The following is a 144,179-nucleotide window of genomic DNA, read 5'->3' on the forward strand; positions in this document are numbered from 1 at the left end:
ACCCACTGTCACAAATATACCAATAGAACAAAAAAAAAAAAAAAAGAAAGAAAGAAGAAAAGAAAAAAGTAATATCAGAGCTAAAGCAAGCATTTGAACAAATGGACTTAGTAAATGTCTACAGTGTGTCTCAAACCACACAAAAGAATGCACATTCCTCTCACCTGAACACAGGACATCCTCCAAAATAAACCACACACTACCTCATAGAACATGGTTCAGTAAATGAAAAGGAGTTGAAATTATCTCATGCATATCATCAGATCACTGTGCAATGAAACTGGAAAAAGAAATTGCAAAAACTTTGTAAACATGGAAATTAAATGATACCATTCTAAACAATGGATCATAGCTGACATTAAAGATGCAATTAAACAGTTCCTACAATTAAACAGGTTCAATAGAACATAATGAAACTTATGACACAATGAATGCATTGCTACAAGGTAAAATTGTAATAGAGAATTCCCACATCAGAAAAACAAAGTGAGCTCAAATAAAAACCACATTGCTGAGCCTCAAGTTTCTAGAAAAGGAAACACAATTCAAGCCCAAACCTTGTATGATGGAGGAAATTATAATTATCAGCAGAGAAACTAATGCAACTGAGGCTAAAAAAAACAATATAGTCAATGAATTGAAAAGTTGGTTCTTTGAAACATTAAATAAAATTGACAAGCCCTTAACCGATCTTATCCCAAAAAAGAAGGAAACAAAAGACACAAATCCATTTGATTAGACATGAAAAACTTAAAATCATAACAGATCCTGCAGAAATTCAGATCGTCTGTACTTACTTTGAGAACCTGTGTTCTAATAAGATGGAAACACAGAAAAAATGGACAAATTCATAAATACTTACGCATTACCAAAGCTGAATCAAGAAGACATAGAGTTTGTAGATAACTCAATGTCAGTCAGTGAAGTTGGCAATATAATTAAAATGTTATCAACAAGTAAAAGCCCAGGTCTTGATGGATTCACTGCTGAATTATACAAGAAATTTAGAGAAAACCTAATCCTGCTATTCCTCAAACTCTTTAATGAGATTGAAAGACAATCAATACTTCCAAATTCATTCCTGGCAGCAATTATTATCCTGATGCCAAAACCAGAGAAAGATTCAATCAAAAAAAGCGAAGTACAGCCTAATCTCCCCAATGAACATAGATGCAAAAATCCTCAGTAAGATACTGCCAACAGAATGCTGCAAATCATCAAGAAGGTCATATACCTTGACCAAGTAGAATTCATCCCAGAGATTCAGGATGGTTCTACACACACAAATTAAATAAAATGCACCATATTAGCAGACGAAAACCATATGATCGTCTTAATAGATGCAGAAAAAGCACTTGACAAAGCCAAACACCCACTCATGGAATGCAGAATATTGAAATAGAAAGATTTCATCTCAGTCTGGTAAAACTCTCTAGGACAAAGCGACAGCTGACATCACATTAAAGGGTTAAAAACTGCACGTTTTCACTCTAAAACCAAGAACAAGACAAGGATGTCCACTATCACCACTCCTAGTCAATAAAGTTCTGGAAACATTAGCCAGAACAATTCAACAAGAGAATGAAATAAAAGGAATAAGAATAAGAAAGTAAGAAGTTAAATTATCATTATATGGATGATATGATAGTCTGTGTAGAAGACCCTAAAAACTCCACCAAGACTCCTAGATTTAATAACCAAATTCAGCAGCACATCAGGATAGAAAGTCAACACTCAAAAATCAATACCATTTCTTTATACAACTATAAAATTCACTGAGATAGAAATTAGGAAAATAGCACCTTTCACAGTATCATCAGAAAAATAACATATTTAGGGATCAATCTAATGAAGACTTTTTACATTGAAAATTACACTACTTTGAAAAACAAGATCAAAGAGAACATCAGAAAATTGATATATATCCCTTGATCTTGGGTAAGGAGAACCAATATAGTGAAAATGGCTGTACTTACAAAACTATTATACAGATGTAATCCAATACTAGTATCAAGATATCAATAGGAAATCTCATAGAACTAGAAAAAATAATCCTAAAATTTCTTTGGAAGAGAAGAGACCTAGAATAGCAAAAGCAGTTCTGGGCAACAAAGGCAAGGCAAGGGACATCACAATCCCTGACTTGAAATTAAATACAAAAGTATTGTGACAAAAACAGCATTGCACTGACCCAAAAAACAAAGCAAAACAAAACAAGAAAAAAAGATCTGAGATCAATGAAATAGATTAAAAGATGCAGAAACAATTCCAAGCATATTTCAGCCACTTTATCTTTGACAAAGGAACAAAAATGCTATAAATATAGATAGACTTGAAGTATTTTGGGAGATAATTATTTAGTGAAATAAATTGGGCACACATGTTTAAATATCACACTGTTTCTCTTGTGGAGAAATTCAAAGGTATATAAAGAACATAATGGATTCTAGTTATTTGGAAGTAGAAAGAAAATATTCAAATATGAAAGGGAGAAAGGAGGGAGAAAAAAAGGAAGGAATAGGAATAAATAATTTTGAAAGAATGGGAAGGAAACAATAGAAAGAAGGTTTTGTAAAAGAAAAAGGTAAGTAAGATTGAAGGAAAAGGAGAGGAATGGGGAAAAATTAAGATTATATTATGTACAAGTCAAATTCCCCATGATGAATGTGATCATTGTGTATGTCAAAAGTGTATAATACCAAAACATTGGAGACATTGTAGGTCTTCAAAAGAAGCTAAAAGTCAACAAGAATGGGCGTCATAATGAATCTCATTATCTTCACAGCTGATGCCTAAACTTTCGAACCTGATACTATCCAGCAAAACAGAATAGGGGAACATCAGTTAAAAACCAGATGGTGAGAGTAATACAGGGCTTTAAATCAAGGTAATGAAAATGGGTTACTATAATATATCCTGCTATTTTTTTCCTTTAATTAAAAGGATAAAGATAAAAAAGTAAATAATGGAGTGGAGATTGAGATAAAAGAGGGCATAACAATGAAACAGCGCAGATCAAAACATAACCATTTAAGCAGAACAGTGTTTCACCACCAGATAATCCTAACCTAAAAGTAGTTACCATATTGTTTCTTTCTTTGAAATCCTTGAGTACAACTTCGTATACTGTAGCATTAAGTATATCAAAACAATGTAAAACCATTCAAGAGAATGACAGCATTACAGAGTATTTAGAATCGACTAACAGAAAATGAACAATGGTTTCTGTATAATCTCCTTGTCTTTAAAAGGTTTTTGCTTATACTATCGTACATAATAAAATCCAATAAGATACAGCCTATTTAGACCATTGGAGACAGAAGGACAAAAGCTAGATGAGACTTCAAAACAAGATGATACTAAATCAGTATTACCTATTAAGATGTCATTTTCTCCAAAATAGCTGTTCCTATCATCCAATCTTCTCTGCCTCATTTCTGTTAAGCTCTTTTTCTGTCAGTAGCTGTCAGTTTGTCTTCTTCATTTTGTTCTCTGCTCCATTTGTTGTGGCCTCCCCGCCACTATTTCTGGGTTCTTTGTATTTTTCTTTTTTTAGACCTACAATGTCTCCAATGTTTTGGTTTTGTCGGTTTTATTCTTTACTGTTTTGTTCAATTGTATTATAACTAATGATATAGGCAATTCTATTAGAGATAGCGGGAGACATTATGGTAACCATTGTTGATCACCTGTATTATGTTTTTACATTATCTATTATGTCCACCTTTTGACTTGACCGATTCTGTTCTGTTATGTCACATTTGGTTTTACTCTCTTCCAAAAAAGTAATAAGAACCATGGGAGCAATGAAACCCAAAATGTGTAATAGTCATGGTACAAAAGAGAGGAAAAGAAAGTGCTCTAAACTATATAACTGCATGTATATTTAAGTGTATAAGATAGAAAATGATATCACAGAGTTTTATTGGATCAATGAACAGAACTGTTTGCAGTATCATTGATGGAATGTCCACTTTACAAGCTTTAATTTTGTGACTTGAACAATTATTTTTAAGATGACAATATGTAATCCATTAACTAGTGATTTCCTACTGTTCATTTTTTTTCTGTAAATCTGTATAACTTGTACCCTTTCCCTGCTTTTTTTTTCCTTTCTCCTTAAATAAAATTAAAAAAAAAAAAAGAAAAAAAAAAAGTGTATAATAAAGTTAATAAAATAAATAAAAATTTAAAAAAGAAACATCCACAGGAAATATTTTTCAGACACAAGTCTTCTTTAAGTAGAAATGCAAAGTTCATTGGTAGATTCATACATTATAAAATGATACAAAAAACCTTAATAATTTGTCTCACCACTGATGGAGAGGTTCAAAGGATTGGTCTGTCAAAGTGTCTTCCTGGAACCTGATCTAACACTTACATGAAGTTTCCTCAGGAAGCCACAGCTGGGAAAGGGTCCCACCACCTCCTAGGCTGAGGGAGATGACTTGAACTGAGAGACCTAGAACTGGTTGAGGGTTGCTGAGAGTCAAGTTGGATACACTGAAATCCCATGCCCTGTTATAATAACTAAAGTAGCATTACACTGCAGTTACTTATTAAGACGGCTGCCTTACCGTGCTATCCTGAGCACTTTGCAGTCACTGCCTCAGACGGAATGTGGGATGAATAGAAACCATCACTGCTCATCAACATTTGACCTCCTCCTCTCTGGGACCCCAAAGACACACAATCCCACTGTGTGTCCAGGTCACAGAACCAGCTAATTAATCAATGCCGAAAGTAAGGTTTTTGAAAAGGGCAGGGGATGAAGAGATGGAGGAAGGGGAGAGGCAGGGCATGAAAAAGTATTATGATACAGGTCCCAGTTTCCCAGGATGAGTGTAATCCTTATGCAATGCAAACATGTACTAATAAAAAAAAAACTTTAAATATAAACCATTTATTCCTCTGTTTGTTAAACTACTTCATCTCATTTTAGAATATTCTACGTACCTAAGAATGCCCTGAAAGTTCTCTGGTAACTTTCTAACATGGTAGGGTTCAAGGTCTAATCCAGCAGAACACTGCAGGGTAGCCTGCTCCAAAACAGTAACAAATATAGCAAGCACCTTTGTCCTGCTGTCTCACTGACTTCCAAGGAAGCTGTTTTACCCTTTGCTCTGCCAGCTCCAGGCTGAACTCATTACAGATCTAGCCTGGGGTGGGGTGAGCCAAACACAAGCACAACCTGTTCAAGGGATCCTTTGAAGCTCCCCTATCTTGGGTGAAGGGGAAACACTCTCCTCTCCGTTTAGCAAAACTTAGGGAGAAGAAGAGAAATATCACCTCCCATGAAAAATCTCACCATCTCTTGCTCTTTTCATGGCCCTCTGCCATTCCCAGAGCATGCTTTGTAGATGACATCTGAAAGCCTTTGGTACCTTGTGTTTTATTCTTGGACGAGGGGCTCAACTGAGACCACAGAGAATATTTTGAAGTCCTGTCATTCATACTCATCTTTGTCTTCCATAATTCACACCTGCTAAAATATTCTGTGTTATGCAAGAACCAGACTTTCTTGTGTGGTTGGGTTCTTGAGTAGTACACAGTATACCCTTCTCTCTCATTCACATGTCTATCTGGGTACAAATCCCACTTCCTGGGGGAGTGTCAGGCCTCATGAATTTTCAGTCTTGAGACAATGAAACATTCCCAGAATTTTAATAGTCATTCCATCCTCCACTACCACAATGTCTGAAATATTATTGCCATGAAAGTAGAAACAATATTGTAATCATTGTAAAGCCCTTTGGAAATGACTGAAGAATCTAGGATTACCATTAAACCTGCTTTTTAAAAAGTCCTCCATTCTTATCCAACCATTTTTTCAAAATTTTAAATATGACTATTCAAGGCTCTTACTTTCCTGTCTTCAAAGATAATGTGAAGTCTATATAATCAGGGAGAAACTTTCACTGTGAATATGCATAGAAAGAATATTTCCAATGAAATGCATTTTCCCATCTATTATCAACAATAAATACATATTATTCATCTCATAGTGGGTCCTTAAAGGATCACAGGATAAAAAATACTGATCTCATTGTAGCTTGAATTCTCAGTTTTCAATCCCAACAAAATTAGGTAATGTTTATTTCAAAAAAGCTTTATCGAAGGCAGCACAAGGTAGCAACAGGTGAGCCAGGAGAAAAACAAATCAGCGTCTCCTGAGATCCAGCCATGCTGGAACCTGGGGGCTGAACAAGAAAACAAGGAGCCTTCCTTCCTGGTAAGCAGAGGCAGGGCCAGCAAGCAGTGGGCATGCCAGGTAGAGAATAGGTCAGTGTCTCCCCGAAGCCTGCCAGCACGGGCTGAGAATCAAACGTACCACCAATTAACAACTGGATGGTACCCAGGACAGTCAGAGTTGATGGCAACTAAGGCACACAAAGCAACTAAATGCTGTGATGCTGCGCTGATTACACTGACCTGGGGCCAGAGGTCTGAGCATCTCTTGGGAGGATGACAGTATGCAATATTGCAAATATGGGTGATCTCCTTCTCTCTTGTTCTTGAAGGCCAATATTGTTTTCACTCTTTTGCTTTGTTCTGATTAGTTGTTTTGCTCTATTCAATATTCTGTTTTGATAGTTTTATAATGTTCTGTTTTTGGTTTGATTTTGCTTTACCTGATTGACTAGACAACTATTGTGAAGATAACAAGGTATACTCTAGTACCTGTAACTGTGACCTGGTATCCTGCTGTGAAGTTGTACACCAATTTCACTGCATTATCTCAATTGGCTTTGTTCTGTCTTGTATTTTACTACCTTCAAAATAAAAAAGTAAAATAAAATAAAAATAACACTCAGGTTTAATCCAGCTTTGCAGGACAGGTACTTCTTTCTCACTGCGGCAGTTCTGATGGCAACGTTCTTTAGAATCCCCGCTCCATTCCAGTGACGTTCTCCTCTCAAAAGATTAGTCGGTGCTTTACAAGATCTTGTCCACCTGTTATTTGCTCACCTTTTTATTGCCTGCCTCCCTCACTGATATCTAAACTCCAAGATAACAGGGACTTTAACCTTAAGCGCACCTGCATATCTGCGCCCTAAAGTGAGGTCTAAACACAGGGTACTCTAGAATCGAATTCCAGTCGCTAGTCAGAGAAATCTCAAACAAGTTTCTCTCTTTCGAACTTGAGTCGTCAGCCACACAATCAGGAAGCTTGTAGGTAATTGTTAAGGTTCCATTTGACTGTAAAAGAACGTCATCCTTCAACATATTAATGTCTTTATGTTTATATCAAATTCTAATATTTGTATATATTGCCTTTGCCTTTTTCATAAATTTGTTTTTAATATATTTAATGTGCTTATATATTAAATAGTAATTTTACAAATCATATAAACAATAATATACTAAATATACTTAAGGTTTTAATTTATGTTAATAAATTCAGATTATTAGTGAAAGTAGGCTTGAGGCAAATAGGCATTTGTCTTCATTTTTAACTTTCCTTTTATTTTCTAGACAGGATGTCACTATATATCTCAAACTGGCCTGAACTCACTGTGTAGCCCAGGCTGGCCGTGAATTTATGGCAGTCCTCCTGCCTCAGTCTCCCGAGTGCTGAGGATACAGGTGTGTCCCCCCACACCCAACCTTGATTTTCCATTTTAAATATATTCTCAGCCTAATCTCTCTGGCACCTGAATAATTTTAATATCAGGTAATCCTTTACCACTTGTGGGTTCTAATTTCTGGTGATAAATATTTTATCACAAATTGCTGAAATCCTTTTCGCAGAGTTCCATTAGAGGCCTTTATAGTTCACTTCTCTGTGCAGAGGACTAGAATTAAATTCCGTGTTCAGGAACCAGTGAAGAAACCAGAGACACTATAGGACAAAGCTCAGCAACAGAAAAGAGACAGTGTACCTAGCCTGAACTACACACAGCTGCTGGAGGGATGGGAGGACAAGGAGAGGCATAAATAAGAACAGATCCACAGAACCAAGAAGCAAGAGAACAGACCCTCCTACAAATGCCTGGAGACTTAGAGAAACATCACTGCCATTATTAAAAGTGAGGACCAGCTTTCACTGTCATGACACTGGCAAGGGGATCTGGATCATGCACCTGATAAAGGACTTCTGCTAGATGTCAGATACACTGAGTTCTTGTCCGCAGAAATCAGAGAATGAATTCCAAAGGAGCTCCAATGGAACTTAAAGAGTACAAGAGGTTTCCTGGGGAGCAGGAACAGCTCCTGAGAGACACAAGGGGTCCCAGAAGTGGGTTGCCACTGAGGCCACTTCTCTAAGAGTGTCTTATGGAGCAAAATCTCAAGGTAGGTACAAAATTATGAGATGAGTACAACCTGTGTCAAAATATAATCAACCAGTAAAATTACATGTGTAGCCACTTAGCTAATAGTGATCCAACACACAAGCAGGTCATGGAGCAAGGACACATGGAAAAGAACAAAGGCGTTTTGGGAAAGGGATGGTCTCGATGCTCTGTTCACTTCCGGGTTACTGATGTCTAGCTGGACTTTACTGTACCAGGTGATACTACTTATAGTATAATTGCAGGTTATTGCTTATGCCTTGCTAGAGGCAGGTGGGCCTGGTAATTGTGTCTGTCTCTTGAGGTCAGGTCTTCTTCAGATGAGCCTCCAGCCACAATTGTGACATCTTAAAGTTTTCTGCTGACTGCCTTGATACCCAGGCCCTCTTGGATTCTACATTAATTTCTATCTAACTTAGCTGCTTTTAATACTTCCAGGATCTATGAGAAGAACCACGAAGAGAAAACCAGGCTGGGAAGTCATCATTTCAGCCCTCCAATGACACACATTCCTGAAATGTCCTGTAGAAAACTAACCCAGCGTGAAGCACCATGGTCCTGCTTAATACTCAGGGATGATCGGTTGTCAGTCAGTGTGTGCCAGCCCTTGCTTCCAACAGGCAGGAGACAGCAGGAAAGAAGCTGAGCAGTGTGACATGAGGTTTTGGGTTCAGAGCCTTGTACTCACTAACGATAATCAGCTTTCTACTCTCCAGAGGAGGCCGGTGCCTATGGTTAATCTGTGCTAACCAGGATTAATGAGGTTCAGCCTCTTAAAAATATGGGCCGCTTTCCCTATTAGTGGGCAGGTAAAACTCTTGGAAAACACAGATATTCATTGCTTTCCTCGCCAGGAACATTTTTCTAGGTAGAATGTAAATACAACCAAACTGCTGGACTCCGATTCTTTGTCTCACGGATGGTTGGTAGGCAAAGAAATGAGAAGTACAGAGAAAAACTGTATTTATTTACATGAGAAAATCCTAGAGAGCTGTGAAAAGGAAAAGCCCCAGAAGATGCCACAGGCTGGGTCTGCAGGGCCCCAAGACTGAAATAAGGATCTTAACTCTCTTCAAAATAAGTATGCAGGTTCACTGAGCCCCTCAGCGGGAAAAGAATTTTCAGGATGTGTCAGTGCAGAAAGGCATGAGAAAGATTTGTTAGAGAAAGATACAGGGCACGTTCAAGAGCAGCGTGTGAGTGTTCAAAGAAATGAAGCACAGTACGGTTGGGAACTGGGGATCTTTTTTAAAATTAACTTTATCACTACATTTTAGATGTACATAATGATAATATACATCATAAGGAATGTGTAGCTGTATGTGATATATCTTTAGTTCTTCTTTTTCTCATTTCCCCTGCCCTTCCTTTAACTCCTTAATCTTATTTTTAAAAGCTTTATTTTTCCCTTCTATTCTCTTTTTTCTTGTCACATTCATTCTTTGCCCCTACCCCATCCCTGTTCCTTTTCTTATTTGAGCATTTTCTTCCCATTTCTCAGTGTCTTCTGTACATTGTAGTCCTTATCTACTATTTCCGTTGCTTCCACCAGAGTAACAGTGAAATATTTACACGTGTCTCAGATTTATTTCACTTAAAAATATGGTTCCAAGGTGCATCCATTTACCTAGAAATATCTCAAGCTTATTCTTTTCATAGCAGAGTAGTACTCCAGGGTATGAAATAACCACATCTTTTTTATCCCTTCATTGGTTGATGAACATTTGGGTTGTTTCTAAGACTTAGCTATTACAAACTGTGCTACAGTAAACATAGATGTGCATATATCACTGTAATATGATGCTTTTGTTTCTTTTGGGAAGAAACTAAGATGAGGGAATAACTGGGTCAAATGTGGCCCCTAGTCCTAGTTTTTTTGAGGTGCCTCCATATTGATTTCCACAGTGGTGGCTCCTGTCTACATTTACACCTAGAGTGAAGGTTTTTCTTCACAGATCCAGCAGCATTATTGGATGATTTCTTAATAATAGTCATTCTTTCTAGAGTGAGAACCTAAGTATTTTTTTTAAATTTGCATCTCTTGAAAGATCAGTGATGTTGAACATTTTTCATATATTTATTTGCTATTTGTAATTCTTTAGCTGAGATGTGCCTGTTCATTTCAGATGCCCATTTTGGATTGAGTCATTAAATTTGGGAGGACTCAAGTTTTTAGGTTTTTTAAATATGTTCTAAGCATTAGTTCTTTGGTGAACAGCTGGCAAAATTTTTCTCACACTGTGAGTTGTCTTTTCAAGTTGTTGGTGGTTTATTTTGCAGTGCAAAAGCTTTTTAATAAGATGATAGCTTAGTTGTTGATTCTTTGTGGTATTTCCTGTGCAATCAGAGTTTTGTTCATAAAGTCTTTGCCTTTATCAGCAAAGAATTCTACTTATTGTATCTTCCAGCACATTAGTGTTTCTGTTTTAACATTTAGGTCTTTGATCCATTTTGATTTTAGTTTAGTACATGATGAGAGACATGAGTCTAGATTCAATTCAGCATGTGGAAAGCCATTTATTCAAGCATCATTTATTAAAAAGGATATCTTTCTTCAAGATAAGGTGTTTAGCTTTTTTGTCAAAGAAAAAGTGACTGAGTATGCTTGGAATTGTTTTTGCAGTTTTGGATCTGTTTGTTGATCATCTGATCTGTGTTTTTTTTTTTCCAGTACCATGATGCTTTTATCATAGTAGCTTTGCAGTATAATTTCAAGTCAGGGATTATGATGTCCCCTACATTGCCTTTGTAATCCAGAATGGCTTTTGCCCTTCTAGGTCTCTTCTGGTTTCAAATGAGTTTTAAGTCTGTTTTCTAATTTTTTAGGTATGCTGCTGGTGACTTGATTGGGATTGCACTAAATCTATGTGATAATTTATGGAGTATGGCCGTTCTCACTGTATTGATTTTTCCTTCACAAAAACAAATAATATTTTTCAATTTCTAATATCCTCTTTGAGCTCCTTTTTCTGAAGAGTACAGTTTTCAGTATAAAGACCTTTTACTTCCTTCATTGACTGATCCCTAAGTATTTCATTTTTGTTTTTTGGAAGTTATTATAAAAGGGGTTATTTCTCTAATTTCACTCACAGTGAGTTTGTTATTTGTGTACAGAAATGGTATTGATTTTTAAGAGTTGACTTTCTATCCTGTTAGACTACTGCATTTGTTCATTAAATCTAGGAGTCTCTTGGTGGAGTTTTGGGGTCTTCCATGTAGGCTATCATATCATCAACAAAAAATGATAATTTAACTTCTTTCTTTGCTATCCTTATTCCTTTTATGTCTTTCTCTTGTCTAATGTTTCTCTTGTCCTAGCTAATGTTTCTAGAACTGTATTGATTAGGAGTGGTGATAGTGGACATCCTTGTCTTTTCTTGATTTTACAGTGAAAACTTGCAGTTTTTGACCTTTTAATGTGATGTTAGCTGTTGCATTGTCATAGAGGGTTTTATCAGATTAAGATAAAACCTCTCTATTCTAATATTCTGCATTCCATGAGTGGGTGTTGGACTTTGTCAAGTGCTTTTTCTGCATCTATTGAAATGATTGTATGGCTTTTGTCCCTGGCTCTGTTAATACAATGTACTACATTTACCTATTTGCACATTTTTTTTATTTAAAGAAAGAATAAACAAAACAGAAAAAGGCTAGAAATTATTATAATTTCAAATAAAAATAAACAGTAGGAAATCACTAGTTGATAATTACATATTGTCCTCTTACAAATAGTTGTTCAAGATACAAAAGTGAAGCATACAAAGTGGACATTCAAACAGTGAGACTGCAAACAGTTCTGTTCAACTATCCAACAAAAACTTAGTAATATAGTTAACAATCCTATACACTTAAACATACATTCAGTTATCCATACCTTCATGCATGTTAAGATTAAACAAACAAAAGCAGGCTAAAATCACTCTAAACAAAGAATAATAGTATTGCTGGATTTCATATCATGACACTACAGGATCAGCACTGGGTACTATAGAGTCTCTTTTTCTTCAAAGTATTTGTTCATTTCATCATGCATTTTAAGATCAGTTTTCATAAACTGTCTATAAGTTCTATGCATGCATGTGTCTCTACATGTATTTCTATCATTTCTATATTAGAAGGAGAAAAAAACAAATCAAGACAAAATAAAATATATTCCTATAAACACATGAAACAAAAAAGTCATATAAAACTACAGTACAAGGTGTTCTACAATGGTTACTGTGTTATCTCTTGTTATCTTCAATACAATTGTCTATATCATCAGGCATAGTATAATTGAATATAGCAGTACATAACAATATTAATAAAAACAAACCATTGTAGATAGTGTAAAACTTCAAAAGCAGGTAATAAACCAGAATGGGTATTGTAGTGAATCTTGTCATCTTCAGTGTAGTTGCCTATACCCTCAGACTTGATACTATCAATCATAACAGTTTTGAATAAAATCCATTGATATCAAACAGCAATCTAACAAACCAGATTCAACTAAACCAGTCATGTTAAAACAGTATAAGTTATACAGGGCTTCAGATTAAGTTAATAGGGAATTAAGAATGATTACCATACTATATCCTGCTATTTTTGGGATAGCCGTCTGTGGCCTCAGATCAAGTGCAAATAGACAAACTGGGACAGAATATAATCTATCTAAACAGAGTGGTGTGAGTAATGTGGGTTTTAAATCCTGATATACTATTAACAATATCCTCTGCCTTCTTTTTTTAGATTATTCCACCCCTTTCACTCCTATAGGTGCACTGTGCATTTTTGGGACCCACCCTCAGTTTTTAGATTGAGGGGGCAACCTGCTATTTACCTAAGTGGTTCAAGTCCTCCTGGATTTGATCTCTAGTTGTATTCCTTTACCTACAAAATCTATCTTTCCAACCTATTTGCTGGTACTGGTTGAGTTGCCCCTATTACTCTCTGATTCCTGTCAGATAGGGCATTGTTTTCTCCTATTTGAGTTTTGGTCTGTAAATCTTTTTTCAGGTTAATTATATTTCCTATATAGAGCATCTTGGTGGACCCTGCCTCCTGATCTACTTTGCCTGAGTTTCCTTTTTTCTTTTCTTTCTCTTTTAGTGTATCAAGGCCATCTATATTAGAGATTATAGCCTACCTTCTCTGCCTCATTTCTGTTGTGCTATTTATCTGCCATTAGTTGTCTGCTTTTCTTCTTCATTCCACTTTCTGCTCCATTCATTGAGGCCTCTCTGCCACTGTTCCTGGAATCCTGGTAATTTTTTCTCTCTCTAGAATGTCCTTCAGTATTCTCTGTAGGGTTGGATTGGTGGTCACAAATTCCCCCAGTTCCTCTTTGCTTTGGAAGCATCTTGTGTCTCCATTAATTTTGAGAGTTTTTTAGGGTACATCAATCTGGGCTGAAGGTTATTTTCTTTCAGGGCTCAGAATACTTCACTCCAAGTTCTTCTTGATTTGATGGTCTGTGTCGAGAAGTCTGCTGTGATTTTGATGGGTTTTCCTTTATAGGTGTTCTGTTTTTTCTCTGATGGCTTTTAATATTCTGTTCTTATATTGAATTTCTGGAATCTTGATTATTATATGTCTAGGTGTGGCTCTGTTTTGGTTGTAGGTCGCTGGAGTTCTGTATGCTTCATACATCTGAATATCATTTCCTTTCCCTATGCTTGGGAAGTTTTCCTTAATTATTTCTGTGAATAGCCTTTGTATTTCCTTTGTCTTTACTCCTGCTTGTTCTTTCACATTCTTTATTCTTAAGATATAGATCCTCTTGTTGTCTTCCAGCCTTTGTATTGTTACTGCCTGTTTCCTTGTTATTTTTAAGAGATTTTTTTCCTTTCGTGATCACACATTGCAAACCTGTCTTTATGCTTTGATAGTCTATCCTTAGTTTCTTTCAAGCAGTTTTGCCAGCTTTCATGGAGTTTTTTATTTTCTGGTAATCTCTTTGAACCTGCTTTATGTATTCTAAGTTTTCTTTATATTCTTCATCGAACATTTCTCTCCTTTTTTTGTGTCTTCCATTGTGTCTTCTTGAGAGGTGCTTAGCATTTCTTTTAGTAATCTTCTTATATCTTACCTTACTTGAATTAATATTTCAGTTTTGAACTCATCTATAAGGTCACAAAGATATCTCTTTATGTCTTCTGATGCCGTGTCTGATATTACATGTTTGCTGCCCTCAATCTCTTTTGTATTTGCCTCTCCTAGATCAATATTCACAGGGTTGGGGGCTGGGGGATTTTTCTTGTTTCTCTCTCTTGTCATGTTTTTGGTTTCTTCCAAACAGATGTATAGAGGAGACCCCAGCCCCTTTCCTTGTTGGTTATAGTTCTTCTGAAGTGTGCTTGCTAGGGTTTTCTGCCCTCTCCAGTTTGCTATTGGTCACTGAGATGCAAGCAGGGGTGGCATATGCTGGCCCCTCCTCTCCAGATCAGTCAACCTGTGGGGGGCTTCAGTGTATTAATGTGTGCCATGTGTAAGTAATTAGTTTGGGGCAAATTATTGGGTCTCATCCAGAGGCATGACCCAGGCTAAACATATCCGACCAATCTGGTCTGGGAAGGAGCAAATGACTGAAGTCATTGCTGTTCCTTGTTCCTGCCCATCCTCCCCAATTCCAACATGTTGTCCAGTTGGTCTCCCCTTTCCCATAGGAGGATCTTATTCCTGTGGGTAATGCAGGTCCCTTGCTGGATCCATTCTCTGTTGGGCTCACTGACCTCCTACTTCAGCATGACCGTGGTTCCAGTGACTTACAGAGGGAGGATTTCAATCAGCTAGGTCAAAGCAGCAGGAATTTGGGTGGCTCGGTGAGTCACAGCCATGCAAGTTCAGGCACAGCAGCGAGGGCACCATGGCTACTAATCTTAGCTGCTCCAATGGTAGCCCTGGGACTGCACGTTTGACCAGTTCTTTTCCCTTTAGTTTCTTTCTGGGTTGAGAGGATCCATCTCCCTCTGTCCAGACCCCACCCCCCCATGATGTTTTATCCAGCATCTGAGTTGCCTGTCTCAGGGAGCCTCTGTATTCTGCTGCTTATCTATCTGCCATCTTTAGCTCCTCCCCCTACTTGCACATATTGAACTATTTCTGCATACCTGGGATGAATTCTACTTGGCCATGGTGTATAATCTTCTTGATGATTTGCAGAATTGTATTTACCAGTATTGTATTGAGAATTTTTGCATCTATATTCATCAAAGAGACTTTCCTGTAGGGCTCTTTTTTTGGTTGAGTCCTTCTCTAGTTTTTGATTCAGGGATATGCTTGCTTCAAGAAATGAATTTGGGAGTATTGCTTCCCTTTCAATTTTGAGGAGAGATGGCATTAGATCTCTAAATTTCTTGTAGAATTCAGCAATGAATACATAGGGGCCTGGGACTTTCTTAGTTGTTAAGTTCTCACTTACTTGTTTAGCTTCACTGACTAATGTTGGTTTATTTACAATTTTTATGTCATTTTTATTCAACATTGGTAATTCATATATATCTAGGAATCTGTGCATTTCTTCTGTGTTTTCCATCTTATTGAAATACAGATTCTCAAAGTAGGTATTTGTCTCCTGGATTTCCACAGGACTTGTTGTGATGAATACTTTCATGTCTAATTGCATAGATATGAGATTTTTTTTCCTTTGATAAGGTTGGCTAAGGGCTTGTCAGTTTTGTTTTATCTTTCAAAGAACCAACTCTTTAATTCATTGATTCCTTGTATTTTCTTAGTCTCACTTTCATTAGTTTCTGTCCTAAACTTTATAATTCCGTCCCTTATAAGAGCTTTGTGTTTGATTATTTCTCCTTTTTCTAGAAGCTTGCAGTTCAAACATAGGTTATTTGAGATCTCTTTATTTTCTGATGTTGGAATTCACCATTGTAAATTTGTCTCATAGTACTACATTCAATGTGTGCCAGTTTTGGTATTTTGTATTGGATTTATTATTTAATTGTAGAAACAGTTTCATTTCATCTTTAATGCCATCTATGACCAATTGATAATTTAGGAAGATAGTATTTAATTTCCACATTTTTATGAAGTGTTTGTGGCTTCTTTTGCCATTTACTTTCAATTTTATTTACTGTGGTCTGATAATATGCATCAGATAATTGCAACACCTTTACATTTACCTAAGTGTGTTCTATGAGGTAGTACATAGTCTATTTTGTAGAAAGTCCCATGTGCAAGTGAGAAGAGTGTGCATTCTGTAGTTTGGGGTGGAACATAATATAGACGTTTACCAAGCCCATTTGTTCAAATGTTCGCTTCAACTTGGGCATTTTGTAGTTGATTTTTTTTGTCTATTGGTCTGTCTTTTTTCGACTGTGTAGTATTAAGGTCCACCACCATTACAACTGTATTCATTTTTATCCAATTTTTCTTATACATTAATATATGTTTTATGTAGTTTGATATGTTGGTATTTAATGCATATATATTTATGATTGTTATCACTTCCTCTTGGATTGCTCCATTAATGAGGATTAATTATCAACTTATTAATTAACAGTCCACTTTCCTTCTTCTGATCAGTCTTGGCTTGAAAACTACTTTGTCAGCAAATAAAATAGCTATCCCAGCTTTTTCTGAGTTCCTGTTGCATGGGTTATTGTTTTGTCATCTTTTACCTTTCAATCTATGAGTTTATTTTTTGAGTTAAATGTGTTTTTTTTTTTTTTTTTTTTTTTGGTACTGGGGTTTGAATACATGACCTTGTGCTTGCCAGGCAGGTGCATATGCCATCGAGTTAAACCCACAACCCTTAAATATATTTCTTATATGCAGCATATTGTTGATTCTTGTTTCTTGATCATTCTGTCAATCTATTTTTTTGATTGGTGAATTGAGACCATTTGCATAGATGGTTATTACTGATATGTATTGACTTATCCTTGTCATATTATTTTTCTTTTTTTTCCTTTGACTTCTGTTTAATTGCCTGCTGAATTTATTCTTTTGGAGTTCGTGGGATTATTGTTTTCAATAACTAAGATATCCTTCAGAATTTTTGGATTGCTAGTTTAGTGGACATGAATTTCTTCAAGTGTCCTTTATCATGGAAGTATCTTATTTCTCCATCAATTTTGAAAGACAATTTTTCAGGGTATATCAAAGTGGGCTGGAGGTCATTTTAGTTCTTGAAATATTTCACTCCAAATTCTCCTTGACTGATGTATTTGTGTTGAGAAGACTGCTGTGCTTCTGATGGATTTTCCTTTATAGGTGATTTGCATCTTTTCTCTAACAGTTTTCAATATTGTTATTTTGTTGAATTTCTGAAATACTGGCTACTAAATTCCTTGGTGTAATTTTTTTTTAATGACTAATTGGTATTTCATGTGCCTCACTTATCTGCATCTTAAATTCAGTTTGTGTGCTTGGGAATTTTTCTGCCATTATTTCTGTGAACAATTGTTTTGTTTTATTTTTTAAGTGTTTTTTGTACTATGTCTTATTTTTTATTGACTTTAATCAACCTTATGTTATTCTTTTCTGCACTGTCTAGAAGCTATTGGAGTTGTGGTCTCCTGTTATTTTAAAGAAATTTTTCTTTTCATGATTTCCATCCTATTTTCTACTTCTTATATTCTGTTTTCACATTGGCTCATTGTGCTGCATATATTTTCAATAGAATTTTTAATGTTTTGGGTGTCTACCAAAATTTGTTTCATGGGTTCCAGTTTTTTTTTCAATGCTGAATATTCATGGTTTCCATCATTTTCCTGTGCTCCTCTATACTTCATATCTATATCTGATATGGAGTCACTAACCATCCTTTTCATTATGGTCGTCGTCTCTGTAGTTATCTGAGAAATTATATGATCTGATTTTTTTCTATAGCCTCATTCATCTGCTTTGTTACTGCTACTCTTACCACGTCACCAAATCCAGGTGGGTGGCTTTTGAGTTGTTCCACATCATTTCTCACTTCTGTGTCTTTTCTTTCTGTCTGTCTGTCTGTCTGTCTTTCTTTCTTTCTTAGTTTGGTTGTTGGACTGATGTCTGTAACTTGAATTTATTGCTAGTATTAAGAACCCTTAGGAAATGACTGCTTCTCAGAGATGTCTTCCACAGGTAGCTGGCTTTTAGGTTTTGGGTCTGTTGCAAGAGCCTACCCCTTAAGTTTACTGTACATGAGAAGTTGTTGTCTATTTAGCCTAGCTACAAGTTCTTTGTCACTGACCTGTAGCAGTAGAATTATGGTAGTGGGATAGATACAGAACACCTGTGCTTTTAGCTCCACTGATGTTGAGGCTGCTTCTGATTTCTGTCTGTAAAGATGGCACCCAAGTTATCCAGTTTGGAACACTCTAGATGCCCCCTTCCAGGTTGAACTCAGCTCCCTATGAGTTTGAACTGGGTTCCCTGGCTTCCTGCTGGCTTAAACTCAGATGCATCTAACCCAGACACTGGGAACTACCAAGATCCAGCTAACCTGTGGATGCTCTGAGTCTAAATTCAATTGGGCCCTTTCAAAATTGTACCAGGTCAACTGTCTTCTCCTGGGGGTTGTCTGGAAATGGGAAAACCCACCACCCGCTGCCATCCACAGTGTGTACTGCTTCATTTCACTGCTCTGTTTCCTCATGGTTGCTTCTGGGGTCACAGTAGTCATCACACATCTGTAGGTTCGAGATGCCCCCCCCCCCATACTGTAAGCTGGGCTTTAGAGAGAAATTGCCACTTGCCACTCCTCTCTTCCACATTGAAGTCCTTCTCTTCATTCTCCTTGTGGGTTCTAATTCTCACTTGAGGTCTTTGCTGGGTCCCAGGGACACACTTCCTTCCCTCTCTTCTTCATGTTACTATATCCCAGTGTCCAGACTCCAAATCTCAGGGTGTCTCTGTTCCTCACCATTTCACCTTCTTTTCAGAAGTCCAGCCCATGGAATCTTTTACATATTTGGGAAGTAGAAATCTGTGGAATTAGAAGGTAGAAGAAGCTGGCCCACCGTTGGTGAGCTATTTCTGTGGAAAATGTCAAAAGGCTAGTCCTTCATGGGTGAGAGAGGACCATTTGCAAGTAAAAAGACAGACTCACTTGCTGCTGAAAGAGAGTTACCCAGGCTTCCCATTTGGTAAGAAAGAAAAATTAAACCAGGTCTGTTTCCTGAAAAATACAATTTTAAAATCTTGATTTCCTGGTTTCCTTTCTACCTACTTTTATTTCTTCTATCCTACCTCAAAGCCATGAGAAGAGAGGAGGAAGCCAGAAAGAATAAAGTAAAAGCAACCAGCAGGTCCTAGAGAATTAGAGCCTGGGGTGGAAATTGAATTGAAAGAAGGCTGCTGGGCAGAGTCAGGTACCAAACAACTGACAGGTGAAGTTTCAAGCTGCTCATTCTATCATTATAGGAAGTGGAGTTAGGGAAAAATATTATAGGCAGTCAGACAGGGGCTAGGCCTGCAAAGGAGCCAGTGCAGAAGACCAGATACCCTATAACCTTGGAGGACATAGACACCTCAACTGTGGGCCAGAGCTCAAAACAAAAGACAAAATAGATGCCACTATACCCTAAGTATAAACATTAGGCATTGATAGTCTAAATAGGTCTCTATCATCTTCAGGAAGCCAGAAGGAGCCCTAACCCAACAGCCTACAGGAAAATGTCCTATTCTATATTCATGTCGGTTTGCTAAATGACTCACTTTCCCCAATGGATCCTGATTTAATCAATTTTACCTGAACAATTACACTCGTAATCCTATTGGTTGAGCATAGTTCTGTCCCACCTCATGCCCACCTGTCTTGCAAGTCCCCATTTTTCCCACCTTGGACCCACCTCATCTCATGATTTTGCTCTATAAAAGTCCCTAAAGAAAACAGAGCCTTCAGCAACCCTCTTAGGACCTCTTCTGACTTCTCTCAGACAGAAGCTTGTTTTCTCTCAATAAATATATTCTGCTCTTAACCTCTGTTGTTCTTAACATTCATTCTTCAATTTTAGAGAACATGAAATCATATCAGACTTGTAGTAGGTTGGGAGTTTCTTTCCCCTGTTCACTATGAAGAGGTAGTGCTAAGCATACCTCCTCTGAAGTAACTCACCTCTCAATGAGCTTCAAAGTAGGTAAAACAGGGCCAGGGGTCTAGCTCAGCAGTGTAAGAGCCTGCTCTGCAAGTGTGAGGTCATGAGTTCAATCCCTGGTATAAAAACAAATAAATAAAAAACAAAACAAAAGTATGTGAAGCAAAAGGAGAAGTATTCCTTTTTCATACATTTTTTTCTTGGCTCAGGCCAGTGTTTAAGCAGCATAAGGAAAGGTCCCATAAAGAAATGATGGCATTTGAGGCACTGCCTTTGAGAATTAAAAAGCACTGGATCCAGGTGTTATGGTGCACACCTATAATCTCAGCACTCCGAAGGCTGAGGCAGGAGGGTTGCCACAAGATCACAGCCAGCCTTGGCTACATAGTGAGTTCAAAGTCATCCTGAAACACACAGGGAGACCCTATTTCAAAAAAACCAAAAGGGGCATGGGGGGGGGGTGACATGGCAGAAGCAAACAATCCTGGAGTAGGATAGAAGAAATAGAAATACGTTACAAAAATATGACAAGGAAAATAATTTTAAAATTTTACTTTTAAGAAAAATTGCAGCTTCAGGACACAGTTAATTATTTAAGACATTTTTTCCAGGAAATGCACTCAAAAAATAATAATTCTAAGTGTTTAAAGTCAGAATGTCACCAGACTGAGTCATGGCATTCCTGAGACTAAAGTAAAAACTTTAACTCATCCTTTTTTTTTTAGAATTCATCTATGTTGTTCACTGATTCTCTTTATGGAAAAAGTTTTCAGGAAGCATTAGTATAAGAGAAGGATTTATTAGAGTTACTGTATAGTATTGCAGACAACTAAATGAGTTATAAACTTTACAGGCAGTTAGTCAGGGTTGAGCTCTCAACACAGAAGAAAATTTTGGCCAGAGGCAAAGGCCAGGCTTCAAGAAAAAAGAAAACTGACTACACCCACACACTCTCCCTAGGAATATGCAGCAGGGATTAAAGAAAATAGGCCTCAACTGCCTTGGGTAGGGCACCGAAAGTTCCCTAACCCTTTCCTTCTGGGGAAAAGCCTTGTTCTGTCCATGGGTGCTTGCTATATGACTTGCTTCCTCATTTGATCCCTATTAAATCAACATTACCTAAGTGACGATACTTGTTGTAGTCCTATCAGTTCACCAAAATTTTGTCCCATCTCACACCCACTTTGTGATTTCCCGTTGAATTAGTATTACCTAAGCCACTATACTTGTAGTCTTATTAGTCAACTAGTTTTGTTTCACTTTGAGGCCACTCACCCGAGGGCTTACTCAATAAAACACTTTTGAGGAGCAGGGTTGGTAGGTTGAAAGAGCTTTTGGCGCAATGAAAGAGAGAATATAAAGTAAAAATAGCCTTTATTCCAAGGACATGGAGAGAAGTCCATGACCACCGGCGACCTGCCTTTCTCTGGCTAGAATGTGGTCGTGGGATATATACATAACCTCTGACCGGGGGAGGTGCTTAGGGCCAGCACTGCTGAGGCGTGAGGAGCTGATTGGAGTTTTCTTTGCACACAAACAGGAAGAGGAGTTGCAATTGAGGCTGAGGAGGAAGCAGGAAGTGGTAGGCATTTCCGCTTTGGCCTTCCACCATGTTAGACCACTGCCATAACCATACAGTAATTTATTCTAGGGCAAGAACCTTTCATAGGCAGCCCACCTTCCAGGCCCCCTTCTGTCTCTCTTCAACAGAAGCTATCTTTCAACAAATTTGTTCTATTCTTCACTGCCTTTGTTGCTAGAATTCATGCCTCAGTTTTAGAGAATACAACTCATTGTTTTAGATATCTAGCAGGTTGGGAGTTATAATATTTCCCTTATATTATTTGGAGGTCCATGTATCATGCCTATGTCATATATCCTATATCAATCAATAGTCATATAGGGGAGAGAAACTCCCAACCTACTAGATATCTGTGTTGTGCACTAACAAAAGCACCGCCATCTTGTTCTGTATGTGTCGCTACCCTGGTAACCCTGTACTTTGTCTCAACCTTTGTCCCCCTTTGTGAAAGACAGTTGTTCCTGGAAATAGCCGACCACAAGCTGCAAATTCCTGTAAAGGAGGAACTTGTTGACCACCAACTGTGAAACTTGCCGTAAAAACTCTGTCCTCAAGCAAAAAGGGAACAAAGGTCTTCCGCAACCTTATTCTCCTCCCACCCTTTACTTTGCGGTTTTTCCCTTTATAAGCCTGACAAAATTTTAACCTGGTTACACAGCTTTGTAAACTCCAACTGCGCTGTGTCGCTAGGTACCAGCTTAAATAAAGCACTTATTTTTCTTTTAAAGGATGTCTTGCCCCATTTTTGGACAACATCTTGGGGTTTCACTTTTGGGGTATAACAGTTCGGTACAAGTTCATATTCTCTAAAATTGAAGAATGATGCTTAGGAACAATGGAGGTTAAAAGTAAAATATATTTACTGAGAGAAAGAAAGGTTCTATCCAAGATACTGACAGAAGGGATCCCAAGTGGATTACTGAGGACCCTATCTTTTCCAGAGATTTTTATACAGCAAAACCATGAGTGAGGTGGGTCCAAGGTGGGAAAAATGGGAATTGCAAGGCAAGTAGGCATGGAGTAGGACAGAATTATGGTCAACCAATAAGGTTATGAATGTAGTTGCTCAGGTAAAGTTGATTAAATGGGAAGCAAATGGGGAAATGAGTCATGTAGCAAGCTGACAAATATAGAATAGGGCTTTTACATGTAGGGATCAGGTTAGTGGCTCCTTCTGGCTTCCTGAGGGTGATAGAGACCTATTTATAATATCAAGCACCTACATTTATCCTTAGGGTGTAGCTGTATTTGTTTTGTTTTGTTTCATTTGGCCCCCAGAAGGAGATGTTTGTTTTCCCCACAGTTACAAGGTATCTGGTCTTCCCATGGCTCCTTTGAGTGCAGGCCTATATGCCTGGCTATAATACTTCTGTCTAACTCAGCTACTTATAACAGTAGGACACACTCAAAAACAGTTTCGGTACTCAGAGAAATGAGGCACACTATACCGCAGTTGGGACCTGGGAACATTTTATGTGTTCTGAGAGTTGGAAATCTGTGGAATTTGATAATTTTTAGTATTTCTCTTATCTAGTGGGTGGGACTGAATGGCCCACCCATTGTGAGATAATGGTCTATTCATATGTAAAATCCAAAAAGGTGGTCTAGTCACAGGACAAAGAAGGCAATTTGCAAGTGAAAAAGAAATGGATAAATATATTAATGGGTGAAAGGGAGTTTACCATGTTTTGCTTTGATTTTTATTGTATTGGGGATGGAACTCTTGACCTAGTGCTTGCCAGTCTGGTGCTTACACCACTGAGCTAAATCCTTGGCTACTATGTTTGGAAGAAGAGAGAAAAACAAAAAATAAACTGGATTTCTGTCCTGAAGCTGTGGTTCTTAAACACACAATTTCTAAAATCTCAATTTCCTTGTCTCCTTTCTATCTAGTTTTTACTTCTTCTATTAGGATAGACCTATTACACCTGTACATCTTGTTTATAACCTGTGGGATGGGCCATTTTCTTTCCACTCTAATGGCCCAGCCCTTTTCTCCTATAAAGTAAGCCTTCCACCTCTGAATGGCCCTAACATGTATGACTGTCTGTTTAATTGTACGTAACTCATTTTTCTCCCCCAGGCTTTTCTGTGTTTTTCAAATTTGCTGCAATGTCACACATATGGCTGTGGTAATATTAAGAAATATGGTTGATCTTTCCTGAGTGATAGGAGTCTCTTTTGTTATGTTACAGGCAGCTGAGCCAGTTAGAAATATTATAGGCAGTCAAACAGGGCGAGGTTCTCAAGGAAGGTCAAAGACCAGATATCTAATGACCTTGGAAGGGACACATACCTTTTGCTGTGGGCCAGATCTCAAAATAGAAGGCAAAACAAATGCAAACTCACCCTTAACTATAATCCTTAGGGATTAAGTCCGGATCATTTTGAAATTAGGAGTCACCATTCCAATTCCTAGAGAAGAGTCACTGCTCTCTAAGAATACCCGCTTTCTACATGGCTTACTTCCCAATTTGTCCCCAATGTAATCAGTTTTACCTAAATTATTGATCTTATTGGCTAACTATAGTTATGTCCCACCCTATGCCCATCTGCTTTGTGAATTCCCAATCTTCCCCCACCTTGCCCCACGACAACCGGACACGCACCGGGCGCGTGCCACGGATCTCAGTGTTTCAAGCTGCCTTTAACACTACACGTTTCCAAAGTCTCACGGCCCTGCCCAAACTTTTTTTTGCAGTTCAGTTCCACTCGAGAGAGGCTATTTTTTTTTCCTTTTTTCTTACAGTTTTTTTACCATTTGTTCACTATTGCTGGCCACCTGATAATTTTACCAACCTGCCTGCCTTATAATCTTAAATGCTGATATTAAGCTCCTACATACCTACTTAATTCTACAGATAACTTTTACTATAGTCCAGATCTCAAACAACAAGGCAAAACTTGACCTTCAAGCTCCACAGAGACCTTGCTATGGTTGTTCATATTTTTAAATAATACCTACAATTCTGAGATAGACAAATCTATACAAGGTTAAGCTACCTGCCCCCCTCCCGCCATGGGCCTCACTCAAATTCATCAGACATTCTTCGAGACCTTATTCCATGGCTGTTGAGTTATCCTGGCCACCAGAGAGTGGCCTGGCCACCCTGGCTTGTCATCCTCAAAGGTCACAGGGGCCAAGGGCCTTGGTAGATGTCTGCCTCAGAATCCAAATCACATTAAAACTCAAGGTAAGACATTCTCTATATTCGTGGACATAAGAGACCACATATACAGAGTTCTTACTGAGTTGTTAAGATAATAAATTCTCAATGTCTCATGGAGTATTAAAGGCCCATTTTTATACAGGTCCCAGTCCTAAATCATAAAATGCTTTTATTCCCTTTTAAACTGCCATTCTGGTTTCACATCACTCAGGCCCTAGATCTAACCATCCTTTTGATGCTCATCTCTGCCTTATGATTCAAAGGTTGTCATGTTTTGTTGTCCAGTTTGATTCTTAATTTCTTACATTCTATTAATGATCATTTCTATAGCAGGAGTCCCTAACATGATTCCCTACAGACTCCAACGTCATATATACCAGAGACAAGCCTTACCTACCTGCCTTTTAACTTTTATGCTTTCATATGGGGGAGTAAACACCTCTCATAACTTCACTCCTCCTAATCCCACGTTTATTTTTCAGAATTCTGCCTTGCCACCTCAATGTCATCCTGATAAAATAACAGGTCTAAATCAAAGACACCTTTCCCTCTACCTCACTTGGGTCCATAAATACGACAGTGCCATGTCTCCTCATAACATCTTGTCTCTTTGTTTTTTCCAGTCTAACATACGTGCATTCACCAGTGAAGTTGTCCTGGCTAAAACACCTAACATCAGCGTCCACCTGGGCATCAACCTTCATCCCGTCAAACTCCCCTAGACCCCAATACAGCACCCTCAGCCAGCAGAAGTAGTTACAGAGAGAAATCTTCGCCCCTTTTCCTAATAACCATATGACGGGATATGAAAGAGTTGCTGGGCCAGACCGGACACTTTAACCAGGAAAAGCTGCAGCCAAGTTAGAAAACTCCTGCCTCCCCCCCCCCCGCCCCCTATAGACTTGACTGTAACCCTATATCCCCATCCTTAAGAACCTGTGCGCCAATGAGATACCGGTACATCTCTAATGGCCTTAGGGCACTGCCCTAAGCTTAGGCTATTTATATTCCCCCACGCCACATGTCTGAGAGAGAGATCGCCAGAGAGAGAGATTGCCGGATTTCAGCAGCCAGTGCGCCAGTCTCCTCTCCCCGGGGCCGGCGGGGGGGGGGGGCCTCTCCCCGCATTCCCGAAATAAAGCCACCGCTGCCTACTACTTTCACAGCCGTCCACTCCACTCCTTCCATGGACCTCGGACCTCGACTTCTTCCTCCCTCCTCCCATCCTCTCCCTTCTCTCAGACCTAACAGAACCCATGGCTTTACTCTATAAAAGTTCTGGGAAAAGACAGAGTTCCGGGCAACCCACTCAGGACTCCCTTCTGTCTCTCTTCAGACAGAAGCTTTCTTTCTCTCAATAAATATATATTTAATATCATCTTGTTTTGAAGCCCCATCTGTACATCTGTTTCACTGATTTTAACATGATTCTTACTATATTTTACTATATGCAATAGTATAAACAAAAATTTTTATAGGCAAAGAGATAATATAGAAACTGTTGTTCGTTTTCTGTTAGTTGGTTCTAAATACCCTGTATTTCTTTCATTCTCTTGAATGGCTTCATACTGTCTTGATATGCTTGATGCTATAGTATACGAAGTTATACTCAAATAATTCAAGGAAAGAGGTATTATGGTGACTACTATTATGTTAGATTATCTGGGGGTGAAACACAATGATGCTTAAATTGTTCGGTTCTGACCTGTGTTGTTCTGTTACAATGTCCTCTTTTATCTCAATCTCCACCCTTTTTCTAAAAAAAATAATCTATTTTTTTTTCAATTAAGGGAAAACTAAATTAAAAATAGCGGGATATATTATAGTAACTTTTTTTTGTTTTCCTATTAACCTGATTTGAACCTCAGTATTGCTTCCCCCATCTTGTTCTGTCTGATTTTACTATATTCTATTTTGTTTGATAGTATCAAGTTTGAGGGTATAGACAACCACTTTGATGCCCATTATGGTTTGACTATTATCTTCTTTTGAAGTCCTGTAAGCTCTCCAGTGTAGGTTTTATTGGTCTTGTTCTGTACTGTTTTGATCAATTCTATTATACCTGATGATATAGGCAACTCTTTTTAAAAATAGCAAGAGGCAAAATGGTAACCATTTTTGATCACCTGATATTCTATTTTTGCATCATGTACTATGCCCATCCTTCTGTTCTAACCGACTCTGTTTTGTTTAGTCACATTAGGTTTTATTCTCTTCAAAAAAAAGTAATAAGAACTGTGGGAGTAAAAAAAAACCCAAAATGTAATTGTTATTGTAAAAAAAAGAGGAGAGGAAGGTGGTCTAAGGGATATAACTGCATGCATGTTTGAGTGTGTAGGATGGAAAACCATATTACTGAGCTTTTGTTGGATCATTGAATAGAACTGTCTGCAATCTCACTGTATGAATGTCCATTTTATATGCTTTAATTTTATAATTTGGACAACTGTTTCTAAGATGACAATATGTAACCTATTAACTAGTGATTTCTTAATGTATATTTTTTTCTTGAAATTCTGTATTATTTGTACCATTTTACTGCTTTGTTTTTTTATTTCCTTTCTTTTTTCTCTTTAAATAAAAAAAATTTTTTAAAATATATTCTACTCTTCACTTGCATTATTCCTAAAATCCATTCTTCAATTTTAGAGAACACAAACTCGTGGACATAGTAGGTTGGGAGTTTCATTCTCCTATATCAGTTATTCATAAGGAGCCTCTTTTTTCTTTTTAATCACATCTGAGTTCATGCTAATGAGATTAAGTGACCCCTAGTGAACTCCAGAGTTGGTCACTTGAAAGTGATTATAGAATAGGTGTTTTGAGCTCTAACCCATTGACCTATATGATATTGGGGTGAGGAAAGAAGAATTAATCTCTGTAAACTCTTGAATGAGGACATTTGATGGGTTTCTCAGCTGCTGGACATCCTGGGAAGGTGGCATGCCCAGAAGGGACTTGAGACAGGAGATCAGAGTTGGCAAAGCTGACTGGAGAAGTAGGTATAAGCTGCTAATTACAAAATCTCAGCCCTGCACATGGACTCCTCTGGAGAATTCAGGCAGGTTCTCCACAGGATGCCTGGGCCTGATGTCAGCAGAGGCCTGGGTGACACCAGGACGGAGCACATTGAGTTCTACCTGTGCTCTCTTGCATGGTGGTCTCTCTTCACCCTGGAGTGTGTGCTTCTTTTCCTACTTTTTTCTTGGCCCAGTTCTCACTCTGCAGAGCCTGTTTCTTTCCCTCTACCTTTAATAAAACTTTGCTGCTGTTTGCACTGATCACGACCAATTTTTTTCTGAAGACAAAAAGAAACCACCTCCAGACTCCAGCATCCCAAAACCCAGTAACAGAATGGAAGCTTGGCGTCCCTAGTCTAATGTGCCCTGTGCTCCTCTGACATCTGATTGTTATTGTGTTGTATCCTTCGTCATAAACCATTAGTCAACATAAATGAAGTTATTCCTGAGTTCTGTGAGTCATGCTGGCAATTTATTATACACAAAGAAAGAGACTCGGGGATCTCAGATTTAGAGCTGATTAGTCAAAGTCCAGAGGCCTGCACTTGTGATTGGCACCTGAAGTGAAAGCAGTCTCCCAGGACTGGGCCCTGAACCTGAGGGGATAATGCTCACTTCAGGTAGTGTCAGAACTGAATTAAGTGATAAGAAACTCAGCTGGTGTTTGGAGAGTTGGAGAATTGGTGGTGTGGAAAAAAAGATCCACATAGCTGGTGTCAGAAGTGTTTATAAGAGTGCAGAAAAACTGTGTTTTTCCAGTGGCTATAGCCCCTGGACATACTTTAACAAAGGAAAGCAAATGATCTAATTATAACCATGATTAAATAGTGGGTCAAGCCACTTAGAGTTGCTTATACAACTCATAGAGGTAAATATTTCTGAAAAGTAAAATCAGTGACTGGTAATTTCGAAATTACCCTTGTCAGAAGCATGAAACTAAATTGAGAAATCTATAATGGTTTCTTTCTGCCCTGTAATAAGGAGAATCTACTGTTTAAGCTCCCTCTTTCCCAATCCTCTTTTCTATTGCAGCTCACTAAATCTATGTCATACAACACATGTTTTGACCACATTTAGAAACCTATAATGTTTCTGTTACCATCTGAATTGTAGCCACATTCCTCTGCCAGGTTTGCAAACCTGCCACAGACTGGCCAGCTTGTTCTCTCTGATTTCAGCAATTACAGCTGACGCCTTCTGCCCGTTCCAGTGCCAGCCTCCGATGTCACAGAGCTGGCATCAGTCTTGCTCATCCCTGCCCTGCTGGCTGAAGCTCCACACCTTCTTCCAATGGCCACATCCTGAGCCTGTTTAATATCTTGCTCAAGTATCTTCTTTGTGCATTAGCCCCTGCCATGCCTGTAAGCTTCAGTCTTTAGGTTTGCTTTTGTTACACACGATCTAGTCTTTTGGTACATTAGTATAGCCTAATGATACAGGTGACTATCCCTTATACAAAATGCTTGGGGGCTGGGAGGTTTTTTTTGTTTTGTTTTTGTTTTTCTCCAAATTTTAGAATACCTGCATATGAATGATGAGGTATCTTAAGGATATTTAACCATGAAATTCACTTGTATCTCATACTTTTTACACATAGCCTGAACATAATTTTATATACTACTTTTAGTGACCTCAGGCATGAAACAAAATTTCATGGTATGGAATATTCTCCTTGTGGCATTGTATCAGTGCTCAAAGTTTTGGCACTGAGGTATTTTGGAGTTTGGAGGGTCATACTGGGTATGTTCACCTGCATTGTTTTGGGGTTGCTGCTGAAGCAGACAAGCTATTGTGGCAGGCCCTCCTGGGAGAGGCCTTTGTCTGGGGATTTCATCTGGTTAATGTGATCAGTTTATGTGGTCCTCTGAGGTCCATCTGCTTCAGATTTCCATTTTAACTCCCTCAGAAAGTCTGTTACTAACATTGTAAAAATACAACTAGAAAATAAAACTTTTAAGTTCTTAAGGAACAATGATTTCACACTGCGGGCTATGAGATAAGTGATGTTAGTAAGTATTTAAATTATGCAATGGAATGCATAGAAAAATGTTTTCTTTGTGATAATTATACACATCCACAAAGAATGCTGGTGTCATATAAATTTTGTAAATACTAGATTAAACAAAAAGATGTATCTGCTCTTTAGTATTGTGTAGTCTCACACAGCTGTATGGGAATCCCCTGGGTGAATTAGTGCATATACTACTTCTCCAACTGTGCTAATCATGGGACCATGTATTGCATAGCAGTTTCTATTTCTGGGAACTATTTCCAGCCAACACTAGTGTGATCTGGGTGTTATCTTTCCGCAACCTCTGCATCAAGGTCCTGCTTTAAGCTTCTGCAAGGAGTGACTGCAAGAAATGGTTGTTTTCTGTTCCTGACTTCACCTGTGTGTTACCTTTTGACTCTGTGGAAGTTTCCTGTTCTCCTCTTGCATGTATCATATTTTTTCACCTTCATAATTGAGCAGCATCACTGGGTAATTCTATGCTTCTTCTGCATTTTCTCAGTCTGAACTCCAGTTCAGGAAGGCAGCCTTATCCTAGACTCCAGAGTACTACATCTCAGCCTTAAATTATAACTGTAAACTTAACAGCTGTGTAAATTGTAAATTTATTAAATTCATGATGCTTTGTCTCTGAAGTAGGACTAATTATAAAACACACGTGTTACACTCAGGGGTTGTGAGAACAATTAGAATCAGGAAACAGAATTTATAATATTTTTTTATGATGGTCACCCAGAGTTAAACAAAAGAAAGTGCAGGAAATCTGCCCACAACACTAAAAACCCAGAGATTCAGTCAAAGGCCAGGGTCCCATAGCAATGTCCTGTATGAGTCCATATGACAATGTCCCTCATGTGAGGTCTAGAGCCCACAAGACAGACTCACACCAGTCTCTTTTATGGATCTGCACTGGGAAAGCCCAAAGGTCAGCGGTGGAAGCTAGAAAGTCTGTTCCAGAAGAGTGACGGAGCTATGCATGTAGATTGAGCATTTTATGCTGGAGCCAAGAAATCATGCTCATAATGAAAACCAAGGCTGCCCTGCAAAGTACCACAGCCATCCTCAGTGACACGGACGTCCTGAGCTCCTCCGATGATAAGAACAGTCGAGTACATGCCAGAAAGGCAGCATGATGAGTTTCTCCTGGAGATTAACAGTATACATCTTCCACTCTGGAGCCAGGAAGCAATGCTTGATGTAAGGACCAGAGCTTCCCCAAAGTGAGTAATAGCCACTCTCACCATCGAAGTCCTAGGCTTCTCTGGTAACAATGGTTGAATTCACACTGGGGAAGTTAGTCATGATGAGCTCCTCCAAGAGAACCACTGGTTCAAAACAGCAACATTTAGGAGAACCCATAACACCTAGCTTCACCTGCTCCACATCTCTATTTATGCTGGCAACTTTCCTCAGGTGGTCTATCTACACTCAGCACCACGCTGATTTAATTCAGCTGGTGTTAAGTTGACCACCAATTGTTAATCCATAACAATACCTCATAAGATTTCATGCAAGTATAACATATGGAAAGTCTATATTAGTAAGATTCTAATAACACCATGTCACAGACTGGGAAATTATCAAAGAAAAAGGTTTTATTTGGCTCATGGTTCTAGAGATGCATGACCTCATCTAATGATGGTTTTCTTGCATTGCAGAGTCCTCAGGTAGCACAGAGCAAGACACTGCAAGAAATGGGAAACAGGCATGTGTGTGTCTCTCTGTCTCTTTGCTTCTGAACACTCCAGGATTCAATCAGGGAGGCCATGCCTTCAGAACCTTATCTAATCCTCGCCAGTTCCCAAAGTTCCTATCTCTGAACGTCATAGTCCCGTCATGTTGACATAGGGGAATGAAACTCTGAACCTATTATATGTCTGTTATGAGTTCATGTTCTCTAAAACTGAAGAATAAATTTTAGGCACAATGGAGGTTAACAGCAGAATATATTTATTGAGAGAAAGAAGGCTTCTGTCTGAGAGAGACAGAGAGAGAGAGAGAGAGAGAGAGAGACAAGGGGTCCCAAGTTAAGCTGCCAAAGACTGTCTTTTTTAGGGACTTGAGTAAAACTATAAGGTGAAATGGGTTCAAGATGGGGAAAACTGAGAACTCACAAGGCAGATGGGCTTGAGGTGGGACAGAACTATGGTTAGCCAATAAGATTAATAGTTCAGGGAAAACTGACCAAATCAGAGACAAACAGGGGAAGAAAGTCAAGTCGCTAGTAGGCATTCTTATGGAATAGTGATCTTCCTGCAGGGGATTGGGATGGTGGCTCCTGGCTTCCTAAGGGTGATAGAGAATTGTTTAGACTATCAATCCTTAGGATGTGGGTGTATTTGCTTTGCCTTTTGTCTTGAGATCTGGCCCACAGTGGGAGGTGATTGTGTCCTCCAAAGTTGCAAGGTATCTGGTCATCTGCACTGGCTCCTTTGAGGGCCTAGCCCTGTCTGGCTGCCTATATTTTTAACTAACTCAGCGGCCTGTAACAGTGTTGCTACCTTCTTAGTATTTCACAATGGGCATCAAATTTTGACTCATGCAGTCTTGAGCACATTCAAACCCCATCTAAACCATAGCAAGTGCTTTTATGGAATCTGCCTCTGCCATGTGCTGTCAGGATGAGCCATAGCACAATCCTCAATTCTATTTCTCCACAGTTAGATTGCAATGATTAGCTTTTTGAAGATTCATGTAAATTCTAAAATACTAAGAAGTCTGACACATAAAAACTCCTTGGTGTAACTACCTTAAAAAAGCTTTCTGTATTTTGTTGGGGGGAAAAAGTGGAGAAATAGAATGAAATAACTGTTTTGGGAAAGAAGACAAAGGATCCTGGGCTGCTTCTTCAAAAATTTATTCTTCATTAATCTGCTGTAGAGACCAGCACACTGTTTCTGTCACAGACCAAGTAGTAAATATTTCAGACTTTGCATGATGTGAGAGTTCTATAAGTACTCAACTTTGCCATCATAAGCAGGCATAAGCAATATGCAAAGAAATGTGCATGACTGTGTTACAATAAAACTTTATTTACAAAGATAAGAAGCCGGCTAGGTTTCTCCTGCAGGCCTTGGGTTGCAGATCTCTGCCCTGCTACTTTCAACCCTGAACTTTTCAGACATGTGATTAGAATAACAGCTATGCTGTGGCCCTCTCTGCTAAATGTAAGAAAGCTGATCCCTTTGGGGGCTAAAAGAGACAAAGAAGTCAGTCCAAGAGGAAAAAAAAAAAGCCAACAAATTTTGCAGAGTCGAGGTAAGAGCAACAGCACAGTCTGAGGGGTCTGTATACTGACCAATTTTGCTGAAGTCTGACCTACTTGGGAATTTCAGGATTATGGAAGCCTATCAGTTCCCATTATTGTTTCAAACAGGTTGCATTTAATTGTAATGCAAATCAAAGACTTGTATGGATATGACATGATTATAGCTGTATTAAATACATCAATATACCCTTTATGGTAGATGCTCTTGGAAGTCAATTTCTATTTTATATTTGGTTAAAACTCTTGCTTTTTCAAAAAATGGAGATTTAACAGTCAAAGCCCATTCCAAAATGAATGCAGAGCCATTTATCTAAAAATTTCTAGGACATTTTATACATTTCTAAAGTGCCTGAGGACATTATTGTTTATTTCTACTTTACTTATAAAACTCTTTTGTGTTTTGGTTATATTGCTTATGGTTCTTCTATTACTTTACATAATAAAAACAAACAAATTCACCCATCAATCTATAACCCTTCAAAGGCCAGACTCTAGATGAGAATTCCAAGAAAAACATCAGAGGCACTTGCACAGCCTTCAAAATTAACATCTTCCCATAAGATTTGGTCAGCCGTATACCTAAGACTCAATGTTCTGAGGTCAACGTGGTATCTTTTGTCTAGACAAGGCAATACTGAGCCCTTGGATGAAGTAGGCAGAGATGTTTTCAGGTCTGCCTAAAGAGCTGACTCTTGAACACTAGGTATGGCAAAGTCCTTGCACATAGCACCATGCCCAAGGACAGGGCTGGTCCCTGTCTTTACACATATTGCAGGAACCCTTTACACAAAGACACACACATACACACACACACACATGCACACATGCACACATACACACATACACACACATATATCCGGAGATATGCCTAGTGTCCACAGCATCTCTCTGGCTTGCTATTCATAACCGGAGAAATCTGTGGTTTAAAAAATGTCCTAGCATTGCATATTAAGTTTTCTCACGCATCACACCTGAGTTCCCACATAGACATTAGCAATGGGATTTGGTTGATGTCATGAATTTGTTTTTTACTGCTGTTACACAAATTACAGAAAGTTCAGTCACCTAGTACAACCTAAACATATTGACTTACAGTTCTATAAAGAAGAAATTCAATACAGGTTTCACTGGGCTAATGTCAAGTTATCAAGTGGCCTACTTTTCTTTTGAAGGCCAGGGAGAATCTGTTTTCTCATCTTTCATAGCTACTGGAAGCTGTTCACAGTCTAATTCATGACTGCCTTCCATCCCCAAACCTAGTGTCTTAGTTACTTTTTACTCGTTGCTGAGACAAAATACCTGAAGCCCAAGTTGGGAAAGGAAAGGTTTATTTCTTACAGTTTTTGGAGGTTTCAGTCTATAAGTTGGCTCCAAGGCAGAGGGGCATGGCTGGGCCGCAGTTGATGGCGGCTGCAAACAGCAAGGCAGAAACCGGCAAAAGAGCAAGACACGCCTTCTTCCTGCCATTACATTACATCCTGGCTCCACCCCTTTGTGGGTGGAGCACTGACACCATCAATTCAAGCACTAGACAATGAACCAATCATAAATGCACAATGCAAACTCATGAGGCCTGGGGGCCACAACATAAACCATGACACTTGGCAACAGGGGATTGAATCACACTGACATGAAATGACTCCATTTTCTGCCTTGCTCTCCTACTTTTCAGGTTCCTTGTGATTACATTGAACCCACTCAGATAATTCACAGGTCTCCTCAAAGTCCTCTGCTTTTCTATCACAACCTTACTTCCCTTTTGCCATATATATTCAGAATCCAACAAGAAAGCAATAGACAACTTCAGGTGTTACTATTCTGCTTTCCACAGCAAAACAAGGGAAAAAATAAACATATAATATATTGAATGACAGATGATGACAAGGGCAATAGAAAAGCAAAGTCAGGGAGAGGACTGGCATTGTCAGCCATGCAATAGTTACACAGGTTGATCCTCCCACCATGATGACTTCTCTGAACTCTGACAGAGAGACTATTCTTTCTCCATGTGTGTTTCAGGTGCCCTGCCTTGTTGACAGTTGCATGGATTTATTTCTGGACTCTTTATGCTTTTCTAATGGTTTTTATCTGTCTCTGTCAGTACCACACTGTTTTGATAACCACAATTTTATATTATATTTTGAAATGAACTGTGATGCCCTCTGCTTTGGTCCTCTTTCCCAAGACCAACCTGGCTGTTCTTGGTGTTTTGTGGTCCTATGTGAATTATAAAATTGTTTTCTGATTTCCATACAAAGTATCATTGAGTTTTTGAAAGATTATATTGAATCTGTACACTGTGGGTAGTATGGACATGTTAACAATTTTAAGTTTTCCAATCCATGAACAGGATATGCCTTTTATCTGTTTATGTTTTCTTTAATTTCCTGATCAGTTTTCAGTACCATTGTATATGACTTTACTCCAGAATTTTCATACATGCCTTAGTTATACACAAGCAGTGTCTACTCCTAGTTTGCTGAGTTTTTATTATGAAAAGGTGCTGAGTTTTTCAGGTGCTTTTTCTGCAACTCCTTAGAGAATTATGCAATTTTTATATCTTTATTTTGTTCATGTAGGGTATTCCATTAATTGAGATTGAATGACTTTTTTCATCCCAGGGATATTTCCCAGTTATTCTTGATACTTGATATGTTTAATATGCTGTTGAAATTGATACACTAATTTTGGAAAGATTTTTTCAGGAATTTTGGCTTGTACTTTCTTGTAACTTTTGTTCTGGCTTTCATATCAGCTTAATTAAACAAATTTGGAAGTGTTCCTTCTTTAGTTTTTTTGAAAAAGTTGGAGAAAGATTGATATTAATTCTTCATTAAATGTTTGCTAGAATTCACCAGTAAAAACATCAGGTTCCACGAAATTCTTTGATAGAATATTTCTGATAACTGATTCAGTCTCGTTAGGTGTTACTGATATATTCTGATTTTCTATTTCTTCATGATCCAATCTGGTATGTTTCTATAAACTTATCCATTTTTTCTAGACAACTCAATTTGTTGGAGTATAATTGTTCTTAGTCATCTCTTATGGTCCTGTGCATTTCTATAAAAATACTGTAAAGAAGAGACACTTTCAATGTGTCTCCTCTTTTATTTCTGATTTTATTAAATGGAATAATCTCATTTATCTAGATGAAAATTCGTTAATTTTATCTTCTCAAAAAAACAAGTTTTCACTTCACTGATTTGTTATTTTTTCCTGTCTGTATTTCCTGTTTTCCTCCTCCTCCTAGCTTTGGGTATAGTTTTGTCTTCTTTTCTAACTCCTTGATGAATAAGACTGGGTTTTTTACTTGAGAGCTTTGTTTCTTCACCATGTAAGCATTTCTTACTATCAGCTTCTTTCTTAGAACTCCTTTGGATGTATCCCACAGTTTTTTGGTGTCTTGTCTTACTATCTTCATGTCTGTTGAGATGTTTTTTAATTTCACTTTTGAAATTTAATTGTTTATTTGGGCACATGTCATTTACATTTCATTTATTTGTGAATTTTCCAGTTCTTCTTGTTATCAATTTCTGGTTTTGTATCATCATGGTTAGAAAATAAGCTTGATATGGTTTCAATCTTAAATTTATTAAAACTTTTTGTGGCTTCATATATTATTTATCCTGGAGAATGCTCTGTGTGTACTTGAGAAGCTTAGGTATTCTGTTACTATTGGATGGAATGTTCTATGTGTCTGTTAGGTCCATTTGGTCTATAGTATAGTTCAAACTTCCTGTTTCCTTACTGATAATTCTGTCTGAATGATCAATTTTCTGTAAAGAATGGGATGTCGAAATTTTCTACTATCATTTAATTTCCTGTCACCTTTAATTTCTTAAATATGTACTTTATATATTTAGTTGGTATGACATTGGGTACATATACATTTAAAATTATATATCTTTTTGGTGAATTGACTTTTTATTTTTCTGTAATGATTTGTTTTCTTGTCATAGGTTTTGAATTGAAGTCTTATCTGATATAAATAAATCAACCCCTGCTCTCTTACAGTACAACTAAGTGGAATTTCCTTTCCTATATTTTATTTTCAATCAGTGTTTTTATCCTGACGTGAATGTCTTTTAGGCTTATATCTAGGTGGTAGGTGTGATGCTGTTTTAGTCATTCAGCCATTCTTTGTTTTTAGATTACAGAATTTCACCCATTTGTATTTAATGTAATTATTGATACGTAATGACTTACTATTTCTACCTTATTAATTTTTGCTGGCTGCTGTGTTCCTTTTTCTTCTTTTACTGTCTTCATTAGTTATTTGACGATTTTTCTATGGCCATATGCTTTGTTCTTTCACTATCTTTTTTGCATTTACTGTAGGTTCTTTGTTTTATAGTTATCATAAATCTTGTGAGAAACATCTTATAGTTCTAACAACCTACCGTAAGTGTAAAACAGTTTAATGCTGATCACGTATAAAAACTTTACTGTTTTACTCTTCCATATATTTGATGTTTTGATGTCATAAACAGCAAAGTTTAAGGTTATTATACACTAAAATTATTGTCACTACAGTTGTTTTTAATATTTCTGTCTCAATCTTTATAGTAGAGCTATAATCAATTTATGCATGATCATTTTAGCATTAAAATATGCTAATTTTACTCTAAATGTGAGTTTGACTCACTTTACCTGTGAGATTTATGCAGCAATATTCTCATATTACTGAATAACTCTCTTTCATTTTAGTTTGAAGATCTCAGTTTATCCTTTCTTTTAAGCTATGTCAAGAAGTGATAAACTCCTTCACTTCCGTTTTTCTCAGAAAGAATTCTCTTTCCCATCTGGTGAAAAGCTTTGATGAGTAAAATAGTCTTGCTTGGCTCTTCTTTTTCACCATGTTCAGTGCTGTGAATACATCTTCCCTCTCTCTCCTGGCTTGGAAGATTTCTGCTGAGAAATATGATAGTTATGATAGCAATTATTATATAAGATGAACCTCTTAAAATTTTGTCTATGATTCTTGACAGTTTGATCATCTGTCCTGGTGAATTCTTCTCTAAATTTAACATATTAGAGAACTGAGAACTTCATGTTCCTGAGTGTCTGTAACTTCCCCAGATTTGAGAAGTTTTCTGCCATAATTTTTAAAATAAGCTTTCTGACTTTTCTCAATCATAAACTTCTGTGATGTAACATTAGCTCTCTTTACTATTTATGACTTTTAATTTTTTTCTTTTTTCAACTATCTTTTATCAATTTTCTTCTTTCTGTTTAATCAAGTCTGCTGTTTATGGTCTTTATGTCTTCAATTTGTCACTTCAAGGGACTTACAAGGAGATGATGGAGTGTTGAACAGCAGAAAAACAGCCAAGATTTGGTGTCCAGACATTGGAATATAGCACCCCAAGGAAGAGAAAGAGGTAAGTGGATCCCCAGTCCCCAAAAAAGATTTGAAGTGAGAATTGGAGCCCATGAGGAAGAGTAAAGAGAGACTAATGCAGAAGAAAGAGGCATGGGGACCTGCAGATATAGTGATTCTGGTAACCCGAGCAGCCTCCACTGAGAAATATCCCATTGGAACCGGGCAGTGGACACAGTGGACTGCAGCCGCTGATGCAGATTTAACCATCCCTAGCAGAGGGCAATTGGTCAGTAGCCATCTTAGAGGGACCAACAGAGCTCAGCATTCAGAGCAACTTCTGGCGCCATCTAGTGGCTCCTGGTGCATAAACAGAGCTCAAGTCAGCAGGAGATCAAGGAGCCAAGTTCAAGCCAGCAGGAGGCACACGGAGTATTGAAGGCTGAGCAAGTCAGGTTCCAGCCTCTCAGCTGGAAACCAGCCTGAACTTCACTGGAACTAAAGGTACAGGCTTACAGAGATTATCCAGTACCCTGCTGTAAAGTTATGACTAGCTTGCTTAGATTCGTTAACACAGATCTGAACTTTGCTTGCTCAGTTTGTCTACCAGTGACAGCAGAGACATGCCTTGAAGTAGATTTTTTTCCTTTTTTGTTTTTGTTTTGTTTCTTGATTGTTTCATGTTGTTTTTATATGAGGGTAAACATTGTTTCTAGTTTTTTGTTGTTGTTCTGTGCTTGTTTATTTTTCCCTTCTCTCTTTTCTTCGTGCTTTATTCACCAGTTTCCCAAAGACAGAATAATCTTTTGCCTTCTAGTCTTGCTTCCAATCTCTGCCTCTTCCATTTCTCTATTGTTCCCTAACCCTTTTTAAATTGTCTCCTCTGAGTGTAAAATCACATAATGAAGGCATATTTACTGTCCATGATTTTCTGGCTTTAGACTTTGTTATGTAATCACAAACATAGTTCATATGGTTAAAGGTAATATATTAACAGTTACTATAGTTTGTCATTTTCTAGGCTGTGTTTCATGCTATTTTGCTGATTATACTACTTTAGCCAATGTGATATAATCATTCTAATCTGTTGTTCTTCCTGTTATGCCAAAACTGAGATTGCCCTGGTGTCATAAACAATACCGTAAGCCAGTGACAAAGAACCAAGTGCTAGGACAAATAGCAACTTCTTATTCCCAAATAAATTAAAAGGGGATGGGATCCTGCAGCAGACTCAAAATCTAAAAACCCCCTTTTACCCAGAAGACAGCTCTGAGCAGTAGTTTTTTCCTATTGGTTCTTAATGCTAGCTATAAAGCTACCTACCATAATAAATTACAGACATCAACCCAGCAATTAAACAAAAAAAAAAAAAATAGAAAATGAGAAGACATGGAAGCAAGACACAACAACAGACTTCCAGTTCAGCAGAGGCAAACCAGGGAGAAATGACCTGGAGCAACTCAAAAGCTACCCCTCTGAAGCGACAGGAGCAGAAGTAACAAAGCAGATGAATGAGGCTCTAGAAAAAATCAAATCATAATAATTTCTCAAATAGCTACAGAGATAGTGATCATAATAAAAGATTTGGTTAGTGGGTGCAGAGCAGATACAGATACAAAATCTGGGGTACATAGGAAAATGATTGAAATCATGAATGCCCAAAATAGGAAAGAACTGGGATCCATGAAATAAATTCAAACAGACATCCAGGAGATTAAAAATTCTGTGGAAGCCAGGTATAATGGTGCATATCTATAATCCCAGCAGTCAGGAGGTCGAGGCAGGAGGATCATTTCGAGTAAACAGTGAAATCGAAACCAGCCTGAGTTTCAAAACAAGACCCTATCTCAAGTAAAAAAACAAAACAAACAAAAAAACAAACTAAGATCCAATGTGAGGCCAGAATATCAGATCCAGAAGACAGGATTCTGGTTAGCCAGCATGAAAAGAAAGATTTCTTAAAAATAACAAGAGACTATGAAATATCAACCCAATAGTTGCTAAGTGATACAAATAAGAATAATGTACGATTGATCAGAGTTGATGAAAAAGCAAGACATAAGGCAAACAACATAAAAAACTTGTTCATGGAATTAATGGAACAAAAATTCCCAAGCATGGGAAATGAATTTGATATGCAGATAAGTGATTCATGAGGAATTTCAATTTGCCATGATTAAAAAAACCTACAGCAAGACATAATAGTCAAAATTCCAGAAATTCAACATGAGTGGAACAGTAAAAGCTGTTAGAGAAAAGACACAAATCTCCTATAAAAGAATATCCATTGGAAACACAGCGGATTTCTCAACACAAACACTAAAGTCAGAGATGTTGGAGTGAAGGAGTTCAACCCCTAAAGAAAACAACTTACAATCCAGCTTGATAAGCAATGAAAAATTATCTTTCAGAGTTGATGGGGAGATAAGATAGTTCCATGATTAAAAAAAAAAAACCCTGAATAAATTCATCAACAAGGCAGCAATTCAAAAATCCTGAAGGAAAAAAGTTCTGAAGAATATTCTAGAAAAAGACAATGATGAAAACAATTCCATGTACCCCAGTAAAATGAATCCAACAGGTAAGGCAAGCAATTAAACAGGAAGCATAGAAAAAGAAACAAAAACAAAAATAATGAGATAAGGATAAGTGAATACATATCAGTGATAATCATCCATGCAAATAGTCTCAACTCACCGATCGAAAGAAACGATAGGCAGAATGGATCACAAAACAAGAGCCAACAATATGCTACACACATGTTTAAATACTGCATTGTTTCTTTAGCATGAGAAACTGAAAATATAAATTAGGACCAAAACTTGTAATAGATATTGGAAAATGGGAAGAAAATGTTCAAATAAGAAGGGGAACAAAATGGTGGGGGAGGAAAGAAAGGAGGAAAAAAAAGAGAACAAAAGGCAAAAAAATTGGAAATCATACTTTTGTAAAGAAAGCAGTGGAGGTGGATTGGAGGGAGGGAAGGGGAATGGGAGAGAAAGAAGCATCATGATATATCATGAACAGTACAGATTTTCTGGGATGAATGTTATCATTATGTATACCTAAAATGTACCTAGAAAAAACCCAACTACTGTGTTTTTCTGACATAAGGCTTTCTATTGGACAAGATTTCCATAATAAATGAGGCTGATGTTGGTTTGGTCAGCTCAGTGTCAGTGTTTGAGTTGTTCCACTTCATCTTATAAACCGAAGCTATAATTTAATCATCCCTAAAGCTCAACAACATTTACAGGGGCCCAACAGTTGATTTCTAGCCATCCACGCTTAGTGAGTCCAGCAGAGAGAGGTTAAGCCTGCTTAAGCTCCGGGCTGTCCCGTCCAGCAGGCCGCTTTGCTGGTTTGATGAGGGTGGGAGGAGGTCAAGGTCAGGCTGCTTGAGCTCCCAGCCCACCGACCAGCAGAGCTCTGCACTGGGAAACGTTACTGCACAGCCGTAGTTGAGCCCCTAGGTTTAGGGAAGTATCTGTGTTGCTCAAAGGGGTGCTAAAGAAGAGACCTTTGCAAAGTTTCCAGCCCTGCTTTACTGTACACATTTGCTCTTTGTTCCTTCACAGCGCAGAGACAAAGAGTTCTCTGTCCTTTGTTTGGGTGACCTTGCCTTCACAGAGCTTTCTGCTCTCCTGTTTCCTGTGACTGGAAAGTGCTAAAAGAAACGAATACATTTCAAGTAGTAAAAATAACTGTTCCAGGAAGGAGGAGTTTTCTGTCGGGCCATAACAAATGAAAAGACCAGGCCTCTTATTTTTCCATCAGATCTGGGACCAATGAGGAAGTACTACCAGGACCTAGCGGCAGCTGTCTCCAGGCGCAGAGTGCTCAGCCACGCTAGGCTGGGCACTGGGTGGGCAAGGACACGTGCTCGGGGCAGCCCCTTGTCCAGTACTTAGACAGCTCCTGCTCTTGTTTGTCCCACTTCATTATTTTTTCCTTTAGCATCTTTCACATTCTTTCTTCCTTTCTTTTACTTTCATTTTTTTCCCCTCTGCACAAAACTCTTGACTAATTTTCTTTCCTTCTATTTAGCCAGCTAATTCCTTTGGGTCCCAGCTCTATAGTGTGTTACACTCTGTATATCATGCCAATAATAGTAATAGTAATAATAATAACAAGGCTACAGGTTACTCAGTGAATTTCCTAAGTATTTTTTGTCTTTTTGAGTGTTTCAGGAACCTGTGGGGTGCTATGCTAATCAGGACAGACTCGTTCCAGGAGTTCCAACATTGTAGTGAGACCATTTATTTTGTGTCTTCCTGCAAAGCCTGAAGCACATGTGCCTGGCTGACTAGCTCTTAGATCCTCTCCTACTAGGGCTCAACCATCCCAGAACCTTTCCCACAGTGGGAGCAGAGTAGGGGGGATCGATCTCATGTAGGTGTTGGGACTGAGCCTCTTGACTGACACCTCACGGCTTCCTCCATATCCCCCACAACCTTTCTAGTTAAAGTTAAGGAGTAAGGATTATTTTAAACGTCACCTTCAGAAGATGATGGAACCAGCTTATGTGCGGTCCTGAGAAATTCATAGCCAGTGTTCCTTACTGGACCCATTTCCTTGCTGCCAGCCCCTGTGCCACTTGCCCCACACCAGGGGGCAGCCTGTGGCTTCCAGCAGAAGGAACCCAATGCTGCCTCCACAAGAGCTGCTCCAAGGAGCAGGGCGTCTGCAGCCGCTCTTCTCCACGCTTCTCTGTGCCTATCCATCTTTCTTCTTGCTTCATCATACTTTCTTTCAGGAAGGATTAAGAATATTAACCTTCAGATATGTTCTTGGCCACATAAACTTGAGAGTGAAGAAAGTCATAGTCACCAAAACAGCCTTTAAAACACAAGTGCAGAGGTATTGCAGGGGCATCACACTCCCTGCTGTCTCCTGCTGCTCTCCCTGGCATGGTGATGATTTTGTTTGTTTGTTTTGGTGGGTAACAGGAATCAAATTCAGGACCTTGCGTTTGCCTGGTAGATGATGTGCCACTGAGCTAAATCCCTGGCCCCTGGTTCATGATGATATCACTGCTCTCCATTGTAAGAAAAGAATTGTATCCTCCAATGAGGCAGCTAAGGTGCAGGGGTTATATAACTTCTCCAGGCCACAAGGCTAGTAAACCGTGGAGATCGAGCATGGCCTGCACCTGTCTCACTGAAAATCCTTGTCTTTCTCCTTGTATCACACATTTTGCATACATATGTATGTGCTACAAGGGCCCAAGGTCCTAAAAGTCTGCTCTTCCATAAATATTTGTACATCTGTGCCAAGCCCCTTGCATTTGGGTCCATGAGTGCTCAGCAGGCTTGTATGTGGTGATGACAGCAACAACTAGTAATTTCCCAGATAGAATGGACTAACCACCACACACTATTGTAAATGCCTTCATGGGGCTGGGGATTTAGCTTAGCAGCTGGCATAAGCACCTGCCTTGTAAGCGTGCAGTCATGAGTTCGATCCCTGGTACCCAAAAAATTTTTTAAAAAATGCCTTTATGTACTGACTTATTTTACAGATGAAACTGAGCACAAGGTCATATTGCTAAGACATAGATGTTTCGTCCTGAGTCAAGAAATTTCTTCAGTTTATTCTCAGAATTTCTTGGAGACTTGTGATATGATTATGTTTATTGGGAGTCTCTCATGGGAAGATAGAGCATCTTAAATTTCTTAAACGTTGTTGATCAAAGGACCCTTTGTGTAGACAAACGCACAGACCATCATTTTGCCAAGCATACCTTGGGAGACGCTGGGGCTGGTTGTCTGATTTTAACATAATTTTTGAGAGATATGCACATAAATTTGAGATGTGATCGATGACTAGGGTGAATGTTTAACAATGTACTTCAGTGGAAATGCACATCGCTCCCCAAATGCTCTCCCTTATGGTGAACATACTTTCCTTTCTTTCCTGCCATTTTCTGAAGAGCTCTCAAAGTCCTGTATGTGAGTGTGAGCCATTGTGCGTGCTTCAATGTACTAAATCGATTGAAAACATTTCCCTTGCATGGTCACTTTTTCTTTGTAGAAGAGTTGGACGTCACTTGGTGTCAGAGCTGGTGAATGAGGTGGATAAATACACACTGTGATGCTTTTATGACCCTGTCTTTGTTCCAGCACCCAGTGTATTTTTTTTTATTGCTCCTCATAAAGACAGTTAAAACAATAGACTTCCAGAACAGCTTCAGAAAGTGTCAAGAAGGATGGATTAGGTATGTTTGAAGGTGGGATAGGGTGGGTTAATGTCAGTGTGTCTTTTGCTGTAAGAACTTTTAAAATGTAAGTATTCACTATATATTGATCATACTTCATGGATTATTATACACTTTTTCCTATTCTAGAGTGATGCTGAAGGTCTAGAAACACGGAGTAGGGGGGGGTACCTAAAGGGGAGGACAGGGGCTCAGTGGGAGGGAAAGTAGGTGCCCTGTGGAGGTGAGGTGCCCTTTCCCATCCTCGGGTTTCTCGTCTATGGAGGTGATGTGGGAAATTTTATAGCAGTGTTGCATGAGAGATGATGAGGGAGTCATAAAGTTCATTCATCAAGATGCACATAGTTTGGTGAGGAGCCGTGGAGTTAATTCCCATGTTTAAAGTATTCATTACAAGGCACCCTGGGTCAGAGACCTTGTCTAACACTGCACAGCAACCACCCCTGCAGAATCAGGACTGCCCTTGCTCCCATGGCCTAAATTTCCCGACTGACCTTTCATCAGGTTCAAATTATAGCTGACCTGATACTAGGCCCAGCCTGGGCAGGCGGAGTTGCTGTCATTCTGTTCAGTACAGAGCTCTCTCGTGACTCCATAGATTGTACTGCGGTGAATGGTCATGTCCTTTTTCTCCTTTTCTGCCAAGAAATAACTATGGATTTGGGAAAACATTAAGAAACAATGAGCTCAGTTTCTGCTTGTGTAAACTCAAGCAAGGGCTGGTACCAGGTGCACTTCCTTGAGGCACAGCCAGTAAACTGGACCCCTGGCAGCTCCTCTGACACCTCACTTCTGCACAGTCTCAGGCAGGGTTACATAAACTAAACATCCACCCAGCTTTTCTTTCTAACGTGTCAACAGAACTTAACTTGTACATGTTATAGAGACAAACTTGTACTCTACGCCTAGTGATATGTTTTATAGTTTTGTCATATGGAGGTGATTTCTATTAATACTGATCATTCTCATTTGTTCCAGGATTAGAAATAAAACCAGGTGAAAAATTCATGTAGGGTTTTACACATTAACCAACACAGGATAAGGGCCAGATGAATGGCAGCAAAAGTAATGTAGCATCGTCATGTAACTTGCAAAAAACATTTGCTCTTCAAGGTGCCAACTTGGGCGATTTCTGAGTTAAAGAAGTTTGGAAGCACTTCTGAAATAAGCTTCCAAGAGTCACATGTAGTAGGCTCCTTTGCCCAGTAGCAGGAGGAGGCTAACTAGCACAGGGCGAGCAGCCACCTTTTTACTTGACATTTAGTAGTGTTTGAAGACTTCCTAGGCTTTGATGCTTAAATATTTAATGTGCACATGGTGCCCTCTAGTGACAAGAACAGTCTCTGGTCACAGTCTGTCTCATTAAACCTAAAGAAATCATCTTGCTTACTTAGCTTATGGAGATCCCCCATTTAGAAAAAGAAGAGGCTGGTGTTGTAATTAAAAAGGCAAATATCGACAGGCATCCTTGGGTTTATAAGACTGAAGTTTCTTTTTTCTTTAAGAGAAGGACACTTACTGCCTGTTTCTGGAAACTTTCCTCATAATCAAGCTGAATTTTTCAAGGCTGCTCCAAATCACACAATTCCTCTCGGCTCCGGGAGCCCATAGAATAAAGCACCAGTGCTCTAACATTCTGCAGTTCACAGTCCAGATCCTTCCACATCAGCAAAGGACCAGAGATTATCAACAGCCAAGTGTCCTTCATGCCTGCCCACTGTCCACAACCTCTCTTTCCCACAGCCTGCAGTGGCACTTCTGCTGGCAGTGCCCACCTAGTCTCAGGAGGAGACCATGCTGTCATTCCCAACTCTTTCCCTCTGGCTGGCATCAGCATCAAGCTATCCCGTATCTTCCCTTCATCTGGGCTGCACATCATTGCCTGAATCCAGATCTTAACCATGGAGATCATTTTTTCCTCTTTCAAATTTTGGTTCTCTTTCTTATCCCCACTCATCTTTTACTGCAACTAGCTCTGTTTCACACAAAAAACCCACATTTTCTTATCTAGTAACCAAAGTGACTCCTTTCTTCAGCTTTTTCCATTTTTCCAGATACGGAACACAGTCTTTCCCTGAACGCACCGCTCTCATTCTCCCACACTGGTACACACTTGGCCCCCTTTGTGACGGCACCCAGCCACACCACAAGATGGCAAGGCGGTTTTCTCTAAGAAGCATCCCTCAGCATCCTGTGACCCCTGCCCCGGGGCCCACACAATGCACTATGATAGTGCAGCTGACAAGAGTCTGGTTGTCACTTGGCTTACCTGTGTCTCCACTTCAGCCTGCTCCAAAGAAACACTCCAGCCTTGTTCTTTTCATATACTGCAGATTTGCCTGGGGCATATGGATTCACACACACATGTACTCTGTCTCTCTCTTTCCCACACACAGAGAGAAATACATACCAATACATATGTGTGTATAAAGATACATGTATATAAAATTGAAGACTAACTTCATTCCATCAACATTTCACCAGTCAAATGTATTTTGGAGGTAGTGTAGAAAGAGCATGAAATTGAATATCTAACAGGACAAGGTTCAAGTCTTTGTGCCACCTCTTACTAACTGTGTGACCTTAGGCAAGTACTTAACCCTCAGACCCTCAGTTGTTCATTTGCAAAAAGGAAGTATATCATAGTGCCTGTCATGTGAAGTAAAGGCTAAATAAGGCACTATAAATATTGCAGGCACTCACTCAATGCATTTTAGCTAGATAGTTATGTGCTGCCTATGTATCATCCATCTATGTACCTATCTATGTCTATGTGATATATAATATACATATGTACATGATAAAGTAGACTTGATCCTCCTGCAGGAACCGTGAGATTTTAAAGAATGCAGTTTTCAAGTGTGTTTAAGGGTGTTAAATAGCTGACCATATTAATGTTTTTGGTTGGATCATTGAACACAACTGTTTGCAGTCTCTCTGTTTGAATGTTCACTTTGTATGCGTTGATACCGTGACTTGAGCAACTATCTCTAAGATGATAATGTGCAATCTATTAACTGGTGATTTCTTACTGTGTTTTTTTTTTGTAGTTCTGTATTACTTGTACCCTTATACCGCTTTGTTTTGTTTTGTTTTTTCTCTTTTTCCTTTTAAATAAAATTTAAATAAAAAGAATTCAGTTTTCTTTTTTAAAAAATATTTACACCATGACTCCCCCCACTTTTCACTTACATCTGGCCTAGACTGATTTTTGTTTTCTTGAACTAATGGAAGATTATTGAAGGGTCAAGCATTCCTTCATTGCAAATATGTGTCTACCATTCCTAACTTTCATACCAAGAAGCAGGGTGGAGGCAGGAGTGTTTCATTATTTTTCTCTTTCTTACCTCCTATCTGTACATTGTGGCCACGTCAGCTGAAAAAATAAATTGTGCAAGCAAACCGCCACCTCATCATCTTGTCTCAGAAGTGCCTGCTGGCAGCACACATCTCCCGTACTCACCTGGGGTGTTCTGAGCGGACGATGGATTCCAGCTCCCTGATTCACGGCACTCCTTCCATAGCATCAGACTCAGGAACTATGACATGGGCACTGGCTGGCTGTTTTGGGAAGAAGCAAGGCAAAGGGGTGCCAGGAAGGAGATATTAGTTACCAAGACCCCGCTGATGAACATGCCTACTTACTCCCTTGTAGAGCATTTACACTGGCCAAAGCACAGAGGAAAAAGATCCACTTTGCCAACAAGCTGTTATGCAAATACAAAGATGCAGTATTAAATCTTGCCTGGTAAATGTTCATTCCATGACTACATCTATTAAGTGGTGCATCAACTTCAAAACTATTTCAGTTTTTAGGTGAAGAACCCAATTAGTTATACTTATTAGAAAAATTTGACCTCTTTCTATTTTTTATTTTCACATTAAAGTATCAATAAGGGGAAAGAGAAAATTTCAGCCTGTCCCATTTGACTAACTTTTCACCAAAGTCAGGATGTGTCATGGGTAAACCAACTCGATAATGGGAAGCAAACTCACCTCTCCACTGGGAGAGAGTACAGAGGAAGCAGCCTGACTCTAGGGAAAAGGAACATTGGGTAAACCAGGCGATGAACAACAAGACTTAATCTCAGTAACCAGAATACACCCTGTGTAGCACCCCATGCAATCCCAGCTCTTGAACTCAGTTGATACAAATACACTCCTAAAGATGACACCACATGTAACCATCATAAAACTGTCATTTGGAAGCACTTTGGGGACTTCCTTTGGAGAAATACAGTCTATAACTTTTTGACTAGGAGACCAAAGCTTGAATGTCAGCCCTTAGTCAGAATTTTAATTTTTTGGTGAAGGTTATAAGAGTGGAACAATTTCATCTAAAAACTCACACATCTTTCTCACACATAGTTCTCTTGGGGAAAAAAATTGTATGATCTGCCCACACCAAAATGACAGTCCCATGTGACAACAATGACTAAAACAGAGACACCTGCCTTCTACCTTTTTCAGAGTGGTCCTTCTGTGTCTGCTTTTGCTGATGGTGGTTTACAAAGTGACTTTTTTTTATATGTATCCTGGTAATTAGTTTCTAAGGATTATAGAAATGACAAAGGGGAAGTCTGGTCTGTCATGAACAGGACCACATTCCTGTAACAAGAAATATAAACAATCTTGTACCATGTATTTATCCCCTTTTTTCTATCACCCTAGAAAAGATAGAGTTAAAAAAATTTAGAAACATATTATTTCAGTTTTCCTATAAAAGACAAAATAAGCCATTGGCTGATTCAGCAGCAAGCCCTGTTCTGATCTGTGAGTGGTCCTTTCTGCCAGAGTGGTCACCATCTCAATTCTCTGCCTCCATCCCAAATTCATCAGGTCACGAATCAAGCTATGAATCCTGGAACACCTCCCGCCACTCCTCAAGTAGTCTTTTTTCCAGCTTCTTTCCTTCACCTTCTGTTTTTTATTTTAAAGAGGGTAAAATTAAACACAACCAAAACAGAACATAAGAAAGCAATATAAGAGACACACATTTCAAAGCAAGATAATCAGAGATCTTCACTATCTATCATATTTTCTCATGTTTTCTTCCAATTAGTTGTCCATATCTTCACATACAGTGAATTCATATAAAACAACATGTTATAAAACTGATCCAAACAGGATGATGAAGGCATTTTAGGTCTTCAAGACCAGACAACAGGAAGTAAAAAATGGCTGTCATAGTGTCTCTCATTCTCTTCAGAATAGTTGTCTATACCTTCATGTATGCAAAACAAAATAGACTAAAATCACTCTAAACAAAGAATGCTAGTATTGCTGGACTTCATATCATGATGTTACGGAGTCAGCACTGGGTACTGTAGTGTCTCTTTTTCTTCAGTGTAGTTGTTCATTTCATCATGCGTTATATAATCAATTGTCATAGACTGTTTATAAGTTCTATGCATGCATGAGTCTCTACATGTATATCTATCCTTTCTGTATTAGAGGGAAAAACAAAACAAAACAAATTCTTAGAAAAACATGAAACAAAAAAGTCATATAAAACTGCAATACAAGGTGATCTACAATGGTTACTGTGATGTCTCCTGTTACCTTCAATAGAATTGTCTACATTACCAAGCATAGTATAACAGAAGATAGCAGTACATAACAATGTTAATAGAAATGAAACATTGGAGACATTATAAGACTTCAAAAGCAGGTAAAAATCAAACCAGAGTGAGTATCCTAGTGAATCTTGTCATTTTCAGTGTAGTTGCCTGTACTCTCAGATTTGATACTATTAATCATAACAGATTCAAATAAAATCAGTTAATACAAAACAGCAATCTACCAAACCAGATTCAAATAAGATAAGTCATAGTAAGATAGTGTAAGTTATATAGGGCTTCAAATTAAGTTAACAGGCAATTAATGATCATTACAGTACTATATCCTGCTATTTTGGGGATAGCTGTCTGTGCCCTCAAATCTAGTACACGTAGACAAACTGGAACAGAATATAATCCATCTAAACAGAGCAGTGAGAGTAATTTGGATTTTAAATACTGATACACTATTAACAATATTCTCTGCCTTCCTTTTTTAGACAATTCCTTCTTTTCACTCCCACAGGGTGCACTGCACATTTTGGGTCCCACCAATTCCCTCAGTTTTTAGATGGTGGGGGGCAACCTGCTATTTACCTAAGTGGTTCTGAACTTCTCACTCTGGACTTGATCTCAAGTTGTATTCCTTTATCTACAAAATTTTCAGTGTTATAGCTGAGTAGTTCTCCATTGCACAAATGTATCATGTCTTTTCAATCTATCTGCAGGTGCTGGTCGAGTTGGCCCTATTTCTAACTGGTTCCCTGTCACTTAGAGCATTGTTTTCTCATACTTGATTTTCAGTCCATAAACCCTTTTTCAGGTTGATTATATTTCCTATATGGAGCATCTCGATGGACCCTACTTCCTGATCTACTCTGCCTGTGTTTCTTTTGTTAGTGTATCAAGGCCATCTAGGTTAGAAATTATAGCCAACCATCTCTGCCTTATTTCTGCCATGCTATTTTTCTGCCATTGGTTGTCTACTTTTCTCCTTCATTCCACTGTCTGCCCCGTTCACTGATGCCTCTCTGTCACTGTTTCTGAAATCCTAGTATTTTTTTCTCTTTCTAGAATGTCCCTCAGTATTTTTTGTAGGGTTGGATTGGTCATCACGAATTCCCCCAGTTCCTCTTTGTCATGGAAGCATCTTATTTCTCCATTAATTTTGAGAGACAGTTTTTCAGGGTACATCAGTCTGGGTTGGAGGTTATTTTCTTTCAGGGCTTGAAGTACTTTGCTTTGCTCCAAGCTCTTCTTAATTTGATGATTTGTGTTGAGAAGTCTGCTGTGATTTTGATGGGTTTTCCTTTATAGGTGATCTGTTTCTTTTCTCTGACAGCTCTTAATAATCTGTTCTTGTGATGAATTTCTGTGATCTTGATTATTATGTGTATGGGTGTAGCTCTGTTTTAGTTGTAGGTGGCTAGAGTTCTGTATGCCTTATACATCTGAATATCATTTCCTTTTCCTTTGCTTGGGAAGTTTTCCTTAATTATTTCTGTGAATAGCCTTTGTATATACCCCTGTTTCTTCACTCATATTTTTTATTCTTAAGTTATAGACCTCTTGTAGTCTTCTAGCCTTTGTATTATTACTGCCTGTTTCCTTGTTATTTTTAAGAGCTTTTTCCTTTCATGATCAGACATTGCAAACCTATCTTCAAGTTCTATCTCTAATTTCTTTCAGGCAATTGTCCCAGCTTTCAATGGAGTTTTTAATTTCCTGGTAATCTCTTTGAATCTATTTCATGTATTCTACATTTTCTTCACATTCTTCATTGAACATTTCTCTCCTTTTTTTGTGTGTTCCTCCATTCTCCCATCTGTGTCTTCTTGAGAGGTGCTTAGCATTTCTTTTATTAATCTTCTTATATCTTGCCTTACTTGAATATTTCAGTTTTGAGCTCATCTATGAGGTCGTAAAGGTATCTCTTTTGTATTTACCTGGATCTCTCTTCTGGATCAATATTCACAGTAATGGGGCTAGATGCTTTTTCTTATTTCCTTCTCTTGTCATATTTTTGGTTTCTTCCATACAGGTGTATAGTGGAGGTCCCAGCCCCTTTCCTTGTTAGTTATGGTTCTTCTGAAGCATGCTGGCTAGGGATTTCTCCCCTCTTGAGTCTGCTGTTGGTCATTTGCCATTGGTCCTGCCAGGGGCATGACCCAAAGATCCCACCAATCTGCTCTGGGCAGGGAGCAACCAACTGAAGTCACTGCCATTCCTAGTTCAGGCCTGACCTGCTGGATTCCATCATGTCATCCAGTTAGTCACCCCTTTCTTGTGGGAGGGTCTTATTCCAAGCACCCACTGCAGGTTATTGCAGGTTTCCACAACAACTCCATTCTACACTGGCCTTAACAACCCGTGACTTCAGTGCAACCATTGGTCTGGTGGTGAGCACGCCATGATTGCAAGTTTGGGTGGCTCCAAGCAAGAGGGCCATGACTGTGAATCTGAGTTGCTTAAATGGTAACCCTGCAACTGTGTGTCTGACCAGCTCTTTTCTGTTTAGTTTCTTCATAGGTTGAGAGGATCCATCTCCCTCTGTCTGCTCCCATCTAGGATGTTTTATTCTAGCATCTATGTTGTTTCTCTCAGGGAAGCTCTGTATTTTGCTGCTTACTGATCTATCATCTTTGGTTTTGCCTTCCTCATTTTCTTTAACCTATAAGAAACCAGTATACCTTTACTGCATTAATTAAATATAAAGTATATGGGTGTTGCAGAAAAACCACTATCAAGCCAGATAGAAGACTCTTTGTACTGAGGAATCTAGAAGGTAATGCTTATTACACTAGTTGGTTGGTGAGAATCCATTGCAAATCACCAGCTCTGAGACAGTTATGGTTTCAGATTAAATACAGTTTAAATTGCAGACTCAGTGATTACAACAAAGTCACAGTGGAGATAAAACCATGAATACAGCAAAAAAATGTACTTCGGATTTAGATGCAGAAAATTCAGCTTAAGACCATAAATATACCAAATTCTTACCTACTATAACTGAAGAACAAAATGTCTGGCTATTAGTGCCTTGAAATTTTACATTGAAGAAAAACACTGCCTAATTCATACTTGCTATATTTCAAAATCATTACAATTATTGACTAAGTGTCTTGGATGAAAAATGCCTTGCATCTGTTCTATTGTGAGTCTTAAAAGTTAATTATCCAGTCACTCCTAGTTCTCCCCTCACACACATTAATGAAATCAACATTATAACATGCTTTGTATCCACAGATTAAATGTACAAAAGTAGTAACTAGTGGCTACAGGATGGTGAGGAAGAAGATGAAGATGTGGCTGAGGCAAACAAGGGCACAGAAAGTTCCAACCTGGTCAAAGTCAAGGATTTTACATGTAATTTCCTATGGCTTAATGTACAAAGCAAATATTCTGAAAGGTATACAAGAATTATCCTAACAATATGAAAACCCATTTTTTAAAAACCCACATTAGTGGCCAGCGATTTAGCTCAGTGGCTTAAGCATCTGCCTGGCAAGTGCAAGATTGTGAGTTCGATATCCAGTACCAAAAACAACAACAACAACAACGAAACATTAACTTTATTTTTATAGTTGATGGGAGATGCCTATTAAGAATGATGTTACTAACTGCTTAAAAATATTGACTAAGATGAATGAGAACAAAAGCTCATTCAAACTCTTGAGAAGGAGAGATATTATCTATGTTTTATCAAGTTTGGATACTGGGACAGTAACTGAACCAAGTTTTCAGATGCAATAGGATCTCCAGCTTATTCTGTCTTTTCAAAACTATGAGTATGAAATATTATTCACAAGTGTTTCACCACATTATTGTAACTTCCAACTGCTCCTGTTCTACAAGGGAACTCTCTGGGGGTAGTGTATGTCTATAATCCTAGTATTATAGGAAGTTAAGTTAGTGTCTTGGTTACTTTTTTTTCATTGTTGAGACAAAATATCTGATGCCCAAAATTAAGGAAGGAAAGGTTTACTTAGCTCACAGTTTGTGGGTGTTTCTATTCATAATCAGCTGGCTCTAAGACAGAGTGGCATGGCAACAGTTCATGATGGCAGAAGACAGAAAAAGCAGCAAAAGCAAAAGGGTAGAAGCACACAGAGAATACTTTTTCTGTGGCTATGCACACTAGGGTGGGTGTAGCACTACACTCACAACCCCAGCTTTGGACCATGAATTAATCACAGACACTGGAAGCCTGCCTCCATGACTACATGAGGCTTTGGGGAGTGGAGGGGGCATTTAGACATAGACATTACAGTTAGTTAGAATTAATATGTGGTCTGGGAGGGACTGAGCCTTCAAGGAAATCAGCAGAAATAATAAAAAAATCAGAATTGCAGTTGGACATGCACCTGAAGAAGGTCAAGACTCAAGATAAAGATATAATTGATAGACCTACCTACCTCCTAAGGGATAAGCAGTAACTTGAAATTATATTGTAATTAACACCATCTGATCTAGAAGGTCCAGACAGGTCTAGAAGGTCCAGTGAGTGACCAGATAATTGGACCCATTCCTTCCCAAAATGTCTTTGTTCTTTCATGTACCATTGCTATGTAAGCCACTTCCGTATTGGACCAATATTAGCTAAGCAGCTATACTTGAATTACTATAGGTTGATGGCATTGTGACCAATATCATGGTTGTGACTTTACCCAGGTTGTGACTTTGCTGTGTGAATTACCCCTGACAAAGTACCTCAGTGGCAATCCACTTCCAGGACCCCTCCTTTCAGGAGGTCTCTCTCAATAAACCTTTCCTACTCTTCCCCCCACCACCATTTTTTATTTTAAAGAGAATGAAACAAAACAAAGCAGAACAGAGCAGAACAATGCAAGCAACACAGCATTTCACAATAAGACAACAGGATATTAACAGTGGCTACCATAATGTCTCTTGTTTTCTTCAAAATAATTGACCATACCTTCATACACAATAATATCAAACATAACAAAGTAATATAAAACCATTCAAAAGAATGAAAGCATTATAGGACTTCAAAACCACATAACAGGAAATGAAAAATGGCTACTAGTATATCTCATTTTCCTCAAAAAAGTTGTCCATACCATCACATATAATAAAATCAAATAAAATACAACAGGCTAGAATAATTAAAACAGATGAATAAAAGCATGGCAGGACATCAAAAAAAGATGATAATAAATCAGAAATGGCTACCATAATATCTCATTTTCTTCAAAACAGCTGTTCATACCATCACACATAATAAAATTTAAAAAACAGAATAAAACCAATCAAACAAATGAATGAAAGCATTATAAGACTTCAAAACAATATAAAAGGAAACCATGAATATTCAAAATAACTGCCTTTACCATATGACAGCATAAAATCTAACAAACCAAGACAGAACAAAACCAAACCTAACAGAATTTATGAAAAAAATTGAGTTCAAGAACAAGAGTTCAAGACAAGAAATTTACGGTAGTTACCACCCTTCCCTCATAGCTATTTCCTCCCCATCATTCTTACATTAACTATTTTGCTTTTGCATCTCATTAACTTCTTCTGTTTCTTATGCGAGGACTCATGCATGAGTTCAAACTGTTTGACCCATGAACATGATCTCCAATTGTGTCCATTTACCTAGAGGAGCTTTGAGATTATTCTACTTAATGGCTGGGTAGCTTTCCACTGCATGAAAATACCATATCTCTCTTATCCATTCTGTGGTTGATGGGCAAGTTACTCTTGCCTATTTTTTTTTCTGGCTTCCTGTCACATGGAACAATTGGGGTTTTTTTTTCCTTCAATTTTCAGTCTATGAATTTCATTTCCAGTTAAAGGTGTTTCTTGTACACAGTGTATCAGTGGATCTTGTTTCTTGACCCACTATCCCTTTGTTTCTTTTATTGCTGAACTGAGGCCATCTACATTAATGGTTACAACCAGCATACATTGGTTTGTCGCTGTCATGCTGTCTTCCAGTGATTGACCCTCCACTTTTCCCCTTCATTCTATTGCCTGTCTTGTTTGGTGATCCTCCTCTGCTGCTGTTCTTGCAATCATGATCATCTTTATCTCTCTTTCGAATATCCTTCAGCACTCTCTGTAAGATTGGTTTGGTAGTCATGAATTCCTTCAGTTGTTCTTTATCATAGAAGGATCTTATTTTTCCATCAATTTTGAAAGATAGTTTTGCAGGGCAGATCGATCTGGGTTGGAAGCTGTATTCTTTCAGGGTTTGAAACATCACTCCAAACTCTTCTTTTTTTATTTTAAAGAGATTAAGACAAAACAGGACATAACAAAGCAGACCAGAACAGAATAATGTAAGCAACACAGAATTTCACTAGAAGACAACCCATAATTAACAGTAACTACCACAATGTCTCTTTCTTTGAAATAGTTGAGTATAACTTCATATACAATAGTATCAAACATAACAAAATAGTATAAAAACATTCAAGAGAATGAGAGTATTACAGGGTATTCAGAACCAAATAACAGAAAACAAACAATGGCTACTATATTATCTCATTTTCCATAGAAAAATTGCTTATACTTTCATATGTAATACAATCAAATAAGGTACAACATGATAGAGCCAATGGAAACAGAAGAGCAAAAGCATGGTAGGACTTCAGATTAAGATGATATCATATCAGTACTGGCTATCATAATGACTTGTTTCCCTCAAATTAGCTGTTCATACCATCACAGTTGATAAAATCAAACAAACAAGGACAAACCCATTACAACTAACTAATGCGATCATTATAAGGTTTCAAAACAATGTAATAGGGAATCATGATTACCATAAACTCTTGTGTACTCTTACTATTTCATACACTAGGGAGACTATATGGTATTTATACTTGTGAGTTTGATTTATTTCACTTATGAGTATGGTTTCAAGTTGCGCCCATTTATTAGTAAATATCTCAATGTGATCATTCTTTATAGCTGAGTAGTACTCCATTGTATAAAAATACCACAACTCTTTTATCCATTCCTGTTGATGGACACTTAGGTTGTTTCCAAGATGTAGCTATTACAAATTGTGCTGCTATAAACATGGGTGCACATATATCACTGTGGTATGATGCTTTCAGTTCTTCTAGGAATATGCACAGAAGTGGAATAGCTGGGTTGAATGGGACTTCCAATCCCAGCTTTTTGAGAAATCTCCAGACTGGCCTCCACAGGTTGCACTAGTCTACACTCCCACCAACAGTGCAGGAGAGTTCCCTTTTCCCCACAGCCTCTCCAGCATTTGTTGTTGGTTTTTTTGATCCTGGCCATTCTTTCTGGAGATGGAATCTAGTGTGGTTTTAATTTGCATTTCTCTAGTGAGTAATGATGCTGAACTTTTTTATTTATTTGCCACTTGTATTTCTTCATCTGAGAACTGTGTATTCATCTCAGATGCCCATTTTTGGATTGGGTCTTTCAATTTTGGGATTGGGTCTTTCAATTTTGGGGGTCTGATATTTTTTAATTCTCTATATGTTTTAGACAGAAGTCCTTTGAGGGACAGTTCACTAAGATTTTTTCCCAGTTTGTGGGTTTTCTTTTCCCTATGCTGGAGATTTCTTTTGACATGCAGCAACTTTTTAATAAGACATGATCCAAGTCATTGATTCTGGGAAGTATTTCACATGCAGTTTAATTCCTGTTCATGAATTCTCTACTTACCCCTATGTCTTCAAGGTTTTTACCCAACTTGTCTTCAATATAGATTTAGTGTTTGTTTTAATATTCAGATCTTTGACCTATTTAGATTTTAATTTAGTACCTCATGATAGGCATGGGTCTAGTCTTAGTTTTCAGCATATGGAGAGCCAGATTTTCCAACACCATTTATTAAAGAGATTATTGTTCTTCCAGTGAATGTGTTCACCCCTACCAAAGATAAGGTGATTGAGTGTGTTTGTAGTTTTGGTTGTATCTCCTAATCTATTCCATTGATCTTCAGCTCTGTTTTGGTTCCTGTACCATGTTGATTTTACTACTTTGTAGTATAACTTCAAGTCAGGGATTTTGATGCCTCCTGACTTGCCTTTGCTGCTTAGAACTGTCTTTGCTATTCTAGGTCTCTTCTCACTCCAGATGAATTTTAGGAATGATTTCTCGAGATCTATGAGGTATGTTGATGGCATTTTTATTGGGATTGCATTGAATCTGTATAATAGTTTTGGGAGAATGGCCATTTTCACAATATTTATTCTTCCTATCCATGTGGTACTGTTTATTTGATTTTTCATTCCTATTAATATTTTCTTTGTATAACTGGGTGTTCTGGAATTTGGTGCATATCTATTTAAGATTGTTATCTCTTCCTCTTGAAGTTTTCCCCTAACCAATATGTGATGACCTTCTTTATCTCTTAGGATCATTCTTGGTTTGAAGTTCACATTATCTGCAAACAGAATAGCTACCCCTGCTTTTGGGGGGGGGGCTCCTGTTGCATGTAGTATTGTTTTCCATCCTTTGACTTTCAGTGTGTGAGTTTTCTTTTGGGTTAGATAGGTTTCTTGTAGACAGCATATGGTTGGATGTGATCCATTTTCTTGATCCATTTCTTGATCCATTCTGCCAGTCTGTTCCTTTTAATTGGTGAACTGAGACCATTTACATTAATGGTTGTAATTGTTACATATTGGTTTATTGTTGACATGTTATCTTTTTGCTGTTGCATCTTTATCTTTCCATTCTGTTTGTCTGCCTGGTTTTTTCCTGTGTATCTAAACTGTCTTTCAGTATTCTTTGCAGGGTTGGCTTGCTGATCATGAAGTTCTTTAGCTGTTCTTTGTCATGGAAGTATCTTATTTCTCAATTCATTTTGAAGGACAGTTTTGCAGGGTACATCAGTCTAGTTTGGAAATCATTTTCCTTTAGGATCTGAAATACTTCACTCCATGATTTTTTTTTTTTTTTGTCTTTTTCGTTTTTCTCAGTACCAGGGATCGAACTCACGACTGCCTGCTTGCAAGGCAGGTGCTTATGCTGCTGAGCTAAATCCCCAGCCCTCCATGCTCTTCTAGACTTCATTCTTTGTCTTGACTTCATTGAGAAGTTTGCTGTGATTCTGATAGGCTTTCCTTTATAGGTGATCTGTCTCTTCTAACAGCGTTTAATAAAATTCTATTTTTATGTTGGATTTCTGGGATGGTGATTATTATATGTCTGGGTGTAGTTTTGTTTTGGTTATCACCATTTGGCATTCTACATGCTTTACTAATCCTAATGTCAGTTTCCATTCTCATGTTTGAGAAATTTTCAGCTATTACTTCCATCAATAGCCTCTTGATATCATTTGTGTTGTCCCCTTCTTTTTCCATTTATCCCTATCAATCTTATGTTGTTTTCTTTGAGTCATCTTGCAGCTTTTGAATTGCTATTTCCTGATTCCTTAGTATTTTTAAGAGATCTTTCCTTTCCTGTTCACTAGCTGCAATCTTGTCTTCGAGATCTGAAATTCTATCTTCACTTTCATTGAGACAGTTTTGACAACTTTCTTTTTTTTTTAATTTTTATTTAAGGAGAAAAGAAAAGAAAGAAAGAAAACAGTAAAGGGGTACAAGTTATACAGATTTACAGAAGAAAAAAATGCGCAGTAGGAAATCACTAGTTAATGGATTACATATTGCCATCTTAGAAATAATTGTTCAAGTCACAAAATTAAAGCTTGTAGAGTGGACATTCCAACAATGATACTGCAAACAGTTCTGTTCAATGATCCAATAAAACTCTGTGATATCATTTTCTATCTTATACATTTAAATATACATGCAGTTATATAGTTTAGAGCACTTTCTTTTCCTCTCTTTTGTACAGTGACTATTACACATTTTGGGTTTCATTGCTCCCACGGTTCTTGTTGCTTTTTTGGAAGAGAGTAAAACCAAATGTGACATAACAGAACAGAATCGGTCAAGTCAAAAGGGTGGATATAATAGATAATATAAAAACATAATACAAGGTGATCAACAATGGTTACCATAATGCCTCCCGCTATTTCTAATAGAATTGCCTATATCATTAGTTGTAATACAATTGAACAAAACAGTAAAGAATAAAACCGACAAAACCAAAATATTGGAGATATTGTAGGTCTTCAAAAGTAGATAAAAGTCAACGAGAATGGGCGTTATAATGAATCTCATTATCTTCTCAGCTGATGCCTAAACTTTCGAACCTGATACTATCCAGCAAAACAGAATAGAGGAACCTCAGTCAAAAACAAGATGGTGAGAGTAATACAGGGCTTCAAATCGAGATAATAGAAAGTCAAAGTGGGTTACTATATTATATCCTGCTATATTTTTCCCTGTAATTAAATGGATAAAAATAAAAAAGTAAATAATGGAGTGGAGATTGAGAAAAAAGAGGGCATAACAGCGAAACAGGGCAGATCAAAACATAACCATTTAAGCAGAATAGTGTTTCACCACCAGATATTTCCGACCCAAAAGTAGTTACCATATTGACTCCCTCCCTGAAGTCCTTGAGTACAACTTCATATACTGTAGCATTAAGTATATCAAAACAATGTAAAACCATTTAAGAGAATGACAGCATTATAGAGTATTTAGAATTGACTAACAGAAAATGAACAATGGTCTCTGTATAATCTCCTTGTCTTTAAAAGGTTTTTGCTTATACTATCGTACATAACAAAATCCAATAAGATACAACCTGTTTAGACCATTGGAGACAGAAGAACAAAAGCTAGATGAGACTTCAAAACAAGATGGTACTAAATCAGCATTACCTATTAAGATGTCATTTTCTCCAAAATAGCTGTTCCTATCATCCAATCTTCTCTGTCTCATTTCTGTTGAGCTCTTTTTCTGTCAGTAGCTGTCAGTTTGTCTTCTTCATTTTGTTCTCTGCTCCATTCGTTGTGGCCTCCCCGCCCCTATTTCTGGGTTCTTTGTATTTTTCTTTTTTTAGAATATCCTGCAATACTTTCTGTAGGGTTGAATTGGTGGTTGCAAATTCCCCCAGTTCCTCTTTATCCTGGAAGCACCTCGTTTTTCCATCAATTTCCAGGGACAGTTGTGCAGGATATCTCAATCTTGGCTGGAGATTATTATCTTTCAATGCTTGAATTATTTCCCCCCATGCTCTTCGTGATTTGATGGTTTGTGAAGAGAAACCTGCTGTAATTCTGATGGGTGTTCCCTTGTAAGTGATCTGTTTCTTGTCTCTTACAGCTTTTAATATTCTGTTCTTGTATTGAATTTCTGGAATTTTTATTATTATATGCCTGGGTGTTTCTCTGTTAGAGTTGTAGGTAGCTGGGGTCCTGTATACCTCATACATCTGAGTATCTTTACCTTTTGCTAAATTAGGAAAATTCTCCTGGATTATTTCTGTGAGTAGCTTTTGTAGTTCACTTGTTTGTGTCCCTACTTCTTCTTTTATGTTCTTAATCCTTAAGTTATGGCTCCTCTTATCATCTTCTTGTCTTTGTATTATTGCTGTTTGTTTCTTTGTTATTTTTAAGAAGTTTTTCATTTCATTCTCCCATATTTCAAGTCTGCCCTCCAGTTCAGATAGTCTGTCCTTAGTTTCTTTCAAGCTGTTATGCCAGTCTTGGATAGACTTCTTAATTTCTTGATAGTCCCTTTGAACCTGCTTCACATACTCAATGCTTTCTCTGTTTTCTCCATCAAGCAATTCTCCCCTCTTTTTCTGTTCTTCCATTCCACCATCTGTTTTTTCCTGGGTGGTGCTTAGCATTTCTCTAACTATTCTGCATACTTCTAGCTTCAGGTCGTTGATAACTTCATTCCTAAATTGGTCTATGAGGCTCTCTATATGGCGCTGAATGTATATTGGTGCGGTGTCCACTATTGCCTGTTTCTCAGGATTGGGGGCCGAGGAGCCTTTTTTGTTGCTTCCCTTCCCCATATTTTCTGTTCCTTATAAAATGCAAGCTTACATAGGAGGCCCGGCTTCCCTGCCTGTCAGCCACAGCCTGATCAAATTGCGCTGGCTAGTTGTTCCCGCCCACCGCTGCACACCAGGGAGTTGCGGAGGAGGCAGCCTACGCGGGAGTCAGTCGCTCCTCCGGGCCACCGTCAGGCTCTGGGATCTGGGTTAGGCCAGCCTAGGGAGTCCGCCAGCAGCGTCACTCAGGCCAGGCACTTTTCACCAATCCCGTCTGAGAGGGGAATGTGTGGCTGGAGTTGCCACCGCGCCCTGCTCTTACAGGACTGCCTGAGCCCAGAAAGTCCTCCGCTGGAGTCAAACTGTGGTAGGGGGTCAGTTTCTCACTCAGCTCGCCACCAGTCAGTTTTCGTGTACGCCTCCTTGTCCGTCCTGTTTTCGACTCCGTTCGCAGACTCCCGTTCCCAGAGCTCTGCACGTCTCTCCTTGCCGAGCCGCTGTGGAGGCAGCCAGCCGCCGGGCGGCGGGAAACCCAAATCGCGGTTTCCTATGGCACGGGGTCGAGCCTCTACACCGAGTCTTTTCTTTTCCTATTTTAACGCCAGGACTGTATTCTAAGTTGGTTTCTCTCAGCCCAGTTCATCCCTGAGTCAGCAGAGCATATCTCTACTGGTTCGTGTCTCCTTAGTCCGCATCATTCCTGGCCTCTGAGCCGAGCCTTTCAGAGAGCCTCCGGTAGTTGCTGTTGTCTGTCCGCCATGTTCTCCTGGAGTCCTTGACAACTTTCAATGGAATTTATTTCCTGTATATCTCTTTGAATCTGCTTTATGTATTCTGTTTGTTTCTTATATTGTTCATCCAGGGACTCTATATTTTTGTTTTGCTCCTCTAATTTAACTGTGTTTTCTTTAGATGCATTCAGCATCTCTTTCATTATTTTTATCCTTTCTTCTTTTACCTGAGATTATTTCCAGTTTGAATTCCTTTACAGCTTCTTGGAGTTGTTTCTTTATTTTAGTTATTATTATTTCAGGTATTTTAGGTGTACAGCATATATTTTCTTCTATGTACATGTTTCTTGGGATGGGCTGGATGTTTGAGATTGCATTTTGGTGTTTCATTTTGTCATTTTCCTATATTTCCATGTTTCAAGTGTTGTTCCAAAGCTTCCCCTGGGTGTGTTGGAAATTGTCTCCTATGTCCTGGGCTCCTGGGACTCCTCTGGTAGCATAGCTCCCTCCTTCAGCCTCAAGGCCCCCAGATTAAAAGAAGTTTACCAGGGGAGGCTCAGGCAGGCCTAAGGCCTCCTCAAGCTGTGCAGCTTCCCCTTCCGGCAGCAAAGCTCTCCAGACCTAAAGAAAGCCACCAGATGCAGTACAGGCAAGTCCAAATCCCACACAAGCCCAATCTAGTGTGGCCACTAGCCAGGTGGGTCCCCAACCACCCAGAGAAAGCATCTCAAACTCTGCTGGGGATTGGGTGTTGTGCAGGTATCCACCTCCTTGGTGGCAAGGCTCCCTGGGCTGAAAGATCACCTGCACGGCCTAGACAGGCCCCAAACCTTCTCCACAATGCAGCTCCCTCCTTCAGACAGCAGCAGTGGTGGCAGCACTCCCTGGACCAAGAGATGGTCCCTGGCAAAGTCCGAGCAGGCCTCCGCAGGCAGTTCCCGCCTATTGACAGTGGCTGCAGCGGCAGCACTCCCTGGACCAAGAGATGGTCACCAGCAAGGCCCGAGCAGGCCTCCACAGGGCAGCTCCCTCCTCCAGGTGGCAGCAGCAGCAGCAGAGCTCCCCCAACTGAGAGGTCGATAGCAAGGTCCAAGCAGGCCCCAAACTCTTCTTGACTTGATGGTTTGTGTTGATAAGTCTGATGTGATTCTGATTGGTTTTCCTTTATAGGTGATCTCTTTTCTTTAACAGCTTTTAATATTTTGTTCTTGTGCTGAATTTCTGGGATCCTGATGATTTATTATATGTCTGGGTGTTGATTTACTTTGGTTATAGCTAGTTGGAATTCTACATGCCTCATTTATCTGCATGCCATATCCATTTTCCATGTTTGGGAAGTTTTCTTCTATTACTTCTGTAAATAGCCTTTTAGGTTCATTTGTGTTGAACCCTGCTTCTTCACCAACACCTATCACTCTTATTTATGCGTCTTTGCATCATCTTGCAGCCGTGGAGTGATTTCCTGATCCCATGTTTTTAAGAGATCTTATCATGATCACTAACTGCAATCCTATCTTCAAGATTTAAAAGTCTATCTTCAGTCTCTTTCAAGTGGTTTTGCCAGCTTTCAATTGAATTTTTAATTTCTGGATGTCTCTTTGAATCTATTTCATGCACTGTAATTCCTTTCTATATTCATTCCATCATTTTCCTGTGCTCTTTTTTGCTTATGTCTTCTATAGACATGCTGAACAATCCTTTCAGTATGTTTGTGATTTCTTCTTTTACCTGAAACATCCTGTTTGATTGCTTTTACAATCTCATGGAGTTGTTTCCTTTAGTTGCTATCCTCTCAGAAATTTCAGCTGTGTGACTTCCATTTTATTCCATGACTGTATCTCCAGTCATCCAGTGTGGCACAGAGGTTTGAGACTGCCTTTTGCTCCTTCATCTTGACATTCTCCTGGGTTCCTCCCAAAAAGCTGGTTGTGGGGCCCCAGGCACTTCCTACATTGGCTTCCTCTATGTAGTGTGGGGAGATGGGCCAGCCATCTGGGTTTTTCTAACCCCAGATTAACAGAGAGGTATCAGGGTGTGGAGCAGGCTTCCCCAGACCTGTGAAGCTATACTGGGATTTCCCTGATGATCAGGGGTACATGGAGGTGGGGCTGCTTCTCTTAGCCTGTGTGTCTACCCTGGGACTCCCATGATGGTGGCAGACACACAGGGGTGTGTTTTTCTGGTTCTGCTAGTGGGTGATGGCTGCCTGCAGGAACCAAAGGCCTCAGTGGTAGCCTACGAATGCACAAGGCTTACCTGGCTGTGTTCCTGCTCCTGCTGGCTGCCTGCAGGAAGGAGCCTTCAGGTGGCAGCTCCCTGCAGGTGGAGAAGGATCTGCTGGTTCTCTCTGGTGGTGCTGGCCACATACAGGATGAGGTCTTTTGGTGGTGGCACCCAGCAGGCAGAGGCAGATCTGTCTGGCTCTTGATGCCTGCACTGGGCACCTGTAGGAAAAGGCCTTCTGATGGCAGCACCCAGCAGGCAGAGGCAGATCTGCTGGCTCTCTCTGCCTGGGCTGGGTGCGTGTAACAACCTTTCCTACTCTTAACTTCTATTGTCCTTTGGAATTCATTCTTTGATTTCAGGGGACACAAACTTGGCACATCCGACATTTACCAGGTTGGCAGTTGTATTTCTCCTATAACAGTAGCATTTGTGGAGGCTGAGGAAAGAGGATGGCAAGTTCAGGGTCAGCCTAAACAACCCAGTGAGACTCTGTCTAAAAATAAAAAGTAAAATGTGGGGGCTAGTGATGTAGCACAGGGTAACAGAAAGAGGGGGCTAGCTAAGGATTAAGCAGGAAAGATTTCTAGCCCTAATATGAAAACTGAGCTAACTGAATTTCTCTCCAAATAAGCAAAAGTAACAAGGCTTGGCTGATAGGAAGGGAAGGACAGAATGATGCCAATGGACATCACTGTAGCACTTCTTGCTTTCTCTGCTTGTCACACACATAAACAGACATGCATTCTGGTATCTCTCCCCTCTTAACACCTCTCTATGACTTCACTTTTTCAGTCATCAAGTGTCCTATTACTATGTTCTTCATCCAACACGATCCCATTTTCTTGCCAACTCACCCAAGTTTGGTTTTGCTCCCTCATCACTCTTCTAAACTGCCACCTCCAGGATGATCAGTAACTTCCACTGGGCTGACCCCAATGGCTGGTCATTGTTTCTTCATCCCTTAATAGGGTCTGACTCAGTTCATCCTCCCTTGCCTGTTGATATGCCTCTCCCTCAGACATCCAGTCATCGCTCCTGCTTTCTGTTCTTTTTCCAACTGTACAACTTCTTGTAGGTGCCGCGAGGTCGAGTCTGTGACCCTGCTCCCTGTCTACACTCACCCCTTCTGTGCCAGCCTTACGGCTTCAAATACCATCCATGTCAAACTCTCCTTCCCAAATGATCATTCTGAGCTTTCACCCAAACTGTACCTTACATATCCCAGTATTTACACTTGGATTTCCCAACACCCTTTCCCCAAATACCTTACCACAGCTCCACTCTTGGGCACTCTTACTACACCTTTATCATGCTTAACTTTTGTTTGCATTAGCATTTATTGCTTCCCAACATACTACATAATTGTTATGGTTTAGATCCAAAATGTTGCCCAGAAGTCTCATGTATTCAGAGGTGGGACTTTAGGTACGTAATAGGATCATGGGGGTGCTAAACTCATCAGCACATGAATCCACAGATGAACTCATAGGTGAATGTGCTGTTAGTAGGTGGTAGGTGGCTGTGGGTGCATCCAGGAAGAGTGTATTCTTGCCCCAGTTCCTCCTTTCATTTCTGCTTCCTGCCTGCCTGCCACACGTTCAGCAGCTTTTCCCTGCCATGGCCTTCCACCGTGCTGTTTCCATCTTGAATTCAATCCATGATGGACTGAATACCCTGAAAACCATAATCTGAAATAAACCTCTTCCTTTAAATTGCAGGTGTTGGGAGGGGAAGGGAAAGAAGAAGGGAATGTAAGCACAATTAAAATGTGTTATGCATACACACCACCACCCAAAGAGTAATTTAATTAGTATGTACTAATAAAAATACTAAAAAAAAGTTGTGACTCGAATGACTAGGGAGTATTTATTATATTCCAGATGATATAAAGTTTTAACCATTGCAAAAAATAAAAATACCTTTATACATTTTTTAAAATTCACCTAAACAAAACTGGCAAGTTGCAAACATTGTCTGTTTAGTCTAGAAACCTTAGTTTCATGCTAACAGTACCTAAAGGCAAAGTCACAAATACTGATGAATCCAGGCAGGCCTGCCACATTGCACTTGCTGCTTGTTCAGCCCATGTTCTTCTCCTGATCTTCAATGAGTCCTGCTTTGTCCTGAAACACTCACTGTCCAATTCTCGGTGACCCTTCAGTATATTTCCATTTTTCTAGAACTAGGCATACTCAGCCCTTGACTTTTACTATTGCTTCCCTTTCCATCAAGCTACCACCCCACTTCTCTTCATGAAGGCAAAGGTGTCTATTATATTTATTAGGAATGTATCATTTTTTCCTTCAAATTTTACTAGTTTTTGTTGAAGTTATTATTTCAAGTGCTCTTATTTCAAAACTATAAAGGTCTTGAATGATCTATTCATAGCTGTCTTTTCCCATAACCTCTGTTACTTGTAGCACACAATTTTACAGAAAGCAGGGGTTTTCAGAAATACACATACCAAATTATAGCAATATCTAAGTCCAAACTACTCCTGGAAATTCCCTAAGAAGGACCCATGGAGACTGTCATGTCTGATGGGAAACCGACAGAAGTGACCTCCAAGCACTGGCAAAGCTTAAGAATGTGGCCAGCGCTTTGGATTCTCTTCATCAGCTACCCCTATACTTCAGTATGGCAGAAGTTCCTAAGAAAGGGACTCAAACCCTGAGAGGACGCAGTACAGCTCCATCTGACTCTCAGCCTTCTGCCTTTGGAACCACCAGCTTTACTTTACAAACAAAACTGAGTCCCAGAGGAATAAAAACTCTTTTGAAATTCCTCTGCTCCCAAGTGGTGAGCACAGTCCCATCCAGAGTTTTGATCCTGCGCTATTCTGGAGCTTTCTTTCCAAAGCAGAACAGCTCTTCTTTACAACTTTTTAAACTTTTTCCTATAAGAAAATAACATTTATTCATTCATCGAGTCTTGCTAAATTGCTCAGGTTGGAATTGAACTCGCAATCCTCCTGGCTCAGCCTCCTGAGTGCTGGATTACAGGTGTGCATAGCACACTAGGAAAATCAGCTTGATATTTAAGTGTTTTTACTGGAAAGAAAACAAAGCATCCATTAATAACCATGTTGTAATATAGAAAAAGTATGAACTAGGGGGCCAAATACACAAGTTCATTTATTCAAAAAATTGTTCAAATGCTTCAAATAATTATTCAAAAAATAATGCATTATTTATGAATATGCTCGTTAGGCAGTCTACTATATATGCAAACCACCAGGCCGCAGCTTAGTGGGCTTACATTCTAGTGGTGCATTTTAGTAAGTATGTGGAACAGAATCATATTGCAAGGACACAAGAATTCAGAATTAGTTGTACAAATAGAAACTATCTGCTATTAGTAGTAATTATTACTGAGGTTTTAAAAATGAGCCAGGTTTTAAAAAGGGGGAGGCAGACATGGGAAAAGAATCCAGCCCAGTTAAAAGAGTTCCACTGTCTGAACATGGGCTTTCTAATGAACAGAGTCAAGACAGCCGCAAATCCATTTGGGAGGGTAAAACTTTTAACCATTATTTCACATGATTCATATACATGCAAAATAATTATAGCAAGACTGTCAGTCTCAAACGAAACATTTCAGAAAACAACCCAAAATGTCAGTTAGGGTAATTTAAATTTAAAACAGTATGTATATTGCACTAACCATAAAGGAAAAGAGTGGTATCTGTATTTTGCAGCTTTTGCTTACTGAAAGATGCTACTAAGGAAATGAAAGATGAGATATTTCCAAGGAAAAAATTAGCAGATTTAGGATGATATCCAAATAAATCAAGTTTTTCAATTTCATTATCTTTAATTTCAGAGAAAATCAAATTAAAACCAAAATTTAAAAAGGTATACAAGTTGACAACAATGTAAAGCATGTAGAAATATGGTATCATAATGGTGGACAGTAAACTTAGTCAGTAAGACATTTTGGCAATAACTAATGAAATCAAACATATGCACACTTTATGATCCAGTAAGTTCAGTCTTACCTGTACTCCCAACAGAGACACCACATGTATGTACCAAAGGAACTGTGTAAGTTGTGCATAGCTGCAGTATGCTTTGTAGACAAAAAAACCTGTAAACAGCACAACTGCTCCGCAACAGACGAACAGGTATGCTCTAACAAGAGTGATTCACATAACTATAATGTTAAAGAAATCAACAAAAGATCTTGTTTGATTCCACTTATGCGAAATTCCATCACTAGGCAGAGTAATCTGTGACATTTGAATTCAGGAAGTGGTTTCCTTCTAAAGATGGTAGAGGCTGGCAATTTCAGGAGGCCTGAGGGGTGATGTGGGGGCTTTTTACTACTGCCTCAGTTACATGAGTGCATCCATATTTATGTACTTTTTTTTGTTTCAATAACAAAATATTCTAAGAATATTTAAAAAGGAACAGAGTTAGCATAGAGTTAGTACTTTGCTTGAAGGCCAGTTCACAGTAAGTTTTCTTTAAACACCATTTTATTCCTCCCTCTAGGACTGAGGATTGAATCTTGGGACTCACATGGTAGACGAGTGTGTCTAGGGCTGAGCTGTTTAGAGCCCCCTACCCCTCGCCCCTCCACTGGCTTTTTGTTTGTTTTTAAGGATTTTGACTCTTGCTACACTGCCAGGCTGGCCTCAAACTTGCAATCCTCCTCCTTCAGTCTTCTTAGTAGCTGAGATTATAGGCATGTACTACTACACCCATCTTCAAATACCTGCTTGATGTCACTAGAGACTCTTTCTGGCTTTTATCATAAAAATGACATTCAAGGTAAACTTTAAATTTATAGTTTCTTAAATTTGGAAGCAGAAGATCTAAATGTCCCAAGCATATTTTCATATCAGCAGCAGAACCCTTTCAAATGAAACTCAGAAATATGGAGAAAAAAAATTTTCCTAAACATAATACTGTAAAATAATAGTAAAGCAAAGTCTTCTTGGCTTCGCTTGAACTGTTTCATTCAACAAACACCTACAGAATTACACACCCATAATTTCCTGAAGGAAATATTGTGGATTTTATAGAATAGCTTACTTAGCAAATCCCACTTTAAATCCTGTGATTCTTCTGTTGTGACATTTTTGTGTAGATAAACCAATTCAGTCATTTGTTCAATGTAAACTGGGAGAAATAAAATCTTGATAACTCAATAACCTAAGTAGGTTTAACTTTCTTGGTTTCGCGCCTAACTATGTACTTCAGAGGTTAGTTCCTTCTTACTTTTTAATTCTTAAAAGGAGTTCATAGCAGCTCCTTTTAAATCTCCTTCATATTCTCTCTCCAATTTCATTTCTACTGCCAAAATTTTTCTTCTCCAGTTAATTCTGAAATGGAATATAAATGTAGTATGGCCTTTCCCGGTCTCTGAAGTGATATTCTTTTAGTCTATTAAATACAATACTGTCCTCTCTCATCAAGCAAACAACCTACCCCAAGTCAGTATTCTGCTGCCTTCTGGCAAGTACCCTCCACTCCACCCTGAGCCCTGCAGCCCCCACCTGGCTAAACCAAAACAAGTGTCTTTTGTCGTGGAATCACAAGCTAATGAACACAGACTAATGAACACAGAAAGAAATAAACTTTTACTCAGTTTGGCATTTTAAACAAAATTAACCCTCTTACCGTAACATCAATTGTATACCAAAGTATTCATCCAAAGGAGCTGAAAATGTGGTCCACACAAAAATCTAGACATCAACCTTACAGCATAAACTGTAAGGTTTATTCATTAAGTGCCAAAACCTAGACACAACCAAGATAACCTTTAGCAGGGGAAGTGAAAAGTAACCTGTGGTACATCTAGACAACAAACTAAAAATACATATCATCCTGTAAAACTACAAGGAACAACCTTTAGTATGTCCTACTAAGCAGAAGTCAGTATGAAACAGCTACTGCCACAGCGTATGATTCCAACTATAAGACACTCTAGAAAGGGAAAAACTAGGAGATAGTAAAATGATTAGTGGTTAAGAGAGGTCTAGGGTGGGGCGGGGGTTGACCAGTTAGAACATGGAAACTTTTAGGGGAATGAAAATACTTCATGCTTTTCTAATGACGGATACATGTCACTGTACATTTACCCAAGCCTACATATAACACCAAAAATGAAACTTAGTGCACACTATGAACACTAAAAAAACGTATTTCTAGTGATCAAAGGCAAATTAAATCCAGCACTAAACAGGTCCTCTCATAAATACAGGTTGTAATCTTAGCTCAATTATCTTTATTGCCAGTGTATTCTTTCTCCTAAATAGGAAGTTGTCTGATCCTGACAATAACAACTCTGGTGTATCTGAATGTTACAGTTCCATTAGAATGATGGTATTTTTCCTATAAGAATTTTTGGCAGCCAGTAACCAATTTAGATAAAAAAAGAAATATGGGTCCTTCTAGTATAGTACTAATAAAAAGGGGCATTTGAAAATCACTATATACCTTTGGGAGGTAAGTCAAAGTATTATTTATTTATGACATATTTACATACTTACAAAGTTGATTTTACTCATACATTATTCTGCATAATATCACAAAATGAACACTGTTTCCTGGGAGTAGAAATCTACATTTTTTAGTAATTTATGTTTAACCCAACAACTTTTAAAACAAAGAATATTACCGATTTGGCTTCACAAATCACAAAATTATGTTTAGAATTTATCTAGCCATGGAACAGAGGAAGTTCAACTGCATGTTAATTTAGGTGACCCTGAGTTAACTGATAATTTGCATATTTCTGAAAAGACATACATACATTATACAACTGCAGTGTACTTTCATACACTTATTCTATCATACTACTTTTTTGTCTATATCATCTCAATTTTCTACTTTATTAATCTGAAGAGAATGAGGAACAAACAATGTGGAGGCAAAAAGGACAAGTAAGTCAGAAGAGGAAGCTACCAGTATCACTTACAAGTTTTGTAACTTCAGTCTCTGAGGTGCAGCTTAAGTCCAGCATGACACTGGACTAAAACCTTAACAGGGGGGTAGTTGTCTCAGTGGCCGAGCACTTGCCTAGTATGCATGAAGCCCTGGGTTTAAGCAGAAAACAAAAAAGAAAGAACAACAACAATTAAAAGAAGCCTGGAATTAAATAAACTGAGCAATAACCTGAGGCTGAATTTTCCTGTTTTTTTCTTCTACACTCATTAAAAAGTTAAGTGCATGAGGTTACAACATTAATTGGTGTGAATCTATAAAACATAAAATTTAGTAATCTGGAACTCTTCAGAAAAAAAAAATCACAAAAACCACAATTACTATATCAATTGTGTTAAAAATGAGTTTTTCTAAAAAGCTTAAGAAACAAACAAAAAATGCAAATAGACATCCACCATCTCCCCCAACAGAGGCCAAAGTGGGATTAGAGGGAAAGGACAGGAAGAGAAAAGGAGACGTGGAGCTCGAGGACCAACCAGGCAGCCTGTGGCCTCCAACTCAAGACTCACCCAGCTAATGCACACTCGGCACCAGCGAGACTGCCAGGCCCAGCTGCCAGTGTGCTGGAGACTGTGAGTTACTCTTTGTGCTCCTGCTGTAACAGGAAAGTCCCAGGAAGACAAAACGGAAGATGGGAAAGCTGAGTGTGTACAGTCAAACATGCTCTGATGTCTAAGAGAATGTGGACCAAGAAAGAATCAGAGGCCAGACCAGGTCACGGATTTCTCTCTTCTATCTGCCTCTGTTTACTCCTCCTCACCCACTCACACTGTTCCAAAGAGCTGAAGGTCTACCTTGAGGTTGCCATGTGCAGGAAAATTTACCTAACTTTAACCAAGCCATGGCATAACTAAGCCACTGGTATGTGGGGGCTGCAGGAAAATCACCCAAGAAAACACCAACTGATTCTATCAGGGCAACCTTCAAAAGCATTAAGGAAGAGACTTCAGAAGTGGTAAAAACCAAACCAAACCAAATAAAATTTCAGATATTTTTAAGACCTGTATTTCCCTGCAATATGGAAGTAGCAGAATTATTTAAATTATGGGCTTCAGCCGGTATTAAAAGACTGAGCTTCTATCATGAGGCCAATGCCCTGATAAATACCATCAGAAAAGGGCAGCTTTATGAATGAGGCAGAATAGTAGAGAAAGACTTCTCTTTCCTACAAAGAGAAGTATTCTGTTCCTATTGCTCCTGGGCAAAAGTTCACAATAGTAAATGATTGTATCTCACTTCTCTCACTGCTCTGAATGATGCTAATGTCTGAATTTCTCTGAAAAATGATTACACAGTGCTTGGAAAGTAAAATAGTTTCAAAACTAAGAATTGTCATTCTCAGGTAGCAAATGAGAGAAATGAAATAATCATTAGAAATATCACTAATACAAAACAAACCTTACATGTAAAAACAGTACCAGATAGAAGCTTTGATACCTATATAACTGGCAGAAATTGTCACTTTTTACGTCTAAATAACTGCATAGGAGAGTAAATACAAATTAAATTACATTTATATATGAAACTATCATTAAAGTTACATGAACTTGCATAGAGTTCCACTGCATAAGAAAAAATTTACTCATTTTTGATTTATATAAATCCAAAAATGGTTAAGATATATTATCTGAGGGAAGAAAATGCTTTCACTAAATACAAACATAATGAATTTAAAAAATTAGACTAAATAAAAATGTTTGTTTGAAAATGTCTATAAAAGAGGCAGAATGGCACAAAGTTAAAAAAGTAGTGTTTAAGGCAAACCAAGTAAGAAGAAACCTTAATTAAAATAAGCATACCATCCCCCTAAAACTTTTACAGTATGGAAAATATAAGCAGAAGCAGAAAGACGGCTGTTGTCAGAGTTTATCCTTGGAAGTGCTGATCAGTATTATACAAAAACAACACAGATACATTTAATCCAAAGCATACTTGGGTCATTTGTTCTTTAGTTGTTATACACCAATGAAAAAATACAATGTATTATCCCAATGTTCATAGTATAAATCTGCAAAATACCAAAAATTATTTTTAGAAAGGGAACAAGTATAACTTTCTGAACTATATGTATACGTGAGGACCAGAAAGAAACGCTCAATTCTCTTCTTGTAGCCCACAAGGTATAAAACATGCATAGAAACGTGCAACACATCCCGACAAGTAGGTGTCTTAGGGTAAACTGCTGAGCACTCTGCTCACATCAGACCAAGGTCAGGTACACAGACACAAAATAAACTCAATAAACAAGTCTTTAAAACAAAATCAGGTACAGATGAGAAAATTCAATGTGTTTGCAAATGAGTTCCCATTGTATAAATCTGGCATGTTAAGTTGTACTTATTATAAATATATTTGTATATTTTCTTTTTTGAGAACTAGGGCAGGCACAATTATATAGTTATAAAAAAGACCTATGCTTTTCTTCTATTGGAATGATACCATGCCCGTCTAGGAAAAATATTGCAGGAAATATTACAAAACCTCTAGATTCACTGAAGTTACTCAGTTTAAGAAGATACAATTTCTTCTTGACAGCAAGTTCCAAGGAAGACGTCGTAGTGCGCCGCGTCTCCTCTCACACGGTCCTGGGGGGCAGGCGCTGTTTGTACATGCCTGCCACAGCCTTGGCTGCACTGTAGATCATCTGTCGCCGCGACATACCGGTAAAGGCCACATGCCAGTCAGTCCTGCTGACATTCAGTAAACTCTTTTCCAGGACTTCGCCCACTGTTACCAAAAGGCCTGACCACCGTAGGTTGTAGTCCTGGGGAGTCAGACTTTGAGCCTATGGAAAAATAAAATCCCTAACACTTAGGATGCATTTAAAAACATCACTGGGACTAGCTGTGGTTTAAGTGACACCTGAAAGTCCTGATGGAGATTACTTTTCACACAGATTATGACAAACCGTAAGGAACACAGCTGTGCTGCCAAGGACAGTAAAGTTACAGGGCCACAAAAGAAGTGAAGTAACACTACACACATCTACACTGTTAAAGACATTCCCCTTGCGCTCATTTCTTCTATTCAAATAATACTCTTCTCTTTTTTCCAGTGCTGAGAATTGAACCAAGGGCCTTGTGCACATGTAAGTTCTAAATCTCATCACCCACTTACTCAGAGCTCAGGGCCAAAGGTTTACTTTGCAGCTCTGCCTTCAGTGCCATCGCAGGTTAACGACACACAGTGCAGGCCAGGCACACTGGTGGCTGCATAATGTCAGCACACAGGGAAGCTCAGGCAAGAAGATTGCCATGTTCAAGTTCCATCTGGGCAACTTAGCAACTTAGTGAGACCCTGCCTCAGTGTTTAAAAACAAAATTAAAAGAAAAAGATTGGAAAAGTAGCTTAGTGCAAAAATCCTGAGTTCAATCCTTGTACTGAATAATAAGAATAATTAGAATAATAGGGTTAGTGTTCAAACTGTCTTTCTATAGTCATAAAATTCTAACCAGAAAGAGTCAATTGCATATTAAGGCATCGTCCCATTCAGGAAAGAACTGTTGAATTAGTTTGTAGAAACTATGCCCAGGAACATGACTAACATATCAGCAAATTAATACATAACAAATAATGTCTAGCCCAAGAGAGCATACCATTTTTGTGTGTTATTCATAACCCATCCTCCATCTGCTTCTATTCAGATTACTTATTCACCCATCCAGGTATAAAACAATAAACTCTTTGTTTCACAGCAGCATAGAGTAGGTTTTTCTGTTTCAGGGAGTCCAGTCCAGAGAAGGACTGCTGTATATAGAATGGATCTTAACTGTACCACGATTCCTAACTGTGTTATGTATTACAATCACTTGAGAGTCTGTTTTTGCAAAACAGGTTCTCAAGCCCCAGCTAAAACACCTGAATTGGAAACTCCACTGCTGTTTCCAGGAGAACACATCTATGCAGCATAAGAATCAATTATCTTGAATACTTTGTGGAACTCACTTTAACACCATTACAATGTAAAGCTTTTTGGTTAGATGGAATTCTTTCACTATAATGACTCACTGAGATACAGTAATTGGGTTAAATCATGAAACTGATAATATATGATTGTTTCTTTCAAACAGTAATTTTGTACAACTCAACCTAATACTTCTGAATCAATAGTAAAATTTATATTTTCCTACAAAATCTATCATTTTATCTAAATTTGCTGGTATAACAGTATGCACTCTGTTCACTTATAATTTTTTAATTAACTTCATATTGGAATGAATTTGACACCTATTAAAAATTTTCTAAAGTTTTGAAAAGAAACTATGGTATAAATAAAAATTCTATGAAAATTTCAAAAATCTAGGTATCAATTCTTAGTTTCCTTTCCAAACTACAAGCTTCTAAATGGGTCACAGATGACTTTCCGCCACTTTATGAATACAATATGCCAAATGTGTATGTAACTATGCATACAATGAATTTATAGTTTTATCAGATTTTCAAATGTTTATAAAGCCCAAATAATTTTAAGACAGAAAAAAGTCAATTAACTATTTTTAATAGTACATGTTCCAATGTAAATACATATATATATATATATTACATTTTATGCATGAAAGAGTTGGAGAAATTTATAGAAAAATAACAATTATTTATGTCTGTATTCTTTTGGAAACTACAGACAATTATACCATTAGGTTCATTTTTCACTCCACACATCTAAAGATATGTGATTACCATTTAAGATTTCTAATACTGACTTGCTACGTAAGATGTACAATTAAAAAGGAAGATTGGGGAGATGGCAAATGTAGCAAAAGGGAAGCAAACATGAAGCATAAAGGAGGAAGTAAAAGAAAGATGGGCATGTAATAAGCAGAAAAATAAAGTTCCTTTGACCTTACATAGAAATATAATCACAAAAACAAGGAAAAAAAGTAACTATGTGATACATTATCTTTTTAAGGAAAATCAAAACAAAAGCAACAAGATACTAAAAAACATATGAAGACCAGGAAATTGAAAAGCAAATAAAGAATATCAGAAAAAAAACAAAACTCAAAATCAAGAGCATACTTCTGAAAAAAATTTAGCACAAATTTTTATTCTCAAAATAGTATTTCACCAGAATATAAAGAAAAACTGGCTTTCACATGCTAAAGACTACAACTAGACACATGTCTTATTACCAGGCACTAAACTAAAATCCAAACAAACCAAAGATCTAAAACATTAAGTATTAAATATTAAATCTGCTGGAAGATACAATACGTAAAACTCTTGAATACATAGTGTAGACAAAGATTTCATGAACAAACTCAGATGGCACAGAAAATACTTTTACAAAGAATCAACAACTGGGATCTCATCTTATCAAAAAACTTTTTTGTACAGAAAAAGAAATCAACAGAATGAAAAGACAACCCACAGAATGGGAAAAAATTCTTAGCCAGTTGTTCTTCAGACAAAGAAGTAATATCTAAAACATACAAAGAATTGAAAAAAACCAGACCCCTCGGCCCAATTTAAAGGCCCAATCCAAAAAATAGGCATCTGAAACAGACACTTCTCAGACAAAGACGTACAAAGGCAAACAAATACATGAAAAAATGTTCAACATCACTGATCATTCAAGAGACACAAATTAGAGCAATGCTGAGATGCCTGCCATCTCACTGCAGAAGGAACAGCTATTATAAAGAAATCAATCAGTAACAGGTGTCACCAGGGCTATGGAGAAAAAGAACCCCTTCTCCTCTGTAGCCGGGAGTGTAGACTGGTGCAGCCACTGTGGAAACCAGTGTAGAGAGGCCTCAAAATACTAGGACTAGAGGTTACATTTGCCCCAGCTATTCCTCTTTTTGGTATTTTCCAAAAAGAATTAAAAGCATATATCATGGGAGTGATATATGCACACCCATGCTTATAACAGCACAGCTAATAAAAGCTAAATCTTAGAAACAACCGGAATGTCCACCAACTGCTAAATGGATGAAAAAGGTGTGGCTATTTTCTACAATGGAATACTATTCAGCTATGAAGAAGAATAAACTTGAGACATTTCTAGGTAAATGGATGGACCTAGAAACCATAGTCTTAAATGAAATAAACTGGACACACATGTGTAAATATCACATTGTCTCCTTGGTGTGAGAAACTGAAAATGTAAGTAAGAATCAAAATGTATAAAAGATATTGTGACATAAAAAAATTGGTCAGAAAAAATGAGTGCGGGGGGCAGGTGGTAAGATGGAAACAAAGCTTTGTAAATAAGGAGGGGAAGTGCGTTTAAAGGGAGGGAAGGAGAATGGGAAAAACAGGAACCACGACGTATCACGTACAGGTGCAAGTTCCCTATGACAAATGTAATCATTATGCACATCTAAAGTGTACCAACAAACTTAACTAAAATAAATACCAAAAGAGAAAACCAACCTGTTGAACAAATTCCAAAGGCACGGGTGTGGCTTGGGTAAAGGTTTCTAGATGAATGCCATGGACGGGGTCTTCCACTACCAAACACCCAATGTCAAACCATCTGTAACAGAGTACACAGTTTTCGTATTATTCGTATGGGAAATAAAAGTTTCAGTGAATGGACAAAAAGAAAAAAAAGTTTACTGTTCAGATAAAACAGAATTTAAAAAAAACACAAATTTTTCTAAATACTCTGCAAGGAGACAACCTTGAAACGATAGATAAAATTACTCTGCTAACAATTCAAAAAGGAGTAAAAGAGATAACAAGAAAGATGAAATAATTAAAGTTGATCATAGAAAGTTTCCTTTCTTAGAAAGTGCTCTGAAGGATATAACTATGTGTAAGTGTGCAATGCAAGATAAATAACCACATTACTAAGTTTTTGTTAACTTAGCAAACAGAATAGTTTGTACTATCATTGATTGTTCACTTTTATGCTTTGATTTTGTAGCCTGAATAACTACTTTTAAGATAACAATATGTAATTTATCAACTAGTGATTTCTTACTGTTATTTTTTGAAATTCTGTATTATTTGTACTCTTTTTTGTTTTGCTTTTTTCTCTAAATAAAAAGAAGAAAAGAAAGTTTCCTTTCTTGCTAAAATAGCGGAGGAATAATAAAAAGGGAGATTACACAAACAGGCAAAAGAAAGGTTACATACACCTGAACATGCAAACAGCTTCTCTCAAGTCACATTACATGTTACTTGCTAAAATATGGACATTTATGTTACCATCTCTATCATTAATAAGCAGTTAGCTAGCAGTTACCAGCAAATTTAATTTTTTTGTCTTTCTGCCCTGAAATTACAAATTTAAACAATATGAGTATTTGGAACAGTATAATGTTCAATGTCTCCATTTTTAAACATATGTCGATGTAACAAGGTACAACAAAATAAAATTGATTAGGAGACTTATTTACATATTCAAAACCAAGTCAAAAATAAATATAAGTGACTCTGCTAAATAATAAAATGGAGGTTTGAATGTCTGTAGCAGTCATATCCTAAAATTTAAGAATAATGACTTATGTTTTATTTGGTATACTAAACAAAATTTTACATTGGTTATGATAATATTTCTCAACTGAGAAAATACATTTGTGGAATCTCCACAAAGCCAAGCTTGGCTGAATTTTATTTTGCACCATTTTACGTAATTTGTATACAATAATGTCTATCACGGATAATGAACTGACTAAAGTGTTACGCATGCATGTCCTGAAAAGCAGTCCCTGGAGATATGAGAAGAGTTTCTTTCAACATGCTAGTGAGCAAACACACGTGAGCTCCAAGATACTTTGTCTTCTATAACACGACCATGCTACTGAATATTTGACCTGGATAGCAGCTTTCCCAAACTCTTCACTTCAGACCATGTGAAACCATACGCCATTCCTACCCACTCCATTTCTGTCCCTAGGACTGCTGGCTAAGAAAATGTTTAGTCCTCTTCTCCCTCCTTCATACACATTTCCCATCCTCCCTGCTGCTGCCACTTTGAGAAGAGAAACAGAGGTAATCTAGACTGATCATATGTAAGGAGGGTCAATGGAGACTCCACCTCTCTCTCTCCAAGTGGCTGGTGAAATACAATGTACTTGAACAAGCCTATTTAAAAATCAGTTTTACTATAAAAGGCCTAAAGAAGAACTATGGCTCTAAAATATTTAGATTTCACATAGCAGAAAAGAACTACACAACAGCATCTGGGGAACTGATCCCGAGATGCCATTTTGTATCCTTTACCAGTGAAAAAGCATCTGCTATCAACAATCAGTATTTTAGGGATATTTTGGCACAATTAACATAACTCAAGATTTAACACCATACACTAGACAAATCTCAGAATAAGGGCACTTTATGCTTATGCTGGCATTTTTCCACAGGTTATACACTTCGTGCTAGATTTTCTCATTGAGCAGAAACAGAGAGTCCAACACAGACAGCAGTTGAAAAACACTGTATCTAAACTAGCATTCCTCTTTAAGGGCCAAACACATCTGTGATTTCTTCTTTTAGCTGGTGGGCTCTTCCTGGATAGTTCTTTTCTCTCGTTTCTAAGCACGCATTTCCTTGCCTTTATCTTCTAGGCATTTATTTCTCACAGGAGCAATGCAGAGGGAAGTAGCTACAAAAACCACCTTATATTTACATTCTCTAGTCCTTCTCTCCCCACTCTGTACTTTACTGTTAAAATTTTTGTTTTCACTCTTCCTTAACTCATATTATGCGCAGACTTCCTAGTACTACTGAATGTTACTGATCATAATATTCTACTGTTTTTCTAAAACTAAGGTATTTGATGGGAAAAACCATATCTAGGTGTGTTGGAGTATTTTATGGCAGGCCAACATTTCCAGTAAAAAGCTAGATGAGTTATGTGAATCATGTATTTAGAGCTATGAGAGAGCAAGGACAAAGTGAAGGGAGAAAAGCCCTTCCAGAGGCAAATTATAATCTCCAAGGTAACCATTAAACAGATAGTAAGAGGTTACTGGATAAAACTAAGTACTAGTAATCACTGGATAGTTCCTCAGTGCATACACAGAAAATTCAACCTGCTCAGCCTAGAATAAAAAGTTCTTCCCCGTCTGTGCTCACACCACTTCATTTCCGATCCAACACGCTTCCAGCCAGGATGATACAATCACTGTCCTGGAATACCTGTTGGTATCTTCAAATTTGCCCTCTACCCAGAATACCCGACCTGTTTTTTCTCACTCACCCAAGTTTTAACTGTTCTTCAAAATTTAGTTCATGTCCCAATCTTTCATAAATTTTATGTGACACATAAATTTCACATGACTCTACAGAGTTACTTGAAATTTCATGTAACTTTTTGGTTAAAAAGTTATTTAACTTTTTTATAATTATTTGAAGCTCTTTAAAATTTTTTTTAAAACTTTAGGCTTGGGTATTCTGCTCACTGGCCTAAGAGCTTGCCTGGCAAGCGCAGGTTGAGTTCGATCCCCAGCACCAAAAAAAAAAAAAAAAAAAAAAAAAAAGGAATTAAAGCTCTTCATTTGTACATGTATTTTCTCTCAACTGGCTCATAATATCCCTTTAGAGGATATTTTTTTGTATATTACAGTCACTCTATGCTATGTACATTATTATTCAACACCGCACAAACACAAAAATAAAGAAAAAATAACAAAATCACAAGGTAACTACAAAAAAAGTTATGTCTGAACAAAAATCGGTGCTGAATTACACTGTCTGAAGATTTTTCTAAAGTACACACACACACACACACACACACACACACACACACACACAGACAGTGCTCTATAGAACCTCAAACTCTGGTGACTGCCACCAGCCTTCTTGCATATACACTTCCCTTACTTTGAATAACTAAGAGAAGAACTGTGTTTGCTACCTGTGGCCAATTATATATAAACCAATGCACCGCTATATCACCTTATATTTAGTATTGTTACATTAAGTTATTACAACACAATCTAAAAAGCGGACATTACTACCTCCACTTTATAATTTACAAAGAAGCAAGAAGGGCACAGCTGAAGAGGTAAGAGCAGGCATCAGAACACACTTTTCTCTCTGGAGCTCACACAGGAGACCCGTCCTTCTAGGTATTCAGGGTGAACTCCCAGACCCAGCTGCGTTTTGCTTCTAAGAGAAGTGTAGTAAGCCTCTTACTTGTCGGGCAGCAGCTCTGCAATGAAGTTTTCTACTGACACAGCAGTCTGCTTCTCGTGGATGACTCCAGTTCGACGCAAGCTATCTATCCGCTCCTGGGCGCCCTAAATGACATTGGCAGAGATTGGAAACCATTTTTCTAAAATACTTAATATACTCATTTTTTATTATTTACTTGATTATATAAGTAATATGTACACAACTTATACACACACATGCTGTAGATGTTTAAATAATACAAAAGAACATGGAGCAAAAAATGAAAAAGACCAATTACATTCCCACTATTGAGTTTGGAGTGCATCTTCTAAACTGCTTCCATTTACAATACGATGTTGGCTGCAACTGTTAAATACATTATTTTAAATTATATTTTCTAACTGATTACTAATGTAGGAAAACAATGTTTTTTTAATGTTGATCTGTCAAAGGGCCATTTTATTGGATTAAAAATCAAGAATTTTTACTTGAGTCTCCCTTTACATTTTAGATAGGTAATCACATTAGTGGTAAATATTTTTCTTTTTTCTAATGTCGTTTAATTTAGTGCACCACACAACAAAATTATCAGTTATTTAAAAGTTGTAAATACATTGTAGTAAAGCTTATTCAACAGTTACCATTAATAAAGTAAAATTGAGGGGTTGAGAATATTAGATAACTCACAATCATGAAATATATATTTCAAAACAAGAATACAAGAAAACTAAGTTGGATTAATGACAAAGTTGCTACTGATTATTTTATCTGAATCATTTCATAAGTAGTGATCATGAATGATGTGTTAAAATGTTCAAAGGATATTGTATTCAAAATGATTTCTGAACAAAACCAGCCATGAGTGATAAACCTACATTTTTAAAAGTGGAACAGTTACACACAGGAGATGAGATGGAGTGTTCAATTTTTATTTAGACAAAAATAAAAAAAGTGCAATCACTTCTGGAGAAAAATGAATTTTTTTTCAGACACTAAAGGAGAGAAAGTGACAACTGCATGAGAATAGGTATAATTTAAAGTCTCTAAAGAAAAAGATGCTATCATAAAACAAGACTATTTTGCTCACTCTTAATCTCTAGTGCCTAGCACAATGCCTAACCTAGAAAGTATTCAAGAACTCAAGATGACACACATACACACAAAAAACTGAACAAAAGGAAAAGTAAAGGGTTCCCAAAATTCTATAGCCAAAGTCAATAACGCAGTATGAAAACCATTTCTTCAAGCATGATAACCCTGAAACAAGGAAGCAGCTGCAGATTTTGAAAGAAATGTAACAGGTAAAATTAATGTCATTCTTTTGTTTTTTTGGTACCCAGGATCAAACTCATGACCATACACTTGCCAGGCAGGCGCTCATGCCGCTGAGCTAAATCCCCAGCCCCAGTGTCATTCTTAATAGTGGATGGTGTAAGTTTGCTGACTGACTTTTCCCAAGGAAGGAGTTATGGCTTCATTTTTAGTAAAAAGAAGATTAAATGTTAATACAGTAAGAACTATTAGTGGTCTAATGGGAAGTTTAGATTCATTCCCAACACCTTCAGGGTAGTATCTGAGCTATGTGCTGTGACAAGAATTCCTAGATTTTACACTTCCACGGAATAGAGTAAGTCTCTTCATTATTTACAGACTACTGCACAGGACTTTTAGGGAATCAAGAATTAGAGGGTAAAAGGTCACCCTGAAACAATCTCAAACTGAATTACAAGACAGAAAGGCCTTGAGAGTTTCCATTATACTCCAAGAGTTTCAACTTGTTTCAGATGCATAATTAAAATTTTTATAAACTATGAACAATGGTCCTAACTATGATTAGTTTTTCAATAAAATGAATGTCTCACAGAAGTTTCTGAAACTTGCTAAACTTTAATTTTAAGCTGATTTATTGTTTTAAATAATTTCATGTTTAAAGAACAAGTTTAGTTCAGAAAAGTCACCTACTTCCAAGTAAAATCTGACAGAAAAAAAAAAAAAAAAGGGTGGATTTTTATTTATTTATTTTAAGATTCTATATTTTTTTTCTTCTCATTTATTTCCTCTACTGTTCTGGGAAAAAAGATGACATATTTATAATTTTAGTTTTGATGGCTGGAGAACATGGCGGACAGACAACAGCAACTACTGAACGCTCTCTAAAGGCTCGGCTCAGAGGCCAGGAATGATGCGGACTAAGGAGATACGAACCAGTAGAGATATGCTCTGCTGACTCAGGAACGAACTGGGCTGAGAGAATCCAACTTGGAATACAGTCCTGGCGCTAAAATAGGAACAGAAAAATCTCGGTGTGGAGGCTCGACTCCGCGCCATTGGAAACCGCGGTTTGGATTTCCCGCCGCGCGGCGGCCGGCTACCTCCACAGCGGCTCAGCAAGGAGAGACGCAACCGCCGAGCTCTGGGAACGGGCGTCTGGGAACGGAGTCGGAAACGCGACGGACAGGAAGGAAGGCTGACTGGTGGCGAGGTGAGCGAGGAACTGACTCCCTACCGCAGTCTGACTCCAGCGGAGGATTTTCTGGGCGCGGGCAGTCCTGTAAGAGCAGGGCGCGGTGGCAACTGCAGCCGCGCATTTCCCTCTCGGACGGGATTGGTGAAAGGTGCCTGGCCGGAGGGACGCTGCTCGCGGACTCCCTAGGCTGGCCTAGCCCAGATCCCAGAGCCTGACGGTGGCCCGGAGGAGCAACCGACTTCCGCGTAGGCTGCCTCCTCCGCAACTCCCTGGGGCGCAGCGGTGAGCTGGAACAACTAGCCAGCGCAATTCGATCAAGCTGTAGCTGACAGGCAGGGAAGCCGGGCCTCCTGTGTAAGATTACATTTTATAAGGAACAGAAAATATGGGGAAGGGAAGCAACAAAAAAGGCTCCTCGACCTCCAATCCTGAGAATCAGGCAATAGTGGACACTGTACCAATATACATTAAGCGCCATTTAGAGAGCCTCATAGACCAATTCAGGAATGAAGTTATCAATGACCTGAAGCTAGAAGTATGCAGAATAGTTAGAGAAATGCTAAGCACCACCCAGGAAAAAGCAGATGGTGGAGTGGAAGAACAGAAAAAGAGGGGAGAATTGCTTGATGGAGAAAACAGAGAAAGCATTGAGTATGTGAAGCAGGTGCAAAGGGACTATCAAGAAATCAAGAAGTCTACCCAAGACTGGCATAACAGCTTGAAAGAAACTAAGGACAGACTATCTGAATTGGAGGGCAGACTTGAAACATGGGAGAATGAAATGAAAAACTTCTTAAAAATAACAAAGAAACAAACAGCAATAATACAAAGACAAGAAGATGATAAGAGGAGCCATAACTTAAGGATTAAGAACATAAAAGAAGAAGTAGGGACACAAACAAGTGAACTACAAAAGCTACTCACAGAAATAATCCAGGAGAATTTTCCTAATTTAGCAAAAGGTAAAGATACTCAAATGTATGAGGCATACAGGACCCCAGCTACCTACAACCCTAACAGAGAAACACCCAGGCATATAATAATAAAAATTCCAGAAATTCAATACAAGAACAGAATATTAAAAGCTGTAAGAGACAAGAAACAGATCACTTACAAGGGAAGACCCATCAAAATTACAGCAGATTTCTCTTCACAAACCATCAAATCACGAAGAGCATGGGGAGAAATAATTCAAGCTTTGAAAGATAATAATCTACAGCCAAGATTGAGATATCCTGCACAACTGTCCCTGGAAATTGATGGAAAAACGAGGTGCTTCCAAGATAAAGAGGAACTGGGGGAATTTGCAACCACCAATTCAACCCTACAGAAAGTATTGCAGGATATTCTAAAAAAAGAAAAATACAAAGAACCCAGAAATAGGGGCGGGGAGGCCACAACGAATAGAGCAGAGAACAAAACAAAGAAGACAAACTGACAGCTACTGACAGAAAAAGAGCTCAACAGAAATGAGACAGAGAAGATTGGATGATAGGAACAGCTTTTTTTGGAGAAAATGACATCTTAATAGGTAATGCTGATTTAGTACCATCTTGTTTTGAAGTCTCATCTAGCTTTTGTTCTTCTGTCTCCAATGGTCTAAACAGGTTGTATCTTATTGGATTTTACTATGTACGATAGTATAAGAAAAAACCTTTTAAAGACAAGGAGATTATACAGAGACCATTGTTCATTTTCTGTTAGTCGATTCTAAATACTCTATAATGCTGTCATTCTCTTAAATGGATTTACATTGTTTTGATATACTTAATGCTACAGTATATGAAGTTGTACTCAAGGACTTCAGGGAGGGAGTCAATATGGTAACTATTTTTGGGTCAGGATTAGCTGGTGGTGAAACACTATTCTGCTTAAATGGTTATGTTTTGATCTGCCCTGTTTCGCTGTTATGCCCTCTTTTTTTCTCAATCTCCACTCCCTTATTTACTTTTTTATTTTTATCCATTTAATTACAGGGAAAAATATAGCAGGATATAATATAGTAACCCACTTTGACTTTCTATTATCTCGATTTGAAGCCCTGTATTACTCTCACCATCTTGTTTTTGACTGAGGTTCCTCTATTCTGTTTTGCTGGATAGTATCAGGTTCGAAAGTTTAGGCATCAGCTGAGAAGATAATGAGATTCATTATAACGCCCATTCTCGTTGACTTTTATCTACTTTTGAAGACCTACAATGTCTCCAATGTTTTGGTTTTGTCGGTTTTATTCTTTACGGTTTTGTTCAATTGTATTACAACTAATGATATAGGCAATTCTATTAGAAATAGCGGGAGGCATTAGGGTAACCATTGTTGATCACCTTGTATTATGTTTTTATATTATCTATTATGTCCACCCTTTTGACTTGACCGATTCTGTTCTGTTATGTCACATTTGGTTTTACTCTCTTCCAAAAAAGCAACAAGAACCGTGGGAGCAATGAAACCCAAAATGTGTAATAGTCACTGTACAAAAGAGAGGAAAAGAAAGTGCTCTAAACTATATAACTGCATGTATATTTAAAAGTATAAGATAGAAAATGATATCACAGAGTTTTATTGGATCATTGAACAGAACTGTTTGCAGTATCATTGTTGGAATGTCCACTCTACAAGCTTTAATTTTGTGACTTGAACAATTATTTCTAAGATGGCAATATGTAATCCATTAACTAGTGATTTCCTACTGCGCATTTTTTTATTCTGTAAATCTGTATAACTTGTACCCCTTCACTGTTTTTTTTTCTTTCTTTTCTTTTCTCCTTAAATAAAGATTAAAAAAAAAAATAATAATTTTAGTTTTATGGTAAAGGCTAGAAAAAGAATGATATATCTCCATATCTTATTTACGTAATGTTTTACAACTTCACAAAGGTCTTGCTTTAATCATTTCAAAACATGGAGTTACCTTTTTTTAAAAAATCTAAGTCTATTACTATTTTAGGATTTTCTCCAGATAATCACTTAAAAGTAATTTGAAAAAGTCTACCTTCCCAGATTCTTAAACTGTTTCCAATTTACAAAAGCTTCTTGAAACCTTGTAAGTATAATCTCAATTTACCTATGTGACCTGTTCTAGTCTTTCAAATAAAAATCACCCACATAAATGCTTACGATTTACTTCCCTTATAACTGGTTGGATGTACAATTACTGCACTACATACTTAGCTACTTGCCATACTTTCTTCATTTTTAAGTGACACTAAATTCAAACCATATAGCCATCAGTTAGCTTTGCTGTATTCTACAAAGATCAAATCTTTCCACCACAGAAAGCCTTCTTGGAATCAAACTCAACACTGGGAATCAAACTCAAAGGAAATCCACCAGAAAAGCAGAAACATTTCAGAGTGTGTTCTCAGCATTACTGATCTACAGATAGACCATTATGAAAAGTGTAAAGGTAGGAGATAGGTAATTTGATGTGTGTTATTCACTACCTTTAATATAGTAGGAGTACTACCTGACAGCTCCAAATTCAGAGTGGTTTTAGTGTTTGTGTGAGGACAGAAAGAGCTCCATATTCTCTTTAAATACAGCATTACACATAAATGAAAAAGCACTTCAAATAAAGGAAGCACTGTCCAGTAAAATTAAAAATAACATAGCACCAGTGTGGGGTAATTCTAAGCAATCGTTAGTGACTACTTATGATCAATACACTAGACTTTTGCATGATAGAGAAATATTCTACACCAATTGCTGACTCTAACACTTTACATGTATTAAATGAGTGACTAAAGTGCCTGGTTCATAGGATATGTTCAATTAATGTACACTATTTGAAGTTCCTTAATATATAATACCAGGATGTCAAAAACCAAAATGTACTTTTCCTCAAATATAAATCTACATTAGTGGATTCTATGTTGGTGAATCTGACTAATCACCAAAATTCATTTGTAAATATTATTTAAATATGAGTTATAGTACTTTTGGCTATGAAAGTTCAATAGAATCAATCAAAAATAAATATGTAAATATGTGTGTGTATATGTATACATATATACAGAGAGAGAGAAAGAGAGATTTATACAGAAACAGATACAGAGCAATTGTATATTGACAGACTGGCAAAAATGCTATGATCAAAATCCCATAGGGACCTAATCCTCTATTTTCCCCAGGGGCAATGGCTCAGTAGTCACTCAGTGTCTGGGGCAACCCCAAAGAATGGAACTACAGTGAAAACCAACAATTGTGTATTTTGCAAACAAGATTTCTTGATGAATGGAATACAATAAGTTCAGGATGACTCTAAGATTTCTCACCTGAGAAAGCAGAAGGTTAGAAACGTCACTAATTGAGATGGAGAGGGCTGGATAAGCAAGTCTAGGGGAAAGAAAAATTTAGTTCCAGACATATTAAATCTGAGATATCCAAGTAAAGTTGTCAAATGATGACTTTTATGTAAATCAAAAGTTGTACAAGAGGTCTCAGTGAAGATACAAACTTGGCATGGTTCACAGAAACGGTGTCTAAAGACAGGATAGGAGATCAACAAGGGGGCAAGTGGAGAAGGAACAAGAGGCTGGGGAGAAGAGAAAGCCACACAGGAAGAGCAGAGGCCACAAACATTCAGTGAAGTTAAAAAACAAACAAACAAACAAACAAAAAAACCCCAGTCCTTAGTGTGTCTCCAGGGAGTCAAGGAACAGCACTGAAGAGTTGTTAACTGTCTAGAAACCCCTGCTACATCAAGTCATATGCAGTGCCCCGGTGACATTGAGCACACTCTCAGCAGTGTTGAGGACAAAGCCTGATTGGAGCAGAGGTAAGAGAATGTAAAAAGAAGAACTAAAGAAAAGCACTGGTGACTCCTGGAGGACTAACACTGCTCAAGAAAGCAAAATAAAGGTGCAGGTTAGGGAAATGAGGTCAAAGGATTTGTTGTGGGTTTTGTTTGGCACTTTTATTTTTTAAGGAGGGAGAAATGTTTGTATGACAATGACTGTTCACTTCATGCATGAGTATATGTATGTAGGTCACAATACAACAGCAAAGAATTTTTAGCAATGTGCAAGAATTCCTGAAACTAACGTTTTCAGTATTATTAACAGATTATTTAAAATTTTCAGGATTTTAAGGATACTGTAATTTCAGTAATTGGCTTGAATATTAACACTGGGTTAGACCCTTTTTACGACCAACAACTCCTTGTGCTCTCTTATGGCTATATCTAGATGTCCCCTCAAAGCCTCAGGCAGTCACAGGGGGCGCTTTGCAGAGGTAGCTGGATCTAGAGTGTGTGGAGCTGCGAATAAGGGTACGAGATTATTAAATCAGTCCACTGACTGCTCTGCCATAGCTCTGGCTAGGATCAAGTGCGTGAGTGCTAGGGTAAGTAGCCTACATAAAATACAAGGGACAGACAGAAGGCTCACATGCTTTTGCTTGCCTCCTTGCTGTGGGTCATTTCTCCTCTGTGATGCCCCTCTTCAATGCCACCCTACCTGGGACTCAGCCAACTATGCACTGAAACCTCCACAAACTGTGAGCCAAAAAACCCTTTGCTCCTTTAACTTTGGTGTTGGGTATTGTGTTTCAGCAATGAGACAAATACTGACTACTGAAAAGTACTGAGTTGAGTTTCTTTCTTTTCCTCCATCAATAATCAAATCCTACCTTGATTTTCTTACTTTATAATATCTTCCTAATACTAGAGTTGTCTGAACATCACTTTAGTAAATAGTTCCATACAGAATTGTTATTGTATTTATCAAATAACATTAATTGGCAGATTCCACATCCTTAAAAGGGTGGTCTATTTTTTTTTCCAACACTGGGGACTGAACTCAGAGCCTTACATGTGCTTGGCAACTAGTCAACATTAAGTTATACTGTCAGCCCTTTCATTTAAACTACTTTGAGACAGGCTCTTGCTAAACTGCTCAGGCTCCAGTAGCTGGAATCATAAGTATGTACCACCACATCCAGCAGTCACTCACTTTTAATCCAGCTGCATAGCCCACTGGTTGTGGGGCAATATTGGACTGTCCAGCTTCCCCTACGACCACAGCTAAGCCAAAGACTTCCTGAAAGGCATCTCGGACAGCAGCCACTTTTACTTCTTTATTTGAGGTCACGACAATATCCAGTTCACCTCCGGACTCTACAAAGAACAAAAGAAAATTTAAATCTATGTTAAAATAATGAGATTCTCAGAATTACTACCATAACATGCATGGCAACATTATTTACAGGATTATTATTAACTTCATGAAATGATGCACAATAGAAATCACTGCTTTTTGAAATAGTTGAAAAAACTAAGGGTAATGAGTCCTGGCCAAGGTAACACAGTTGTTAAGTATGGATGTCAGGACTCAAACTCCGAAATCCTCTTTTTACCACACTGCTTGAATTTCTCACACTCTACTCCAAAAGCATCTTATATTCTTGATCCCAACAACCAACTTTTCTTGAATTTCAACACTGGAAATATAATGCTGTACTTGCACGCCAAAGACAACACCAGCCTTTTAATGATTCTGCATGTCCCACCTGCCAGAACTAGTGCGTATGTTTTCTACCACCCAATGAAACATTCTAGAATGTATTAGTAGTTCTGCCTGAAAGTGGGATTCAGTGGTTAAACAGCTGTGGGAGACATTGCATACCACATTTGCTTCTAGGAAATTTACAATGCACATTAATATCTAAGATTCTTAGAAATCCAACAATTAAAATGAGGTTAGTCCAGCTATTACCATACTTATGCTGTTCATCAGATACTTTTTTAGCATCTAATGGTGGCTCTTAATAGTATTCTATATATATCAGTTTGCAAAATAATGTAACAGATATAAGAAGAGTTTTTACTTCTCCATTAATTTAGCCAAGTCTCACTTTCTAGTTAAACTTTGAGAAAACACATTCATTAATTTTTAAGGCTGTAAATAAAAAGTTTTCCTACTGCTGATCAATAAACACACTCACTGTATGGGAACTTCCAACACCATGTGGATGCCCGTTTCCAGTCCTTCACTTACAGAGCAGTCACAGAAATTAAACAATTGGCTTGGGACATGTATACTACCCTTCTGGGATCTTCTATAGAAATGAAAATGAAGACTCTCACTGGTACCAAATTTTCAAGTTATATATCAAACAAGGACTATCATGCTCTACACTTTTTGTCTAGAAAATATTTTACATCTGGGGGCCACTAACCTTATATGTGCTTATTATTATGATTATTATAATTATTATCTGAGACAAGGTTTTACAATACAGTTCAGGCTGGCCTTCAACCCACTTTGTACACAGGCTGGCCCCAAACTAACCGTGATTTTCCTACCTCAGCCTTCTAACTGCTGGGATTACAGGCATGTGTCATCACTCCTGCCGTGCGCTCATTATTTTTTTTTAGAAAAAGCAGATACTATGAAGGTATTATAAATTTTATATGTACAACTGTTCTAATACAAAAATTTAAGCATATCTGATAATACAAATAATATATATATGTATTTTTTTTTCCTTTTTTTTTGTATCAGGATTGAACTCACGACCGCGTGCTTTCAAAGCAGGTGCTTATACCGCTGAGCTAAATCTCTGGCCCCCCAATGCAAGCAACATAAAACTTTGAAATTCAAAAAGGTTAAAAGTATACGACATTGTTAATCAGTTCAAACACTGTAAAATTTTCAGTTAGTTGGCTTTTTTTTGGTCTTTGAGACAGTTTCCCTAAGCAGTTCAGGCTGGCCTCGATCTCACAGCAATCCTTCTGCCTCAGCCTCCCAAGTCCTGGCATTACAGGTGTGTGCCACCATACTTGGCTCAGTTATTTTAAAAACATGTACACTATTATTTCTAAACAGAACAATTTGGTCAAATATATACCACTGTTTCTCAAAATGTTAATCAACTATTTTGTAATACAGGTTAAGTATGTCTTATCAAAATGCTTAAGACCAGAAATGTTTTGGATTTGAAGGCTTCTCAAATTTTGAAATATCTGTCTGATGCATTCAGTTATCCTGAGGATAGGACACAAGCCAAACATTAAGTTCACTTCTGTTCCATACAGGTCTTAAACACACAACCGAAAGGTAGTATTACATGGTACTGTTAGTGAATCTGTGTTCTGACTACAACCTGTCACATGGGCAGGTATGGAATTTTCAAACACTAGTAGAATCACATCAGTGTTCAAAAAGTTTCAGATTTTGGAGCAGTGTGAATTTCACATTTCAGGATTGCTGGTGCTCAATCTGTACAGTGAATTCAAAGGCTTGCTTCTAAGAATATATTGATAGTTGACATTAAAGATTACCACTGCTAACAAAGTTTTCAGGAAAGCTATTTGTAATACACCTGCCCCAGGAACAAGGCTGTCTGACAGCTAAATATCTTGGGGAAGAGTTGAAGTTATTTTTATTTTATCATAGATCTTTTTCCTGATTAGCACAATATTCCGCAGAACACATCAGCTCTGGGAATTTCAAAATTTACTAGCACAACCAATGAGTCATACAGGAAAGAAGACGAAGAATATACTCTTTTTTTCTTCCATAAAAAACATAGCTCTAGCTAAGTAGTATTCCAATAAGTTGTAGCTAAAGGCTTTTCACTTTGTGATGAGTGCCATACTTTTAATAATGAAGGCAGAAAAACTAATTAAAAGAATGTAGAAAAATTCATTTGAAATGCAGTTAAAATTCATTTCTCATATTTCTTCTGATTTCTTAATATAAAAGGAATAATCATATGAAGTGACTTATAAAACATTTAGGTAAAAATGCCAAAAGCTTTACTGAACTTTGTTGTATCAGAACTAGTGATACTTGTGTTGCCAGGAAACTGCTGGCTTTTATGGTTTCATCACTTTTTAAAGATGAGTGATTAATATGAATTCCTTTCCTGAAGTCTCCACTCTGGGGGTTATATGTCTTTTTCTTGATGTTGTGGTGACTACTGGCTTGAGAAACTGTCTCGGGTTTTAGACCCAGCTTTTACCAGCTTTATAACCTTGACAAAGTAACTGTGCATGACTCTGTAAAAACACCTGTCACCTCATAGGACTTGCTTTAAAGACTAACTTGTTGCTTTTACAATCTAACAGTACTGTTAAAACAACAAAAAACTTCAAGAAAGTTAATTTTTCTTCATTCAAAATATGCGTAAGTGAAGAAAATATATATGATGCATGAATTCTGTCAGACTGAACTATTATAAGTAAATGAAATCATATGTATTATGAGGTCCAATTTCTGAATCCTTTGGACAGTTATAAACACAAGCAACAAATTAGCTGACTTAATTCTCTTTTTTTTTTGTTGGTACCAGGAATCAAACCTAGGACCTCACACTTCCCAGGCAGGTCCTGTACCACTGAGCTATATTCCTAACCCAAGCTGACTTAATTCTTGATTTAAGTTTCTACTTCAAGGGAATCCTAGTGATTGAATGTAAAAAATATTAAACATTGGCTCAATCTAGTTTCATTAAGCTGAGTAACCCAGGATGATAACTTATACCTTTTTGAATCCAAGCTCTTATTCCAAAATTTGAAAAAAATACTTACCTTGTAGAGCACTTGTGAATCAGTGCCTGACAAAACAATCATTCACCACAGGGTACTTAATCCAAAACTATCAAGTCAAGCCCACTCAAAGGTACTCATCACTAAAAATTTCTGTTCAAGTATTTACTGCATAGGTTTGGCCTTCAAATGATCTTCAGCAATACTAATGTGTAGCCACTGACTTACATAAATCACACTTTTTTTTTTAACACATTGAATATACACATAAAAATTAAACAGGATAAATAAATACACATACACATAGTGCTGTCCAGAGGATTCTTGACAACAGAGGTAGTCAAAATAGTTTTCCCAACAAAACTAGTAATCAGCTGTTATTAATAACTAGATTAACTTCTTTTAAAAATCATTCCTGATTTTTAAACTTATAAATAAACATAAGGACATTTACTCAAAACCAAGTATGAACAGAGCATTTTTAACACTGACAATGAATAGTTAATACAGTAATGATACTAATAACTGTATTGTCTTTCCTGCTGTACACTAGCAAAAAGAGCTTCGTTATGTTTGTGTTATACCTAACTACCTGTAACGACGCCATACTGTTCTGTATGCCTGTTCTTTGTTCCCCTCTGGGTGACCTAATTGATATGCTAATCAATGCTCCCCTCTATAAAAAATTGTAAATCCCTGGGAACCTAACCTAATTGATATGTTAACCATTGTTGCCCTATACAAATAACAGATGTGGTGCTAAAATAAGCTGACAAATTATTGTTAATTACTGCTAGACTTCTCTGTCCTCTGCTAAGGGAAACAAAGGTTTTCCTCATTTCCTTAGCAGATTTCCTAATCCATGCCCATAACCCCTTACTTTGTAAACTGTGATATCTACAAAAAGGCTAAAAAGTTTTGAGGGGGACACACAGCTTTTGCAAACTCCAACTGCACTGTGTCGCTGGGCCCAGGATAAAATAAATCAGCGCTGCTTTTTAAAAAAAAAATGTTTTGCCCCATTTTTGGACTAGAGGTTGGGGACTCTGGGGGGCTTGTTTGTGGATTACAAGATTTCCCTCCAAAATTGACTCTGGGGAGTTCCCAAAATTTATAGGATGACAACTAAAAAAATGGAATAATGCTGAAAAGTAAGACTCACTGCAAGAGTATAACAAGTAATTTCCCCATTCCATGATCAATGGAAATCAACTGAGAATTATGAGTTAGTGGCTGACATTGATGCATATTTTAAAAACACATGGCAGATACAGGTCTTAATAGATGTACTCACTGATATAAGGAGCCATGCCAGGGTCCAGCGTTGTAATCATGCTTTCTACTGAATGTTTTGTCTTATCAAGCACAGATTTCACCATAGGATTCCCAGCCACGCCCTGCATAAAATAACATACTCTATAAATAAAGAACATCAAGATCTTCAAAATTATGAAAGAAATTGTTTATTTCTTTTATTTATTTAAAGTTTCTAATGCATACCAAACCAGCAAAAATATAAAAAAGTAAGGTTGGGGCAATGTTAAACTGCTATTTGGTTTCTACATTTTTCAATTTCTTTTCTATCCTTTCACCAACCCTCTGAAGTAGTACACAGACCTGTATATGGTAAACTGTCTGCAAACTGTACTTTATGATAATCTATAGATATATGTGTGCTTATATTTATTTCACTAATAAATATATTTACATACTTCATTTCTACTTATTTATCTAAAGACTGTCTCTCAGGGTCTCAAAGACAAAGGCATCAAAGTCCATATTTTAGTTCCTAATAAAAAAATACTCATAGTCAAAACTTCCCATCCTTACTTCCCTGAACTGTTCTTACTACCTTAACAGAACACTTTACTACATTCTACTAAAGTTTCTTTCCTTCTAATTCCTGTTATTCATTTCCAAACTCCTAACCTCTCCTTTAATAGCCAGACCTCTTTCTCTGAATCCTCAGAACCATGCCATAACATAGAGGAACCATGTCTGAGGGTTCCTTCTGCCCTGAGAGACCTGGCTCCTGACCCAACATCTGACAACAGTCCAGGTTCCTCTTTCAACCTACCAGAAAACCAAAGCAATTCAGCACAAGATGATGAGTTCATAAGACTACTGATCAACTTTATGTTGAAAATTACAATACCAATACAATCCTTAAAGAGTTAACCAGACATTACAACCAAGTCAGCTGACACAGACACTTGTTTGTAACAAGCAAGGGGGAGGGAAGCAGTGTAATGGTCATACAAAGAAAACTTTTAAAAATACAGAAAGATATAAAACTGCAAGCTTAAAAACTGTCTTTGCGATGATATAGCTCAGAGGCGTAAGTACCTTCCTGGCAAGGGCAACGTACTGAGTTCGATTCCCAGTACCCAAAATGAAAAAAAAGTCACATTCCTGAAACAAGAAGCTCAAATAATATAAATAAGTAAACCACTTAACAATTTGAAAATATGCTTAATATATATACAATGAAATTACTAATAATCCCTCAGCAGAATATTGGAAGCATCTTGGCAGTGATTCCAAAATTCACTGAGAAAAGTGAGGAAATACCAACACAGATGTTGAAAAGAAATACTAACACATCTTTACAAATGCAGAATTGTGAACCATGCTTTCTGTCTTATTGGTTGCTGACATTCCCCAGGCTCACCTCAGCACAAAGGCTTTCAACACGAGTGTAAGAAATGAGCAGGAGTTACAGCAATTAAACAGTGTGCTACTACTGCAAAGACAGGCGGGAGACAGGAACAGAACACAGAGCCCACACACCTACTGTTAACATGTAATTTAGTAACTAATATCAAATTACTGGGGTTAGAATATTGAGACAGCCCATTAAGTAGTTGGGAAATAAGTTTAATTTCTATCTCATACATTAGTAAAGTATATTAAAGTATATCAAGCTGTATTAAACTGTTAAATATAAAAAATGAAATACAGAATTAGAAGATACCAAGGAGAAATATCATATACTATAGCAAGAAAAGGTCTTTTTAGCATAAAAACAAAAAAATGAAAAGAGAAAACTTAAGAAGTCTTGTGTTAAAAAACCACAGCATATAATAACATTCAGTAAAAATTCAGAGAAGAAAATCAATCCTATTTTAAACCAAAGGACGTGAACCAAAAATTCAGAAAAAAATACACAAACAGCTAAAAATTTCATGAGAAGTTTAAATTTAATAGCAAAGAAATGCAAATTAAGATGGGATTCTAAAATTGCCTATCATACAAGAAAGTATTGTATTTCAAATTAAGAGTCAAGAAATAACTCTGATGCAACACAGATGCCCACAGAGATTTATATACAGGAGTACCTCTCATTGTTTTATTAATAAGAACGACAATTAGAACAAATCACTGTACAAGCTGGTCACCATAGTTAGTAACAATGTATTAGTCTTGAAAGTTGCTTAGAATACATTTCAAGACTTTCATCTTCCAAAATGACAAGGTAAGATATGTTAATTAACTCAATTTAGCCATTTCCACAATGCCTACACCTTTCAAAACATCATACTATACATGAAAAATCTACACAATTTTTCTCAAATAAAATAAATTTCAAAAGTCACAATTAGAAAATCCCAATAGTAGATTAGTAAAATATGGTAAGAGCACGGATGGCAAAGTAGCCATAAAAAAATATACTGCCTGCCAGGTGTGAAGCCACACACTTGCAGGAAGCCTAGAACTCTGAGAGGCTGAAGCAGGAAGACTATAAGTTCAAGCCCAGCCCGGGAAACTCAGCAACTTAGATCCAGTCTCAAAATAACAGTTAAAAAAACAGTTTGGGATGTATCTCTGGTAATGGTCCTGGGTTCAATCTCAGTACTGAAAATAAAAATGCTTTTCTAAATATACGGCCAGGAAGATGTTTATAGTATCTGGAAGGAAAAGACCAAGAAAAAACACAAATGTCCCCCATGTCATTGTTCCACTTTGCTTTTATTAACAGGATAGGTACAACTACACAGATAAACATAAAAGATGGGAGCAATGAAAGAAAACTAAAAGATGTTTTATTCTTTCCTTATGTCATTTTCTATTTTCAAAATTTTCCCTGAATACCTGTCACTTTGTAACTAAAATATAAAACAATTTTAGAAGCAAATATTCTATCGCTTACCTTAATAAAGCCCCAGATTCCTCCAGCAGATGCCTCATCATGACTTCTGTTAACTCTAGGATCTTCCTGTTCCTCTGGGAAGGTGATGGCTGAGGTAATTCCAGTTCCTGGGGCCAGAGACGTCAGGCAGGCTTGCTGAGTAATCGGAGTTGGCAAAACACCTAGTCAATGGCAAAAAACTGTAATTTATTCCACAAACTTCTTATATAAAAAGATACAGTATCTGAACAGCTCAAAACAACTTTAATAATGTAACTGTACATACTTAAGTATTTCAAAATTCAGTTAGAAACTCAGAATCACCCAAACCTAAAGCAAATGAAACAGAATTCCAAAAAAGAAATTTCTTTGCCCCAATTCAGGCTTACGCCAATTGTTGTGAAACAGGACACACACACATGTATATATGTACATATGTGTGTATACATATGTTCTCGCACACATTGTCCTATTTAGCTCTGGAGCACAGATAGCTGTCGCTAATCTGAAAAATAAATGGACACCTAAGTCCATCATAAAAAGGCATACAACTCATTATATATACTTCACACATTTTATTTTAACTCAGAAATAACGTCCCCATATAAATATAGACAATGATACCACTATACTCCATAATAAATTGTATTTGTAAAGCTAGATAAGCAAACGTCAGTGTTGCTTTCTTCTTCTAAAATGAGAAACACTGTTCACTTCAGTAGCACATATACTGAAGTAAGAAACAACAGGCAGAAGATGAGAAAGATGAGGTTTTAATAACTGATTTCCAACAACCGGAGAAGCACAAAAGACACACCTGACCTAGGAAAGAAATGAACCAGTTGCATCGACTTTTAGCTCAACTGAGCTTTTACATGCTTTTGAATTTTCACCTGGCTGAGTAAAACTATTCCCTGGGCCAGTCAGTCAAAAGATCTTTTAACCCTCAAACTTCACTCTGATCTTTCTCTGGAAACGCAAAAATTTTGGGATTCTGACACCTCATATATTGATCATATACTAAGTTGTTTCTGTATGTTTTGTATTTTTTTACTGCTAAGGGCTGACCCAGGGACTCCTGCATGCTAGCAAGCAATCTACTACTGAGCTACACTCCCTACTATATGAAATTACAGCAGGTTTTTTGCTTTGCTATACTGGGGATTAACGCAGGATTCTGGCACTGACCTACATCCCCAGTCTTTTTTACTTACGAGTTTTTTGAGACAGGGGTCTCACTAAATTGCCCAGGCTAGGTTCAAATTTATAATCCTCCTGCCTCTATCTCCCAGAGTGTTGGACTTATAGGCATGCACAACAACATCTGGATTTTTTTTCTTTTTCTTTCTTTTTTTTTTTTCCCTCTGCTTTTTGAGACAGGGTCTCGCTATGCAGTTCAGGCTGGCCTTAAAACTCACTTTGTAGCCAGGCTGGTCTCGAACTTGCAATGATCCTCCTGCTTCAGCCTCCCTAGTGCTAGGATTACTTACAATTCAAATGAGAAAACATGGGAATAAGAAACTAGAAGTCAAAGAAATGAATAAGACATTAATGCAGAGGAACTAAAACATCTTACACAAAGGAAACAGCATACGGAAATTAAATAGTACATCAGCTTTGAAAAACAGTTCGTAGTCTTATAAAAGAATTAAAGAGTTATTACATAAGTCAACAATTCCTTTCATAGGTATTTGCCTAACAGTAATAAATATCTGTCCACAAAAGACTTATGCACAACAGTTCATAGTAGCATTACCCAAATGGCTAAAAAGTAGAAATGTAACATCACCTGAACTGAATAACATGGATAAAACCTGAAAACATCTAAAGTGACAAGAATGCCAGCCACAACACATCAAATGACATAACTCCAATTATAAGAAATGCCCCAAAAGTAAATCCACAGACTAATCCATATATTCGCAGTTACCTAGGCCTGTGAGGACTGCAGGGAACAGGTTGAAATAGGAACGGGGCTTCTTCTTAAGGTAATGAAAAGTTACAAAATGGATTGTAGTAATGGCTGCACAGCTCTATGAATGAAAACCCCTCAACTCTATAAAGAACTGAATCGTATAGTATGTGACCCATATCTTAGTAAAGCTATATCTAAACTAAAACAATAACAACATTATATCTAGCGATGTATTTCAAAGTATTAAAAAAAGAGAACTACCCGTCACTGGCGGTGCAGAAAAGGACGGCATCAGCGGCGTCTGAGGTGCTCTCCCAGCATGTCCCCGCGTGATGTCATAAGATGCACCAACAGAGAATCCTGATATAGGAGGACCCGGAGGAGGTGCAGGTAAAAGAGCACCTGGGGCAGAGCTTGCAGGTGGAAAGTGAGACAAAGGAGGATTACTGAAGGTGGCAGCAGTTGTTGAAGGAAGCGGAGGGGACACAGAAGTACTGAGGGGTGGCACAGAAGGTGGCGGTGAGAGAGGCACAAAAGGCAGCGGGGCTGAGGGCTGCACAGGAGGATGGGACGGCTGAGAAGCAGAGTAAGCGTGTGGGGGCAAGGACTCCATCGTGGACACGTTTGGAGAGGCAAAAGAACTGGCCGCAGCTAGAAAAAGGGGAGAGGGTAAAAAGACAAAAGTGAAAAATGCTTCTCACGTTGTTTTCAAACTCACATGACTGTCTACTGCAAATTTTTTAAGTAGACCACAGCCCAAGATTATCTTTAAAGGTATAACTTAAAATATACAACGAATGCAAAAGATTTTCAACTCCCCAGAGTAAATGCAGCAGCATTTCTTAAATTATGTTATTAAATTATGGCACTGTTTGTAAGTAGACCCTTTTTCTCCTTCATTTGTTTTGGTATGTCTTTAATTTTTTAAAAAAGCCATTTTTCAGGTCCAAAAGTATCACAGAACAGCAAAAAAAAAAAAACACATGCCTTTAATAATATTTTGCTATTATAGTCAATATGAATATAAAGAACAAGTCTCCTTAAGCAAAACACTGATGTTTTTACTTTTACTAAAGACTATTTCTTTCCATTCTTTAAATAAAACGTCTATTTTCCTTTATCCTGACATAACTTTAGTATGTGCATTCTGCTTTTAACTAACAGCAAAGGTAAGAGTATCTTTGCCAGCCTCAGTGCTCACGTGGGTTCCAGAGCTCCTACCTGGAGTTGAAGACATGGCGGGGGCTGCCATCCCTGCCAGGGTCAGGGGAGGGGTCGCAGGGGGTGTGGTCTCTATTCCACTCTCTTCCATCATTTTGCTTCAATGATGGTGTACTGCAAAACATACAATTGTAACACATTTTATACAGTAATCAAAATTCCATTTCTAAAGCTTGCATAGTTAAGAAAAAAAGAATAACTCTCAGGAGACACATATATGCCTTTACTATTTATAATGTAACTTACTTTCAAACAAAAGGCTTATCAAAATTCTTAACAAAGTAGTTTATGAGAATGTGTAACACACAAACAATCTGTGATATTGTAAAACAAGTGTGTACCATATACACACTTCACAATTCGGAAATAATTTTATGGTAACAGTAAACTGCCAATATACAGTAAATATACAGTAAACTGCCAATTTGATTTCTGCCACATGAATACATGTTAAAATTGTGCCTCGATTTCATTATATTTAAAATGAAAATAAAACATTTAATGTAATTTGAAACCCCCTTCCCTTATAAAGTATTCTATGTGAACTACTCCTATTAACAGAGAAAAATTTTAAAGATGCTTGACCTGATAAATGCCTTACACTTTTCTCTCATAGAGTATTTTTATTTTTTTTTTTACCGGTACCGGGGATCAAATCATGACCACCTGCTTGCAAGGCAGGTGCTTATGCCACTGAGCTAAATCCCCAGCCCCTCATAGAGAATTCTTTAAAAATCAAAAAGTGGTAAACTTGAAAAAAATGCACTAATGTTAAGTCTCTGGTTCACATTTTAAAATACATTTACTAACAGACAAATTATATGTTTCAAGTTCTACAAAAGTGTTCACAAACGTGTATCCACTTACATACACACACACAAACATATTACAGGATGGTTTTGATAATAAGGGGTTATAAAACATGAGAAACAAATATTATAAATTGGTTCATCTCATGTAAAAACCTCAAAATGTGACAAATTTGTTTTTGGTATTTTTATTTGTTTAACAAATATTCAGTGATGGTTCACTGCTTGCCAACCATCATACATACTGTGCCTCTGGAAACACAACAGCAAACAAAAACAATCAGTATAAAGTCTAGTGCAATCAAATAATACCAACATAAAATGATACCAACATAGTACCAAGAGACAACTGTGGTCTGAAATGTGTGCACTACGAACACAGCTTCACAGGAATATGATTCCTATTCAGAAGTCAGGAAAGAGCTTTCCCAAAGATGTCACAGATATACTGAGATCTGAAGGAGAAACAGAACTTAAACAGGGCAAGAGAGAAAGACAGAGAGGCAGCTTCCAAAAAAAAGTGAACATATAATGCGTGTAAGAACCATGTGAGGCAGGTGTACCACCACTACAGTATTACTCCAGCAGAACTGAAAGAATAAGGCACGTTTGAAGAAAACCCACGTGACAATGATCAGAAAAGAATGAGGGCTGAAAAGATAGGCAAGAGTCCAGATCACACTGGGTCTTATCAGGGACTCTGTGCGGCTAAGTGCATGTGTGTTTTAGGCAATCAAGCTGTAAGGCAATCAAGCTGGAAGTGGTATAGTTAACTCTTGTTCTTTTTTGAAATTTTAAATTCACAAGAAAACTGAAAAGTAGAGTTCTTGAGTACCCCAAATCCAGCCTTTCTCATTAATAGCATGTCATGTGCTGACAGTACAACGATTAAACCCAAGAAACTGACACTGGTACGATACGGTTAACTAATCCATAGACCTTAACTGGTTTTCACCAGTTTTTTTTTTTTTACTTGTGTGTGTACACATGTAGTTCTATGATGATACATCATATACATAGACTCTCATATCACCACTGCCATAATTAGCATACACAACTGTCTCATCACTTCAAAAAACTCCCTTGCACTGATCCTATCCACTATAAGCCAGGGAGACAACTGATCTAATCTCTCATTTTCTCACTTCCTGAGAATAACATAGGTGAAATCTGTGGAGGACCACCTGGATGACTCTCCTTGAACAAAGGGCAATTACCTCCACTTTGGCTAAACCTGGCCCTATCTTCAGGTACCGCTATGTACAGCGCTAAGCTATTTCCTTTTCCCTTCAACTGATTCTAACCAATGTAAACAGGACTAGCTGAGGTGCTGAAGCTAGATCACAGTCACTGTTTCCCTGTCCAGTGACTCCCAAAACACAAGGCTGAACCTCTCAAGATGAAGAGCCATGGTTCAAAAGCTGTCAACTGGGTTGAGCCTTGAGATAAAGAGGCTATGACTTTACAGGGCAGAAAAGTTTACATATCAGAGTGGAGGCACCAGCCCCCTAAACATTACATACTACCTCAATTATTTTACTCATTCCCTTTCTTCTGCATATTGCAGAGGTGCTTGCAGACTTCCTGCATAGCCCAGCTCACATTATGCAAGTATTTCCCCCGCCATTCTCACAGTCACTCATCCTGTAGCCACTCCTTGCTTTAAAACTTAGTAAAATTCAGGTTAGACCCTAGGTTGAGCCCTTTGTCCCAATAAAGTTTCATCCTGGCCAGACTTACGACTCCTTGGACCAGCTAATGATAAATATGTCTTACTGTCTTTATTCTCACCATGGAGTGCACTGGAAGTGATAGATTGGAATTAACACACTGGAATTCCAATAACATTTCTACCGGATTACAAATTCCCAGACAGATTGCTGTGAATACTGAAATAGGATCTCTATAGATTCATGTAGTAAGAAACCTTTCAAGGTTAGCTTGTTTTAACCAGCAGAAGCCTCTGAGATTCATTCAAATTGTTGCATGTATCAAAAGTTTTTTTTTTTATTGTTGAATACTATTCTATTGTATAGCTTTACAGAATGACATTCAGGCTGATGTTAGTCATATTTGAGCTTTGAAAAGATTCCTTCGATCAAAGTGTGTAGCTTGGGCCATCATAAAGGCAGTGTGATGATACAGAGAGCTCCTGAAGACAGGTTGAAAAATAGCTGAAATTAATAACCTAGTGATTCTCACAAAGAGGAGAGGGGTGACTTGGTTCTTTTGGTAATGATCTAAAGACACTTTTGATTGTCACAATTAGAGGTTACTGCTGCTAATCTACTAGCAACAACTATTGCTAAAAATTCATCACACATTTCATGATGTAGACTAGGGTGAAAATAATAGAGAAAAGATTTTTTAAATGTTCATATGGTTAATTCAGCAACTAGATATGGAGGCAGAAAAGGAATGGGCATGGCTTGAACAATCAGACAAATGGCAGCATCCTTTACTAGTAAGGTGAGTGGTAAGCAGTCAAAGTCTGTGGTGGTGGTTGTGGGAGGCGGGTCAGAAGATTGCAATCAGTGTTTAGTCTAGTCTCTGACATGCTAATTTCAAGCTTCTTGAAACATTCCAGCAGGCACAATGAGTTGATGTGGAGCTCCAAAACCACATAAATGTGGGTGCCATCAATGTATCAGTGGTTTGCAAAGTCAAGTTCTTTATGAGATTATCTGGCAAGAACACATCGAGAGCAAAAAAGACTATGACTTAAAAGCTAATCTAGTTTATTCAGATAGCAGATCAGACTGCAGAAAACGACATAATCAGAGACTACAGTATCCAAAAAAGTCAAGTGTATTTTTAAGGTAGGAATAGGCAACAGTATTTCTACAGGAAACCAGCAAGAATGCCTTCTAAAAGGTATGATGGATTCACTAAACTAAAGATGAACTTACAGGTGTTTACAAGGAATGGGTGAGGATAGAAGGCATTCTGAACTGAGACTCAGGGTAAAAGAGGTGAGACACATATCCACTACTTCCCACAAAGTTATTTCTTTTCATTTTCAATTGGTCATTCATCTTCCTAGTACAGATGCTACCTAACCCTTACAATGGCCAGTGGAAGTCATACTTAAAGTCTCTAAAGGCTTTATTAGTTGCAAAATGGTTTAACTGCAATTCTGGAGAAAATTTTGCACTCACAAACATACCTTCTTAGACATAAAGTTGCAATGAATTGTCAGAACTGGTAAACCTCCCAGAGACCAACTGTATTAATGTATAAATATTAAAGGAAATAATGGTGGAAACGGCTTGGAAAATTGAGCCCTCAGTCTGTGGCCAGATGCGTTCTTTCAGTTTGCTTGTATCTTGATTTTCTGTTATAAAAAAAAGTGATGGCTGCTTGCAGAAAAGAAATATAAGGGGATTCTGATGAACTTTAAAACATTACAAACAATTATGATGGATATATGAATGCCGTAAGATTGCCTCTACTACTTGACAGTGAGTACTAGACCAGTGTGAATTATCCCTGCATTCTCAGCTTTGATCCCAACATAAGCTTCCCAAAGTGTTCTCTGATTTAGCAGCTGAAAGGGGCTAAAATAACAAAACGTGTCATAATCATTGAAAAGCATGATATCTCTCAAACTAACTGCTCTACAAAAACTGTTTCGGACATAAATTCTGCCCATCTAGGAAACGGGCAACCCTGCCAATTTACTGAAGCATGTTCCAATGCCAAAAAGTCGAGCGTGCAAAAGTTCCGTGGAGCAGTGCTAGCCACCGACGGGGGCCAGTCAAAGAAAATCAGCTTCCCCCATTACCTGTTCCGTCTGTTAACTCTAAGGCCTGAGCGACCGAAATCCTATTCCAGGAGACAGCGGCCTCCTTCAGGTGCTGCCACGTCTCCAGGCCAGGCTGGGCCGGGCTAACGTCCGCGAGCACCCGCCTCTGCTCTCTCTGCGGTGGCCGGCGCGCGGGAAGGTGGGACCACACATCGGGGCTCGGGACTCGGGACTGGGCCCGGCGCAGGCGAGCAGTCCGAGTAGAGATCCCGGCCCGCACTCACTCCGGAAGCGCGGCGAGGACAGTGCTCGGACGCGGACCCGCCGCCGCCACCCGCAGGATCGGAAGCGACCCGCACCCGGGGGCCGGCCGCCCGCCCACCTCCCGGGACGGCGCCCCTCTAAGAGCACGCGGGTAGCGGCCAAGCGGACGCTCACCTGGGGTCTAGAGCAAACGCCTGCGTGGCAGCACCAACGGGAGACAGGGCACTCAGGAGTAGTGCTACAGTTCGGAGAAGAGCCGGAGGACGCGGCACTGAGCTCCACTCCGCACGGCCCGCCTCCAAGATGGCCACTGGCGACGCACGCCCTGCGGCTGCCACGTCGCTGCGCGCGCCCCGCCCAGGAACCAGGCCACGCCCCTCCGCGCCCGCGCGCCCCGCCCAGGAACTAGGTCCCGCCCCCTCCGCGCTGCGCGCCCCGCCCCCGGCCACACCCAGAGCGGTTCCCCTCCCCTCAGGGCTGAAGGTTTTCTGTCCAGGGCTGTGCCGGTGCCCTCGGACAACTTTTCAAAGATTTTAAGATTGCAGCGGTTGCAAGAGGGACGAGGAGTGGGGCAAAAGGTAGCAGCTGCTTTACTGAGTCTTTTCTTCAAGTGTACGTATTGCAGTTTCTTTTTTTATTTTTCAGATTCAAACATAGAAGACAAAGATAATGAGGTTTCTCACCCTTTTATGCTACCCTAAGGCAGTACCTGAAACAGTTGGTGTCCAATAATGTACCTTAAATAAGTCAATGAATGGAGTGCAATGCATGGCAGGTGAAATTGCAATACTCTTTCTTGGTGTCTTCCCAAAAGAGTTAATAGCATCATACCACCGTGATATATGCACATCCATATTTATAGTAGCAGAATTTGTAACTGCTACATCTTAGAAATAGCCTAGGTGCCCATCATCAGATGAATGTATGAAGAAGATGTGGTTTTTATGTACAATAGGTTACTGCTCTGCCATAAAGATAAGCTTAAGACATTTTTAGGTAAATGAATGCACCTCGAGACCATAATTTTTAGTGAAATAAATGCACCTTGAGACCATAATTTTTAGTGAAATAAATCGAACATACGTATTTGAATAGCACATTGTTTCTCTTGTGGGAGAACCCAAAGGCGCAAAATGGATGAAAGTAGGAAGAAAATGTTCAAATAGGAAGGGGAATGAGGGAAGAGGTAGGGGAAGGAAAGGAAGGGAAAAAGAAGAAAGAGAACAGAAGGGGAAAAATGTCAAAGCTTTTGTAAATAAGGATTGAAGAGGGAAAGGGAATGAGAAAAAAAATCAAGCTATATCATCATGTAGAGATACAAATTCCCAATGATACATGAGGTCATTATGTATATCAAAAGAGTACCAATAAAATTAGTTTTAAGTAAAAGTCCTGACTCCCAATGGCCCAGAGGACAATTGTGCAGTTGTGTACCCTTGAACAGGACATTTAGTCTTTTTTTTTCATCTGTAAAATGAGAATATCTGTTATTGTTACTCAGGCAAGCAATAGAGTCAAATAAAATAAGTTGTATTAAAGCACTTTTTAAACTGCTCATCAGGCCAGGTGTGGTGACAGGCACCTGTAATCCCAGCACTCAGAAGGCTGATAGAGGAAGATTGCTTTTAGTTCAAGGCCAGCCTGGGCTGCATAGTGAGATAAAGGGCAGCCTAAACAGCATGGGGAGACCTTGTCTCAGAAAAAAAAATTCTCAGCATTCAACATATGAAAAATTGTAGTTCCTATTATAGCTGTCACATTTCCTGCAGGAATGTAGGGGTTAAAGCTAACATGGCTCTTTGCTGGGCAGGGAGCACTAGGGGTTGAACACACAACCTTTTCACTGAGCTGTGTCCCTAGGGTTTTTTGCCCAATCAGAATCTCCGTATGTTGCCCAGGTGGAACTTGAGCTTCAAGTCCTCCTGCCTTAGCCTCCAAAGTGCTGAGATTCCAGGCTTGTGCCCTGTGACCTTCAATTTGACAGTTTAAACAGTCTAAAAATACTTCACTAGCCTCAGGTGTTGGTGCAAGTACATAATCCTAGCTCTTGGAGGCTGAAGCAAGAAAATCCCAAATATGAGCCTTTGCCTGGGTAGTTTAGCAATTTAGCAAGACGCTGTCTCAAAATTGAAAAGAAAAAACATTATTTTCAAGGCTAGGGATGTAGTTCAATGTGAAAGCCCTGGTTTTAATTCCTAATACCACTAAATAAATAAACAAACCTCACTCAAAAGTAATCTGATTTTACTGTGCCCCAGACTGCAGATCTGGCTCCGAATTTGTAGTGGGTCATTTCCTCTGGTGGTGACTCACCCTCTCCTGCTGAGAATGTGTGTAGGTGGCCTTCTAGGTTACTCCCCAGAAAGTGCAATTGGGAGTGGTGCTGAAGCAGATACCATCGCCATCATCTTAGGTTGACACCCTTCATAACAATAAGGTACACTGGTTTCTTCAGTCCACAGATACTTTTAGTACCTGCACTAGGCTGGGCACTGGTTCTAGAAATGCTGCAACAAACAAGACAGACAAGATCTTGAGTCTTACGTAGCTTTCCTCCTAGTTGGATAGAGAAGTTGTGAGCAGGAAAACAAATACACAATAGAGTGATGTGACCTGAACAAGAAGAATGGCGAGGCAAAATCTGAGCAGAGACTTGTGATGGTCATGGTCTTCAGGACTGAGAAAAACCATACAAAGACCGCAGTGCGGCAACTACAGGGCACCAAGGAAGTGCAAGAGTAAAGAAATGTGGGCAGAGAGATTACAGGGGCCAGGTCGCACTCAGTCTTGTGAACCATAACAAAGGCTCTGAGTTACAGGCTGAGAAAAATGGGAAGCATGTGAAAGCCTCTTTGAGCAGAGAGCTGACAAGGTTTCAACTGACTTTTGAACTGCACTCTGATTGCTGGATGCCTGTGGGACATGTAAGGAGTAAAGACAGCCAATAGTAAGACCACCGTGGCTTAGAGTAACTAGAGGAGTGCAGGTGTTGCAGAGTTTTGAAGATCAACCTATCATAATTTATTGAAAGTTTGATATGGTATTAGTTTCCTAAAACTGCCCTAATAAATGTCTACAACTATTAGGCTAAAAATGACAGAAATTTCTTCCTTCATGGTTCTGGAAGACAGAAGTCCAAAAGTCAAGGGATCAGTAGAGTTTCTCCAAAGGCTTTCAAGGAAAAATCTTGCGTTTTTCTAGCTTCTAGACGCTCCAGATGGTCTTTAACTTGTGCCAACACAATTCTAGTTTCTGCCTTTGTTATTATAGGGGCTTCTCTTTGTGTTTCAATGTCTCAGATCCCACTCAGCTGTTTTAAAGATACCTGACATTGCATTTAGGGTACTGTTTTAATCCAGAACAATCACTCAAGACACTCGAGGGTCTTACAAAGACTCTATTTCCAAAAACTTCATGTTCACAAGCTTCAAGTAGTCATATTTTTTGGAGGACCACTATTTCATTTATTACATGGACAAAGAGACAGAAAACAGGGCTAGAGATTTAGCTCAGCAGCATAAGCGCCTACCTTGCAAGCACACCAATCTCTGGTACCAATTTAAAAAAAAAAAGAGACAGAAAGCAGCTAAATAAGTAAGACTATAAGATGGACTTCCAAGCTTTATACCTTGAATTACTTTATAATAATTTATGTTTAACTTACCACTTTTCATTTGAAATATTATCATTCCAGAATTACAAAAATGGAAAGTAAGCTGCTGCAAATTGTGTGCAGAGCTGAAATTGGAACCCAGAATTTGTAGATGGTCTACCAGCTGCTTGTCTGTGCATTGGGTGCTAAGGTTCAGATGTGTTCCTAAATGGCAGACAGTGAGTGGAGTCAAGGAACAATTGTAACTTAATGGCCAAAGAAGTGCTTAGCTTTTTAAAAAAATTGTTGTAAGGGCAAAGTGACAGAACAAAAAACTGATAGACATTTTATAGCAAAAGTTAAAAATCAGTTAGTGGCCTGTGACTATGCTCATGCTGTTTGCCATACAATTAGCTTGCCAAACTCAATTAGCCTTGACTGCATCCTGCTGCTTCTCCAGGTCATGTGCTCAATTAGCCTGACTGCATCCAGTAGTAATGTCTGTGTTTTCCTACCTAGAAATATATTTACAGTTTTCTAGCTTGCTTCGAGGACTTTAGGCCCACAGCTGAATGGGCCTAAATGCATCCAATCAAGGACACATTTAACTCTACCCACTCCACTCAAACTTCCTCTCCTGCTTTTCAGAATGTTCTTACCTTATGATAAACAATTCCTTTTTAAGTAAACGTATAAAAAGCCTGCTTGACAATATATGGCTTAATTCTTGTAAACAGTTATGTAATAACCTGCTATCAGCCTTGTGCATCCTGCTTACAAAATGTATTTAAATTCTAAGCTGCCTTAGGGTGATTTGGAACTGATTCCCACCAGCCTGCTAACATAATAAATCATTGCCTCCCTAAGTTCTCAGTGCAGAGTATTTTCCTTTAGTCCAGGATTTTTCTGCAACATTGTTATTAACAACGCATCAAGTTTTTCCTTGTAGGAAGCTCAGTGTACTGGAAGAGTTCATTTGTGAGTTATAATGAGTGAGACAATATGACAGTGGAATTTTGCTTTTCTTGCTCAAAACCATTTCCCCGTCAAGTTGATCCTTTTTGCTAGCTCATGTTTAATAGGTCTATTCTTAAATGTTTTTAAGGCAGTCCTTATGTTGCTGATATCTACCTGACTATTCAAACATGTATTTCCAGGTGAATGGGAGATGAGGTTCAGACTTGGTTATTTGCAACATCTCCAGGAGTAAAGACAGATTTTGATTTGAGATAATGTACAGCTGAGGCCACAGACAAGTTATACAACCATGCAGAGAGACTCCAATAGACTTACTAGAAGTGCTAGTCTAGACGCAGAGATTGGAGGCTACATCCATGCTAATCAGGCAAAGACAGACTGTGCCCTGCTCTTTTTTACCCCAAGCTTTCCCCTGATCTCTCCCATCCTGCTGCTGCCACCTGATCTCTCCTTAGCCAACCCCTGGCTGTCTCCTGCTTTCCCACCTCAGTACCTATGTTTCCTTGGCAACTAGGGAAGACAAGGGTTGTCTCCAAGATTTCATGAGACATACTTACACTAAAAAATTATTCATAATTCATCAGAAATTTCAATCAAAAAGGCAGTTAAGCCAGGACTATACTATGGATTGTGACCTTAACTCTGCTACCATACAATTTGCATTGAAATTTGGTTCTAATACCTTCTTAATCAACAGTTAAAAGTGGTTGCTGTTTATTTTTCTACTTTTATAGAGTGGGATGTGCTACTATTAATGCATAGTTTTTCACTTGGAGATTAAATAAATTAGGATGTGTCAAGGGTTCAGAACAATACCTAACTCATTTGAAACCAAAATAAATTTTATTTAATTAAATCTGAGCTGTAATTTCCAGATCAAAATTTTTGTTTGCTTGTTGGTTTTCACCTGAAGAAAACTTAGATAGGAGGTGAATTCACCTTTCAGTTTACATGAGGTTTTCCCACTCCAGAGCTATCATGCCAGCCTAAGTATCAAAGGTACCACCTCTTAGTCTCACAAGTAATGCAATTTGATGATAAATCTTGTGATACCCTAGTTACAGAGATATTAGGTTACCCCTTTTGCACACACGAGTTACAGTGTGAAAGTCTTGATATCTGCTCATTGCTCCTCTCAATCACTGCTAAAATCCCATTTCAGTTTTATTTAAAGAACTAACTTATTTTTTACAAAATATGTGTTTATGAAAGTTCTATGACCGCGTTTCCCTTCACATGGTTAAATCTTAAAAACTTAACTTAAAACTTTCACTTTCTAGACTCTTCTTGTCTCCAACCTGATTTATATTTCCCACCCTCTGCACCAGCTGGAGGATCTACCCTATCTGAGCCTCAAACCATGAAGTTTTACCCTTATCAATTCCTTTACCTAAAATACACTTTTCTCTTTCTGTAGGGAGCGGTGCGACCACCCCGCTCCTGTCTCCCCTCCTCTCCCATATGGGCACATAAAGCATCCACATTAACCATAATCCTCTCCTACTCACGTCACGTACACGGACATGACGATGACCCATCAGAAATCACCCCATAGCCTCTTCCTGTCCCACCAGCCTGCCCCTGCCCTGTAAAAACAGCGACCACTTTATCAATAAATGAGGCTTGATCAGATTTTCTCGACTTGTCTCCATCTTTCTGTCTCTGGCCCTGTCTGTGTTAATCCCCATTCCTTCTCCAGGAAACTGCTCCACAGATCCTGATTGACCCGGCCCGGATTGACCTGCAGGCCGGGTCAAGTGGCACCCATCGTGGGGCTCCTGGCACAAAGGGCTCAACGAGGGAGCCGTCCTGAGATGCATGCATAAGAAGGGAACTAAGAGTTTTGTGACCAACGCTATGTGGGAGCCTGCTGCACCACTTGAGTCACGGTAAGTGGACGGTGATCCCTTTTTTTCCGACATGGGTCAGGCATTAAGTGACACTTTGTGTCAGGTTTAAATAAAGCTTTAAAGACAAGAGGGAAAAAGGCTAAAAAAAAAAAAGAAGATTTATTGCAGTACTTTCAATTTATTCATAAGGTTTGCACTTGGTTCCCTTTAGAGGGCTCTATTGATGCAAAAAGATGGGAAAGAGCAGGAGATGCATTAAAGGATTACTATCAGGTCTTTGGCCCTGAAAAGGTCCCAGTTATGGCCTTTGCCTGCTGGAACCTAATCTTGGAGCTACTTACACAGCGCTGCCAAGACCGTCAAATTGATAAAACAATCACCCAAGGTGAAGCCGCCCTGCGAGCTTCCGCCACGCCAACACCACTTCCCTCAGGAGACAAATCTGAAGTTTCTTGCCCCTCCAACAAGGAGGCAAATTATATATAAAAAAGCTCCAGGATGGCAGCTCGCCACCACCCGAGTCCCTAACACCAGGTCTAATTAGAACAAGAAAAACAAAGACTCATTCTGCAACTCAAAACTTTACAGACAAGCCATTTAGACGCCACCCCTAAGATGGTGCCAGCTTCTAAAATGGCACTTGCCTCACTTCTGCCACATCAGGGTGGGTCCCCCCTCCCCCCCCCTCCTCCTTCCCCAAAATGGCGTTTCTGGTGGCGAAACAAACGTACCTCCCCAAGATGGCACCACACAACCACAAGACGGCGCCACGCCACTAGCTCCACAGGTCATTAGGACCCATACGCCATTCACAGTGGCAGCTTTAAAAAAAAATTAAAGATAGCAGTCTCCCAATATGGCCCTACACCTGCTTTCACTCTTGCTGTTTTAAATTCTTTGGCTGATGGCTGGCTCACACCTACAGATTGGCAAGAATTGGCTGGAGCAATTTTATAGGGTGAGGATGATTTTTGGTAAAAATCAAAATATACAAAAAATTGAAAAGAAATCGCCAGGTGAAATACGCAAGCCTGCAATGGGTGGGACCTTGATATGTTAATAGGGGATGATGCCTATGCTGGCAGAGAGGCCCAAAAGCAATTTAAGGGAGATATGAGTTCCTCTCTCAGGAGCATTAAGCAGGGGCTGGGGATTTAGCTCAGTGACATAAGTGCCTGCCAGCCAAGCACAAGGTTGTGAGTTCAGCCCCCAGGGCTGGAGATTTAACTCAGTGGCATAGATGCCTGCCTGACAAATAAAAGTCTGTGAGTTCAATCTCTGGTACCATTGACATTGAAACTGCTTGTAAGCAAGGCTTGCTATGGCTGCCACCTTGCAAGGGTTTGCAGTTAAACAGTTCTTATCTCAAAAAAGTAAAACTTTTACCTGTGGAGAGACTGGTCATTTTGCAAAAAACTGTAAAAAAGACTCCAGAGATACAGATTCCAATGTCAATTACTTTGACTCATTTAACTGATCGGAGTGATATTGATCTAGTCTCTTAAGTTTCATTTCAGCATATGTAAAGATGGGGACAGCTGCTAAGAGGAGAATGAGAGACACTATGATAGTTATTATTGTCTTCCCCAATGTCAGGTCTTAAAGACCTGAGGAGCCTTTGTCATCCTGTAATGATTTGATTAGTTCTATAATATGCAGTGTATATTTAATGTGCGTGAAGATGAGGACAACTGTTTGGGGGAAACTAGAGACAATTAGTTGAACAGTAAAGATCTCCAGTGGACTTGCTTTCAAATCTGTATTTCTTTAAATTGTTTTTTTTTAACTGTTTTGAACTGTTTTGTACTGTTTTGATATGTTTGGTCTTGCCCTCTTTGAGATAAAAAACAAGTGGGTAGGACTGATAACCATATTACAAAGTTTTTGTTGAATCATTGAGCAGAACTGTTGGCAGTGTCACTATTTGAATGTCACTTTACATACTTTAATTTTACAACCTGAATAACTATTTCTAAGATGACAATATGTAACTTATCAACTGGTGATATCTTACCATTTATTTTTCTGTAATTCTATATTAAGATCACGAGAGAGCAGGCCAGACAGATTGTAAAAGACTGCCCATCCTGTGCTATCCACCTACCCATGCAACACTTAGGGGTTAATCCAAGGGGCCTTGTTCCCAGTGCCCTGTGGCAAATGGATGTCACCCATATCCCAGAGTTTGGCAACCTAAAATATGTCCATGTGAGCGTTGATACATACAGCGGCTTTATCCTCGCCACCCTCCAAACTGGAGAGGCTATTAAACATATCATTGCTCACATGCTGTCAGCTTTATCAGTGCTTGGAAACCCTCATCAACTTAAGACCGACAATGGTCCTGGATATACTAGCACTTCCTTTGCCCACTTCTGCAAGTGCCTCAACATCCTCCATACAACAGGAATACCTTACAATCCACAAGGCCAAAGTATTGTTAAACGTGCACATCGTTCTCTCAAACTCACTATTGATAAAGTCAAGGGGGGATCATGGTACCCTATCCAAGGATCCCCCAGAAATATTCTATCTCATGCCTTATTCATTCTTAATTTTTTAAATTTGGATGCTTTTGAACAATCAGCAGCCATGCATTTTTGGCATATTGAAACACAAAAGCAAACACATGGACATATTTTAGGTTGCCAAACTCTGGGATGTGGGTGATATCCATTTGCCACAGGGCATTGGGAACAAGGCCCCTTTGCTTCTGTACGATGGAGAGACCCCCTGACTAACTCATGGCATGGCCCTGACCCCATTCTCACATAGGGATGTGGTTCAGTGTGCATATACTCCTGCAAAGACAAAGAGGCTAGATGGCTCCCCATTCGTCTCATTAGGCAAATTAATGAGCCAAATAATAATAACCCCCAAAAGGCCCAGGAGTAAACACATACCCTGAGGCAACTTCTTGTGCTTCCTTACAGAAAATGCCAAACCGATGGATTACATGATGCCTTCTCGAGATCCTCCTTGGACCACCCTTGACCAATAGTGGATTTGGACCTCCTGTCACAAATGGCCTCTAACCCCTTCTCCACACTCTGGGGAGGGCTCTTCCCCTACCTAGCGCCCCTCCTGGGGCCTCTAGTTGCCTTGTTGCTTCTCCTCTCTGTGAGTTCTTGTATTTTTCAGAGGATTATGATGCTCATTAGTAACCGGATAGACGTGTTTATGGCAAAGCCCATTCAGGTACACTATCACCAGCTGGAGATGGCAGATCAACAAACCTACCGGGAAAGAATTCCCACGAATGGCCCATATGACGATGTGGCCTAACTGCCCTGAGGCAATGGACAGGCAGCCAGAGCCGGGCAACTAGGACATACATGCTACAACACCAGCTGCCTAAGACAGGCACAGGACCAACTGCTGTCCTGCAAGCCCATGACAGGTAAGGCCCAGCTGGGTCCATGTAATGAGGTCCTTGACCTAAGACAGGAGCTGTCCTCACAGGGCCTGCCATACTCCTGACTTAAAAATATAGAAAGGGAGGAGATGTAGGGAGCGGTGTGACCGCCCCGCTGCTGTCTCCCCGCCTCTCTCTCCTATGGGCACATAATGCACCTACATTAACCATAATCCTCTCTTGCTTATATCACATACATGGACGTGACGATGATCCATCAGAGATCACCCCATAGCCTCTTCCTGTCCCACTGGCCCGCCCCTGCCCTATAAAAGCAGCGACCACTTTATCAATAAATGAGTCTTGATTGGACTTCCTCGACTTGTCTCTGTCTCTCTGTCTCCAGCCCTGTTTGTGTTAATCCCCGTTCCTTCTCCAGGAAACTGCCCCGCAGATCCGGATTGACCCACAGGCCAGGTCATCTTTCCACTTTGCTAGCAAAGATTTCTCATTTTTTAAGAATTAGATCAAAGTTTTTTCTACCATAAAATTGTTTCACTTTGTATTATTGTTGAATGTACATACTTCTATTTTCTATTCATTTCTCAGCTTATTAATGGTAACATATTGGTTTTAAAATCCTGCTACATTCAAATTTTTACATGCATACTCCATGACCATTTTTCAGTGGAGTTAGATTTCCTATTAAGATTCATGTGCAGTACACAAATCACAAAATGTCTTCTTAAGAATCTCCTTTTTCTTCCCTCAAACCTAAGTTTCCACTAAAAATATTCTTGTAGGAAGCAGAATAAATATGTACCTGTAGGAAAATCCACAGTTTAACTTTGGACAAGAAACCATGCAACTAAAATTAGTTTTCTGACCAAGGAAACACTATTAATATAACATATTTCTAAGTGTTATAAGTTGTTTATTCTAGAGATCATAGAAAATAAGGGAAGTCTAACAAATTGTCACATCCCAGAGGGGTCTAAGAAGACAATGACAGCTAAGCATAATGCAGTATGGAAACCAGGATCACACAATGAAAGCCAGGAAAGGCTATTCAGTGTTGAAAGCAAGGTACTGGGCCACATTGCTTGGTTTACAGAGATTCAAAGGCAGAGACTTATAGCAGTACAAAAGTTTTTCGTTTTTATTGGTACCAGGGATTGAACTCACGACTACCTGCTTGCAAGGCAGGTGCTTATGCCGCTGAGCTAAATCCCCAGCCCCAGTACAAAAGTTTTTCAGTGAGGGAAAAAGAAGGAGCTGGGTGTGCTCTGCTTATGCCATTAACTTTGATGCCACACAGCTTGTATTGAAATTTTGGTCCTAGCATGGGGAAGCTGTTGGTAGGCTGACCAGAAGCAGAATATCCCATGTGACTGGTTAGAGGTATGTATTTGAGTTTCTTTAATTGGTCTTGAATTGGAAGCTGGAGCAAAAATTAGGGAAGTTGTCCATTATTAATTAAATTCTGGCTGTTTGAGACCATTGCTTTAGGGGCTACAGGTTGTGGATCAGACATTTTACTTATGCTTTAGGCATCTACTGCTTGTACATGCAATCTCCCATTGCTTCCTTGATGAAATCCTAGAATAGAAAGTGAACGTCAGCTAAAAACTAATAAAAATGAACACAAGTATTAACTTTAGATAATAATAATAGTGTACTGATATTGGTTCATTATTTGTAACACATGTACCATACTTATGTAAGGTGTTATTAATAGGAATATTTGAGAACTCTGTACTATGTTCTCAATTTTTCTGTGACTCCAAAACTACTATAAAATAAATTTAGTAAAAACACATCTTGGAGACACCCCTGATTCCTTACTTGCCCTCGCATTCCATCCCAGTCCCTTAGCAAGTCCTGTCAACTCCGCTTTGACAACACATCCAAAATATGGCCACTCTCCCTCAGCTCTCTGCCACCACCTCCACTTGGCTCCGTCTCTCACCTGTGGTGAGTCTTCGCTGGCTTTGTCACCTCCCACCTGCCTCTGCTCCTGCCTCTCTGTGGTACTCTTCTGCAGAGGTCGATACAGCCCATACAGCCCTCATAATGCAGTGCCAGCATCTCTCTTCCCTCATCTCTCACTGCTCTTTGCTTGCTCCCTGTGCTCCACTATGCCAGCCACACTGTTGTACCTCAGACCCCTCCAGCACACGCACACCGTATGCCCTGTCACCTGCTCCCCTTCATGGAGTGGCGTCTCCTCCCCCAGGTTATCTGGGTCTCAGAGAGGCCTTCTCCGAATGAACTACTTCCCAGTAACTGATGCTTTAGAGTGTTGTTATTCCTTTCCAAATACCTAATTTCAAGTCAGTCATATAAAGTCAAAGATGACTTAGCTCATTTTCTTCATACACATAAAATTCACTTTAGTTACAGTTCAGTTGGGCTTTGATATAAGATGCAAGTTAAGTGTCCTTGCACAACTTATTAGTTTTCTGACCAAGGCATATGGTATCACATGCACAGGCATATGGTATCACCTGCAGTGTAAATTTCTATGTCACAATTTCTGGAAATATTTTAAAACATTCATACAACCAACATTTATTGAGTAAAACTCTGTTATGGTTTGTGTCTGGATGTCCCTCACAGCCTCATGTCCAGAGAGGTACTTTTCGGAGGTGATTGAATCTAGAGTGTGTATTGTGGTCCAATGCTGGGATTCTGGGTGTGCTACATCTACCCTAGGTTTGGTGTGGCCTACACACAATATAAAGGGTAGAAAGAATCCTCTCTGGCACTCCTCCTTTTTTTCTCTTGGTGCTTTTGCTGTCTTCTGCTACCATCAACTGTTGCCCCTCTGCTACACCTCCCTGCCTTGGAGCCAGTGGAATATAGGCTGAAAATTCCACAAACGGTGAGCTAACCAAACCTTTCTTTCCTTAATTTTGAGTATCTGGTATTTTGTTTCAGCAATGAAAGAAAAGTAATCAGACCAAACTATGTGCTGCTCTAGCCCAAGAACAGCACAAACTAATTTCTTCTCTAAGACAGACCACAGACAGTAGAACTATGGGTATCCAAAGCACAGAAGTAAGGAGGGAGATGCTGGTACTATCACAGAAATGCACACAAATGAGAACAGACAATGCAAATTGTGTGACCTGTGTGAAAAGCACTCTACCTTTTTAATGCAGCCTTGGAGAGAAGTGCAATTGCAGCTGGCAATTAGGAGATGGATCTGTGCTGGTTTTGTTATTCTTTGTGCTTGTTTTTCCCTATTTTTTTGTGGAGCAAAGGGCTTCCCTGTTTAGGATCCTTTTTTCCCTTGGATCCATGCTGATTCACTAATCTGTCCTCTTACTTCTTTCTGATTACTTCTCTCTTATGAAATGTAGTATTTTATTTTAGGTATTGCTGCCTTCTTATTTAAGAAATGCCTAGTTCACATGGATATCATGAGTAGAACCTTTAAGAAGAGCCAGTTCTGTCACCTGCTTTCCCAAACCACACAGATATAAGCACCAACACCCAGGCTAACTCCACATTCCTATAATAGAGAAAGGCAGAACCAGCACATGGTTAACAAATGCCAAATATCTTGCTTGCAAGGGTCACAGTGCATCATCCACTAGTGTCCCCACTGCCTCCATCTTTCTACACACACCCTCCTCCCCAACTCTCACTACAGGAATCAAAAAGCTCAGACTCTTGGAACAAAAGTAGACTGACAATTCCAATGTACATTCTTTATTCACAGGCAGGAGAAAGGGAAGGAAAGGAAAGGAAAGGAAAGGAAAGGAAAGGAAAGGAAAGGAAAGGAAAGAGGAAGGGAGGGAAAGAGAGGAAAAGAGAGGAGAGGAGAGGAGAGGAGAGGAGAGGAGAGGAGAGGAGAGGAGAGGAGAGGAGAGGAGAGGAAGTACACTGATAGCATTAACAGAAATTCTGTGTCTCCCTAATTTTCCTCTAGAACCTTTTGTTCCAGTTTTTAACCAGTTATCAAATTTATCATCTTCTCAAATGCAGTCAAGTGAAAAAAATTCATCACCTTATCCATGAACTTATTTTCAGAGTTTGCCTTTTTCAATTTCATTAAGTGTCATTTTTTTAATCCAACTCCATAATCAGAAATAATTTCCAACAGCTTTCCCTCTTCTATCAAATACACTCAGCAAAACTCCAAGCCTGCAAAACTTTTCTGTTGCCTCCTGTATTGATGGCGTTACCACCTGCATTGTTCCGGCACTAAATTTAAGCCCAACCTGGACTGTCACACTCAGACTTCTGCACAGCGCCAACAGATTAGTCACGTTATCCTCTCTTAAAAAATTGGTTTCTACCTTAGCCACAGGTGAAGTTCACACCCTTTTGCCTTGAAGTTGTATTAATATATTCTTAGTTGACTTTAATACTTCACTTTCTGCCCTCCTCTTGCCTGATCCCTCCTTTGATTGGTCTCCTTTGCTTGCCTTCACCATTTCCAGTTCCTCCCGGCTTTGTTTATTCTGGGGCTGTCCTGTGTGAGAATTTACCTTCTTCCTTGTCCTTTCTAAAGCCACTGTCTAGTTAACGTGCTGCTTGTACCAGGAAGTTGTAATCAACACTTGAACTATGGCATATGTGGCAATCGCATATGTTTATCTTGTGTTCCTATATAAATTCCACAGCAGCTGGAATCATTTCTAGCCCTTAAATTCCTTTACATGAAAACAAAAATAAAAACAAAACAAAAATTCCTTTACATCTACCATGAGTTCAAGGGTACTCTACTACTGGGCTGTACTCTCAACTTTTTTGATTAAAAAAATTTTTTTTTGTTTCATGAGACAGAGTTTTGCTATGCATTTCAAGCTGGACTTGCACTGACTATGTGGCCCAGGCTGGCCTCAAACTCACAGCAATCCTCCTGCCTTAGCCTCCCAAGTGCCAAAATTATGACATGCACCACCATGCTGGGCTTAAAATTTATTTTTTATTAGTACATTTTGCAGAACACAATGATTGTACTTATCATGGGGAGTTGGTACATGTACCCATCTTAACTTTTTAATCTTCCTCTTCTTCTCTTCTGCCTCTCTATATTGCTTGATCTCTCAACATTTGCAAAAGATCTATCTCATTAAACCTGGTGGGGCTTACCTGTAATCCCAGCACATGAGAGGATGAGGCAGGAGGATTGCTCCATATTTGAGACCAGCCTGGGCTACATAGTGAGTTCAAAGGTAGTCTGAACTACATAGTGAGACTCTGTCTCAAAAAGACAAAAATAAACAAACAAACAAACAAACAAAAATTCTATTTCCCTATGTCCTACCACCTATCTTTAATTTTTCTCTTTAAGTTAAATTTATACTTTGGATTTTCCATGTAAGTGAAACAATGTGATATTTAAGCTTCTTGTCTAATATATTTAACTGATAATTGTCTCAAGGTACCTCCATTTTCCTATAAATGACCCAACTTTATGGTTCTTTACACAGAGTAGTACTGTGTTGCATATAAATATCACATGCTCTTTGTCTATCCATCTCTTGATAGGGGCAAATAGGTCACTTTGAAGATTTAGCTATTATGAGCTGGGTAGCTATAAACATAGATATGTGTGTATCTGTGATACTGTCTTTAAATCTATTGGAAAAATGTTCATAAGGGTAAGAGCTTGGCAGCACGGAATTCTTATTTTTAGTGTGCTGAAGGATCTCCATACTGATTTCCATAGTGGTTGAACTAATTTTCATTTCCATCAACAATGCTAATGAGGTTCTTTCATATTTCTTCCTTGGTGGATTCACTATTGGCATACAAAACACTATTGATTTTTGTGTATTGATTTATATCCTGAAAAATTACTGAATTTATTAGTTATAGGAGTCTTTTAGTAGAATTTTTTGAGTTTTCTATGTAAAGGTTGATGTTGCCTGAATAAAAAAGGTTCGACTTTCTCCTTTTCTAGTTAGTTCCCTTTTGTTTTTTTTCTTTTGCCCAATTGTTGTGGCTAAAGTTTAGAGTCTTGTACTGAACAAGTGTGGTGATTCTGAACGTTCGCATTTTGTTCCTGGTTTTTTGTTTTGTTTTTGAGGAAGGGTTTTTTCTGGTGTAGGTGTTCACAGCTACAAATTTTGCTTCTGACTGATTTCACTGTTTACATTCTGGTATTTCCTATTGATGTTATCATTTTATTCTAGGAACTGTCTAATTTCTTTTTTTGATCTCTTCTGTGATCTCTTCAAGAGTGTATTGTTTATTCTCCATGTGTCTGAATAATTTTTGTAGTTTATTTTGCCACTGATTTTTACTTTCATTTTGTTATGATCTAATAATATGCTTGGGATGAGTTTTTTCATTTTTATTTACTGAAGCATGTTTTATGGGCTGGTGTGTGGTCTATTTTGGAGAAAATCCATGTCCTGTTAAGAACAATATGTATTCTATTACTGTTGAGTAGAACACTGTGTAGACATCTATTAAGTCAATTTGTTCAAAATAGTGGTTCAACTCTGATATGTCTTTGTTGATTTCTGTATAGTTTACTTGTCTATCTATGATAGTGGGGTATCAGGGTCCTCCACTATTACTGTGCTTATGTTTGTAAGACTTTTTATGTCCAATAGTGTTTGTTTTATGAAGCTGAATGTGGATATATTCAGTTCATATATGTATGTTGTTATTTCTTTCTGTTGAATTATTGCCTTAACCAATATGTATTAACTGTCTTTGCCTCTTCGGATCAGTTTTGGCTTGAAATCCACTTTTTCTGAAAAGAAGATATCTACTTCTGCTTGGGTTTGACTTTTATTGCATGGAATATGTTTTTCTATGCTTTAATACTTTTAGTCTATGGATTTCTTTTTAACTGCCTTTTATGCAACATACGGTTGGGTTTTGGGATTTGATCCAGTGTGCCAACGTGGCCTTTAGATTGAGAAGTCAAGTCCATTCACATTAAGTTATTCTTGAAGGGAATTGACTTATTCCTGCCTTTGCATTATTTTCCTGTCTCTAATTCCTTTTTGCCACCTGCTTAAGTGCTCACTCTATCTGATGTACTCTTTCCCTTAGAATTTTTGGCATTGTTGGCTTCATTATCTCTTTCCAGAATATCCATGAGAATTTTCTGGGTTGCCAGTTTGGTGTTCATGAATTTCTTAAGATACTGTTTGTCATGGAAAGACCTTATTTCTCCATCAACTTTCATAGGTAGTTTTGTAGGATTTATCAATTTGGGTTGGAAGTTGGCTTTTTTTTAGGGCTAGAAACAATTCACCCCATCTCTTCTGGTATTTAAGGTTTATATTGAGAAGTATGCTATAATTTCAATGAGTTTTCATTGTAAGTGATTTGTTGTCTTTCTCTAATAGCTTTTAAAATCCTCTCCTTACATTGGATTCCTGGAATTCTGAGTATAATGTATTATGGAGATGTGTGGGGATTTTTTTTATTATACTTATTTGAATATCTTTTTCTTTCTTTTTTTTTTTTTTTTTTTTTTTTTTGTTTCACTACATGATTCAGGCTGCCTTTAGGCTCACTTTGTAGCCAAGGCTGGTCTCGAACTTGCAATGATCCTCCTTCCTTAGCCTCCTCAGTGCTAGGATTACAGGAGTGTGCCACCATGCCTGGCCTTACTTGAGGTTCTTTATACTTATTTGTACATTAAATTGTTTCTCCGTATTTTCAGGAGTTTCTGCTATTATTTCTGTAAGCAGATACCATTTGTAGTGTCTTCTTATTTTTTTAACCAATTCAAATTCATCTAAAATTAGGTGGCTTTTTGCATTGTTTAGTGTCTGTTGGATTCATTTTTCATATTCTCTTTTTGATTTTAAGGTATCTCTGAGTACGTGGTCACCAGCACCAACCCTATTCTCCAGTTCTGACACTCTATCCTGATTTTGGTCATTTCTGCTGCCTGTCCTTCCAACAGAATTCTTAATCCCCTGAATTTCTCTTTGACATTTTTTAATGGATTCCAATTTTTTGCTAAACTTATCATTCATGTTTTGTATAATTTTGTTTAGTTCAGCTAACTTTTTGCTAGTCTCTTCTATAGGCTCATTAATCATTTTTTGATTAAGTTCATTATCTGTTTAGTTATATTTGTCTTTGAGTTCATTGAACATCTATTGATCTTCTTTTGTTTTCTTTTATCAGTTTGCATAATTTAGCTGTCTGACTTTTGACCTCGAGATAAAAGATAAAATAACTGCACCACATCCTCTTCTCTATGGATAGACAACAGTGACTGAAACCTTGGAGAAGCCAGAAAGAGCCACTGACCCATCTCCTTCAGGAAAAGCCCCTGTTCCATTCCATATCTGCTTGCTATGTGACTTGCTTTCCCATTTGATACATTTTTATCAAAATTACTAATCAGTTAATACTTCTAATCTTACTGTTTGACCATAGTTTTGTTCCACTTTATGCCCACCTTTTGGGGTCTGTGCCTAGATCTCCAACCCCCTAAAAGGGTACACAGTAAGGATTCAAAGAAATGAGATGAGTGGCATGATCTTTAGGTCTGCAGGAGGACTAAAATCCTCAGCAGAGCTTGTAATGCTGGGCTGGCTGACACTAGGCAGCCCGTATTTAATCAGAACAAGCAAGGAGTTGCATGAACAATGGCGGAAACCTGAGCAGGATCTTGGGAGGGGTTCAAGGATCCCTCAGAGCAACAAATGATGCTTATTAAGGAAAAAAATCCAGAAAGTCTCCAGGTGGCCTCAGCTATGGCCTATCTTGCCCCCTGAGATGTCTCCTCATTCTTAGTTCAATCATGGCCAAGTCATGCCAAAGCCCTGCATGTGTATTCAGATTCAGTGCTCTCCAATACCCTCCATGTGATTTGCCTTTGGATCAATGTTACCTCAGTGATAATACTCGTAATCTTATTAGTTGATTGTAGTTTTCCCCATCATGGACCCCTCTCACTTTGTGGTTTTTCTATATAAAATTCTCTTGAAAATGAGGTCCTTGGCAACCCACTAGAGTTCCTGTGTTTCTCTTAGAGAGAAGCTTTCTTTCCCCCAATAAATGTAGCTTTTTTCTCCCAATAAATAAATGCTTTTCTTAACCTTTTTCCTAGAATTCATTCTTCAATTTTAGAACATAAGCTTATAGTAGACATCTAGCAGGTTGGAAGCTTCCCCTTAGCAGTATCTGCCCTGTGGTTCTATTCACACAGCCACTCTCAGTTTCCATGTCCCTCTGTTGCTTCTTTGACCTATGTTTACAGTCTGTGGTTTGTGAAGTGCCTTCCTCCCCATGCCACTCAGCCCCTTCTGTCTGTATATCCAAGGCTATGGCAACTGGTAAAGCCAATATATCCATGATCATGTTGGTGGATGGGGAAAACAAACAGACTGTTGAGTTCTGTGCCACATGTAGGCAGTGGGGCTGCGTTAGAGGAGGTTGGTGGGATCAAGCAATCTTCCAGACTTAAGCCCAACACTCTCGCACCAAATACCCTCTGAAACCCACATACAGCCAGTCTGGCTTCTCACCTCAAAGGTGGGATCCCCTGTCCTCCCTGGCCTGAGCTTTAACCTACGAGGTCTGTGTTTGCATGCAGCTGCCTCTTTTGGCAGTGTTCCCCCCAGTCGTTGTGATAGGTGGTCCCAGCAAGCCTATAGTATTTTCCGTAGTTCAGTTTTAAATGATGAGCTCCTTCTCAAAGTGGCTCTTGGTTTAAACATTCAAAAATGGTGAATGCAGCCTTGTATTTCTTCAACTCTAACCTGACATGAGGAAGGAGTTACTTTCAGATGAAAAGCCCATGCTGACTTTGCAGTTTACAATAACCTTGGTCTTTTCTTGGGCTATCACGGGTGGCCCTGTTCAGTATATCTCTCTGAAGATACTGACCCTCTCTGGTTTATCTTGTGTTAGTAAGTTCCCCTCCTAGTAGCCAGGCTTCGTATTTCAGATTGCTTTGTTCTTCTTCTTCTTCTTCTTCTTCTTCTTCTTCTTCTTCTTCTTCTTCTTCTTCTTCTTCTTCTTCTTCGCATTGTATTCAGTTTTCCACTTTGTCTGTGTTTTCTAGTTTTCTGTTGATATTTTTTCTTGATTTTCAGAAATCTCTCTTTCTCATTGCTTTCTAGGTGTCTCAATTTCAGGTCCTGGAAAGGTGATATTTTGCTGCTAGTTGAAATTTGATTTTGTGGACTTGTGTGTGTGTGTCACTATATAAAAATTTTAAACATTTTTCTGGAGTCAAATTTAGACATTTGTGATCATTTCATGTATATTAGAAATCAGGTGGAATATTTATGGAAATCCTATTAAATAGATTTCGTTAGAGAGAATTGACATCTTACATATTAGGTCTTCTTATCTAAGACGCTTAATGCACCCAGGTAGCATTTAATGTTTTAAAAATGTAAATATTGATTTTTTGATGTTTTTTCTTAGATATTTTAGCATTTTCTTGCCACTGTGAATTTTTTCTTCTATTGAATTTTTAACGGATTTTTGTTTGCATATGGGAAGAAAATTTACTTCATCATCTTAACTTTATGACTTGTCACTACTGAATGGTCTTGTTTCTAATAGCTATTGGACTGCTTTGATTTTACTTTTTCATCCTTTACAATATTTACACATTTTATTTATATCAGCTAATTTTTAAAATTTGACTAAAGTTTTATTTGTGACCTAAATATGGTTACAAAGTGTGACCAAAAGTGCTACAGTTAACTCCATCGTTTTATGGGTATGTGGGTATTTATTCATATAAAATCAATTAGATGAACCTTATTATGCATTTCATTACTTGCTATGTCATAAATTGTGAAATAGAAATTAAAATCTCTTATACTTAATCTGTTTCTCTTTCCTCTTCTGTTTCCTATAAGTTTTGCTTTAAGAATATTGATACAAGGTAATTTCATTCATAGATATTCTTAATGATGAGATAATCAGAGTATATTATACCCTTCTTGGTTTTCTTCACATTTGCCTGATAATGCTTTGCTCATCTCTTTTTTGTTTTAAAATGAAAAAAGAATTAAAAACTATCATACAGAATTTCAAAACAAAATGATAGGATTAATAATGGTTAATAAATTGTGTATTGATATCTTCAAAGTGGTTGTTCAGATTATAAGAGATAAACATGAAAAACTGATCAAACAATGAAAGTGCAAGCCATTCTTTTTAATGAGCTAACAGAGGTTAGTAGTATAGTTATCCATCTTGTATATCCCTATATAATCTTTTATATGTGTAATTTCCTCCCCCCATATGTATATATAAAGATCACCTACATATACGTGATCTTTCTTATCTCCTTTCCCCTGATAAAGTTCTTTCCTTGTGAGCAGTTTCTTCCCCTTTCGCTTCACAATATCTACTATACATTTTGGATCTTATTTACTCTTTCAGTTTTTTACACTAGGGAGACAATATGATGTTTACACATGTGAGTCTTACTTATTTCTTAATTTGAAAATTTTCAGTTAATTTATCTTAGAAGTGTCTTTTGAATTTTAAATATAATTAAGTTACACTTTGTGACTCAGTTGAGACTTTAAAAATAAGTTAATCAACTTACCTTTATATGACAGACATGTTGTTTACTTTTCATTTGGTATTTTTCATATTTCAATATACTTCTGATGTATTTCATATTATATTTTTTCTTTCTTATTATCTTTATTATATCAAATATAACATTGTGTATATGTATGTATTGTCTGAAATTTAGAGAATTCATGTTTTTGTTCTAATGGGTCTTTTTTTTTTTTTGGATTTTTTTAAAACAAGGTCTCACTCTATCGTACAGGCTGTATTTGAACTCACTGTGTAACCCCCCAGCTGGCCTCAGACTCACAGCAATCCTCCTCCCTCAGCCTCCCAAATGTTGGAATTATAGTGTGTACCATCATGTCCTGCATTTGAATGGTTATTTGATAGCTACTGTTTTGCATAATGTATTTGACTCTTTGCACAGTATCTTTATAGATGTCAGAACAGGTGAAATTATACTCATGGCTTTCCCTGATTACTTCCATACCATTATATATTTTATATTATTTACTTTTATATTCTAAATCAAAAACTGTATTACTTGATTAAGATAATCCATAAACTCTTCCTAGTTTCCCACTGTCTGTCTCACATCTAATTTGAGAGGCAAAATTAGAGCCTATTACAAGACCTGCAAAAGCTATGGGTAAATCTGGGGCTTATATTTTCAGAAATGTTGGGTAAATAGAAAAAAGGAAGTAGTATAAGAAGCTTTGCCTCCAATTAAATTTGGAGGAGCAAAGTATAATGGACTTTACTTTTGAGAATGTAAATGTTCTCAATGGAGTTTGTGATGTTAGAACATATGGTCAGTGTGAGGCAAAGTCCCTCTTCTGAATGTGGGATTTCTGCTGTTAATATTTAATAAAAATAAAGTGCTTCCTGTTGTGTAGTGAAGCATAGTAGTTAAGGATTAAGAGTAGTGTGGGCCTTCTTCATTTATGAATACCAGAATGCTTCTGTCTAGATGTGGGTAAGATAAAACCCCACAGAACCAGGAACTTTTCTCCAAAAATACAATAGACAGAGTGATATGTTCTTCTGTAAGGTTTACAGATGCACAACAAATAAAGGATTAAGACCCATAAATTTCCCACTGTCTAAAGTAACAGTGTTTATGAGAGGAAAACACAAATTCCTTATATATTCAATTACCACTGCTGGTTTTGGGCTAGAAAAACAAATCAGGCAGCCAAAGATATAAGAAAATAAAAGTAAAATATTAAATGTCACTGTTTCAATTTTTAGATCTGAAGAAATCCTGGCAACTGGTGAGACTACTCCTGCCAAGTACTGCCATGGTCTGATTTTGTCACCAGATTTTATTTCTTTTTAAAAATCAGTATGAAGTCCTAATGATTTCTGGATTGTAAAGCATGTTTATTTTTAGAAACCACCAATCTGTCTTTCAAAGTGACTGAACCATTTGGATGGCTAATAGCCATGAATCAGGATTTCTCTGATTCTCTAATTTTCTTCATTCCCATCAGAATTGTCCCTATTGTGGACTTCACCATTCTAATAGGAGTATTGTGATAGTTGCTGTTTAATTTGGAGTTCCCCAATAATATATGATGCTGAGAATCTTTTCATACATGTATTTGTCATCTGTACATCTCATTTGTCCACTTTTAAATTGGCATGCTTGTTTTCTCTTTGTTGGATCTTCTTTTAATTTAAAGAAAAAACAGGAAAAAAAACAAAATAGAAAAAAGAGTATAAATAATACGGAATTTCAAAAACAAAAAAATTAATACTAAGAAATCATGAGTTGATAAATTACACATTGTCTTCTTAGAAATAGTTATTCAAGTTACAAAATCAAAGCATAAAAAGTGGATAGACACTCAATGATAGTGCAAACTATTCTGTTCAATGATCCAATGAAAACTTAGCAATATGGTCATCTATATTACACAATTAAACATACATAGAGTTATACCCTTTAGAGTATTTTCCTTCCCTTTCATTTTTATAATGTCTATTATACATTTTGGTTCTTGTTACTCTTTCAGTTTTTATTATTTTTACACTAGAGAGACAATGTGATATTTACATGTTAGTCTTATTTATTTCACTTATGAGTATAGTCTGAAGTTGTCTCCATTTACCTATAAAGGCCTCAATATCATCCTTTTTTTATAGCTGAGTAACATTTCATTGTATAAAAAAAATACCACATCTTTTTCATCCACTCTGCAATTGATGGGCATTTTGGTTGTTTCCAAGATTTAGCTGGAATTTAGCTGGAATCCCACGTTTTGCTGCTCTAAACATGGGTGCACATATATCACTGTAACATGATCTCTTCAATTTTGGGGGAAGAAAATACCCAGGAGAGAAATAGCTGGGTTAAATAGAACTTCCAATCCCAGTTTGTTGAGGAATCTCCATACTGATTTCCATAGTGGCTTTACCAGTCCGCACTCCCACCAACAGTGGATAAATGTTCCTGTTTTCCCGCAGCCTCACCAACATTTGTTATCTGTTGATTTCTTGATGGCAGCCACTTTTTCTGGAGAGAGATGAAACCTCAATGCTGTTTTTCATTTCTCGAATGACTAGTGATGGTGAACATTTCTTCATGGCATTTATTTGCCATTTGTATATTTCCATCTGAGAAATGTGTGTTTATCTCAGATATCCATTTTTGGAGAGGGTCTTTGAATTTGGGTGGCTTGGTGTTTTTTAACTCTTTATATATTCTGGATATAAATCCTTTGAGGGATTGTTGGTTCAAATTCTTTTTCATTCTGTAGGGGTTTTTTTTCACTTTGTTGGTGATTTCTTTTGAAGTGAAAAAAATTTTTAGTAAGATGAGATCCCAGTTGTTGATTCTATGGAATATTTCCTGTTTTTGGTTTATATTTTGTTCATGAATTCTCTGCCTACCTCTATGTTTCCAAGATTTCAGCCTACATTCTCTTCCAGGAGATTTAGTGTTTCTGTTTTAATATTTAGATCTTTGATCCATTTTGACTTTGTGCATGGTGGTAGCATGGGTCTATTTTCAGTCTTCAGCATGTGGAGAGCCAATTTTTCCAATACCATTTATTAAAGAGGCTGTCCTTCCAGTGAATATGTTTAGACCTTTTGTCAAATATAAGGTGACTGAGTGTCTTTGTGGTTATGTTTGCATCTTCTAATCTGTTCCACTGATCTTCAGGTCTATTTCTTTGCCAGTACAATGCTGATTTTATCATTATGGCATTGTAGTATAATTTCAAGTCAGGAATTGAGATGCCTCCTGTCTTGCCTTTGTTGCCCAGAATTGCCTTTGCTATTCTAGGTTTCTTCTGTTTCCAAATGACTTTTAGGAGTGTTTTCTCTAGGTCTGTAAGGTATGTTAATGGTATTTTGATTGGGATTGCATTAAATCTGTATAACAGATCCTGGCTGAAAATGGCAGCTTGCTAGGGGATCGAGCGAAGAGTCTCTCCGGAGAAATCATAATAGAAGCTAGAAAATGACAACATGGAGAGGGCCAGACAAATCGATAGCGATTCTTATTAACCAAGACAGTGCAGCTGGAGGATTTAAAGTCGTGCTGAGACCCTGAACGCTGATAACGGGAGGCTGCAAATCCCGCACCTTTAAATCAACAAACTGACCCGTGGACCCAGCAGGAAAACTGTGTTGGCTTTTGATGACTGCGGGAAACTGAGACCCGGGACTCTGAGTAGCAGCCAGGACTGCACCGCTGCACCAGAGGAGATGTACAAGGCTCTGGAGTTTCAAATCTAAACGGTGTGCAGATATCTGGCCATTCCGCGCTGTGCCGGGAGCGCATGCTGTGCACCGTTCCGCGCTGTGCTGGGAGTGCGGGAAAGGTGGGCAGCTTGGTGTGCGGTGGTCCCAGAATGAGGGCCTGCACCAGACTCTGGTGAGTACTGGGAACCCCGCGGCTGCTGGGATTGGCCAGACGACCACGGGGAAATCAATAACACAGAGTCTGGTGGCAGACATTTTAGCCTGGCGGCAGAAACTTCAGCTTGGTGACATCACCAGGTCCCCCTGTAGGGAGGGCTGGTGGAAGACATCTTGAAATCTGGCAGAGCCTGATTATGTGCTGGCTTCAGGTCCACACAGAGAACTTAGTGGGAGACATCTTGGTTTGGGGCAGATCTGCTATTCTGGTGCTCCTGTCACAGAGAGGTTTGGAAGAGAATGGCTGGGATTTGGGCAGAACCCTGTGCCATAGTGACATTACTCAGCTGATTCTGGTACAAAGAGAACTGGCAGGAGCTACTGGGGCTAAACCAAGCCTCTGCTTGGGGCCCAATAAGCGGATACAAAATAGTCACAACTCAGTGACAACCAGAAAGTACAGCCTAATTTATGAATTAACTGGCACAGAGGCTAGAGACTAGCCTGTACCACCCCTGCATCCCAGCCTACCCCAGATAACAGTAAATTGGTGAGGACAGCAAAAACTCAAGCCAGCATGCTTCTGAAAGGCCCTAAGCAATTCGGAGAGGGCCAGAGAACACCAGGACAGTCTGAAAGAAACCAGAAACATGACAAGAGATAAAAATTAAAAAAAATCTCCAGCTGCCCAACAGGAGAATATAAACCCAGGAGAACTAAACACTGAAGAGAACAAGCACAGTAACCATCCATTACTCGACACAGCATCAGCCGAAATTAAAAAGTACCTACATGATCTCATAGAGGAATTTAAAGCTGTACTCCTGATCCAAGTGAGGCAAGATATAAAGAGATTAATTAAAGAAATGACAAGCCCCGCCCAAGAGAACACAGATGGAAGAACTGAGGAAATCAGAAAAGAAAGAGAAGCATCTGAAGAAGAATTTAAACATAACTTAGAATACATGAAACAGATCCAAAGAGAATATCAGGAAACTAAAAACTCCATTGAACACTGGCAAAATGCCTTGACAGAAACTAAAGACAGCCTTCTGAAACTTGAAGAGAGATTTAGGGCATATGAACGTGAAAGAAAAAGCCTCTTAAAAATAACAAGGAACCAGAAAGAAGCAATTCAAAAACTGGAGGATGACAAAAAGATACATAACCTAAGAATAAAGAATGTGAGTGAGGAAGCAGGAGCAACCAAAAATGAAATACAAAAAATATTCACAGATATATTAAAGCAAAATTTCCCATGTATAGCAAAAAGAAATGATATCCAGATAAAAGAGGCATACAGAACACCAGCTACCTACAACCAAAACAGATCTACGCCTAGACATATAATAATCAAGATCCCAGAAATCCACCAAAAGAACAGAATATTAAAAGCAGCCAGAGAAAAGATGCAGATTACCTATAATGGGAAAACTATCAAAATAACAGCAGACTTATCAACACAAACTCTTAAGTCAAGAAGGGAGTGGGGAGAAATACTCCAAGTCCTGAAAGAAAAAAATATGCAACCAAAGTTCATATACCCATCAAAACTCTCTCTAAAAATTAAAATAAGATACTTTCAAGACAAGGAGGAACTGTGGGAGTTTGTGGCCCCCAATCCAACCCTACAGAGAGTGCTGAAGGACATTACAGAGACAGAGAGGAAGAGATACCAGGATTCCAGCAACAGTGACAGAGAGGCCTCAGTGAACGGGGCAGACAATGGAATGAGGGAATAAGGTGGACAAATTATAGCAGAAAAGTGGAGTAGCAGACATGAGGCAGAGACAGTAAGCTATAGTCTTTAGTGTAGACAGCTCTGAAACTATATTTAAAAAAAAACAGAGGTCATTGCTAATGGTGTATAACGATTTAAAAGATACAGTAGTCCTAGTGCCATATTTAGATTGAATTTAATTTGTTCTGGTCTGTCCACTCATGTCAGATTTGAGGACACAGACCTCTAGAACCAAAAATAGCAGGTTATACCATGGTAACTATCCTTACTTTCCTATTAACTTAAACTGAAATCCTGTATTACTTACATTGTCTTACTATGACTGATCTTAATTGTATCTGAATCATAAGACTATTGGTTGGCCTTGGCTGATTCTATTTGAAATTGGTATGCTTGTTAGCATCAACCCTAAAAGTAGAGGCAACTACTCTGAGCAAGACAAGATGTAAAGGATATCCATACTGGTATGAATTAGTAACAGCTCTCAAATCCTACAATGCTGTCAAAGTTAAGTTTTTATAAAAATAGGTGATACTATGTTTAACTATAATAAGCCAGTGTTGTGGACAAATCTATTGAAAATAACAAGAGAAAACATAGTAGCTATGGAAGATCATTTATATTGTAGTTTTATATGTCTTATCCATTGCATGTTTTTCTAGGAAATTGTTTTGCTGTCTTGCTATGACTTGGTTTTCCCTATAATACAGAGAGGATAGATATATAGGTAGAAATTCACACATGGGTTTTTTTAAAAATTATTTACGGGAACAGATTATATAATGCAAGATGTAAGGAACAGATACTCTGAGGAAGAGACGCTGAGAAACCCGAGGCTTATTTTGTAGCATTATAATATAAATTCTAGCAATCTGTTGTTCGCTGATTAGAATGACATTGGACTGGTTTCTTGAGTTCAACTTCAGCATATGTAGAGATGGGGACGGCTATCACAAAGAGAATGAGAGATGCGATGGTAGTTACTATTGTCTTCCCTAATTTGGAACTTGAGGACCTAAAAAGACTTCATCATCCTGTAATGATTTGATTAGTTCTATAATATGCAATAAGTATATAAAGTGGGTGAAGATAGGGACAACTATTTGTAAGAAACTAGAGACAGTTAGATAATGAAGATCTCCAGTGGACTTGCTTTGAAATCTGTATTTCTTTAAATTGTTTTTTTTTAATGTTCTGTTCTGTTTTGATATGTTTAATCTTACCCTCTTTGAGGTGTAAAACAAATGTGTAGGACTGATAATCATGTTACTGAGCTTTTGTTCGATCATAGAGCAGAACGGTTTGTAGTGTCACTTTTTGAATGTCATTCTAAATACTTTAATTCTATAACCTGAACAGCTATTTCTAAGATGACAATTTGAAACTTATCAACCGGCAATTTCTTACCTTTTGTTTGTCTGTAATTTTGTATTATTTCTACCCTTTTTTTTTATCTCCATGTATTTTTTTTTTGTTTCCTTTTCTTTAAATTAAAAAAAAATCTGTATAACAGTTTTGGGACTATGGCCATTTTCACAATGTTGGTTCTTCCTAGCCAAGAGCAAGGAATATCTTTCCATTTTCTAATACCCTCTTCAATCTCTTTTTTTAGAGTAATATAATTTTCAGCATATAGGCCTTTTACATTCTTGGTTAAGTTGATTACGAGTATTTCATTTTTTCAGATGCTATGGTGAAAGGTGATTTTCCGTAATTTGCCTCTCAGTGAGCTTTTGTTTGTGTTCAGGAATGCTATTGATTTTTGAGTGTTGACTTTGTATTCAGCTATGCTGCTGAATTTTTTATTACTTCTAGTAGTCTTTTAATGGAGTTTTTGGGGTCTTTTATGTAGGGTATCATTCCTTTCCTATCTTTATTACTTTTATTTCTCTCTTGTCTGATTGCTCTGATTAATGTTTCCTGAACTATATTGAACAGGAGTGGTGCTAGTGGACATCCTTGTCTTGCTCCTGATTTTAGAGTGAAGGCTTTCAGTTTTTGTCCATTTAGTATAATGTTGGCTGCTGTTGGTTTGTTTAGATGGCCTTTATGAGATTGAGGTAGATACCATATATTCCAAGTTTGTGTAGCATTTTTATCATGAACAAATGTTGGAATTTATGAAAAGCTTTTTCTGCATTTCAATAGATGATCATGTGATTTTGATTTGTGACTGTTGATGAGGTGTATTACATTTATTGATTTATGTACATTATACCATCCCTGCATTCCAGGATGAATCCCACTTGATCATGATGTATAATTTTCTTGATGATTTGCTGCATTCTGTTTTCTGTATTTTACTGAGAATCTTTGCATCAGTGTTCTAATGAGATTGGTCTATAGTTCTCCTTTTTGGTTCAGTCTTTCTCTGGTTTTGGTATCAGAGTGATACTTGCCTCCAGGAATGAGTTAGGGAGGATTGCTTCTCTTTCAATCTCATTGAATAGTTTAAGGAATATTGGCATCAAATCTTCTCTAAATTTTTTGTAGAATTCAGCCATGAATCCATCAGGACCTGCCTGGGCTTTTCTATGTTAGTAAGTTTTTAATCATATTTTCAATTTCAGTAGCTGACACTGGGTTATTTGAAATTGTTGTATCTTCTTGATTGAGCTTTGGCAGCTCATCTATTTCTAGAAATCTATCTATTTCCTCTGTGTTTTCCACCCTATGTGAGTAGAGATTTTCAAAATAGGAATTCATGATCTTTTGAATTTACATGGGATCTGTAGTAATTTCTCTCTTGTCAGTCCTTATTGCATGAATTTGAGTTTTTTCTTTCTTTTTCTTGATGAAATTGGTTAAAGGTTTATCAATTTTATTTATTCTCTCAAAAAACCAGCTCTTTGATTCATTAATTCTTTATATTGTTTTTCAATTTATTTTTATTTTGAAAAGAATAAAATCAAATTTAAAAAAACAAAAAACAAAATGAAGTCATTCTAAACAAAAGGATGGACACAATATATGATTTAAAACCACAATACAAGGTGATATACAATGGTTACCATGATGACTCTTGTTATCGTCAATATATTTGTCCATATCATCAGGTACAATACAAGTGAACATAGCATTATGGAACAAATTAATAAAAACAAAACACTGGAGACATAATAGGACTTCAAAAGAGGGTAATAGTCAAACTAGAATGGGTATGATAGTGAATCTTATTGTCTTCACAGTAGTTGCCTATACTCTCAGACTTGATACTATCAAACAAAACAAATTCAAATAAAATCAGTCAAAACAAGGCAGTGAAAGCAATACTGGGTTTCAAATTAAGTTAAAAGGAAACTAAAAATGGTTACCATAATATATCCTGCTGTCTTTGGAATATCTGTCTATGCCCTGAAACCTAGTACCAGTAGACAAACTGGAACAAAATATAACCAAACTAAACAGAGCAATGAAAGCAATATAGTTTTCAAATCATGATACAAGATTAACAATGGCCTCTACCTTCCCTATTTAGACAATTTCTCTCTTTCCACTTTCCCAGGATATATTGTACATTTTGTATCCCACTAACTCCTCTCGTTTTTAGATTATGGAGGCATCCCGCTATTTGCCTAAATGGTTCTGAACCTTTTTATCCTTGAGTTTGGTCTGAAGTTGTATCCATTTACCTACAAGAGCCTCAGGGTTTTCCTTCTTTATAGCTGAGTAGTTCTCCATTGTACAAAAGTGTTACATCTTTCCAACCAATCTGCAGCTAATGGGCAAGCTACCTCTACTTTTTTTTTTGGTTCCCTGTCACATATAGCATTATTTCCTCATCTTTGACTTTCAGTCCATATATCCTCTTTAAGTTTAATTATATTTCTTATATAGAGTATCTTTTTTTTTGTCTTTTTCCTTTTTATCAGTACCAGGGATTGAACTCATGACTGCCTGCTTACAAGGCAGGCACTTATGCCACTAAGCTAAATCCCCAGCCCCTTATATAGAGTATCTTGATGAACTCTTAACTCCTAATCTACTCTGTCATTGCTTCTTTTTATTAGTGTATTGAGACTATCTATGTTAGCAATTATGATCAGCCTTCTCTGGCTAATCTCTTCCATGCCATTTTTCTGCTATTTGTTGTCTACTTTTCTCCTTCATTCCACTGTCTACCCCATTCAGTGAGGCCCCTCTGTCACTGATCTTGAAACCATGGTCTTTTTTTTTTTTTGTCTCTCTCTAGAATGTCCTTTGTATCTTTTTGTAGAGTTGGATTGGTGGTCATGAATTCCCCCAGTTCCTCTTTGTCATGGAAACATCTTGTTTCTTCATTAATTTTGAGAGATAGCTTTGTAGGGTACATCAATCTGAGTTGGAGGTTTTCTTTTTTTTTATTTTAAAGAGGGTAAATTGTGCAGAACAGAACAGAGCAAAACAGAATATAAGAAAGCAATGTAAGAGACATAAATTTCAATGCAAGACAATCAGAGATCTTTACTATCTATCATATTGTCTGTTTTCTTCTGGAGATTATTTTTTTCAGGGCTTGGATTACTTCACTCTAAGCTCTTCTTGATTTGATGGTTTGTGTCAAGAAGTCTGTTGTGATTTCTGGTGGGTTTTCCTTTATCAGTGATCTGTTTCTTTTCTCTGGCAGCTTTTAATATTCTGTTCTTGTGATGAATTTCTGGAATCTTTATTATTATATGTCTAGATGAGGATCTATTTTGGGTATAGCTGGCTGGAGTTCTGTATGCCTCATATATCTGAATATCATTTCTTTTCCTATGCTTAGGAAGTTTTATTTAATTATTTTTGTAAATAGCCTTTGCATTTCATTTGTGTTTACTCCTGCTTCTTCACTCACTTTTTTTATTAAGTTGTAGAACCTCTTGTCATCTTCTAGACTTTGTATTGTTACTTCCTGTTTACCTTTTTAAGAGATCTTTCCTTTTGTGGTCACATGTTGCAAATATGTTTTCAAGGTTTGATAGTCTATCTTTAGTTTCTTTCAAACAGTTTTTCCAGTTTTCAAAGGAGTTTTAATTTCCTGGTAATCTCTTTGAATCAGTTTCATGTATTCTATTTTTTTTATATTCTTCATCAAGATGTCTCTCCTTTTTCTGTGCTCTTCTATTCTTGCATATGTGTCTTCTTGAGAGTTACTTAGCATATCTTTTATTATTTTTCTTATATCTTCCTTTACTTGTACTAGCATTTCTGTTCTGAGTTCTTTTATAATGTCATGAAGATAATTTTTTATGGCAGATGCTGCTTTTTCAGAAACCACAGTTGTGCAACCCCTGATCTCTTCTGTGTTTAAATCTCCTGGGCCAGTACTTTTTGGGTTGGAGGCTGGAGCCTTCCTTTTGTTTCTTCCTCTTGTCATGCTTCTGGCTTCTTCCAGACAACTGGATAGTGTGGATCCCTGGCACTTCCTCTACTGGCTACAATTACTCTGAAAAGTGCTGACTAGGGATTGCCCTCCCCAGTCTGCTGATGATCACTGAAGTACAAGCAGGGGCAGGGCAGGCTGGCCTCTGCTTTCTGAGCTGGTCAAACACTGGGAGTCTTTACCGTATTAGTGTGCCACATAGTCAAGGCTGGTTAGGGATAGCTTCAGGGAGACCTTGTCCTTGCCTATTGGATCATGCATAGGGGCGGGACTCAGCCCAAACAATTCTCACCAATCTGCTCTGCACTAGGAGTGGCTGACTGAACCAGCTGCAGTTCTGCTTCTGGATTTATCTTGCCTGACTCCAAAATGTCCTGCCAATCGCCCACTCCAGTGGGAAGACCAAGTTCCTCGCACTCACTGTGAGCCAGTCCAGATCACCGAGCTGGTGCTCTTCTCTGTTCTATTGCTCCCCTTGGCAATCACATCCTCCTGCTGAGGCCCTTGGGCTTGCCAGCCCCCAACTTCACTGCAACAGCACATCTTCAGATTCCAGCATTTTGTACACAGTGGGACCAGCTCCAATGAGAACACATCTGGCTACAGCCTTCTGTCCACGTTTATCTTTTCTTTTTTTTTCCCCATTTAGTTTCTTACTGGGCCAAAAGGATCTATCTCTTTCCATCTAGTCTTCTCCAGGATGTCTGATTTCCAGCATCTGAGCTGTTCCTCTCAGAGAGGCTCCTTACTTTGCTGCCTGTTGTTCCACCATCTTCCCAACTTGCTCCTGTATTGATTTTTTAGTTTCGATTACATTTTTTTCTGCTCTGATCTTTACAACTTCCTCTCTTCTATGAGTCTTGGGTTTGACTTGCCCTTCCTTTTCTAGAAGCTTGAGATGTAGCATTAGGTTGTTTATTTGTGCTTATTATGTTTTCTTGATATGACAATTTATTTCTATATATTCCCATCTTAGGACTGCTTTCATTGCATCCCACTTATTATGGTATGTTGTATTTGCAATTTCATTGAATTGTAGGTATTGCTTTATTTCTACTTTAATTTCACCTGTAACCCACTGGTTGTTCACAAGGTTGTTACTTAGTTTCCATATATTTATGAAAATTTTGTTATTTCTTTTGCCATTAATTTGCCAATTTCAATATCTGACCAGGTATGGTCAGATAATACATATGGGGTAATTTCAATACCTTTGCCTTTACTTAATGTTTTATTGGTTAATATATAGTCTATTTTGGAGACTGTCCAGTGTGTAGTTGAGAAGATATAAATTCTGATGTAGTTGGGTGAAATACTCTGTAAACATCTACTAAGTCCATTTGATCACAGGTATGATTCAGTTCTATTATTACTTTGCTGACTTTTTGTCTAGTTGATTTATCTCTTTATGACAGTGGGGTGTTAAGGTCTCCTATTACAATTGTGTTCTTGTGCATTTGATTTTTCATGTCCATTAGTATCTGTCATATATGGTTGGGTGCTCCTGTATTTGGTGCATATATATTTATAATTCTTAGTTCTTCTTGTTGAAGTTTTCTATTAACAAGTATTAGTGACCTTCTTTATCTCTTTTAATCATTTTAGGTTTGAAGTTCACTTTGTCTGCAAACAGAATAGCCACCCCCTGCTTTTTTCTGGGTTCCAGTTGCATGGAATACTGTTTTCCATCTGATAGGGTTGAAAGAAAAAAAAAGAATATAAAGAAATAGTAGCCTTTATTTTAAGGACATGGAGAAGTGCTCCATGACCAAAGACAGCTGGATCTCTTCTGATCAGGATGTGGGATATAGGGACATATATATAATCTGTGACCAGGGTTTGCACTTAGGGTGGACATGGGTGATGTGTGAGCAGCTGATTGGAACTTTTTAACCCCACTGGTAGAAGGAAAAGGAAGTTGTCACAGGGGAAGGGGGAAGTGACCTCAAGATAAACATCCCTTGGTTCCACTTTCCACTGCTGTAATATTGTATCAAGGGAAAAACTCTTTCATTTTTTATTGTTAGGAAAATGGCAGAGTCTCTTTCTTCCTACTTAATGCTGAAAGGGGCCATTGCTGCTTAGGAAGATTTATGGGATAATGGTTGATGCCCACGTAGAAGCTGATGTCAGGTGTTTTAGCCAGGACAACTTCATCATTGGTGAATGCTCCCATGTTAGGCTGGAAAAACAAAGAGACAAGATGCTATGAGGAGGCAGGCCACTATCATATTTAAGGACCCAGGAGAAGTAGAAGGAAAGATGTCTTTGATTTAAATATGCTGTTCCATCAAAATCATAGTGAGGTAAAATTCTTAAAAGTAAATGTGGGATTAGGAGGAGTGAAGTTATGAGAGGTGATTATTCCCCTATCTTAAAAGGTAAAAGTTAAGTAAGTATGTAGAAGTTTTCTACATACTTCCAGGAGTTGAGCTGGAAAGGATAAGAGGGGTGGAGAGGGCTGTGGCTGTGTCACTAAAAGTAAGATAAGAGCCCACGTCCACAGGGATCTCATGTTTGACTAAACAGCTGAGGCTAGATAGAATCAAGACAGTTGTCACGTAGAACAGCATAAATACGATCTTATGCATGATGTGGGAGTCATTAAGAAAGACTATCAAGAGTCCCACTGTAAAAAAGATAATAAATAGAATGTAATGAACTAGGAACCAAATTGGACAGCAAAACTTGACTTAGCCTGAGAGTTGTGGCTGTGAGGCCTTGGTAAGATGGAGACAGGTGGGTGATAGCAGATGAAATGACTACTCAGGATGGTTAGAACCAGGATGGCAGTCCAGCAACTTTGACCACTCTTGGGGTTGACATGAAGACCAGGTAGGGGCTGCTCTACCTTGGTTGTAGTCCTTTTGATGATCTGGCAAATAAAGGCTGGACCGTTATGTGGTTGAATATTCTGAGATAGACAAAACTTTGGGATGATTTGCTATAACAGGACTTTAGTAATTACATCAGCAGTCTCCCAAATGATTGTGGAAAAGGCATTTATCTAGCCTGAAAAAGTACAAACAAAGGTGAGAAGATATTGAAAGTTTTGTGGCAAGGCATGTGTGTAAAATCTACCTGCCGGTCCTGACTAGGGTTGTGTCCTCAAAATTGATGAATAGGAAAGGAAAGGGGTGTTATGTGTCCTTGAGGAGAGGTTTTACTATAGAAATAATAGGTGTAAGTTGTTGAGACCTCAGACTGGGTCAGTCTGGGTCAGTCTGCATAAACACAAAGGAATAAAAAAGGCATTTTTAAGATCTATGATTATAAAGTGAGTGGTGGAGGGAGGGATATGAGAGAGCATGGTATAAGGGTTTGGCACCACGGGTGGACTGGGGTCATGGCATTATTGACAATAGCACCATTAGATGATGAGATTCATCAGGCTTAAGTACCAGGAGAATGGGAGTGTTAGAGGGTGAATGGGTAGGTTTAAGAAAACCATTGTTTTAAAGGCACTTAATTATAAGTTTAAGTCCTTGTAAATGTTTGGGAGCTATGGGATATTGGGGAACACAAGGAAAAATGGAAGGATCCCTGAGATGAATTAAAATAGGCATGGCATGAGTAGTGGTGGGATTGGACGTGGTATTGGAGGTATCTCAAGCTATGGGATCTACCAGAGAAGGAAGGAGTCTGGAACCTGCACGGAATAAGCCCAGTCTGCAAAGGCTGCATGGATTGGCTGTCAATACCCACTATAGAGACTGAGGACCTAATATATCAGCATGAAAACTCAGGAAGGACATTATACACAGCCTCTATGTCCACAAGTACAGAGAATGTCTTATCTGAGACCTCCAGTGGGACTTGGGGCTCTGAGAAGGATACCTTAATGGAGGGCTGTGGACCCTGAGCCCCATCAGTTTTCAGCAAGGGGTCTGAGTAGATCAGTAAGTGATAAATCCAGTGGTGATGAGATCTCCTATGAGGGAAAGGAGTTAGAGGATGGCTTACCCACTCTCTGGTGGCTAAGACAGTTGCTCTTCCAATGGCCCTAGAGATTGCAATACAGGCAAGGCCCCAGAAGAATGCTGGGGTTGGGGCACTCTCTTGCCCAATGTCCTTCTTTGTGTATTTGAAGCATGATCTGGGAGGAGCTCAGGCAGATCCACCTTGTGTCAGTTTACCTGTCTCAGAGCTCCAAGTGTCACTGCTAAAAAATCAGATTGTTATTTTTCCTTTTGATTTTTATCTCTGTTGTTGAAAACATGGAAGGCCATAAAGAAGGTCTCCCTGTGAGGTTTGAGGACCAAGTTTAGCCTTTTGTCTTGGGACCTGGTCCACAGTGGAAGGTATCTGTCTTATCCAAAGTCACAAGACATCTGGTTTTTACTTTGGGTAGGTGTACAGCTTTAAGTCTAAAGGAGACAAGGCAAAGAATCAATTATGTATCCAGGAGTCAAATAATACAATCAACAGGGTATTTATGGTTATAACTTTAACAATGGCTTCCCATAAGGAGGATAAAGATAAGGTCTAGGGAATGTTAGAAACTGACATGTCATTCATTGGTCATATAGACACTTAGGTTTTACAATTGTATAAGTATCTCTTATGCTGTTAGAAGGTCTAATGCCATCTGATTTTGGAGGATGGCCTGTTTTATTAATTTTACCTTTTTATTTAGGAGATAAATCAGCTACAGTGTCATTTAACACCAGTTGAGTATAGTTAATTTTGGCCCCAATATGCCCAGCACCTGCCGGTCAGCAGAGGCCTGAAGCAGGGCCAGCAGACAGGCTGGGAAAGGCTCAGACCTGGCTCCTGCCCCAGTCTCAGGCCCAGCACTGGTCTCGTTGCTCTGTCACCTCCTGCATCATATAATCTTTTTTCTGGAAAAGATCTGGTGGATCCCAGCAAAAGGAATCCAAAAGGAATTTATAATTATCTCTTAATTTTAGTTGTTGAACATCCAGAAGATTGATGACCATACAGTGCAGTAGAGGTAGAAGCTTAACATAGAACATTAAATGGAACTATTATTTTCTATTAACCATGGGTGTTTTAACACTTGAGCACTGAAGAAATTTTTTACATTGTTTGGACAGCTCACTATTTAAGCATCTCTAAGTATAACATATACCTTACATAAAGTTTTGTTTAAAAATTATTATTTGACTGGTGACCTCATGTTGGTCTGACCTGAATCTCCTGGTGGGAGCACAAGAAAAAGACAGATGTCTGGATCAGAAAAAAAATACTTGTCATCATAAAAAAATCCCAATTTTATATTTGAAGGCATGACTATACCATCAGATCAGCAACAATGAATTGTCTTAGTCATATGAACTTTAGTTGAGGTGTCTCCCATAAGGCTATGGATTATTAGGGCCTCCAGTTAATGAACAAGAGCTGGTTAAGGTTTCCAGATGGCCACTTTCTTGTTTGTCAGTTGGAGTCCTGTCCAATGTCTCCTCACCCCAAGGGATTTTGTTTAACCAATTTTAGCATCTTTTTGACCAGCTAGCAACCTAGGTGGAAGCATATTTTTTAACTCTATAATCCAAATAAACCTTGATTAAATGATTTGAAAATGTAAAAGAGGAGGAAAAATTGTTGAGCTCAAATAAAAAGAAACAGCTGGTTACAGATCAGGCAAATGGA

The 144,179-nt window shown here is 38.2% G+C and overlaps 1 protein-coding gene and 1 long non-coding RNA gene across 3 annotated transcripts; one reads left to right on the forward strand and one right to left on the reverse strand.

The window, feature by feature from the left end:
- Positions 1 to 71,735: 71,735 nt before the first annotated feature.
- On the reverse strand, positions 71,736 to 106,669 carry Prrc1 (proline rich coiled-coil 1). 2 transcript variants are annotated; one of them, XM_003477364.5, is made up of 9 exons: positions 106,524 to 106,669; positions 101,532 to 101,645; positions 100,572 to 100,961; positions 98,417 to 98,577; positions 95,561 to 95,663; positions 90,728 to 90,891; positions 82,331 to 82,434; positions 78,617 to 78,719; positions 71,736 to 75,026 (listed from the first exon to the last, which is right to left on the reverse strand). In XM_003477364.5, exons 2-9 carry the CDS (start codon positions 101,623 to 101,625, stop codon positions 74,817 to 74,819), a joined length of 1,329 nt encoding a protein of 442 aa, XP_003477412.1. In that variant the 5' UTR covers positions 101,626 to 101,645; positions 106,524 to 106,669; the 3' UTR covers positions 71,736 to 74,816. The 2 variants fall into 2 exon arrangements, with proteins under 2 accessions (XP_003477412.1, XP_063088487.1); XM_063232417.1 differs by lacking the exon at positions 106,524 to 106,669 and adding an exon at positions 106,125 to 106,249.
- A 163-nt stretch (positions 106,670 to 106,832) lies between these two features.
- On the forward strand, positions 106,833 to 116,490 carry LOC134472029 (uncharacterized). Its single transcript, XR_010041851.1, has 3 exons — positions 106,833 to 106,961; positions 112,619 to 112,808; positions 115,703 to 116,490. It is a non-coding gene; the product is annotated as an uncharacterized LOC134472029 (long non-coding RNA).
- The last annotated feature ends 27,689 nt before the right edge of the window (positions 116,491 to 144,179 follow it).

This window comes from Cavia porcellus, unplaced genomic scaffold, assembly GCF_034190915.1.
Source record: "Cavia porcellus strain 051 isolate PalLab524CR breed Dunkin Hartley unplaced genomic scaffold, mCavPor4.1 scaffold_21, whole genome shotgun sequence".
Classification (NCBI taxonomy): domain Eukaryota; kingdom Metazoa; phylum Chordata; class Mammalia; order Rodentia; family Caviidae; genus Cavia; species Cavia porcellus.

What these genes read in the sequence shown, in the direction of transcription:
- Prrc1 (XM_003477364.5), bottom strand. Translation starts at nt 101,625, where the DNA reads ATGATGGAAGAGAGTGGAATAGAGACCACACCCCCTGCGACCCCTCCC. An exon ending in GAATCTGGGGCTTTATTAAG is followed by an intron (nt 95,664 to 98,416) that starts GTAAGCGATAGA and finishes TATTTTATGCAG; the next exon opens with GGCGTGGCTGGGAATCCTAT. An exon ending in GCAGAGCTGCTGCCCGACAA is followed by an intron (nt 78,720 to 82,330) that starts GTAAGAGGCTTA and finishes ACTCTGTTACAG; the next exon opens with ATGGTTTGACATTGGGTGTT.